The sequence below is a fragment of the Hoplias malabaricus genome, chromosome Y (assembly GCF_029633855.1).
Source record: "Hoplias malabaricus isolate fHopMal1 chromosome Y, fHopMal1.hap1, whole genome shotgun sequence".
In the NCBI taxonomy this organism is placed as follows: Eukaryota; Metazoa; Chordata; class Actinopteri; order Characiformes; family Erythrinidae; genus Hoplias; species Hoplias malabaricus.
Window position 1 is genome coordinate 42,176,625 of NC_089820.1, and position 128,564 is coordinate 42,305,188.

General features: G+C 39.0%; 1 protein-coding gene and 1 long non-coding RNA gene across 4 annotated transcripts; both read right to left on the reverse strand.

The window, feature by feature from the left end:
• Positions 1 to 60,049: 60,049 nt before the first annotated feature.
• LOC136677881 (uncharacterized) lies at positions 60,050 to 60,582 on the reverse strand. Its single transcript, XR_010796442.1, has 3 exons — positions 60,554 to 60,582; positions 60,376 to 60,451; positions 60,050 to 60,291 (listed from the first exon to the last, which is right to left on the reverse strand). It is a non-coding gene; the product is annotated as an uncharacterized lncRNA (long non-coding RNA).
• Positions 60,583 to 72,844: 12,262 nt separating this feature from the next.
• Positions 72,845 to 108,322, reverse strand: LOC136679115 (target of Nesh-SH3-like). Of its 3 annotated transcripts, XM_066657419.1 has the most exons (22): positions 108,111 to 108,322; positions 99,309 to 99,488; positions 97,007 to 97,075; positions 96,689 to 96,821; positions 95,574 to 95,755; positions 95,107 to 95,162; positions 93,637 to 93,682; positions 93,410 to 93,490; positions 92,261 to 92,335; positions 90,593 to 90,868; positions 89,413 to 89,589; positions 87,402 to 87,467; positions 83,123 to 83,191; positions 82,502 to 82,600; positions 82,236 to 82,325; positions 81,201 to 81,410; positions 80,456 to 80,561; positions 78,486 to 78,565; positions 76,879 to 76,908; positions 74,951 to 75,109; positions 74,341 to 74,463; positions 72,845 to 73,862 (listed from the first exon to the last, which is right to left on the reverse strand). In XM_066657419.1, exons 1-22 carry the CDS (start codon positions 108,208 to 108,210, stop codon positions 73,747 to 73,749), a joined length of 2,523 nt encoding a protein of 840 aa, XP_066513516.1. In that variant the 5' UTR covers positions 108,211 to 108,322; the 3' UTR covers positions 72,845 to 73,746. The 3 variants fall into 3 exon arrangements, with proteins under 3 accessions (XP_066513516.1, XP_066513517.1, XP_066513518.1); XM_066657420.1 differs by lacking the exons at positions 87,402 to 87,467; positions 89,413 to 89,589; positions 90,593 to 90,868; XM_066657421.1 differs by lacking the exons at positions 87,402 to 87,467; positions 89,413 to 89,589; positions 90,593 to 90,868; positions 92,261 to 92,335.
• Between the last annotated feature and the right edge of the window lie 20,242 nt (positions 108,323 to 128,564).

Sequence of the window (128,564 nt, forward strand, 5' to 3'; positions counted from 1 at the left end):
TGATGTTGGGGTAGTGGGCCTGGCTTAATGCATCCCAGTTCTAATTCATCCTAAAGTTGTTTGATGGGTTTGATGTCAGGGCTCTGTTCAAGCTAGTCAAATTCTTCTACACCAAACTAAAAAAACAAAACATGCTTACATGCTTTTATGAAGCTTGCTGTGTTCATTGGGGCACTGTCATCCTGGAACAGAATAGGGTCTTCCTCAAAGTGTGTCCCCAATGTTGGAAGCATTGAGTTGTCCAAAATGTCTTGGTATAAAGAAGCATTATAATTTTCTTCATTGGAAATTAGCAGCCTAGGCCAAACCTTGAAAAACAGTCCATGGCAGAGTTGCTGTGGTCCCTAAACACTTCCATTTTTCCACATACTTTTGTCCATAATAGTGTACTCTAATGCAATGTGAAACCTGACTTGAAACTACTTTAAGGTTCTACATTAACAGAATGGAGTCAGTTAATTGCTCTGACCCCCTGCTGAGCAGATATTATATGGGTTGTAGATTTGTACTTCAGTAAATAAACATGGTTTTAGTGTGTTAGACCACTTTGTGTGGATTAGACACACAAACACCTCAGTGTCACTGCTTGATTAAGAATACCCCACCAGTCAAAACTACACATCCAGCATTGTCCTGTGTGCAGCATCCTCTGACCACTGATGAAAGATTCTAGGATGACTAACACAAACTGTGCAGCAACAGATGTGCAAAGCAGGCAGAGGTGGAAAGGGTACAGAAATATTCTAGTCAAATAAATGTACTGTTACTTTGATGAAACTTTTCTCAAGTACATAACAAATTACTGGTAATTTCAATACTGGTAGTGCAAAAAGGACAAGGGGATATATATGTCAAACAAGTTAGTTTTAATTAATGGGATAATTTTAAAATGAAATAAATTGCTCATGGAGATGCCTGAATACATGAACATGATTATTAAAATAGTTATATGTATTGAACCTCATAATCCTATTAAAGGGATATTTAGTTTTTTTGAAGTATGAGGTACTTATGCCTAGTCAGTGTATTACCCATAGTAGACGGCGTTCAGCTTTCTTCCATTTCACACATTGTCTTCTTCCAGTGTGCTCCTGTGAACTGGAAGACTGTTGATCTCTGTCAACTATGGGTAATACACTGACTAGGCATAAGTACCTCATCTACTTATCATAAAATGTAGTCATGTACTTCATACCTGCATACCTACCCACATAAAAACAACAGAAATATAGTTTTTATTGTAATAGAAAATATTACCAGCAGGTTGCTAAATTTTATTACTTTTATGAATCCCTTGAGGGAAATTTGTCATAGCTGCCAGGTGCTTTTGAATACAGAGCTATAATAGCAAATTAGCTAATAGCTAAAATCAAATAGAGAATTGTGCAGAAAAGTTCAGTGAAGTATGTTAATACACACATAAAATATGTAAGTATGGGAGATAAATAAAATTAATTGGTGCAGATTGAGTCGTAATACAAAGGCCAATATAAGTAATATAGTTTCAGTAATACCAACCAACACAATAATACAACTGTTATTTAACATATATGTACATGCCCTACATATGCAGGCTTGAGGTTGGGATTTTATAAACTGCTAATATAAACTGCTAATTACACTGCATTATAAAGATGTCGCCTTTCTTGCACTTGAAGCCAAAGGGGTACCTTAAACATGGCCAGGGGTTATGTCACTGGTAATGGATTTGTCCGTCTCCATATTTCTTGTGATTTTAGCAGTAGATTGCTCTCCAGCCCATCATTCAATCCGGTAGTTTCCAGTGCATAATTTTTTGTTTTCTTGCATTTTTATTACATTTTTTACTCAGCAACGGATGTGATTTAAAATGTAGTGAAGTACAATACTTTAAGCAAAATGTACTTAAAAGTAAAGTTGCAAATTTTAAAGAATACTTAAAGGACAAATACCCAAAAATACTACCCAATTATAGCAACATGAGTAAATTTAATTCATTACATTCCACCTCTGAAAGGAGGCATACCTAATAGAGTGGATAATGAATGGTCAAGGTGTTTACAACCAGGTATTATACATGCCATGCAAAACCTTAAAATGCAACCTTAAAGCATTATACATGTGGCATTAATAGAACTTGTTACCAAAGTTATCATTTTATAATTTTTGATCACAAGACCATTTATTATTTGGATAATCAACCATGAAATAAGCTTAAATGAGATTATTTACAGATTACAAAGACTTTCAAATTATTTTTAAGTTGTATCAGATGGCCTATACTTTACTGATGGGATTTTCCAGAGCGGATTCATAACTGTCTAACTAATAATACATCTGTGTTTTGAGTTATCTCCTATCTACAATTAAAAGCACAAGTGTCAAAGTGAGCTAATGAAATGTGTAGAAGGAATTTGTCATACAATTACCATATTGTTTTGTGGGGTCCATGGGGTAATTTTTGGTCCAGCATTGGTTTTAACCTCCAGCTGGCTCTGAAGTCACCAGCCATTGACTTTTCCTGCCAGCTCCTTAAGCCTGTCCTGCCCATGTTTTTCAAATGACCCAGGGACAGAATCAGCCTGATTATCATTATCTGTTATTATGACTTATTTTTAAGGCAATAGATCATACAGTGTCACATTGAACTGTAGACAATCCATTCAGAACTCAAACAAACAATGAGTCTTAGTCCTCTGAGTTTTGTCTCGCCTCCTTCTCAATACATAAGCAATATTTTAACCAAACCAAAACCTTATGTAGTCACTCTTCTTATACAGGTATTAAATCAGTGTTCATTCCCAACCTCTGCTAGAATTACTGTTCAGATTTACATAATGTTCACCTGTAGTACTGTTACAACTAGGCACATGATAAAAAGATAACATTCTGGCTCTTTGAAAAACAGCTTGAGACTGCAGAACAAGTTACAATACTTATCTATGAATACCCTTCATTTACCAAAAAGTATAAAACCAAAAACACGACTTACATAAATAAAATAGGATTTCCTGCTGCCAAATGGCACCTATGTAGGCATTTTCTTGTACTAGTTTCAAGCATGATGCAGGTTTGGCTGCACCTCTGTTGGCGTGACAATTTTCACTAAACTGAACATTTTGTTTGTTGACAGAGTAAGATATCAATTATGGACACAGCATTCCTAAAGAGTCGCTATGTTGCAGACATATGTGAGACATGTGCATGGCCTTGGAGAGTTCAAAGAGTGGATATAAGTTTGGACTTTGGAGTCTGACTGGGTGACCAGTGCTCATGGTGTTCGTCTGGGAAAAGGCACAGGTGGATCTTGTATTGTGAGTTTGGCACCGTTCCCCAGGACTACTGCTCTAAATTTAGGAATGGCCTGGATCATGAAATGTTTAAAGCCAAAGGGAAGAGCACCAAAGACAAAACAAACAAGAAACATCAACTGAGAAATGGCTGATTTTGGACAAAGCCTTAAGATTTGCATGACCTTTAACCTTTGCCTCCAGCTTTATCTCCAACTCCAGTATAGCTTCTAACCATAATGCAGAGAGCAATTGCCTTAACATATTTTTGTTTCTCATAGTAAACAATATACATCTGTATTTATTACTATCAGATCAGAATAAACACAGCAAGAAGTAAGATAATTTAAATTGATTTGTTGTCTTTTCCTCAATACTAGCCCTTCACAGTAGACTGTTTAGCTGCCGTTAGCTGAAGTTAAAGCTTTCTGCACTTTTTGTTTTATTTCTCTTATTGTTTTTGGATAATAAAAGGTATGTTCATGATACATGAATCACACTGCAGAAAGCAACAAAGGCATTACCTAAGAATATCTCTAAAATGCCTTTGTAGTGTAACGGTATATAGAAGTAAATAGCTGTATCTTGTTTCCAACAGTATTTTATTGTGGTATAATGGGTGTGAGTGTGTGAGTGTATGTTGCTCTGCGAAGGAATGGCTCCCCCTCCAGGATGTGTTTCCAGGTAGGCTCCGGACCCCCCACAACCATAAACTGAATAAGCAGTTTCAGACAGTGAATGAATGAATAATGGCAGAAATTAATAATAATTATGTGTAAAGAACTTGTGTTCTCCTCGTGTCCGCGTGGGTTTCTGGTTTCCACCCACGGTGGATTGACGACTCTAAAGTGTCCATAGGTGTGAGTGGATGTGTGAGTGTGTGTCGCCCAGTGAAGGACTGGCGCCCCCTCCATGGTGTTTACCTGCCTTGAGCCCAGTGATTCTGGGTTGGGTCCGGAGCCACCGCAACCCTGAACTAGATAAGCGGTAACAGACAATGAATGAATGAATGTAAGGAACTTTTCTGTAAACTAATGTGTGCTAATATTACTGGCTCAGAGCTGCACTCCTGAATCACTGAGAGTAATAAATCCATTCTGCTCGGAGGGCTAATATTCAATGCACATATTTTAAACAGGAAAATACATACTATATTTTCAAATATAATCAAACAAATATGATTAATCATGTTTAAGTACACAGACAGATGCAATCAATCATGTTTTGTATTTATTTATTATTTTTTTAATCATTGACATCTTACAAACCCAAAACCACTAAAGCTAGATGTTGATCTTCTGGCACAACCCAGCATGCCTATGTACACACTGCTATATTAGTTATTAAATCTGCACCTGACTTTGGATCTGGATTGAATTTTATTTTAGAAACAGAATTTCATACAGAAATTCAAGTGTTAATTTTCTGTTGGTACTGCAACATAAACCTTTGCTAGGTAAACTAACCCACCCTATACTTTGGTGTGTTTTTGCCAGGCACTGTCCAATAGGAGGAACATTTTTGCATGTAATGAAATCGCCTGTAGGTATTTAGCAGCATTGGCAATACACCCATAGCTGTCGTTATTGTAATAAACTGATCAAATATGTAGTCTAGATCTTTTTTTCCTTTAGCTCTGATGGAATGTGATTGCCATGGGCCAGAGATGAGTCATTGGAAACTACTCAGAGATCTGGCTCTTGCCCTTGGCCAACAGATGGTATGGCTTTCTGTAACTAATTCTAAACACTTTTACAGGGTGGCCTATTCACATGAATACATCTGTGCCTTTGTTTTTATGGTGTTTTTTACTATGTTTGTTTAATTAAAATTTAGTCCTTCATATTGTGTGAAGTTACAATGACCTGAAGTGAACAAACAGCCAGTTATTGACCCATCATACTGTTGTTTAGGTATTAATTTTAACACTTAAGTGTTTGGATTCAATTCTTGTTTGGAGAACATGAATCTGCCGTTGTCATGCCTGCTTTCCCACTGCTCCGACTGCACAAGCAGCATCAAGTGAAACTCCCTTTCTTCTACCTCTGCCGCCGGCATGGCCTCAAGCCTTCTTTCTCTGGCTAAACTGCTACTGGACTGCCACGTGTTTGGCTGCTTATCATGCCTGCTTCCCCACTGTTACAAGCTTTGAAGCACAACTGCTCCCATACAGACACTTCTCCTGCTTCTCCTCCAGCTGTGACCTGTGTGAAACCCCGCCTCTACCTCCACCATCCCTCTCTGCTCGTCTTGTTCTCTCTCTCCTCTCCTGTCCCTTTTTCCTCATCTCTCTTTCTGTTTATACTCATCATCACAACTCCTCTCTTCATCTGTCTCTATCTCAACAGCACTACACACTGCACTAACCCACCTGGACTGTCAAAACTCATATGTGAGAATGCTGTTCATTGATTTTAGTTCTGCATTCAACACAGTGATTCCATCTATGCTGATATCCAAACTCAACCATCTGGACATCAGCACATCACTCTGCCACTGGATTTTAGACTTCCTGTCTAACAGACCCCAATCTGTTAAATTAGGCAACCTTCATTCAATAACCATCACCTTGAACACTGGCGTTCCACAAGGCTGTGTTTTGAGCCCGATTCTGTACTCTCTCTTCACCCATGATGGTGTACCTGCCTATGGTTCAAACACCATAGTCAAATTTGCAGATGACACTATGGTGATAGGCTTGATTACAAACAACAATGAAACGGCCTACTGGGATGAAGTACAGCATCTGTCTTTGTGGTGCCATAACAATAACCTGGTACTAAACACGCTCAAAACAAAGGAGACCATCATGAACTTCAGACGGACTAGGAACCAAGCTCACACCCCCGTTTACATCAACGGAACTGCAGTGGATCAGGTGTCCAGTTTCAAGTTCCTTGGTCTCCACATTTCCTGGTCCTTGAACTCCTCCATCCTCATCAAAAGGCACATTTTCTTTGGAGTCTGAATAAAGCTTACATGTCTCCCAGGATACTGGTGAACTTTTACCGCTGTATCATCGAGAGCATGCTTACCAACTGCATCCCTATATGGTACGGCAGTTGCTTTGTTGCAGACCTCAAAGCTCTCCAGCGGGTGGTAAAAACAGCACAGCGCATCACAGGCACCAAATTACCTACCATCTAGGATATCTACCATAAACGCTCCCTGGGCAGAGCAAGAAATATCGTCAAGGACGTCACCCACCCATATCATGGACTTTTCAGCCTTTTACCATCTGGCAGACATTACAGGAGCCTCCGTTCCCACACTAACAGGCTTCGTAAAAGTTTTTTTTCCTGAGGCTGTTATCCGGATGAACACTATTCAGGCACTTTAAATAAACATTGCACAATCATTTCATTGCACCTTCTGTAAAGTTGTATTTCATTCATACTTCACTACATAATGCATCACCTACACAATGTTCCTTTGTTTACATATTTTATATTTCAATATGTAAATATGGTTACTTTAACTTCCATAATCACAATGTTATATCACAACTGCACTTTATGTAAATAATCACAACTGCCCTTTTTTTAAATTATATAAATAATGTTATATATTGCACTTCTTGTTAGATGCTAATTACATTTCATTGGCCCTGTACTTGTACTCTGCACAATGACAATAAAGTTGAATCTAATCTAATCTAATCTAATCTACTCATCATCCCACCTCCCTTTTTCATGTGATCCCTCCCTATATCACCCCCTCTACAGGTGCTGCTGTAGGCCTGCCTCCTGCCCAGCGCTTTGGGCAATTGATGCAGTCTTCTTGCTGCAAAGCTTCCTTGTAGTATATGCGCTCTCATTTCATCATCCCACCCCTCCTCTCATCAGCCCAACTACTCCCTTTGTTGCCGTGTCACTCCCAGCCTCTAACTTAACTGCTTGTGTGCTTTGTGGATGTTTGTCCCAACCCCTTCACTTTTGCCATATCACAATGACGAATTCTCATTTTACAATTCTCTCACTTTACAAAAGTCTAATTATAATTGTTTACAGTCTTTTTTCAGATGCTGCTGCGGACCCTCGTCCTGACCCCTCTGCTGCAGCACTGCTCCCACCCTCCAGCTTCCTGCTCATGCTCTCTCTTTTCAGGTGCTGAAAAAGTCCCAACCCCTCCCACCTGGTATGTACTAGCAAATGAACCATTATGATACACAAACAGACCTTCATTCCACAGGTTCCACTGACATTTAAGTAAAACGTTCAGAAATGTATATAGTTATTTGTAAGTCATTAATTTTTCCCATAGAGAACAGTGGCTTAGTCCTGGATTTCCTAGTCCTGGTAAGAGGGTGACTGATGACATGACTTCAGCATGACTGTAACTAAAGCAGAATTGCAATAAACACAAAATAGAAATTCAAAGGGTCTACTTATTGACTGGATTCCAGACATCAGCAAATGCCTTGCTATAATTGGCTGAGTGTTCTTGGCTCATGAAAACCTGATTCCACCACTCTCCAGCTTTTTGTAGAGCACTGCTCTATATGATGTAATCTGAATGAAGTAAAGAAGTCTTGTTGATTCTGATGTGTGTGACACTCCCTTTCTGTTTGAAATATTTTTCTTCAGCCTGCATCACATATAACCCAATGCTCTGCCAAGACTTCTGTAGACCACATGTTTACCGTGTGAATACGAGGCTCGACCAGCCAAAGCTTTGCAAAGTTTCTTAGTTATAATGCAATGCCCTACTCTCAGATTTTCCCCTTTTGGAAACTATAGACCTGCTCACTATTAATATCCTAAGACAGGGCTCCAAACAAAGCCCTGGATGATCCAGAAAATTACATACAGCATTTATTTCAGGCTACTCTTTTTTTTTTTTTTTTTGATCTGTTACTTAATAAAGCCCTTGACTTTGAGGCATTGATTCCAGTTAGTCATGACAAAGGCAGATTTTACATCTGTTTGTAACAGTGACAGGGGAAAAACTAATGAAAGAAGCAGAAAACATTGTTTTGAGTATCTTGTTTTCTAGTCATTCTACAGATACTGAAGGCCACTTGGGGACATCAGATGTGGTTCTGGGAATCTGTCAGGACCTCTCTCACTGTATTCTGCAGGGTAATTGCAGGCAGCTGCTGTAGCTGCAGTTGTTTGGGAGGAAAAGTCAATGCAATGAGACCAGGAGCCTGCTTCACAGACAGACTCCTCATTTTCACTCAAAATGGCCATTAAATACAATTTATATTTCATTAATCGTTTGTCAGTGTCAGACCAAAGAAAAATGCCATGAAAAATGGTACAGAATCCTCAACAGCTAAGTTCAGTATTAATGCAGAATTTTGCTGTCCATCCATTGTCTTTATTAAAGCTTCTGTCCTTGTCTTTATTAAAGCTTCTGTTTTTGTCTTCATTAAAGCTTCTGTAATACCAGTACATTTATAGTTTTGTTGAATTTTCTCATTAGTCATTGCCCATTTTTATTAACCCGAGAGTGTAAAGACAAGCACATGCTTCCTCCAGAACACCTGACACAAATTACCATCTGCTGGTACTGAAACACTGGACAGTCCCACATACTTGAACAGATCAACATATTGTTTACAGCCAAATGTTGAATGGAAAAATAACCTGGACACAAAATCACTTGTTAGTTGTCTTGTTAAAGAGTATATGTATTTGTATTAATGTATCACAAACAAATTGCATGGTTATGGAGGCATTTGTCAACTTTTCACACACGCACATACATACATACACACACCCCTCCCTGGCTGCATGTTACCAACAGGCCCCAAGCATTTTTTTTTTCTGAAAACCAATAAAAGGGTCACCCTAACTTTGACCACTCTGCCTCTGAACTGCTTCCACTCTTTTTTGACTTCCAGAATTCTTTGAAATTTCTTGACAAAATCTGCATTGATATTTTCAAAATGTTTCTCCTTCCCACAATCCAAGTAAATGCAGGTTATCTAGAGATGGCTAGGCCATTGTTCTTTGAACACCAGAATCTTGTTTGTTTGGCTTGCTAATGTCCTTTTATTTTTATTTTTCCAGTAAAGGCTTCCTGAGAGCTGCAAGGGCTTCTTACCTTTTTATGCTGACTTCACACACCTACTCAGTTATATTTTATTGTAATTTCAGTATTGCTTAAGTAAACCTCTGAAGTAAGCATCTGGCCCATTTAACAAACTCTGAATCTAAGCAGTTATTCCTTATGGGGGAAAAAAGAATGGCTTTTCAACACTTTTCTGTACATACCTTTATTTTTTTTTTTTCATTGGTCTTTTCAGTTGTGAGAAACTATGTATAACAACACATAAATCCACACTCCACACCAGCTGTTTGAGGGTTTAGCACAATTCCAATATTCAGTTCATTTCCTTTGCTGGAAAATGAATTATATAGAGTACTTTTTACCTTGACTTGCTGGTGTTTCCATCCCAATGCTGCTGATGTTTATAGGTTAATTTGTTTTAGATGGTTGTGGCAGTTTGGGTTTAGATGGTTAGATGTTCTGATCTCTGTCAGCTACAGTCTTGATATATGTTCATCACATAAAGCCTTTCCGGACCCTTGACTGAAGCAGAAAAGACACCCTTTACTAAGATGCCCTTATGGTGTTTAATTTCCTCTTAACATCTTTCGCCAGCCAAGATTTGCTCTTGGGGAAATCATTTCAGCATTGGATTGCTCTCTCTTTTGCTTTTACTTCTCTTCTGAAACTTCACTGTAAACACTTTGGACGCAGACCCTTGTTTTGGGCAAAGGTGGTGTCAATTGCTAGAGGTTTCATGCTATAGAAGACATGTTCAGATGTATTCAGTATAATTGTAATAAAAAAAAAATGCTCTTTTGTCATTTAATCTTAACTGTTATGGTGACTGTCCTTGAGGTGTTTGGTGTGTTCTCCCCATGTTCGCATGGGTTTCCTCTGGGTGCTCCGGTTTCTTCCCACGTTAATAGGGGCAGTGGCTACTCCATAGGTGTGAGTGAATGTGTGAGCGAAGGGCTGACCCACCAAGACCCTGAACTGGATAAGCGGTTACAGACAATGAATGGATGAATGAATTTTTGCATAGTATTAAAAATAACAATGTCGTTAATTCAGCAAAATATGTCCTAATAAATAAAATTAAACAGTTTCAAAAAATTTGAAAATGACAGAAAGCAGAATTTTGCAAAGTGAAATTGTTACTAAAATATTAATACAAAAAATGTTACACAAAAACACTTAATCACTAAAAATATTTGTACACCTAATAAACAACATTAGAAAATGGTGATCATCGTATATTTGTGTTAGATTAATTAAAATTCAAAGGCAAGAGAAGTCTTTTTTTTTTTTTTTTTTGCTGCTGTGTCACTCCCTCCTCCTGTCATGCCTGTTTTCCCTGCCATGTGCTCTATAAGCACATAGCCCTGTCTGTTATTGTCCATGTCTCCGCCCTTGTCCCACCTTTGTTCCGCCTCCTTGTCCTTAACCCTCGTTATCTGTTTCAGGTGTGTCTTATCTGTTTATGTATTTAAGTTCCCTTGTGTTACTTCCTTTCATCGGTCGTTTGTTTTGCTATGTTCCAATTCCAAGTTGTGTTGTTTTGTATTGTTCCAGTTCCAAGTCGGTTGTTCCTTGTTTTCTTTCCTCGTTTCATGTTGTTGTTTCTAGTCCTCTCATTTATCAGTTGACGTGTTTACCCTCGAGTCAGTTTGTGTTTGTTTTGTTCTTTTCTTGTAAATAAACGTCTGTGTTTTAGCAAGTGCGTCTGCCTCCGTCAGTCCGCCCCGCGATCCTGACATGCTGTCAGCCTCTTCCAGCAGCCCATTTGTTTTCACAACACAGACAAGATTCTCAGCTTGCACCTTTTACCTAGCCATTAGTTTAGAAGAAGCAGTTTTTATAAAGTTCATATGATCTGGAGGAACTCTGTACTCTGTGCTCATTTTATACATAATCTGAATGTTTTCTGAAAGCTTACGGATGTGGACGGGATGGAGCAATACCACAGGAGACTGTGGAAGCAGTGCTGCAATAAAATACAAATTAATTATTTAAAAATCATACAATGTGATTTTTTGGATTTTTTTTTCAGATTCTTTCTCTCACAGTTAAAGTATACAATGGTAAAAATTACAGACCTCTCCATTCTTTGTAAGTGGGAAAACTTGCAAAATCGGGCGTGTATGGAATACTTATTTCCCCCACTATATGTGGGCAGTGATGTTTTATCGCTTGAAGTGCATGCACATTTAGTCCATATTTGCAGAAGAGGCATTACCACTCTCACCTAATTTAGTCTTGGTATTTTCTTTTTAATACAAATGCAAATCTGTGGTTAACAACAAAACAAATTCAGGATACATTTGGTTTAACTTTAGAAAATAAAACCAACAAAGGCTGAAAGTGAAAATGACAGAACAGTGGGTTTCTTGCTGTTGTCGCTCCCTAGTGTAATAGATTTTTACCACACTGTACTGAAGTCAATGGGAAATTCTGGCTCAATTCTGCCTATTGCTGGTCAGTGAAGCATCATGGAGTTCCACCCAAAATGTCAGTGCATCCCTAAATATTTTCTACTTTATTCATGCACTAGTGTGTTACATCATATATATATAATTGCCATTGGGACTGTCATCATATAAGAGTAGCAACTGTCCTAGGTAGACCAAGCCTTTCTGGGGAGAACCCTAGCAATGTAATAGAACATCCCCAAGTCACCACCACCACCATTAGCTCATCTCAGAATATAACCACTACCCAAAGAATGTAAGACAAGCTCTCATGTTTCCTCCTTGTTGAAATATCTCCTCTTATTCTTTTTTGTGGCTACTCTGTGGTTCATCCTCCTTCAGAACGATTCTACTAGAGTGTGCTGATTTGCCTGGATTCACTGCGATGAGAATAAAGTGTGGCATCTGAATACTTTGTGGTTTCCGTGATTGGCTGACACTGACAGGTAGGGAGGGTAAGCTGAGTTCAGCAGGGAAATTAAGGAACTTATTGAAATGGAAAGGGCATTTAGGACACATTAGAAAACTAAAGGATGCTTTCTAGATTACAATTAAGGAAAAATTGCAATAAACACAAACACTAGTCCAGGCATGAAAACATTTTTACTCTACAAACTAAGGTCCAAAAAATGTTGAGACAGTAGGTAAAATACAAATAAAAGAAGAAAACTTTAATTTGTTAATATCTTTTCATCTGGATGTAAATAAAAAGTGTAACAAAGGCAAGTAATATCAACCTCATAGTATCATTACTTCAGTAAATACTAAAGTAAATACGGTAAAGAGGACAGGGCAGTTACACACACTGATAAACCTTTCTAAAAATATCATGAGTTTAAGATGCAAAAGTAGATTCCAGGAAAAGTCTAGCTACATTACCTTGTCCAAAAAGTATCTGTATACATACCACAGGATGATCAGGCTGATTTTGAGTTGGGTTTCCTCTCACAGTCCAAAAACACACCTTGGTGGGTGGATTAGCTTCTCAAAATTATCCATAGTTTGAATGTGTGAGTGTGTGGTGCCCTGTGATGGACTGGCACCCCATCCAGGGCTTGTTCCTGTCTTGTGCCCAGTGATTCCAGGTAGGCTCAGAACTAAGGCAAACCCTGAACTGCATAAATGATTACAGACAATGAATTAATCATATGTTTGAGAGGTTTGAGAGAAACTCCAGTGAAACCTCAGCCAGGATTTCCAAGACAACACAACTGGCTTTGATGTCTCTGGGAGGATGGGATGGCCACCTCATTTCTGTCATCACATGGCATGCTGCCAGCCAGCATGGGTTTATGTCAACTGATAAGATGAATCTGGGCGGCCTTTGCTCTCCTCCAGCACATTGGTCTGTCCAGTGAAGGTGCATTTGTGGCAGTGTGAAAAAGGCAGTGTATGAGATAGATAGATAGATAGATAGATAGATAGATTGTGTTAAATTCAAATAAGCAGAATACATTAAAAATATGTTTTTTTCTTCAGCTAATTTTCAGTTCAAAAACCAACACCAGGATTGTACTTTTGCAGACAACTGTATGTTTTTGTGGTGGGTCTTTGGATTATTGGGAAGGGATTTTGAGCTCTGTGTGCTCTGTGCTGGTAAAACGGGGAGACGGGGCCTTGGCCTGGCCATCCCAGACAATGCGGTTAAATTCCTAACTGATTATAATTGCTTCCATCTTACATCATCACCATTCCCATCAACTCATCGGGGCTCAGGTCCTGTCTCACTGTTAGACAAGCAGCTGGGTGAAAGAATGCATAGAAACAAATGTGTATTTGCCCCCAACCAACCAAAAAAAAAATAAAAAAATTGGAGCATGAGGCAGTGGGACAGTAGTAACTGATCTAATGCCTTTGTGGCTTCCATCAGTTCCTTACAGCAATGTTCCAACATTCCTCTTAGAAGCTGCTACTTCAGCAAAACAGGCACACACCACATATACTGAACAATCCCTGGAATAGGATAAAATACCTTGTATTTACACTCATTGTCCATTTTATTAGCTCCACTCACCACACAGGTGTACTTTGTAGTTCCACAATTACAGACTGCAGTCCACCTGTTTCTCTGCATGCTTTCATGTCCCCATTTAACCCTACTTTTTAATGCAGGACACAAAGCAGGTATGATTTGTGTAGTGGATCATTTTTGGCACAGCAGTGACACTGACGTGGTGCTCCTGTATGGTAGGTGGATCTGATAACATGGATAATGAGTGAACATTCAGTGTATTATAATGATAATAATAATAATTATTATTATCATTATGATGATTATAATAATAATAGCATGTAGCATTGCTGCCACATGGCTCTAGCGTTTTGGGGTCCTGGGTGAGGGTGCAATATTTTCTGATGGAGTGGTGATGACTGGCACAACAGGATAAAGCAGATACAGAGGATGAATGAATGAATTAATAAATATATAACTCTAAGTAAACATTTTGGAAGCCTTAACCTAGATAATTGCATGTTTAGACACCAGAATGTCCTGTTTGACTTTAAAAAAAGGGTCCCCAAGTCACATTTCTCTCTCTCTCTCTCTCTCTCTCTCTCTCTCTCTCTCTCTCTCTCTTTCTTTCTGTCTCTCTCTAGGTGTCAGGGAAATAAACATTTATTATTTTGCATCCATGTGACCTTGGCTTGGCTTGGCCTGTTCGAATTATTAAGCTAGGAACACCATTCCAACACCAATCATGTTGCTGTGAAGAGTGACCCATGGGCCTGAGGTTTTCAAGAGCTATGTAAGTCCAGGAAGAGGGTGTGTTTGCCACAGCCGCCTGGCTTCGCAGAGCTCCGTTTTTGTCATTAATCTCAATTGCTTTCTCAGCTCAGTGACATTTTGTTCGCTCGTTTCAATGTCGTAAACTGAACGCCATGGAAAATATGGGGTGTAGTGGAAAATATGCTAATACCACAAAGTGCAGCTCTACAGTGTCATCATCTGTGAGACTTCTTGCTTTGAAAAGTGCTCAGTTGCCTTCCAAGTACAAACCCTGAATGTAAAATTAAAATACAAAGAGAAAGGAGTAAATTGTAAACAAATAAATAACAAATATATCTGATCATTTCTTTCTGAAACTGATGCCTGCAGCATCAAACAATTTGACTAATTAAAAGTGTTTCTAGAATGTATTACACAGGGAATTTAATTATGTTTTTGGGAATAAAAGAAGATTTCCCGAAATGCCTAGTTTAAATGAAATGAAATATGGTTGCACTTTATGGATTATGGACTTTAGGGTTTTCACTATCTACATATGACGTCATCAAAAGATTCAGGGAGAAACTTGTGTGTGTAAAAATTAAGTAGTAAAATATGATCAAGAGCATTGCAGTTGCGAAATGAAGACTTGTTTAATCAAAAACTGCAAACAGTTAATCTTTAACTGGACAATTTTGGTGCCTTCAAATCCCCAGCAATTAGTAAAATCTGACAAAAGGAAATATGATGCTCCAAATGTTTTGTAAAACATCAACATTGTTTTAGTAGTGAGATGATATTACAATTACAATTTATTAGTCAGTGCTTGCTGCTCTTACTGCCTCCAAATTTTCAGAAATGGCCCCTGACAATTCTTCAAATTGGAACAATTTGGAGCTGTGCAAACCTTCCTGGGAATCTCTCAAAGAGAAAAATAACTGGTTGAAACAAAACTCATCATCTCTCTAGTGTAAGTACACCGGAATGAAGTTTTCAACATTTAATATAGTTACTTTTCCAGATGACAGACTTATATTTTCTTAGCAATGATTAATTGTCTACTTATCATTGTGAATAAGCATTGGATTTCAGCCTCTAGTCCTCCACTCTAATGTACTGCCTTCATGTTTTGGAATCTTCTCTCATTACTTTGGGTGGTGTCCAAAGCATCATTTGGCTTACTGCACTCAAAAACCAAGGGTTGAAAATATGAACATGAGTTTCTCCTAGTAAACAGGATTTAAAATATCTTGCTACACGTATTAGCTTGTTTGGCCCAATGTTCCTCAGAGGCCATTTGTTTTGAGGCTGATGTAAAATTTCTACAAATTTCTGTCATTGAGAGACATGGTTATACATAATGGTTTTATTGGAAGTACCTCAATGCACACTCATATCTTCACAATGATGGGAACACATTGGCTAATTTTCTTTGCTAAATATTCTGTCTTAAAATGCCTTACCTATCTCAAATTAATCTTAAAAATCATCTGTCTGGAACTGCTAGTGACCAGAGAGAGTGAAAGCAAAGGGATTTGAACACCAATTTGTAAACACAACTCTCCACAAAGGCAGCCTTGCTTAAAGGAACACTAGGTGATACTTAGGTTAATGGCACCTGGGGCTCCCCCTAGTGTAACTCATTTTTATAGCTTTGTAGGGAAAACAATGGGGAGGGGAAGGACAAGGAAAGGTCTGGTTTCCAACTTTCCTACAAACCGGATTCCAAAAAAGTTGGAACTCTAAACAAATTGTGAATAAAAACTGAATGCAATGATGTGGAGAGGGCAAATGTCAATATTTTATTCGTAATAGAACATAGATGACAGATCAAAAGTTTAATCTGAGTAAATGTATCATTTTAAAGGAAAAATATGTTGATTCAAAATTTCACAGTGTCTACAAATCCCCAAAAAGTTGGGATAAGTGGCTGGAAAAAGGAAATTGAGCATATAACGAACAGCTGGAAAACCAATTTACACTAATTAGGTAAATTGACAACATGATTGGGTATAAAAAGAGCTTCTCAGAGTGTCAGTGTCTCTCTGAAGCCAAGATGGTAAGAGGATCACCAATTCACACCATTGCTGTGCAGAAAGATAGTGCAGCAAAACCAGAATGGTGTTACCCAGCATAAAAAATACTTATCATCATCAACCGTGCATAACATCATCAAAAGATTCAGAGAATCTGGAACAATCGCTGTGCATAAGGGTCAAGGCCGTAAAAATCTACTGGATGCTCGTGATCTCCAGGCCCTTAAACGTCACTGCAACTCAAACAGGAATGCCACCGTCAAGGAAATAACAGAATGGGCTCAGGAATACTTCCAGAAAGCATTGTCAGTGAACACAATCCACCATGCCATCCGCTGTTGCCAGCTGAAACTCTACAGTGCAAGCTCCACAAGCTCATATGTTTGCACTGGGCCAGGGGTCTTTTAAAATCGAGTGTGGCATGGAAGACTGTTCTGTGGTCAGATGAGTCACAATTTGAAGTTCTTTATGGAACACTGGGACGTCATGTCATCCAGACCAGAGAGGACAAGGATAACCCAAGTTGTTATCAACGCTCCGTTCAGAAGCCTGCATCACTGATGGTATGGGGTTGCATGAGTGCTTGTGGCATGGGCAGCTTGCATGTCTGGAAAGGCACCATTAATGCAGAGAACTATGTTCAGGTTCTAGAACAACATATGCTCCCATCTAGATGTCATCTCTTTCAGGGAAGACCCTGCATTTTTCAACATGATAATGCCAGACCACATTCTGCAGCAATCACAACATCATAGCTACATAGGAGAAGGATGCGGGTACTGAAATGGCTATCCTGCAGTCCAGATCTTTCACCTATAGAGATTTGAGTTCTATTCTGAATAAAATATTAGATGTTGGCACCTCCGCATCATTGCATTCAGTTTTTATTCACAATTTGTTTAGTGTCCCAATTTTTTTGGAATCCAGTTTGTACAAAATTTAAATAAGGCAGTTTCAGCGGTGCTGAGCCCAGAGTAGCAACAACTCAGTTCTCTCTATTACATATCAATAAGGCATCCCAACATTTTTGAAGCTGTAATTTTATGGTAAAAATTATATATTGTTCCTTTTAACAAAACGTACAGCATAAATGGAGCTTTGTTCAGATGGAAAACTAGTGTAAAAAATTTCACAATAAGAAAACCCAATTAAACCCAACACTACATAAAGATATATTTCATTTTCAGCTTTGTACATCCTACATAGTTCCATCATACAAATACTGTATATTCCATATACTACCTAGGAAAAGAAAAAATGCGTTATTGAAGAAAGAAATGTAATTAATTACACAGTGTAGTTAATACAATGCAAGGTATAATCCAGCATTTTTTGAAAAATGTGTGTGAATGTAGGAGGGAATGAGGGAGTAAGTTACAAGCCAGTTCCATGAGGAGTTCTGAATATAAAAAAGGTCTAGTTCCACTGAGGGCCCGCCAAATAAGATGGAAATTGTATTTTATGGTAATAAGGGCTTATGAACTTCTTGTTTTGGTTTTTTGCCAACAGTTAGAAACTACTAAAGTGTGACTAAACACAGCAGGCACCACAGTCAGGACTCGACAACCATCAAAGCCTTGTTCTTAGACATCATTTAACATTTCTGAAAAGCAGCTAAAATCAATTTGGCCAGTACTACAGCTGACTAATCCACAATCTGTGGAAGAGTGTAGTTTTGCCAAAACATTTGTATGGACAATTACACTTGCCCTGTGGAGATTCAAATTCTTGCAAATTGGTTCACTAAGCAGTGATGGCACTATGTGATTTACTGAGCATGGATGGGTGACTTTGAAACCATGGCTAGGTATTTGGATTCATGGTTCTAACTCGCCCTTTGGTCAGTTTATCCTGTTCTCTTAGAAGACAAGTGGGGAGGCAGTGGTATAGAAGTGGGTTTTTAATGACTGTGGTGAAGTGGGAGAAAAGAGAAATGCCCTACCAAGACTTTTGGGGAAATCTGGATTTTTCTGGATTTATGCTGACCACAGTGGTCTTAAACATGAAGAAGTCTACGCAATAGGTAATTTAGAACACCTGTTAGAAGCAAACTTCAGTTTTGGAGAAAGAAGTGTGTATATATAATAGTCTTGTATACTAAACATGGGTGTTGATATTAAATATCCAGTGAAATTTCAAGGAACCAAGCAGTGTTCCTTCTGAAATGAAGGGTACTAATAAGGAGTTTGTTCTTCTTGTCTTTAGTGACAGCTTCTATTCTTCTCAGAAGGCTTTGCACAAAATTGTGGAACCTTACTGTGAAAATATGATAGCGAACAAATAAGAATATTTTAAAAGTAATTACACAAGACACAGATCTTAGATGATTAATGCTGCATCAAAAAATCCAAAAAGGAAGGGAAATCAAATAATTTTCTTGAAAAAAAAGAGAGATAAAGTAATTTTCTTGCAAAAAGCAAGAAAATTACCAACATTAGCCAGTTTCAGTCTCTTTAAAATGTTGCGTCTACCTCCTGTACCTTCAAGAGTCTGTCTTTGACAGACTGTCTTCTATTTTAGTGCCTAAATTAAATCTCCCACATACTCATATTCATCATTCTTCCTATTTCTGTCTCCCACTCTCATTTCAGAAAGGAGTGGTCTTGTTGCAGGTTTGCTCATTATGTTCTGCCTGTTTACGGATGTAAGATACCAAAGGTCAAACTTATCACTCTTTCTGAGCCCAGTACTATAATTTATTGAGGTCCCTGGAAACATCAACAAACTGTAGGAGGCCTGGCCAAAACGATTAGAGACAAAACATCCACCCCCAAAAACGTAAAAAGTACATTTCAATCCTTTTTTCCCCCTAAAACACTTCCCGTGTACCTCCAACGTGCTAGGTTACAGTTAAAAACTATAGCTCATTTGTTGATGTATATTTGTGTTCTGTTTCTATAAGCCCATAATCATTGGTCAGTTTCTGACCACAGAAGTACTCTTGGCTGTATCCTTCTGGTTGATGGCTCTCCCCCAACTATGGAAGCCCGTTTCTGCCAAGTTAATGATGGGATTGGTGGATTTAGACGAAAGTATGCTTATTTGCAGGGGGATTTAGCCGCAATGAAGTATTAAAATTTGAACATGTTTCACAAGGTGTCTTTGACTTCTGTGCTGGGAATGGTCCTCCACCAAAATAAGATCTGCTCCACAGGTTTGGGGTCAGATAATTGATTGGTTGAAACTGCAGTTGGCCCAAAATTTGACAACATGGATCCAGGCTGGGATTTTAAAATGACTGGCTGGTATGCCACTATAGTTGCAAGTGCTAATACACCTGACAGGCCAGAAATACGCTGTTTGAAACTGTGCCCTATTTACTATATAGTGCATTGTTTTGGGGTTTCACCATTTTGTAGTAGTGCCCAAAAACATAGTGGAGAAATTTCAGTGCACTCAAAAATCCCACAATGCACTGCAAAATATAGTGAAGAACCCATTTACACTAGTTGAAATTCGTGAATAACAGATCACTATAGCGCACAGCTCTATTTTGTAAAAACCTGCATGAGGTAGTGTCCAAAATTGTTCACTATCTTTCTGAATTCAGTTCATTATAATAGTGTGTTTTTATAGTGAATAATATAGGAAATAGTGAATAGGGCACCATTCTGGACATAGGGATAATGACATACTGGCTAGCCACTGTTACATTCCAGCCTGGAATCAAAAGTCTGGATTTGAAGACCTCTTAGTAGATTGTAAAATATAGGAAAAGCAGGTGTTTCTAATTAAGTGGACAGTGTATGTTTATTTGTGAGGCAGATCACAACACAAGCACATATTAATACACTTTTGAGAGGGCATCTCTGGAGTAATGTACAGACACACTATGGTACATACATTGAGGGTCCCAAATTACAGACAGGAATGTGTAACATAACTGTATGCCTGCTGTGTTTGTTATCTTCATTACATGCATGTAACATGCAGCCTCAGGGCAGGAATAAAACCTGCTGCTGATGCTGGATTCATGTGGACATGTGTGTCTACCTGCTCCCCAGCTGTGGCCCATTAAAAATTGAAGGGTCCAGATCATTTCTCTCCTGGAAGGACAGAGCCAGGTCTGGCACTGGACTGAGCCCTAGAATCTGTGAGGATTTATGGATGAAAAGATTTACGAGCACTTTTTGGCTTGAAGCAAGGCATGTCAGACCCAAACTCTTTTCACTGCAACACTCCTTAACTTCCTTTAAGGACTGAGAAAAGAGAGAAAACACAGAGGTAATGAATAGGAAGGAGAGACAACTATGTCCAAATAAATTTTCAGTACAGTCTTTCAGAGAGGTCAGAGCCAAATCGTCAGGCTAATCACACTTTCAATTACATACTTGCTGTTGCTTAACCGTTATATTTTTTGTCCTAGATAACTCAGACAAGTAAAATCCTGACATACTCTGCCGGCAATGGAGAGTAATGTGATGGAGCAGAATATTTAATGCAAAACAGGTTTGTTGGAATGAGTCTTTAAATATTTATATAGGATTATATCATCTGTCAAGAAAAGCTAATGTAGGTGTTATAGCCTAGATGTTATGTTATGCTTGACAGACCTAGTCTTAGAGAAAACAACAGTCAGTGTTGGGATTCATTAAAAAACACATTTAAATTTAGCTTCAGTGAATATGATGACATTTCGTCATGTGATTTCATTGTGGCAGTGTATTATTTTTATGTAAAGACGGAGTATAAAACTCAGACACAAAGTATTCATTAATGTAAGTATAGTAAATTGTAAATATGTGTTGATGATGTTGTAGAAACAGATAGAGACACAAGTTAAAACTATGTTTATTAGGTAATATTTGACATGGAATTTTCAATGACTGTTTACATACAGGAGCAGCACGGTGGCGCAACAGTCACTGTTTACAAAGCTCCACGGTCCTGGGGTTGTGCATTCGAGCCCCACTCTGGATGACTGTTTGTGAGGAGTTTGCTGTGTTCTCCCCATGTCTGCTTGGGTTTCCTCCGGGTGCTCGGGTTTCCTTTCACAGTCCCAAAAGATTCGCTACTCAAAAGCGTCTATAGCTGTGAATGCGCATGAGTGTCACCCTTTGCAGGACTAGTGCCCTCTCTAGGATGTGTTTCTACCTTATGCTCAGTGATTCTGTGTGATTCTAGACCCAAGGAATGAATGAATGAATGTTTACATCAAAGGTCACCCGTGTCTTTGAGCACTTAAAACCAACAACTCTTTTGTGGAGCTGATCCAAACATGCTAGCATTTGGATGATTTAACACAACTGTTTAGTGCCTTCATGTCACATTTAAGTGCAGATTTCATATATTTGTTCTGTTATTTTTCTATTGGACCCTTCCGATCATATGATTAGAGGTCATGGCTGAATTTAGCCATTTTAAAGAAAGTCCACAGTATTTAATGTTGCAGGGCAGCTCTCACTCTGTTTCAATCCTTTTATGTTGGTTTTTAAAGAATGTTTACTGTGAGATACTGCGAGTGTCTACTTAAATTTTCATTTCATACAATTTTTGTGTGGTTTCAATAAACACTATCTTTTAAACTGTTAACCTTCTTTATTTCACTGTTTAGCCATTCTTTCTTACACTTTCAGTGTCAAGTCACTCTTTATATATGCAGTGGGGAATTGTCAGTTTGTATTGCTTAAACCTTTGTATTACATTTCTTTGTATATGCTAGTACAAGATGTGTCAGTACAGTATACATTGTATATTTGTTATATTTCAGACTCACAAGAAAAAAGAGAAACACTGTAATCTCTAGTTGCTCGAGACAAAGGAGTACAGATCAGTCTTCCAGATCTCACTGTTTAGCTTACTGTGGATTCATGCAAGCACACACAGAGGGGACAGAATACTGATCATGGGTGAGCGTGTGAAGTCAGTTCTATAAAGGTAGACACAGTCAGTAATAAGTTTCATGGTACACATCAAATATATGCATTGTGTTTGCAGGATTATGGCTGGCGGTGGCACTGCCATAAGGTGCTTTGCATCAAAAAAATGACATGAAAGCCTACTTTTTTGCTTCGTAAAATATTTTGCATCCATTGTGTAATTATGTAAAGAATTTATGTTTTAAGCTTGAAAGACACATCATATGTTTTTACTTATACTCATGTATTGTCATTTTTCATGTAGAGATATTTTGGATTTGATGCCACTTAACTTGGAAGAAAGTCTAATTCTACTGTCAATTTCAAATTTTACCTCTAAACTTTAGGTGACAATTTCTCCCATTAAATATGTACAATTCTTATATACATTCATAGAACTCTATGTTAAAAAAATCTGTATTTCAATTTCAAGCCACTTTAGGTCCCTCCCCCCCCTTGTTTGCACATTTAGTGCCTGGTCATTCTCCACTAGTGTAGGACATGTTCCCTTCTGATTGGACAGCTTTTTCACTCTGCTGTTGTTCCAGAGGGATTGCAACATAACACTGACCACTTGCCAGATATGTCATACCGAGACTGTGCATGCTATACAAAACAGCCTACCCAGGATACAAAATACTGTGCCATGAGTCTGCACAATACCTGAATCCTCTAGAGGGGAGATTTTCTTAAACCATCCCAGTGGTCTTACAGCCAAGGCACAGCTTCAAGAAGTCCAAATGACTGAGGCAAGGTCTGGATCTGAGAGCAGGCACCACTTTCTTGCAGAACAACATTTGAGACCTGTTTCCTTTATCAGCACACAGGCTTTTTATCATTTTTCCCATTTCCAGCCTCCAGGGGAGCAAAAGGGGCTTGGCCAGCTCCATGCTGCTTGCTTGCAGTCCTTTGAGAGGATTTTGTGCATTGATTTGGCCAGAAATCAACCAGCCTTCCTTCTACACATCATAGCTGCTAGACCCATAAAGAGAGCCTTTAGGCCTGCTTACCCAAGGCTATCATAATGCCAATTGTAGATACGGTTATGGATTTCCTGACATAAGATACTACACTGTACAATATGAGTGTTTTGCTTGTACTCGCTGCCAGAGCCCTTGCCTCAGCCTTTGGGATTTGCTTGCCTTTGAAGCACACATCAGAGTTTTTCCCTAGTTTCTGGTTTTTGAAGTTCAGGTTTTGGGAGATCTTCTGCATTGCTGGCTCCAACATCATTACACGTGACCATACTGCAGTGGATACAGCTGTGTTTGCTGTTTAGTTTGTACATGGTCTCTTATGTAACACAAGCTGTCAGTGCACCTCCCAGAATGGCATCAAATTGCTTATATGTCCTTTGCCTGAAATTACTTAAATTATATCCAGATTTAGATATTTCTTCTGTTAATCTATCATCAAATCAAAAACAATGCCAGGAAAAAAACACCTGTTCTGATTACTCAGAGTCTACAAAACCCAGTGGTGAAATATGAGGCGCTATTATCAATTTAAGAGGACCTAACTCATTCCATAACTCATTTACCACAGCTAATCAACTCAAGACTTGCCTTTTTGACCTCATCTTATTAACTACCTATCTAACTAACAACCTATCTAATGTTAAATAACCATGTCTTCTGGCATCATATGGCTTCACACCACCATATACATGTCATGTAGTCCAAAATGCCTATTCATATGTATGAAACACAAGAGTGCAAAAAAGCAAGGCCAACATTGCATTTGAAAATCCAAGAAATATTCATATGCAGGTTTTTCAGATTACAGTCCTCTATTCCAAGGTTCATGACCCCTGGTCTTGGAATATTTTTAATTGGACAATTCGTAATTGGGTGTGTTTAAAGCAGAGAAAATGACTAAAATGGGACATGGGCTTGGAAACAAATGCTCTAGTTCTCTTGGTGGAAAAACTCTCACTTTGTAATTTCATGTAACCTAATATTTCTGTTAAGGCTACAAATAGGATTTAAAGTGTTATTGTGTAATGCATAAATGTAAGTCATTGTTTATAGCACATTTTATGGTAGCTGTTAAGTACTGTTAAAAATTACAATTACAATTTTTTTTTTTAAATAAGTAGCCTCAATACATTTCCTTTACAATTGCTAACATCAAAATCACCATTTTAAATCAACAAATATATGCACATGCATTTGCACCGATTTTTCCTTGAAGGAACTTATAATGAATGCAATGCAGAATAAATTCTTCTCACTAGCCTTTGTTGAATATAATGATGATTATTTTTAATATGCAAAAGTTTCCTTAAAATGACAAGAGAATGGGAATGTTTGAATTATATTTTAACATTAGACAAAAATAAAACCAACTTAAATGTGTTTACACACCAAATATATGAGAAAACATAGATAGCAAAATGAGGTTTGTCAAGTAAAGAATTACTTGCTCAAGCTTTGATGGAAACCACAGATACATCATCAGCTGGGGAAGGTTGCAGGAAATAAGATTTTTCACAGGATAAATGGATAGAGTGCGGAAAGAGTCATGGTTAATCCATTGGTTAATCCACTCTTTTTTTAGCTTGACATTCCCATGGAAGCCAGCACAGTTCGTTCTGAAGAGCCTACTTTTTTTGTGTTCATGAGTAGAACTCGGCCTACGTGGCATAAACATATTTATTAGTTTGTTACACCTGCGTGTAATACCTAAACATACTCTACATTGTCCACATGCTTTTATATGAAGTTCTTTAATTACAGTTATGCATAATTTTTTATCTTCCTTTACCTTGTTTGCAAACTGACATATCCTTCACCAGACCACCATTGAGCAGGCATATTTGTATTTATTTATTATAATTTTTTTTTTTACTTATTTATTTGCAGTTTGCAACTTGAAAAATGTTATTGAAGCTTCAACTGCACAGTTTTCTTGAACCTTGTTGCAATAGATAGCCCTATATTTTTCCCCGTTGATCTGTACACCAATATTTCCCTATAATTCCTGAACTTTTTGAAGATATTATTTGCTGTACAGCGTGAACGACCTACATTCCTGCAGCCACTGTACTTGTGTTTAATTTTGTCATTTGCACATTTTTCAGACAAGCCTTCTATTGTCCTCATAACTCACCTCAGTAACTGTCAAAAATACCTCTCTAAAGCAAGACCTACAAAATCTCACAGAAAGCTTTGGCATGGCCCCTAAAACACTGCAAAAGCCACCACCACGCTTCATAAACAACTGCCTAGAGGTATATTTGAGCATAAGTCTCCAGGCTATGCCAAGCTTTGAGTTTGCAAGCACCAGTGTGGGTTTGATCCTGTGGCTCCAGTGGCAGCCAGTGAGCTTGGCAGGATGAGTGTGTGGCTGCAAATCCCATCAGGTAGGAGAAAGCTAGAGGATTCACTCACTCCATATTTGTCTGTTTCAGCGATCAGGCCCTGGACATGACAGAGTGCTGGCTGCGGATGTCCCCTCTCAAGTCCCTGGTGTAAGATCCCACTCCAGCCCTGATTAAGTGATGCCTTTTGGAAGCAAGAGTTAGCTTCAGTTATTCCTTTTGTTTGGAACTCCAAGAAAAATCTCCAATGGAGCATATGGTAGAAGTAAAGAGGGACACACACACACACACACACACACCAGATCACTAAATCAAGTTTCAGTGACTTTTTCACAGTGTTTTTTTTGGGTCCATGTTTTGTGTCAAATGAGTTGAAGTTCACAAAACAAACGTCGATTTGTTCAGAACAAAACAGGCTTTAGAATGGCTGCTCGTCTTGTAAGTTTTACTGGAATCAGCCCTGATCTCCATATTTTTCAAAGATAAATTTTGGCAGCATATAAATCAAGTCAGTATATGTACAATTTGGCAATATATAGCTTGTCATTAAAAGTGGCATATAAGGATATTTTATTCTTTGGCTAAACCTAAAAAAGGCTTGCACAAAAGGAACTTCTCCAAAAAGCAGTGTGGTGCCACTGCTCCACAGCCCAATGCATGTAGTGATTTATGTCCATCTAGCAGACTCTTTGAGCATTGAGCATGAACTTAGGGTAATGTGTATCTAATTCTTATCCACAGAATGCCATTTTATGTAATGTATTTCTGTGTAGACTATGCAGCTTGTGCACAATTTCCACAATGTCTTCAAATGTAAAGGATGTCTAAAAATCTTTGGACTTGTAGCATACACAGTGACTAATTACAGTGGGAATCTGCCTTTCTAGTTGTATATGCTGTTGTAATTAGGCCTCTTGGAGCTACATTCCCTTGTCTAAATATTCTTATAATGTTCAGTCACATGGAGTCAAATATTGGACCTAAACATGGATGTTTCTCTGTCAAGCAGAACAGCTGCCCTTTGGAGAAAGATAGAGGGTGTCATTTGGCTGGATTATATCCTGCCAACTTTAAACATGAGACTGCAGCTACACATCCCCAGAACACGCATCAAGATTTGTGGATTCCTGCTGGAATTTCTCAAGGAGCATTCTGCATGTGCTGGATTGCCTCAATTGTCAGTGTCTCCACCTGTGTCTGATCTGTGGTCCTGATCTGTGTGTCTGATCCTGTCCATCAAGGGGTTCCTCATTTGTACTGTGTATATATAGTCCATTAGTTTCAGTAAATTTTTGTTTAAATAAAGTTTCCCTTGCATTTACGTCTGCCCCATCATCTCTTGTAACTGTGACATTCCCATAATAAACTTTTACTGAATAATTACCATTATTCAGGCATTATTCAGGCATTTGCAACCATTACAAATTTGTAAATACCATTGTAAATTTGCCTAATGTGGAACTACCATTAAAAATTAGCCATTGGTAAATTTAATTTGCTGTGTGTAGTGTAATATTTATGTTTTTTTCTTTGATTTGTGCCAATAGGGTTTTGAGTATTTTAGTTTCAATGTGTGGTGTGTATGATTGTAGTGCAATTATGGTAATGATCAGTATGCATTTATTTGGGATAGTCTATAAAAGATCTTAATTTCAACAAGGCTGATCTACTTAGATTCTCGCTTGCTAATATGTAGTACTGATTTGCCTCCTTGCCTTTATCTTGTAAAATATTGTTCCAGTGACCAAATATTGTTTTTTTATTTTTAGTGGGAGCTGTTTTCTTGTGGACATAAATTTATATAACTATAGATCCTGGCTCAGTGCATTACTGCCATTACTCGTAATGTGAAAGCGGAGGGAGTTGGCTTCCTCCACCAGAATTACATTTTGGCAAAATCTACCTTAGGTTTTTAAGTGTACAGAGGTTAAGTGAACAGCACTTAACTGTCCTTAGATGGGATGCAAGATTGGAGTTTTTAGCTGTAGAAGAACAGTATTGGGACATTACAAATAATTTTTTTTATTCTTTGACTACACTGTATGGGGATAAAACACTGATAGGGGCTCTGAGAGGACAAACAATCTCTCAGGTCTTTTGCTCTACATCTTTGTGAACTGTTCTGTGGACTGTTGAAGGCTAGAGATGAAACCAGCCTGGAGGAGGGGGATGTACTGTTACGTCATCCGTTCATTATGGGGTTACATGATGGCCCTGTTTATCAGGAGCTCCAGAAACATGTTCATAGGAATCCTACCTTGACATTTATGGCAGTAAAGGTAGAGGCCTTAGCCCTAGATCAGGAATGTCAGGAACTTTGGAAGCCCTCTGCATATTTGGCTGCTAGTTGGGTCTCATCCCCCAAGAGCAGTAGATGACTGGAAGCTTGTGTTTTAGTATGAGTTCCTTAAGGATGTCAAGAACAGATGTCAGAGCTCTCAGGGACTCTTCTTGGAAAACCTATGTGATAATCTGTGCCCTCCTCTGGACTGGACCCACTCCAAAGGTAGGTAGAGGAATCCAAGAGCCCCAGCTAACTCCAACGATAAGATCAACTGAGATTCCTGATGTAGGCCAATTTGTAATCGATGTGGTGGGGTGGGGCATATGAGTAGAAACGGTCCTTCACCAGCCACCCCTCATGGGGTGTTTAAGTTTCTCTGGCCACTGTGGGTCAAGTGACCAGACTACCACATACAGACATCATTCTTGTTTCTCAAGCCTCTTATGTCCTCTTGTGGATATTAAAGTAGATAATATGGATGTTAGATGGTCTAGTGCATATGGGGTCCCAAGTTACTATGTTTGCAGAGAGCCTTAGTATGGGTTGGATATCTAATACATAGGGTACATAGCATCAGCTTTTCAAGTAATGGGTCGAGAAGTATCAGATCATGGGGTGGTCAGACATTTGAGGAAGGAGAGGGAGAAAGTTTTTTGACTGTCATTGAATTAAAGCAGCTTCGTTACAACAGGAGAACATGAGTGAAGCTTTGCTGTAGGCCAAATTACCAAGACGGACAGTGTATCAATGGAAATGTGTTGTTGTCGAACCCTGTGGAGAGAGCTTGAGTGTGGAGGTTGCACGGATCCTGACTACAATCCAGCATGGCGGCATTCCGGAGAGAGCCCAAAATCTTAACCCTTTCTCTGTGTCTCTGTATAGACATCAAAAGTTGGCCAGAGTTTCCATAATAAGTCCACAGCAGGTGCAAGAACGGGAGAATGTAGTCCTAAAGAGGGAGCTCTGGGATATTTGAAGTGGGCATTGTCCAGGTGGGTCCAGGTTTAAGCTCCTAATACAATGAGTTGCCTGAACAAATAACTGCACAGTGCTTAAAGGGAGATGTACTGGATGAGGGCCAACAACACAAATTAAATCAGCTTAAGAGTAAGTGACAACATGTGTTTGCTTCCTATAATGAAGATTATGAGTGTACTGATGTGGTGAGGCATTGTATCCCCACTAGTGATGCAGCCCCTATCCAAGAAAGGTATAGGCTGGTGCTTCCTACACTTTACAAGGAGATCTGTGGTATGTTGGAGAGGAATATCATAAGGAAAAGTTGTAGCCCTGGGCTGCCCCTGTGGTCCTGGTTCAGGAAAAATGTGGGGCTTGGAGATTTTGTGTAGGCTATTGTAGATTGAATGCAACCAAGACTGCATTTACGACACCTTTTGGTCTGTATGTGTGGGAAAGAAAGCTTTTCGGCTTATGCAACACCCTTGTTACCTTTCAGAAGCTAATGAAAATACATCAGAGGGGCCAGTTGGTTGAATCTTGTGTATTTGGGTGATGTAAATTATATTTTCTGTGAATTTCACAGCTCGTATGGTCCACTTAAAGGCAGTGTTCCAGTCATTGGAACAGAATGGCTTGAAACTTTGACCTGAAAAGTGACATTTATTTCCAGTGGGAGGTTAAGATTTTGGGACACTGTGTGAGTGGAAAAGGTGTCTCACCTTACCCTGCAAGGACCTTTGTGGTCCAAGAATGGGCTACCCCAAGATCTTAGGCAAGTACGATCCTTTTTGGAGCTCATGGGATATTCAAGGTGATTTATCAAATATTTTTTAAAAATTGTCCTAATGTGGGCTTTGGTAAAAAATGTAAAGACTATTTACTACATTGTGGTGGTTACAAACAATAACCCTCTGGTACATTTGAAGGCTGCTAAGTTGGGGGCACTTGAATCAAGGTGGGCGCCAGGCAGTAACCATACTAACACTGACCATTGTCTATGTTCCCTGCAATGGAGGTGGATGGCCCTGCTGCAATAGCACTTTCTCAAGATTCCAGCGGATGCATGGTGAGGACAATTGAATCTCCTGGGTAGATGCTGTTGGTCTAATTTGGGGATGGGATCCAACTCACTGGTGGATCATGCAGAGGGCTGATCCAGATTTCCAAGTTGTTCATGGGTATCTAGAGTACAAAATGTGGCCCTCAGCTCCTGAGCATAATCAACAGTTGAGACAGGTATGGAAAATGCTAAACCAGTAGGATAGGTTACCTTTTAAAGATGGGGTGCTTTGTTACATTAACCTCCTGGAGTCTGCGCCCTTTCAGCCATGTCTGGCTTTTCCCAGTTTGTTCCCAAAAAGCTAAACATGCTAATATTCCGCACAAACCCTGCAACAATAATGTGAGAGAAGTATGCATGTCATTCATATGTTTTTTGTTTAAATTCACTCAATACATGGACTTACCAAAAGCCTATTTTTAAAGGTGCAGATATATAGTGAAAAAACACATGGTGAACATTTATGAATTTTTCTTTAAAGCTATCAAATCAAATCAAATTTATTTATATAGCTCCTTTTACAACTGACAATGTCACAAAGCAGCTTCACATAATTAGTATCAGAATAGGACATTTAAATCAAAGCCCAATGCGAGCAAGCCAGTGGCAGTGGCAAGGAAACACTCCCTTGAGGCTGGAGGAAGAAACCTTGGGAGGATCCTCAGACAAAGACATCCATCTGCTCCAAATGAGAAATTGGGAGCACAGCAGCGCAGAGAACATCATCCAAGTTTACCAAGATTCCCCAAGTCCATGAGTTCATGAAACAACAACCTTAAACTAGAGGTTAGTTGCCAAAAGCTAAACTGAACAAGTGTGTTTTAAGCCTAGACTTAAACATAGTGACTGTGTCTACGCCTCGAACACTAGCTGGAAGATAGTTCCTGAGCTGAGGGGCTCCACACTTGCTAAAACACAAATACTTTTTATTTACAAGACAAGACAACCAAACGAAGACAGACTAAGATAACTAGTGAGAAGACATAAACAAAGAAATACTGAGACTGAGAAACTTGGAAACAATGACTTGGACAGAGAAAGGGAACTGGACATAGAAACCTAGAAAGAGAGAGCAACAGACAAAGAGACAAAAGAGATACAATGACTGACTTAGAGGGTAAAAGAAAATAATAAGACAGACAGACTAGAGATTACAACACATTGGTGAAATGTTCAACAAACAGGAGAGACACAAGGGAACTTAAATACAGGACACAAATGAGACACACCTGGACAGATAACAAGGACGGGTTAACAAATGACAGACGAGGAGGCGGAACAAAGGCGGGACGAGGGCGGAGACAAGGACATAAACAAAACATAGCGATGTGCTAAAAGGAGCAAGATTCAAGACTAGACAAACAAGACTCAAGACTAGACAGGAACAGACACAGGAACTGGAGACACGACAGGACCAGATAAATGAGATGGGACATGACAGGAGACTGACAAAGGGGGGCAACAAGAGACTGATAAAGAGACGAGAACGGACTGGACAGGATGGGAGTGGACACATGAAACTTGACGGGAGACTGGGGTTGCACATTAGACAGGAACTGTGACAAGACAGGGGACTGAACAGGTTTGGGGACAGAAGACTGGACATGGACAGGTGACAGGACATGGGACTGGAGTGGGGACAAGACATGTGACTGAACATTGGACTGATATGGAGACTGGACAGATGACAGGACTGGGTGCTGGGAATGGACGGGAGCAGAGACTGGTGACGAGACAGGGGACAAGACACTGGACCTGACAGAAACGTTAGACTGGAAAGGGGTCTGTGACTGGACAGAAGACAGGACAGGTGACATGACACTAGACTGCAACGGGGACTGGACTGGAGACGGGACAGAGGGTTGAAACAGGGAATGGACAGGACTAACAGGGAACTGGACATGAGACAAGACAGAGGGTTGAAACGGGGACTTGACCAGAGACGGGACTTGAGACTGGACAGGGGTTTGAAAGGGAGACTGGACTGGAGACAAGACAGGTGACTGAATGCGGGATGGATACGGTGACTTGACATGTTTGGGGACAGAGGACTGGACATGATTAACAGGGGACTGGACATGAGACGAGACAGAGGATTGAAACAAGGACTGGACTGGGGGCAAGACAGGTGATTGAACACTGGACGGAAACGGTGACTGGAATGGACTAGGCAGGGGAACAGGGACCAAGACATTCAGGGGGACAGACACGAATACAGTGACAGAGACTGGGACAGAGACAAAGGCAGACACGGGCACAGGGACAAGGACAGAGACAGGAACCAGAACAGGGACAGACAAGGGAACCAAAATAACAGGTGGGTGCCCAGGACTGGCAAATGTTTGTGGGGCAGTCTGAGGAACCAGCGTGGGCACAGTTCTAGGGATCGGCCCCGAAGTCCTTGGGGCCGTCCCACGGACATGACCAGGAGCGGCCGTAGCCACAGTCACGGGGTCAGGAGCGGCCGTAGCCACAGTCACGGGGTCAGAAACGGCCGTAGCCACAGTCACGGGGTCAGAAACGGCCGTAGCCACAGTCACGGGGTCAGAAACGGCCGTAGCCACAGTCACGGGGTCAGAAACGGCCGTAGCCACAGTCACGGAGGCAGAAACGGCCGAGGCCACAGTCACGGGGGCAGAAACGGCCGAGGCCACAGTCACGGGGGCAGAAACGGCCGAGGCCACAGTCACGGGGGCAGAAACGGCCGAGGCCACAGTCACGGGGGCAGGCGCGGCTGAAGGAGCCGCCATTACGAAGACAGGAGGCCCTGGGACGACGTCCACGGAGGCAGGGGAACCTGCGACGACGTCCACGGAGGCAGAGGAATCTGCGATGTCGTCCACGGAGACAGGAGAGGCGGGAGGCGCCGCGCCCACGGAGAAAGGAGAGGCGGGCACCGCGCTTACAGAGACAGGAGAGGCGGGAGGCGCCGCGCCCACGGAGAAAGGAGAGGCGGGCACCGCGCTTACAGAGACATGAGAGGCTCGGTTCGCTGCCTTCACGGGGACAGGCAGGTAAGCCTTCCTGCGATGACATCCTCGGAGGCAGGGGCTTGTGCTGCTCGCAGGGCAAGTACTGGAGCTGTAGACACTGGATCCGAAGCAGAGAATCGTTCTTTAATGAGTTCCAAAAAGGACTCCACTGTAAGATCCCGGGCCTTTTCCTTAATTAACTGTTCCGCCCACAGTAACGCCTCTCCTCTAAGGAGAGATTTGACAAACAAGACCTGGAAAATGACAGGAGGAGGAGAACAGGTCAAATACTCAAAATAGTGTTTACACTGCAGAATAAAACCCATACAGTTCGAACCTCCTCCAAATTCAGCAGGTACACCCATGACAGATTGTACACTGGTCAGCTGATTACCAATCCTTATGGCCAGTATTTTCTCTGCCAGAGCAATAGCTTCCTCTGAAGACATGGTAGTGTCAGCACGGTATTGTCTATAAAAGTTCTCCAGATATGAATAGATGGTTGTAAGCTTATCCTGGGAATTCGGGGAGACCGCAGTGACATCCTTGGAAGCAGGGGGCCCTGCGATGATGTCCACGGAGGCAGGGGGCCCTGCGACGATGTCCAAGGAGGCATGGAGTAGCGCTGCTCGCGGGACACTTACTGGAGCTAAAGAGGGTTTAGGGGGACTGATGGGATCCCTCTTGGGGAATTTCTTTAATCCTGGATCCCCCCGAGGTGTGCCCCTGTTAGCCTCACCTCCCTTGTCCTGAGGGTGAAGGCTAACAGCCCCTACCCTCAACCCCCCCCCAAAAATTTCCCCAGACCTGAGGGGAAAATCCTCCAGGGAGGGGGAGACTCCAGCACACCGCTTTCACCGACTCTTTTTATTCCGATTTTCTCCGTTGGAACATTCAATTGATTTCAGAGTCGATTCCTCTGAAGTCCTTGACTCGATAAGTGCCTGTATAGGTGACGCTTGGACTTCTTCCAACTTTCGACAGAATCCTTCCGTTTTAGCTGCATCCTTTTGGTTGAACATTCTGTCACGGATCACGAGGCGGACTGACAGAGGCGGGCACACTTGCTAAAACACAAATACTTTTTATTTACAAGACAAGACAACCAAACAAAGACAGACTAAGATAACTAGTGAGAAGACATAAACAAAGAAATACTGAGACTGAGAAACTTGGAAACAATGACTTGGACAGAGAAAGGGAACTGGACATAGAAACCTAGAAAGAGAGAGCAACAGACAAAGAGACAAAAGAGATACAAGATACAAAGACAGACGATGAGGCGGAACAAAGGCGGGACGAGGGCGGAGACAAGGACATAAACAAAACATAGCCATGTGCTAAAAGGAGCACATGACCGGGGACAACAGACTTGACAGGACGAAGGCGTGACACTTGGTTTTGTTGCTGTTTAGTAGAACGAAGTTGCACGACATCCAATGCTTCACTTCTATTACATAGTCCTCCATTTTCTTTAGTGTTGGTTTGTCGTCTGGTTTAGCTGATATGTATAACTGTGTTTCATGTGCGTAACTGTGGAAGGTAAACCCATGCCTGCTAATAACTCTGCCCAGTTGCAGTATGTATAATATGAATAATAAAGGTCCTAAAATGGAGCCTTTTGTAATTCCAAATCTCATTTTTGTGCGAATTGAAGAAACATTATTTACTTTAACAAACTGGTAGTGATCTGTGAGGTAAGACTTAAACCAAGATAGGGCAGTTCCTATGATTTCAACCATGTGTTTTAGCCTTTCTAGCAGAAAAGTATCATTTGATACAATTGATAGTTGTATCAAAAGCTGCACTGAGTGTTAGGGGCGCGGGGTGAGGACTGACAGAGGGCGGACGCAAACGCTTAGAACACAGACTTTATTTACAAAACAAACACAAACGAACTAGAACAGGAAGCGGGCATGAAACGGGCATGAAACGAGCACTAGAAACGAGGCAAACAACACGAAGAAGAACACGAAGAACAAACGAACCATACGAAGAACAACATGAGAACTATGAACGCGGAACAAGGTACAAAGCGTGTAACAAGGAACAATGAACGACAAGAGGAAGTGAGACGAGAGGGCTTAAATACAATCACGAACGAGAAACAGCTGAAACGGATAACAAGGGAAAAGAACGAGGAGGCGGAACAAAGGCGGGGCTTGAACATAAACAAAACAAAGCCATGTGCTGAGAAAATGAAAATAAACCTGATGAGACAAGGGAAACAGACTAAACGGGACGTGAGTGTGACACTGAGGTTGAACAGAACTGCAAGTATACGTAGCCTCGATCAGTGAGGCTGTTAAAAATACTACTACTACTACTAATAATAATAATAATAATAATAATAACAATACATTATATTTATATAGCGCTTTTCAAGGACCTTCAAGATGCTTACAATAGTTAATACATAGAACACATTCAAAGACATACATAACAGAGCAATTACAGAATACAAAACATTAACAAACAGAACAAGCATGAAAAGACTAAGTTTGAGGTGTATTATAAGCAAGGGAGAAAAGATATTTTTTGAGGTTTGATTTGAATATAGAGAGTTGGAGAATGTTAGACTGAAGGGGGAAGAGAGTTCCAGAGTCACGGAGCAGATCTAGAGAAAGCACGATCACCGTAGATGTGAAGGCTGGAAGGAGGGACAGTGAGCAGCCCGGCTGAGGAAGACCTGAGTGTGGGTTTGTAGGGATGGAGAAGAGCAAAGAGGTATGAAATAACAAGGTTATTGAGAGCTTTGTAAGTGAGAAGAAGTATTTTTAATTGAATACTGTACTTTATGGGAAGCCAGTGAAGATGTTGGAGAACAGGTGAAATGTGTTAGTGAGAGCGAGTGTGAGTGAGAAGACAGGCAGCACAATTCTGAACAATCTGAAGTCTGTGGACAGAGGAAGAGCTGATGCTAAAGAGAAGAGAGTAGCCTAAACGGGTGGAGATGAAGGCATGAATAAGGATTTCAGCAGCAGATTGAGAAAGAGATGGCCTGATTTTGGCAATATTACGCAGATGAAAATAAGATGTTTTGATTATAGAACTGATGTGGGCACCAAGTGAAAGAGCTGAGTTGAGGATGACACCTAGAACAGGGGAAGAATGAGATACACTTGAATTATCAATAGAGAGAGACAGGGAACCATCTTTTTTGAGAATTGATTTGGAACCGATTAGCAAGAGTTCAGTCTTGTTACTAAAATAAATCTGGATGTCATCCGCATAGCAGTGAAAGTTTAACTTTGTTAACATTTAACTTTGAAAGTTGAGATTAAAATGGTGCAAGATATGTCCAAGGGTAAGCATGTATACAATGAAAAGAAGGGGCCCAAGGACTGATCCTTGAGGTACCCCTTGAGTAACAGGAGAAGTGTAAGAAGTGTGACCAGAAAGGTTAATGAACTGTTTTCTGTCAGTTAGATAGGATGTGAACCAATCCAGGGCAGAACTATCTACGCCCAGCTCCGGCAGCCTGGATAGAAGAATGGGGTGGCTTATTGTGTCAAAAGCTGCACTCAGATCTAATAGTAATAGGATACAGAGAGAGCCAGAATCCACAGCTAAAAGAAGATAATTAAAAATTTTTGGCCACAAAAAAAAGTAGAAAGCCCTTTAAACAGTAACGTGGGCATGTACATTTTTCAATATCTAAATTCAGTTCGTATGAAATTAGGTAGTGGTCTGAGACTGCGGAAGACTGAAGGAGTATATTTAGGTTTTTTTATGTTAGTGCCCAGGTTTGAAGCCAAGTCTAGTGTGTGACTACAATAATGTGTAGGGCCTGATACATTTTGGGTGAATCCAATGTCTATGATTGATGTTAATGCCACTTTTCTCAAAATGAATGTTAAAGTCTCTTACAATTATTATTTTATCACAGGACACTGCTAAATTAGCAGCTAATTCACCAAATTCTTTTATAAATTCTGAATAGGTCTATGGGGGTCTGTAAATATTTAATAAGGTGAGTGTGTTCTTATTTGTGGTTGGTTTAGTTATGTTAATGTACATCATTTTAAAGAAAGTAAAAGTAGAACAAGCCCCTACCACTCTCAGGGTAGTGGGAGGTGTGAGCGATTTAACCAGACCTTATTGAATTTGTTGGGGACCTTAGAACTAGAACAGCAGGATGCTTACAATAATAGTGTGCATAGCACCACATGTTAAACTCCAATGTACCTCAGTCATTCATTCATTATCCAGTTCAGGGTTACGGTGGGTCTGTAGCCTACTCAGAATCACTGGGTGCAAGGCAGGAACAAACCCTGCAGGGGGCGCTAGTTCCAGTGTACCGGATGTTTGGTAGAAAAACACGGCTTCAACTGGATATGGGGTTGGGGGTTCATAGTCAAGATGGGGAAGGTAGTGTGCAGGAATGGTAGTGTGCAGTAGATGGTATAGTGCAGGGCCAAATGAACAAGTTGGAGGACCAAAATCTGAACTGTTGAAGGCTGTTTATAGTATTGATAGATCATGTTTGCCAGGGAAATTGTGGTGTCTGCAGTTTGGCTTACTGACTTGTATTATGTGGCCATTGACAGTTTATGATGTTTCAATCACAGAAGTAGGGGATAGAAAGGGTTATGAACAAGGCCGTAAGGAAGTGGCTAGTGGTGCCGCAATGTTTATGTAGCATGTCATGTTATGGAACAGGGGTATTGGAGTTACCACTCACAAGTTTATTTGAGGAATTTAAATGTGCATAGGTGAGCTGTGAGATGTTTTTGTCAGGATCAAAGGATGCAGTGGTAAAAGCAGCAGCACCAGTCACAAAAACAGGAAGAAAGTGGAATCTGAAAGTGGCCATGCAAGTAGCCAGGAGCTCATTAGAGCTAAAGAATGTGATTGGCCTGGTACAATATGGAAGATCATGCCTTGGGTCAGGTGATTTATGGAAAGCTTTTAATAAGGCCACATCACCAGAAAAAAGGCAAATGATGACTAGTTTAATTTGTGAGCAGGAAGAGGATGCACTGCACGTAACAGCAGCGTGACAGGCAAAACAAGGTTAGTGACTTTGATGGGAGAATCTAGAGAAGCGGAAGATTTCCTGACAAGGGTTGTGGGCAATGGAAGCAAGTAGTTTTTAGTTTTTAACTTAGGACATCCTTCCAACACCGCAAAATCTTGGACAGTGGGTTGGTGAAGAGCCTAAGATTATGTACAGGGTTTGGCATGCTGAAGCATATTCTATCAGCTTGTAAGATTAGTTTGTCACAGGGTCAGTATACATGGAGACATAATCAGGTAGGAAGAAAGTGTGGTGGGCCCTATGTGAAGCTCTAATGGATTGGCATAGGATATTTTACATCTTACATCTTAACTTGTGTATGATTATAATAATAGTACTGGCGGACCCTGTGGACTTTGTGGGCCTAGACATTTTATAATATATTTGTTTTTTATTCTTGTGGAAATAATATAGGTCCTGGCAGTGCATTACTGCCAATACAAGTGATTCCCAATTGTGTTTGGTGAAGTGAACGTGGACTGAGTTACCTTCTTCCACCAGCATTACAACATTCTTTGATATTATATTCTTAAGGATCGGTTGTCACACATTGCAGGAAATGAGGTGAATACATCTTGTTAAAATGCACTGAAAAACTCTTTCTGTGGTGTGGCCATTTCTGTGCCCTCTCTCTCCATTTCAACTACTCTCACTCCTACATCAAAACTTCTCACTTCCCTAGGGACATGCTTCATGACACCAGGTCCAGACCTGCTTTCTCCAGACATGTTCTTTTGGAGTCCGACTTCTGACTTGGAATATGGCCCACCAATCTGGCCACTTCACTGGCCAGCCTGGGGACATGGTCCAAGCTGGAAGAAAAACACTGATCAAATAGCTGAAAGAGCATCTGCTGGTCATTACACGGGTGCAGAAGCAATCTGAAGCTGGCCTTTGGGTTCAGAGACCTGGGCAAAACTGGAAAGGACAGCAGGGTTTCACTGTGGCAGAGAGGACACTGACTTTCAGGAAATTCCTGCACAGAACGTTTTTTCTCTTCTCTCCCTCTCTCTTTTTTTTCTTTCTCTCTCTCTCTCTAGTACATCTCTCTTACTCCTCTGAATTCTGTAATATTTTGACCTTCTTTTGTACTTTTCTCTCTACAATCTGGAGTCTTATGAAGTAAGATTTCCTGACTAGATTAAGTTCTGGGTTACATTGCCATGGCAACATTTGTGATTTCAGATCATTTTCAGCTCTTGGACCAATCAGTGAAAATCATATGATGGAGGTGGACACCCCCCCCCCCCCCTTGATATTTCTGGGTCTGTATAATATATTCATTCATTCATTATCTGTAACCGCTTATCCAGTTCAGGGTCGCGGTGGGTCCAGAGCCTACCTGAAATTATTGGGGCAAGGCAGGAATACACCCTGGAGGGGGCGCCAGTCCTTCACAGGGCAACACAGACACACACAAACATTCACTCACACACACAGACAATTTTGAGTCGCCAATCCACCAACATTTGTTGGTAGGTGGTGTGTTTTTGGACTGTGGGAGGAAACCGGAGCACCCGGAGGAAACCCACGCGGACACGGGGAGAACACATCAACTCCTCACAGACAGTCACCTGGAGCGGGAATCGAACCCACAACCTCCAGGCCCCTGGAGCTGTGTGACTGCAACACTACCTGTAGTAATTATAACACATTCTTAGAAAAAAACATTCAACTTCTAAAAAGTTGTCAAGACAGACACCAGGCCAACTTTGCTGCCTTTAAATGCAGGACATAATTTTTCTATCAACATTGACCATAAGCCATCTGGATAATCCCAGGTGTCCAAGGACATGAGTATTTCTGCAGGGTGCTCTCAAAGCAGGGTATTAGCAAATACAGTGCTGTCTAATTATCTGAATGAGTGCATCTTAAATGTCTCCCCCATGGGTGTATGGATTTTCAATAAGGACTTGCTTTCCTTTTCACTTTCAGACATTTCCCAGGAATTGTTTTAGTGTACGGTAGGGCAATTGGTCAGGCTTTTCCAGGCAGTGGAAGCTTTCAGGGAAACTCAAATGATTTCTCAGAACTGCAAAAAATCTGTCTGTAATTTTAAATCTCTGATAAATAATAGATACATCATGCCCTTTATTAGCTATACATGTACTATACTAAGATTTGTTTGGAAAAAAATAAGAGCTGAAATAGAAAATTGATTTGCAATCTATTTGCAATCAATAGATGGTGCAAAACGCTTGCAATTGTATAACATAGACATGCACACAAAATACATACCATTAAAATTCCTCATGGTGTGGAGAACAACCATGTGCGAAGAAATATCCCTTGAAGGTTTCCATGGTAATAGGAGGATCTTGAAGTGAGGTTCAGAGGTTTATGATAGGCAAAGGGGTGGGGCATTCTATCTAAAAGGGGTCTGGCCGTTGGACCTGTCTACATTTTTTAACAAAAGGTGCCTCATGTTTCTGTCTCTAAAAAGATTTCTCAGTAAATACCACTCTCCACTGGTAAGGACCTCAGAAAAAAGGCCTTAAACAGTAGGTAAAACACATAATTAGGAGGTGACAGCAAAATCAAATTTAATTTCAACATTTATGATCCAAACTGAGGGCCTATTTCTAATATCCACAGCTTGTTTGTTAAGCTGAGAAGGAAATTCAAGTGTGTGATTATAGCACTGTCCACATGTACACAGTAGGGGAGGGTAATATGGCCCTAAATTAATATCACAGTATTTCAATGTATATTTGGTGATAATATTCTTGGTGATATGACAAAATGATGAAAAATATTTTGTTAATTTCATTAACATACTACTGTAAAAAAATTAATAAATGTAAACATTTTATTTTAGTATGAATGTAACAGTTTCAAATATTCAGAAGAAACAAAACAGTCTACATTTAGTCATTTTTTAAACAGTAACTTTTATATAATGTAAACAATGTTAGAGATAAATCAGAATATCATTATGACTCATATTATGAGTTTATTTTTATCTCATTTGTTTAATGTCAGATTGTGCACTATTGGTTCTTTTGTTTACTTGAGGTAATTTGGAGATTATGGGTGCAGCCTAAAGAGCACTGGTTTTATATGGATTCTGATTAGCCAAGACTACAACAAAATTTTAAGGCCATGACATGGAAAAAAGTAAAAAAAAAAAATATATATATATATATATATATATATATATATATATATATATATATATATATATATATATTCTGAGAATAAAGTCAGAATAATTTTATCATGAAAATCAGAGTAATTCTGAGAATAAAGTCAGAATATTACCATTTGCAGTGTAATTGCAGTAACACTAAAATATTGTAGGGTATGCAGTGCATGCCAGTGTAGCTGCACCAGATTGTTATTAGCATTTGAATGCTGAATCAGTTGTGCAAGAACACATTTATTCAGAAAAGGGCATGTAGTTTAACAGGATACAATTACAATTATCATGAAAATGAAGGATCCAGAAGGAGTAAAACTCCAACATGCCCATGACATCGTGTTATTGCTTATGGACTCTTACAATAAACTAAATCCGTATGCATCACAGTCAGTGTCTGCTGTCATGTCATGACTGGTACTTTCACAACACACTCTACCCAGTGGGCACAGGTCAGCTGAAAAGGTGTTGAGACAATGTCTTTCCCTGATGTCAGCTGACGGTCGAAATATGGTTGAATTTGGAGGTATTTTAGATGTCTTTTTCCTGACGTCTATGTGATGCCCGCATAGTAGTTGTTTGCCAAGTTGTTTTTTTTACCGCAACAGAGAGTAGATTGTTCCAATTCAAAGTTGAATATTGTACAAGATCCATTTTCTTTTCTAGTTTTGAAACGTTGCATAGGTCTATTGGTATTTTACTTGAAAAACAGGATTCATCATTAAGTCTCATTTAAATTACTTTGCAGACCAGAATTGTAACCTGTACTTTCAGACATTTCTTGGAAAGATTAGTGATGGTGGATCCGAAGTTACCCATATGTATGATGTTTCGATCGGTTCCAGAGAGCAATGAAAATTCCAATAGTCAACAATATCTTTGTTCATTTGTTCACTGTAAACTGTCACTATTTTGTCTTTGATCTCTTTCAGAGATTTCTTGATGTTAGTTTCACCTCGCAAATCGCACATAATCGTTTCAGCATCAGCTTGTATTTTTTCCAGAGATGGTATGGATGAGATTCTGCTCAACTTTAACTCTCTGGCTAAGGTGTATTTCAGCCACGGTTTAAACAGTTTTGTCAAAAGTCTTTTAGCATTGGTGTGGAGATATTCATCTAGATCATACAAGCTTACAAGCTCATATACCCTCGATTTCTTTCACAAACAAAACATCAATATCCAGTTCGACATTGCTTGTAAAAGAACAGCTGATGATTGTCATTCAGCCTCATTTTAAGTCTCTACAAGCCTTTAATTTGTTGCAACTCATTAAACAATAGTTCAATGTTTAGTCTTTAGTCTCAGAATTATACCGACATTATTCTCCTAATTCTGACTTTATTTTCACAATATTATCATTAATTTTCAATGTCATGGCCCTAAACATCAGTAGTAGATCATAGCTCATTGATTGGTTGATGGTTTTCAGACATGGAGGTTTCTGGGAGTTGTAGTTCAGAGGAACTAAAACAAGAAATATGCTGAAGGATCTAAAGGTGACAGATTCATCAAAGAAGAATAGAATCATATGAAGCATATTAACTCTTTTTATTGAGGAGCAGAGCTTGCCTTGTAAACTGACCTTAATGTTAAGTTTTTAGTATAAGCTTGTGAACTTGAAGTTTCAAAACATGCACTGCATGAATGTTTATTTTGGGCAGGCAAATTATAATGCTATAACATAAGCTTTATGTCAATATATAGGTATGTATGTAAAGAAGAACTGTATGCCAGAGCATAACATTTCTTAACAATTCTTAACAATATTAACCCTTAACAATTCTTCAGGGTTTTCTAAAGGGTAAATGCCAAAAGAGGCCTAATATATATAGGGGCTGTTGAGGTTTTTTGATGGAAGCCATTCAAGTCAACTGAGGTTTTATAATACCCATGATCCATGATGGTAATTTTTCGTTTACAGTGTAATATCTAGAATTCAAGAGTCAGCTGCAAGAGAACTTTGTGGTGGGTTATGTAATGCTGCCTGAGTTCAAGGTATATAGGGTGGAGCTTGGAGTTATTTATTTATTTATTTATTTTTAAACATATTAAAAACACACACACATAGCCTTTCCTTGGCTTCCTGCATAAGTCTTCATCTGGGAGCATTTGTCTAAGCACTTGTTTGACCATTTTGAGCCCAGAGATTCTCTTGTGTTTGGCTTACTTGTCCCATTCAGTCCCAGACCTGGCTGGGGGTCAGGAAAAATCTCAACCACATATATTTTTGCTCACATGGTAGAGCTTTAACAACAGCTGCATTATTAGCCTAGCATTTACTTAGCCTTTGCTAGATGTTTGAAATGCTGGTTTAAGTTCCAGCACTTTGAAGTGACACTGTTTGGAGAGTGCTAGGGTGAAATTGCCATGTGGTTGATTAATTATTCTCTCCAGTCTGCTCTAAAATGGCAGCCACTCCTGGGTCACTGGAAACAGTCATAAGCAATTACTGAATACACTGACAATTCACTTAATTACAAACACTTACCTTACTCTTCACTGGCCACTTTTTTGTACTACCAAATTTATAGTTCCATTACAAACAGTTGTAATGTATCTATTCTTTATTGGTCAGCTTTTGACTGTAGGATCAGAGTTTGTGTAAACTTGCTTGTTCGAGATATCTTTTTAGATGGACAGTGTTGGCGTTTGCCCCTCTTTGATGCAGGAAGAGTTTCTGCTCTTCTGAGAAAGCTTTACACTACATCTTGGGTACTAATGTTACATGATAAGTACTAAGTACTAGCAATGCAGCTCATCCTGAAGGTACAGGAGTTATATAAGGCAGAGAATGTTGCTACTTGCTGACCCTTGGCACTGAGAGTTTTGACATTAAACTCATGTGTCACATTTCATTTTCTATTTATCTGAGAGGTTATAGAAACTACGTGCAATGAAACCTGTTTCGGCAATGGGTGCACCTTAAAATAGTGGATTCCAATAAATATTCCATACTTACCTACATTCGCATAGACATAGATGCTCTTTCCTATTTAGCTCATATTTGTGGTTTTTGTTCTATGTACAACTGAGTTTCAGACAAGTTCAACTTAATGCACAGCTTAGATTCAAAATTCTAGACATTCCCTTTAAGATGCATAAGCAAGGGAATGGGATAGCACAAGAAAAAGTAATGAAACGCTCTCTCTCTCTCTATCTCTCTCTCTCTCTCTCTCTCTCTCTCTTTGTGTGTGTGTGTGTGTGTGTATTATTGATTCTGTAATTTCTTCTGTCTCTTTTGCACATGATTAATGAGTTACTGACACACATGCTTTGGCCTGTTTTCTGGAAAAATGTGTTCTGTCAAAATTAGAAATGTGTGTGTGTGTGTGTGTGTCTGTGTGTGTGATGCTGAGTGGGGAAACACTGTTTTTTATTACATTCTCACATTCTGCAGAGACTGTTTTGGAAAACTGGAGGTTGATGGGGGTTTTCGGCCTTGTTGTCATGTTTTCTTGGCTGCTCTCAGTTTGATGGAAGAGACTGAGATTTCTGGAGGAATCCCCCTTCCCAGAATCCCCACAAAGGCAGGATTCCCCCCACAAAGGCAGGATTCCCCCCACAAAGGCACACAGGAGATGCCTCGTTGCTAAGGGAAATCACTAACACTGCTGAAATACTAGCATGGCACCACTTATTTTATGCTAATTATTTCCCCATTAATATTGCTAGTATTTTCACCAATTTCTCTCTGAATCTAGTTGTTTGCAATTCAGCTCTGGGTGCTATGACTCTCACAGTCTAGGTGTGTGCCATCAGCCTAGGTGTGTAGTGCAGGTGAAGTCAAATGTCTCTTCTGTTCACACAGCAGTACTGGACCAGTTAGTTCTCAATCAGTGAGATGAAGAGCTACATGAAAGTATCAGTTAGGGATGTTAAAAATTAATATATACTGTGCATAGAGGAGCACCTTGTTCTACAATGATGAAAAAATGCCCACATGTTGCTCTGCGTACTTTGTTTGCCCCATCTCCCCCTGTCCTTTGATTGTCAGGATCCCCACAGGACCACCGCATAGCAGCCATAATTTGGGTGGTTGTAGTGTGTTAAAATTGTGCTAGTGGAGGTTTTAAATAGTGTGCCCTCACTGTCCACTCTGTTATACACACCTACCTTGTTGGTCCACCTTGTAGATGTAATGTTAGAGACAATAGTTCATCTTTTGCTGTAAAGTTTTGTTGGTTGTCTTCTAATACTTCATCAGTGGAAAGAGGACAACGTTGGTTTTTGACTGGCACACTATTCTCAGTGAAACTGAGAGGTTAAAAGCTCCAGCAGCCCTGCTGTGTCTGATCCACTTATACCAGCATAACACACACTAATACACTACCACCACACCAATCACTGCAGTGCTGAGAATGATCCACCATGAAAGTCCTACGTGCTCTATGGTGGCCCTCTGTGGGGGTCTTGACCATTGCAGAATAGGGTCAAAATATGCAAAGCAACAGTTGGATTACAGTTTGTAATTGTAGAACTATAAAGTGAAGAAAAAAGAGGTGGTTATAATATTATGGTTGATAGGTGTATAGCGATACACTATATCACCAAATGTCTGTTCTTACTAATTTACCATTCTGTATTCTCTCACTCTCTCTCTCTCTCTCTACTCTCCCTCTATTCTCTCTGAGTTTCCATACAGACATAACATATTGCATGCCTCAATTGGAGAGATGGACGTACCTCAGGCATAAAATTCAGTAATGAAAAACAGACCTTGTTGCATTGTTTCACAGTAAACTGCTTGTTCCCAACAGCAAAAACAATGCTGACGAAACATTGCTTTTTTGGCTATTTGGTTTACTGACAGCTTGGAGGTTGAATCCAAATCTCCTGTGAGAGATATGTTTTAAAGATATTTACTAAAGAGATTTTCCTTGTATTTATCCACCATATGGCCACATTTTTAGACATCAAAAACTGACCGTTGTTGAAAGGTTACTACAATTTTTGTCTAAAAATTTTTGAAATATGGTCTGAAATTTGGAACTACAAGGTAGCTTTTAGTGCTTTGTAAGTGTATGATCATTATAAATGTCTTTAAGTGTATGAAGAGACTGCAAAATTTCTCTCTGCTTCACATCTGGCTGAAAACAAAGGAAAAAAGTCATAAAAAGACGGCTACAAAGACTGTGCAAACAGCTTTATTTATTTGTTTTTTTTATTTTAACTTGTCTCTTTTTTCTCTGAGCCTTGCTCCACGTCTGCTACAGCTGTGAATCTGAAATACGCCAAAGCCACATCACAATAACAATATAACAGTATCCTTATGCGATGAAGACTCATTTAAGAAAAACTGCCCAACAAAATCTGGATGTGTGAGCTATATTTGACTCCAGGGTAAAACTAAAGAAGAGAACTTAAGACACTATCCATGGCTAAATTAGCTGGTTTACAAGCCATCCAAAATGACTTATGACAGTATGACAGTGACAGTATGGAGTTAGGTGTAAAATGGGCAAGTTTGATTGAAGCATGGCTCAATTAAAAATAGTAGAATTTTTACTATGTTAAATTCAGAAAACAACTCACTTTATATCAGTCAGTTGCCTGTTTCAATATAAATATAAGAGAGATATATGAGGCACTTTATGTAACCTCGTTTTGACAGGTCATTTGGGCCAATCAGAGCGTGCCACGTCATCAAGCCCCGCCCCCTTTTGGAAGGGAAGTCCCGCCCCCTCGTCCAATCAGAATCGTGTATTTGACAGGAAGTCCCGCCCTCTCGTCCAATCAGAAGCGTTTATTTGATCGGAAGTCCCGCCCTGTCATCGACCAATCATTAGCGTGTATCTTCCCGCCCTTGTTCAAAAGTCCCGCCCTCGCTTCGTCCAATCACAAGCGTGTATTTTAGCCCCGGATTTCCCGCCCTCCCCTCAACTAATCATAAACTTGTATTGTAACCGTAATTCCCGCCCCGCCTCTGTTTTATTACAGATATCTACGATCTACGACCCCCCACGATGAACCCCTTTATCGCGCGCGCACATAAGCGAACCCCCCACCCCTTTATCGCGCACACACGCGCGCACAGGCTCTGTTTCATCACAGGTGTCAAGTCACGAGCTACGCTTTATCAGGCGCACACTCGCTACCGTAATCGCTAACGATCAACCACCCCACCCCTTTATCGCGCACAGACATTAGCGAACCCCCCACCCCCTTTTATCCGCGCGCGCACACATAAGTGAACCCCCCACCACTTTATCGCGCACACACACATACAGGAATCGTCCAACGGTCTCAACCCCCCTCCCCCCCATCAAACGGTTATGACACACGCACGTACCCCCCACACACACACATACAGGGTATACATAAGTAAATTTTTAATTTTCTAACTCCAAGTTCTAAATGATTAATGGTGTTTTAGTGATTAAAGATTGTTTTAAAATCGTTCATTTTCTCCCCCGGTCTATGACCCACACCCCAAAACATACTGTTTTCATACGATAAAAAATGACATTTGAAGATGTCTTAACGCTGCCCCTCCTAAACCCTCCTCCTCGCTGTACGTCAGAAAAGTTTACGATAAGTGACTCAGTATATCTAGGAGCTCAAAAATCTACGCATTACACGCTGACATTCAACTTTGGATGATATACTGCTCGGACTGGAACCAAAAGGTAAGAACTGACATTTATAACGTAAAATAAGATTAATTTAAGAATATTACTTTATATTTCATTTTAAAAATGTTATATATTTATTTATTTATTTTATTTTTATTTTTTAGATTAAGAACAAACAAGAACAGACGTGATGGCTAATATTTTACAAGCTCCAAGAAAGTTACCCTCATCTCTTAGCCGTACATCTTCACGGATCTCTGAATCAGACAAGGTTAAAACATTTCAATTAAGAAATGGATTGTACTTGGGATTTAATTTTGATCATGAGAGAGACAGCGTATCATTTTTCAACAGCTCAACAGAGAGTTGTAAAGATGCCACAGAAGTTTTTACGCTACATCGAAACGATTGGGGCAGTTTCACTAACCATTGCTACGAGCTCAACACTAAACTTATGTCTGGTAATTTGTATTCTCCGCAACAATTCAAGATCCTCTTCAAACCTTGGAATTCAACAAGAGCTGTGACATTGCACACTTTTGCTCTCCAATTCGTAAAGAATGTTAAAGGAACGTGTTTTGTCTGCTTGTCGATGTTATACAGTCACAAAAGAAATGCACCTGATATGGGATTTTCTTCACATCGTGATTCCTGCGTGAAAATAGAATGGGAAGATTGGAAAGAAATATATAAAGAATGGTTTGAAAACATTGAACAATTGTTTGAAGAAAACAAATTGATAAAAAGTCTTCAGAGGTTAAAAATAAGATTAGACGACCATTTTTGAATCTGACGTCAGTTTTCCTTGTAGGGGGTTGTTGGGGGAGGTGCCAAAGTACACACCCAAAACTCTTGAGAGATAAAAACAAGCAACACTCTCTCTCTCTCTCTCAACAAGTCACTCGTGTCTCAGAAAGTGACAACGCAACGTCTGCTGAAAATGGCTCAGGAATATGTCAACCTGTACTATGCTCAAAACTGTGACAACGCCACTTCAGAACTTTTTCAAACTACTGGTGAGGATGGAACTTCAGAATCTTTCAAGGCTCAGGATGACGAGTTTGTGACCCCGTCTATGCTCTCCATCATTCAGGCTTTCACAGCGGACCTCCTTGAGAAGGTGATTCAGAAGGATATGGTTGAAAACTGCAACGGATGCGTCGTTGACCACCCGTCGCAACACCAACATTCATGTCTCTACGATCCGGAAGAATTTTACCTACACTTCAACGCTAAAAGGCTTCTCAAGAAACTCTATCGCCCGTGTCTTAAATTTCTCTTAGCGAGAGTATTGCATCTCTGTGGGTACATGCATCTCCCATCTTTAGAAAAATTGTTGGGGTCGTTTGAAACGATTGTGTGCGATTTGCGAAACGAGATGAATATCGCAACTGCTCTAAAAGAGATCAAAGACAAAGCTCCCCCCGTGTACTCAGAACATGTCAATAATGACAATGTAGATTACTGGGGCTACCAAATTCAACATCTCATGGACAATTTCACCTCACCTACTCAATAAAACGTCTGAAATGTGTCACTAACACCTCTGAACTTTTTTATTTTTTAATTTTATTTAATGTATATATTTTTATTTTATTTTCTTGTGTATATATATGTTTTTTTTATTCTTTTAAAAAGTATGTAACCAATTGTGTGTGATTTTGAAAAACTAATAATAAAATTATTTATTTAATGTATCTTAAACAATGTGTGATTTTTTGAAAAGTAATAATATAAATTTTTATTCATACAGTGTGTTTTGACTCTGCGGTGTCTTGTTTAATTCTTAAACTAAAGTATATTATTTATCTAACACTTTTATTTTAGACCCCCCCAAGGTTTCTGAATATAAATCAATAAAATATTGAGTTCACACATATTTGACTCATTATTACAAAAATGACGAAGCAGTTAATGAGACACATCTATTACACGCCCTCAGACCCAGGATCTTACGGAGGGGTTGAGAGTTTGCAAAGAGCTATTGTTGAGAAAATTGGTAAACGGGTAAACGATGGTGAACTTAAAACCTGGCTAGCAGAGCAGGATGCATACACTCTGCATAAACCTGTTTCTGTTAAATTTAAGAAAAACAGAGTTTTTGTGAAAAACATGGATGAACAATGGCAAGCCGATTTAGTGGATATGACTAGTTTATCAGAGAATAATGAGAATATGAAATTTATGTTAACTTGTATAGATATTTTATCTAAATATGCTTGGGTACGTGTATTACGGAACAAATCAGGAGCTGAGGTGACAAAAGCTTTTGAGTCTATTCTGATGGATGGGAGAGTTCCTAAAAAACTACAAACTGACCAAGGAAAAGAATTTTTTAACAAAAGCTTTCAAGGATTAATGAACAGATATAATATCGTACATTTTGCAACAGGCACAGGGCAGAAAGCTTCGGTCTGCGAACGTTTTAACAAGACGCTTAAAATTAAAATGTGGAAATATTTCACAGCTGTTAATACGAGAAAATACGTTGATGTGGTACAGGATATGGTCCTTGCTTACAATAATAATTACCACAGCTCTATCAAAATGAAACCTGTTGATGTTAATGAATCAAATTCATTCAAAGCTTTTAAAAACTTGTACGGGTTGATTCCTTCAAGAACCAAGAAACTACGTTTTAAGTTTAAGATCGGGGACATTGTAAAGATTTCTCGTGTGAAAAGACATTTTGAAAAAGGATATGAGCAAAATTATACGAACGAAAATTTCACCGTTTTGGAACAGATACCGAGAGATCCTCCGGTTTACAAGCTGCAAGATATGGATGGTGAAAACATTGACGGGGCATTTTATGAACAGGAGCTACAAACAATTATAGTCGGAAAAAATAAAACTTATAAAATTGAGAAAATTTTAGATGAAAAAATACAAAAAAGGAGAAAGATGTGTTTAGTTAAATGGGTGGGGTGGCCTGAAAAGTTTAACTCTTGGATCCCTGCAAAGGATGTGATTGACATCAAAGTTTAAAAAGATTTGATAGGAACGCCATGAAAATCATAATCATATAGTCATGGAAGAGACAGGGTTCTACGTGACTCTCCCGAGCAACGCATCCAAAGACATCTATCCTGAAAACAAGATTTCATGTTACACGACCAAATTTGCCAAGCCTATTGAATTGACGGGTGACTGGGAGGTGTCTCTCACTGAAGTACAATATCCTCATTCATGGTACTCGTTGACAGCGTGGGAAAGCATATTTTTTGTTCGATTCGATGACGGAATGAAAAAAGAATTTTATAACTTTCAGATGAGTCCGGGGTATTACAGCAACATAGATGCTCTGGTTCAGGAAATGAATAGATCTATAAAAAAGTTAGGTCTTGAAATAAAAATCCATTATAATATTAATACATACAAAATACGTATGGTAACTGATAAAAGTTATTCGCTGGGGGCTCGAGGTATTCTATCAATTATATTAGGTCTGGAACCAAAGAAAAATCTTACACTTGATGAACCTGAGGCTCGCTATCCGGTAGACGTCCGCGCAGGTTTTTACACCCTGTACGTGTATACAGATATTATTCATTATCAAAGGGTAGGGGATAGTTTTGTACCATTGTTGAGATGTGTACATATAACCGGTGAGAACAACGAAATTGTCACAATAACTTACGACAAGCCACACTACGTACCTGTGAGCAAGAGTTTTATAAACGATATAGTTATTGAAATTAAATCAGACCAGAATCAACATATTCCTTTTCTCTACGGAAAATTCATCGCTAAACTTCACTTTAGACCCGCAAAACATTCATTTCGCGTTTGAAAATGACCGGTATAAGCTACACGGACCCCAGAAATCTTATAGAATATTATACAAATCAAGCAGGAAGTGGTCTTCCGGGGTATCAAGGAACACCGACTATGTATGGTTCCGGGTTAGGCGGAATCTTCAAAGCGCTTTTTAGGATGGCTGTGCCTGTTATTAAAAGGGGTATATCTATTGTAAAACCGCATTTTAAAACAGCCGCGCAAGGCATAGTAAGTGACGTCGTGAGCAACATTATTAACAGGAATCAAAAACAGGATGGATCAGGAATTGCTGCGATTGCGCGCAAGAATGTTAAGAGGCCTCCTGGGAGGCGAGTTGTAATTACAGATAAAAAGCAAAAGCTTGCAGAGAGTAAAGGCAGAGTGAAAAAGAACAAACGAAGAGACAACAAGCGTGCTTCGTCCTCCTCCTCCTCTATCAAACGAAGAAAATTGAACATTTTCTAACACAATGGCTTTCTTACACAGTCTTTCAACTGAATGCACCAAATCTGAGCTAGACATTTTTACGTTACCTTACACTCAAACAAGTATTGAAAAATATACTTATGTCGAAATACCGCCACTTTCCGCCTTGACTGATAACGGACCCTTGGAGTTTTACGTAGCAGGAAATGGAGAAGACTACCTGGACTTGAACAACACCTTTTTACATCTAAGATGTAAGATTACAAATCCTGACGGGTCAAATATTGCTAACGATGCCAAGGTCGGAATGATTAACTATCCCATAGCATCTCTATTTTCACAAGTAGATGTTATGCTCGGGGATCGCCTCATCAGTCAATCAAGCAATACTTACCCATACAGATCAATAATGGAGTGTATCATGAATTATGGCGCAGACGCCTTGCAAACGCAATTTTCAACCGGGTTGTTTTATAAAGATACAGCCGGTCAGATGGATGTAACCGACCCTCAAGGTCGTAATAATGGATTAAAAAACAGGGCTCTTTTTAGCTCAGAAAGTAAAACATTTGATTTGATCGGGCACATCCATTCTGATATATTTTTTCAAGATAAACTTTTACTAAACGGAGTTGATTTAAAAATTAAAATGGTTCGAAGTAAAGAGGAATTTTGTCTAATGAAAGAAGGACCGAGGGATTACAATCTCAAATTACTCTCAGCATCACTGTTTGTGAAAAAAGTAACAGTTTCTCCAGCTGTGAAACTGGGTCATGCGCAGGCGTTACTTAACGCTACAGCTAAATATCCGTTAGAGAGGGTCTCTATGAAAACCTTCAGTCTACCCGCAGGCAGTCGTATCTGTACCCAAGAGAACCTGTTCCTCGGACCCCTTCCTAAAACATTAATTTTCGGAATGGTCGATAATGATGCTTTCAGCGGTGCATACAATAAAAATCCGTTTAATTTTAAACATTACGATACAGAGTTTATAGCTCTGTATGTAGATGGGACACAACACCCTGCAAAGCCATTCCAGCCGGATTTTCAAAACGGGAATGTGGTCCGTGAGTTTCATTCCTTAATTTTAGCTTCAGGAAAACAACTTAAAGATCAGGGGTTGTCTATAAACAGACAAGACTACACCCAAGGTTACACTCTGGTCGCATTCAACCTGACACCCGATGATGACTGTGGGCAGCATCTATCTTTAATAAAGTCGGGTAATATGAGACTGGAACTCAGATTTCGAAACCCTCTTCCGAGGACTGTGAACCTAATTGTGTATGCCAGTTTTGATTCAATTTTGGAAATCAATAGTCGTCGAAACGTTCTCATAGATTATCAATAACCATGGATACCGGAGAACTTACAGAGTTGATGAGAAGTTGTCCGTCTCTAAGAAAAGTCTTTTACGGTGTTTTTGCTAGTGATGAGTTACCCGAGAACAGATTGACGCAGTTTCCTGCTTTGTTCATCGTAAATACCGACCCGAGCCACATGCCAGGGGGTCACTGGCTGGCTTTATATATAATCAATGAAACCACAGGATATTTTTTCGATTCATACGGAAATCGACCAAATTCCCCCATCTTTCCTGAATCTATTTATTATTTTTTAAAAAGGAACTGTCTGGAAATAATACATAACTCTAAACAAGTGCAGAGGTTTGAATCTGTTTGTTGCGGACAACATTGTGTATTCTTTTTATATCATAAAGCTAAAGGTTATACTTTAAATGAAATTATGTCTATGTATAGTGATGATTTAAAAAGAAATGATGATATGGTTGTAGCTTTTGTTAAAAAAATGTACCCTAGAAAAAATAACACACACGTTAAGAATTGTATTCAATGTGTTAACTCTGGTGAAAGATTTACATTGTATTTGAAATAAAATAATAACGATGACACATGTAAAATCATTGAAATTGCATTTTATTTAAATAAAGATAAACATTACATGATTAATTGTTACAAAGATTCATCATTTATGAAATAAAATTACAATATGAATATTTAAAAATTCAACCAGTTTGAAGCGGTAAATCTAGGAGATTTAAAAGCAGGTTCAAGATTAGAGGAATCATAACTTGTAGGGGAGGAAGCAGGGGGAGAATACAACGTTTTGGATTTTTTAACATCAGATATTTTTCGTCTAACCCCTGCTTTAGGAATGGTTGAAAATGGAATGTTTAAGTTAGCGACAGTTTGTAACAGTTCACCCCAGCCTAAAGGTCTCCGGTCATCAGATACTTTTTGAGGAGCTGTGAGATTTTTAATCAAATCCAACATGTGTGATCCTTTTACTGTTTGACCATTGAAAATAAATTCACCTTCATCATTCCATGAAGCTACATCATCAGACTTTAATATTTTCTCCATGATGTAAGAAGCATTTTTTCTGGTTCTGGCTGGAACATTTGCTATAACCTCTTTAATAATTTCATCTTTGGTTGTTTGTAAATCCTCCGTCAAAAGTTTATTTTCAGTCGCCTCCGTCGACGGCTTATTTTCAGTAGGTAGGGAAAGGGTTATTTGAGACGTTTCCTCTTCCCCCTGTTTGACGATGTTTAAAAATCGTTGCAAGGCTGATGCATAAAGTTTAGCCTTTTCATAAGGAATCAAATCAGATCTGTTTAATATATGACGCATCACATCGTCTATATCATTTTCCACCATTTTTCTAACAGTTTCTTTTCCACTCGTCATGTTTTTAAGTTTATCTAATTGGTGTTGAGGCACCAAATACATCTTATCAGCGGTTTCCATGTTATCTCTGACCAGATGTTATTAAACTGCTGATGAAGGGGATTGCGACACTTAATAAAGGGAGAAGAAATCCTCCGGATTGGTTAACAGATTTTCTTTTAGTCTCCACAGATGTTCTTTTATTAGCAAATAGTTTAATTAATTTTTTCTGTCTTTTAAACTGATGATATTGACGAGACGTTAAAGGTATGTTTCCTCTCAATAGATTTAGGGCTAATTCGCAGATGGCTAATATGAGATCTGAGGAAGCTTTACGTAATATAACCTTCCTTTCTCCAGGGGTAGCATGAAATAGAGATGTCAACATCTGAAAATTTCTCTTTAGACGCGCAGACATTTTTCAATACTTTACAAACTTTTTCTTTGGAATATACACTGCAGGATTCTCCCACGCAAACAATCCTGACCTGAGACGAAGTTCATCTGGCGTTGATGCTTTTAAATCTACAAATAAATACCCATAAGGTCTAGCAGTTGCTTCTTGGTAACATTCTAAAAAGTATTTGTTGTTTCCCGGATACATTTGACGTGCCAGTATGCTTATCTGTAGTTTATCTCTAGGATTTTTAAAAAGCACCATATAGTTGGTGTTTAGGTTGATGGTTCTGCTACTTTTTCCTTGAAAAAACAGATTTTGAACCAAATAGATGACGCTCAGGTTTCTGTGGTGTGTATATTTTTTAAAAGCCTTCTCTACCTCCTCGTTCTTGCTAGCTGTTTCCATCAGATCATCGATTACCAATAAATTTGTTTTGTGCGGTGGAAAGAGTTCATCATCACACAAAGAGTCGGGTATTCCTTGAACAAAACGTATGTTTATTTTGTTCAGCAGTTCATCATAGAGAGGTTGCCAGCACGTATAACACCATACAATTTGATCCGGGGTTTTTGACATGGAATCCTTACAATTTTCCAACAACATTTTGATAAAAAAAGATTTTCCACTATTGCTTGGACCACACACTATACAAGAAAAAGGAAGCTGAAGTCTAGAATCAAATCCCCTTGGATTCATCATTTTTAGTTAGTTATTTAATATCCGTATGGTAATGTTGTGAAATCGGGTAAGAGAACACGTTTATCGTACACAACTCTGAACCTTTTCATCAGTGATTTGTTTTTTAAGTGAAAGCCTCTTTTATCTCTCACAATTTGATTGTGGGTAGTCATAATTTCAGCATTAGAAATAGGATTTTTCACATGTTCATTAACCAGTTCTGTCAAGGATTTCAAGTTAACAATTTCACCATTGGTGTAGTTTAGAGTAATACCCTTAACTTTCATCGTAGTCTTCCCTTTGAGAGTGCGGTAACCATAGGTTTTCGGACCCCCACTGACAAATTCTACTATTTGATCACCTGTGTCCAATTCGCTCGTAAGGCCTCCTAAGTAATCACTTAGAGGAGGCATCCAGTCACCTTCTTTACTTTTGAAAATGACGCTGTCAGTATCCGTGTATAAGCATCTCTGCTGTAGTTGATCTATCACATTGTATAATTCAAGTCTAGCATAGGCTGTGGTGAAAATACCTATAAATACATTAGCGTTACCCGGTTTGAGACATCTATCGTCTGCGTAACGCCACTGCACCAATGCCACCTCCTGATTCAGAAAGGAGAAATGACTTACGTTATACATATCCGAGAATATGAATTGTAAAAACTCACTAGGGTCTTTGATCAGTGTAGTGTTTGTCCTGTCTGTTCTCTGACACATTTTTCCCCATAAAGAATTCAAAGCCAGTTTAGCCACAGATCTCTGCGCAGGATTAACTTCAATGCGTGATTGTTCTAGTTTGATCCCTTCATTCTCCTCATACTTTTGAATGTACTCTTTTTTATCGGCCTCATTCACCACCCAGGAGGGATAACCTGAACTCTCCTGTTTTGTCTGCAGAAACCTGTCGATGTATTCTGTAAACAAATATTTCGAATGATTAGGGAAGTGCCATATTTCAAACACCTTCAACACTCTGTACCCCTTCTCAATGGCTTTCATCACCTCAACGCTACACCAACTACCTGTCAGGGCCCTCTCCTCATCCGAGTGTTTACAGTTTTGCATTTGTTGTTCAGCACACGTTCGACACAAAGGAAACAAGAGTTTGCTTTTCACTCTATAAGGGAGAACAGGGGCCCACAAGCCCTTAGGGGGGAGAACTTTTGCTCTAATAAGCCCGAAATATTTTTCCAACGGTTGGAAATCACGAAAGATGATAGTGGGGTGACCCACGGGGTACCTCTTTGTTTTATTTACATAAGGATAGAGGGACGTGAAATCGTAGTAATCAATCCTTTCACCGGGCTGTGCTACATAATGGAGATGTAATGCGTTTGTTCGACCACCGAACAGAGCATCTCGCGGTTTTATGCGCTCAGGAAAGTCAAAGCGGGACATAAACAATTTAACATCCTGGTTTGATCTTTTCATCTCATTCCAGGTATGCTCCCACATCATAGTTACGTTCAGTTTGAAAGTGTTTTGCAAAGTCTGAATTCTATCCATAGAATTTTGATAAACATCCCCAAAGGATTGTGAACTCTTACTTAGAGGATGTGGTAAATTTGAAGGAAAACATTTATCACATCCGTGATAAAAACATCTTAAAAACTCAAAAGCCTTACGTTCACTACCGTCGTCATAATAACCATCCACAAAATAGTTTCCGAATTTGACCTCACCTTCATTGAGGGCATGTCGGATGGGGATCTTGTCTCTCTCAGAGATGTACTCGAGCCATTGTATGGAAGGTGTTGAGAAAGATTTCTGACTGTCGATGTAATTATCTAAAGGCGGGATAGCTAAAATGTTTTCAGACAGAAAGTTGATTCTGAATATTTGCAAACAGACACTAGCTATGGTGATGCATTTGAACGGGTCAACCATTGTACTGCTAAGTATCTCATCCCTGAAAGCTATACAACCTTTTCTCAGAATGTGGACGTCGTTCTTACAATATTGAGCCATTTCTTCCTTAAAGTGAAAGAGCTTTCCTGTACATGTATTGTACCATTCAAAAAATTCTTCTCTTTCTTTGGTCATCATGGTGTCTACCCCGTAGAACTCGGGTTTCGGATAAGGTCCTACATAATTCTGATTTTCCACAGTATTCCAAAAATGTGGGAAATAACCTTTTTTGTCTGATGTGAACCCCATAGCCTTTGGAATAGCGCTCAGTCTCATAGGGAGAAAAGAGAGACTATCGATGTATCTCTGTTTATACTCAACATCTTGAAAACACAAGATTTTACCACCTTGCGCTATGATGTTAGGGGTGATACCTTCCTTCACTAAATGGTTCAACAAAAGGTATGAATCATACCCTCTAGCGTTGTGCGCTATGAATGTATAACTTTTATACTTTTCCTTGCGATACTTTCTAAAGAATGATGCCACGCATTTGTCCCCTTTTGCTGTCCACTCCCTACCTTTGAAATCAATGCAACATATATAATTAGCTACGTGGTAACCTGTTTCTTGATTCGTCTCAAAATCGTAAAAGACGTACTTTTCATCGGGAATTTCAAATATTATAGGTTGCATAAAACATTCATGTGTGATTTCTGAATCAACTTTGGCTCCACAGTTTTTACAACGATTGGTTTGACACTGATGCTTTTTCGATCCTTTACTCTGATCCTGCACGGTATTGCATTTAGGGCAGTAGAATCTAGTTTTGCATAAAGTTTGATCACCGCTTGGATCGATCACTGTTTTATGTTTATCATAACAATACTGCGATCTGCAAACCCTTAGACAATCTTCACATTGTACAGTCTTTTTAGACCGTTTAGGACAGTCTTTGTCAAGACATACGTTGCAATGAAAATCGCATTTGTGATGTTTCTGATTGTTAAAGCCGGTGGAACAGTAGGGGCAGACATAGGATGTACCTAAAACACCTTTAAGATTTTTGACGCCGTAATAATGGTTATCTTGCAAGAACAGGTAAACGGTTTTGTCATGAGGCATGTTAGTGTTCTGAAACAAACTATACCCCTTCTTTTCATCACTTCGGTACAACACTATGATTTTGCAGTTCAAATGTTGCTCAAAGCGTGCGATATGTGCAAAGCTAACCATTTCATCTATGGATAAACCTACATCATTTTGCAGTTGCCTCGCTATTTGTTCTACTTCGAAAATGTTTTTCTCAGGATTCAATATTTGAGAAACGCATAAGGCAAAACAGAGGTTATCTTTGTTGTGAAAAACATACAGATGTTTAATCTTTTTCTGAATAAAATCTGTGCTGAAGATACCCGATAGCTTTTTTTTCCCTCCACCCTGAGGAGCGTGCACAATCCGAATAACTAATTGTAAAGTTTCATCGGAAAGTATTTCAAATTTACTCTGGATGGAGTTTTCAAACAACATCAGAAAGGAATTCAGATCGATACCCCCATCATTTATCTGAACACGCGACGAAACATTGAGCGAATCACCCTGAATTTCTACAAACACACCATCACTCGGTCCAACTATTTCACCATTGGCAACATTGAGCATTTCATTTAAAATCTCAAGAACATAATTGTAAAATTCTGCAAAGCTGTCGACGTTACCGAGAGAAAAAAAGTTTATCCTTCTTCTAATTTCAGTGGTGCGGAATCTGTCTAAGCGATTTATATTGATATTTGGGTCAAGATCACCTCCCGTTTGTACATCACCATCGTCAGGTGGATTGTCATTGGGGTTATTCTCAGTATTAGGTGAAGGAGGAGGAGAATTGTCATTGGGGTTATTCTCAATATTAGGTGAAGGAGGAGGAGAATTGTCATTGGGGTTATTCTCAATATTAGGTGAAGGAGGAGGAGAATTGTCATTGGGGTTATTCTCAATATTAGGTGAAGGAGGAGGAGAATTGTCATTGGGGTTATTCTCAATATTAGGTGAAGGAGGAGAATTGTCATGATAATCAGGACTGGTTAATGAATTTTGACTTAAATTTATCAGATTATCATTTAATCTCAAAAGACTTTGATTTAGTTCATAGAAAAAATCTGACAAAATTTCAGGATTATTTTCTGAGGTATTAACAGGAGACGTTAAACATTCAAAGTCTGTGGTTGGCTTAGAAGGTTCTGACAAACTGTCATTAAGCTGTTTTACAGCATCTAACAGAAAAGGATTCAGAGTTGTACACGTGTCGTATTCATTGAGTGTGTTTTGTAATTTCGATAAGCTGTGCTCCAGTTCAAAGAAAACATCATGCAAACTTTTAGCTGTATTTTCTGAGGTATTAACAGGAGACGTTAAACATTCAAAGTTTTGGGTTGGATTTACTGACAAACTGTCATTAAGCTGATTTACAGCTTCTAACAGAAAAGGATTCAGAGTTGTGTACGTTTCGTGTTCATTCAATGTAGTTTCTAATTTTGAAATACTGCGTTTTAGTTCGCAGATTATCTGAGTGCTATTTAAATCATGTGAAAAAGGACTGATGTTAGGCTTCTTAGCTTCATTGTTTAAAACCTCGTTGTTAGGGCGTTTTTGCGCCATTTGACTAATACAATAAAGCAAATGAATAAATAAACATTAAATAAAATAAGTTTTACATTCTTGAGTCAACAGTCGATGGCTCTTCACAGACGACAGCATTCGTAGAAAGTAGCATCATAATAGTTTCAGATTGTTTTTACTGAAATCTAAGGATGAAAAAATACAAAAAGCTTCAATTAGGACTAGGAAGTACACACAAAATTATGAATAACATATTGTACTTTACTTACAGGGGAAGAGCTTCATCATAAGTGGATGTGTTCAAGTAGGAGGTGTCTCCAGTTCATAACTGTTTAGGACGTTTGACTAAAGAGATACGAAAATTTTCATGAATAACATTATAAAATACATATTACATATATATATACATTTATATATAAATATATATATATATATATATTTACTTACCCTAAGGACTTAGTCTTGGAGCTTGTAAAATATTAGCTATCACGTCTGTTCTTGTTTGTTCTTAATCTAAAAAATAAAAATAAAATAAATAAATAAATATATAACATTTTTAAAATGAAATATAAAGTAATATTCTTAAATTAATCTTATTTTACGTTATAAATGTCAGTTCTTACCTTTTGGTTCCAGTCCGAACAGTATATCATCCAAAGTTGAATGTCAGCGTGTAATGCGTAGATTTTTGAGCTCCTAGATATACTGAGTCACTTATCGTAAACTTTTCTGACGTACAGCGAGGAGGAGGGTTTAGGAGGGGCAGCGTTAAGACATCTTCAAATGTCATTTTTTATCGTATGAAAACAGTATGTTTTGGGGTGTGGGTCATAGACCGTGGGGAGAAAATGAACGATTTTAAAACAATCTTTAATCACTAAAACACCATTAATCATTTAGAACTTGGAGTTAGAAAATTAAAAATTTACTTATGTATACCCTGTATGTGTGTGTGTGGGGGTACGTGCGTGTGTCATAACCGTTTGATGGGGGGGGGGGGTGGGGGTTGAGACCGTTGGACGATTCCTGTAATTCCAAAGTGGTGGGGGTTCACTTATGTGTGTGCGCGCGATAAAAGGGGTGGGGTGGTTGATCGTTAGCGATTACGGTAGCGAGTGTGCGACTGATAAAGCGTAGCTCGTGACTTGACACCTGTGATGAAACAGAGCCTGTGCGCGCGTGTGTGCGCGATAAAGGGGTGGGGGGCTCGCGTATGTGCGCGCGCGATAAAGGGGTTCATCGTGGGGGTCGTAGATATCTATAATAAAACAGAGCGAAGGGCGGGAATTACGGTTAAAATACACGTTTATGATTGGTTGAGGGGAGGGCGGGAAATCCGGGGGTAAAATACACGCTTGTGATTGGACGAAGCGAGGGCGGGACTTTTGAACAAGGGCGGGAAAATACACGCTTATTGGTCGATGACAGGGCGGGACTTCCGAGCAAATAAACGCTTCTGATTGGACGAGAGGGCGGGACTTCCTGTCAAATACACGCTTCTGATTGGACAAGGGGCGGGACTTCCCTTCCAAAAGGGGGCGGGGCTGACGTGGGATGACGTGGCACGCTCTGATTGGCCCAAATGACCTGTCAAAACGAAGTTACAAAAAGTGCCTCATATATCTCTCTCTAATATATTTTAATTTGCCTTCACAAAATATTTAATTTTCCTCTTAACATATAGCTTCTAATGAAGCAAAATTGGAACCTCAAACACCTTGACTAATTAATTTTAAACAGCAAAGATGTTGGAAGTTTAAATAATTTGCTTGTTTACTGCTGGACTTATGGGTTTAATGTTGCTAATAGTGGTGGCCCCTGTCAAATATCTCAGGGGGATGGCAATTATTGAGATGGCAACTGGTGACTTGTTCAATATTCTCAGCTACAGTTAGAGAGAAAGTCAGAGAACACTACAGCACACTAATCTGGCCTTACTGTCTGCCCTACACTCGTCTCCTGTCTCCTTCTCGGGCTAGAGTACGCTGGCGTCGCTCTGTTGACTGCCGCTTCTCCCCGTATGTTTTGTTTTGTTTGTTCCCCGTTCCTGCTGACTTTGTGGATTCCCGGTTGTAATCTTCGCGGTTATTCGACTGTCTTCCCCAACACTGCGGATTCAGGCCGGCTTGCACCGAGGCTGTCCTGCCCTAGCTCTGTGGATTCCCGGCCGGTTAGCTTTGCTGCTGTCCTGCCCTAATCTGCGGTTTTCGGCTGCTGTTCCAGTTAGCTTTGCCGCTGTCCTGCTCCAACTTTGCGGATTTCGACTGCTGTTCCAGCGGGCCTCGCCGCTGTCCCGCTCCAACCTCGCAGATCTCGGCTTCGGTTCCAGCGGGCCTCGCCGCTGTCCTGCTCCAACTTCGCGGATCCCGGCTGCTGTTCCGGCTGGCTTCGCTGTTGTCCTGCTCCAACTTTTCGGATCCCGGCTACTGTCCCGCTTAGCTTCGTTACTGCCCTGCCCCAAATCTGTGGTTCCTGCCTACAGTGTCTGCTAGCACTGCGGCTATGCAATTACTTTGCTCCAACCCATTGACAATGCACCTGCTATCTGCTATGACTCTATTACTGGCTATTCCACTTTTTCCCATCCTTGATTGCCCCCACATGAACCCAGACCCCCTGTTCAACTCACTGTTTGTTAGTTATACGGCTGATGAACTACATAAATATAGGTATTCTCACTGCCTTTCCAAACATTCTGCTGTTGCTGCCTGCAGAGCTGGTATACTCAACCGGCGACGCTATCTTCACCGTGGCTCAAGGCTAAATCGCAATAAATCTGTACACTATACCAATGGTAGTAACATTTGCTCTTTCTGGACACTGTCTCGCCCACCTTCTCATTCTACAAAACGTTTTTCTAATCTGTCTAATTTACGCCCTCTTACCCCTGTTCCCCCTAGTTCCTCGTTTGCCCTCCTTAATGTCCGCTCACTCACTAACAAATCTTATCTGTTGCAAGAATTAATATTGGACAATTCACTTGATCTCCTTTTCCTAACAGAAACATGGCAACAACCAGGTGATTACTATTCTCTCAACCAAGCAACCCCACCCAACTTTAATTATGTGCAAAAACCACGTTCCTCAGGTCGTGGGGGCGGTCTGGCAGTGATCTTTAAAAACAATCTCAGAATTACTGAACTTGTTTTCTCATCACCATCATCTTTTGAGTATCTTGCAGTCAAAACACCTGGCTCTATTACCGTACTCCTCATCTATCGCCCCCCCAAATCTAATTCATCCTTTTTCTCTGAACTATCTGAGCTACTCACTCTCGCTAACTCTTCTTCTTCTCGACTGTTGCTACTTGGTGACTTCAATATACACGTTAACACTCCTGACAACAAGTTAGTGACTGATTTTTTAGCTCTCCTTGACTGCTTTTCCTTCACTCAACATGTAGATTTTCCTACTCATGACAAAGGTCACACACTTGACCTAGTCTGTTCTTCTTCTGTCCTGGTTCACAACCTTCATCCTCTCCTGTTTCCACTCTCTGACCATAAGCTCCTTCTATTCTCTGTCCCTATGAATGTAGCTCACCAATCTGTTAAAAGACTTATCTCTTTCCGTAATATTAAATCTGTTGATCCCTGTTCCTTCGCTCAGTCCATCAATATGAGCTTTCCTGTTCTCACTGCTCCATCCTCTCCTGAGGTACATGCCACAATGCTTAACTCTGCTCTTTCCGCGTCCCTCAACGCTTCTGCTCCTGCGAAAACCAAATTGGTCTCTTTCACCACTTCTGCTCCCTGGTTCACCACTGAGCTGCGTGCTATGAAACAAGCCGGACGTCAGCTTGAAAGGCTGTACAAAAAAACCAAATTAACGGTGCATGCTGATGCTTATCTGCAACACATGCGCAAATACAGAGATTCCTTACACACCACCAAGTCTAGGTATCTCTCAGGTCTTATTAATAGGCCTAATGCTAACCCCCGTAATCTCTTTACAACAATCTCTAAACTTTTCAAAGCCCCTGGCAGCAACATGACACCCTCCTCTGAACTCTGCAACTCCTTCTTACACTTCTTTGAAGATAAAATTTCCAATATTAATAACTCTCTTACGATTATCTCATCTAAATCCACCTTTCCTTCCTCACTGTCTCCACAGCCCTCAGTCTGTTCTATATCCACGCCCTGTTTTTCTGATTTCAGCCCGGTTACTCCTTCTCTTATCAGTGATATCATTACCCATTCTAAAAGTACCACCTGCTCTCTTGATCCCCTCCCTACCTCACTAACGAAAGCCTGCATGACTGCTTTGGTCCCTCATCTAACCTCTATTATTAACCATTCACTGTTTTCTGGCTATGTCCCCTCAGTTTACAAATTAGCTGCAGTTACACCTATCCTTAAAAAACCTGGTCTTGACCCAGCAAATCTAAATAATTTCCGTCCGATTTCAAATCTTCCATTTTTTTCTAAAATCCTTGAGCGTGTCGTAGCCACCCAGCTGACAACATATCTAGAATCCAATAACCTCCTCGACTCATTTCAGTCTGGTTTTCGTCCTCACCATAGTACCGAAACTGCCTTGGTCAAAGTTATCAATGATCTGCTGGTGGCTGCAGATACGGGAGCTCTAAGTATTCTGGTCCTCCTTGACTTAAGTTCTGCCTTTGACACAGTAAATCATGCCATCCTCCTCTCAAGACTGCGTGAGCTGGGTGTCACTGGTTCTGCCCTTGACTGGTTTAGATCTTACCTAACAGATCGAAAACAATTTGTCACACTTTCTGGACATAGTTCAACCATCTCATCCATCTCACAAGGGGTCCCACAAGGCTCTGTCCTTGGCCCATTACTGTTTATTGTCTATGTACTTCCCCTCGGCTATATTATCCGTCATTTCAATCTTGATTTTCACTGTTATGCTGATGACACACAGATTTACCTCCGGACCAATTCTTTCAACAACCCACCACTCTCCAAATTGGAACTTTGTCTCTCAAAAATCAGGCACTGGATGACACAAAATTCACTAATGCTTAATAGTAATAAAACTGACCTAATCCTCATTGGCTCCAAATCTACTCTAAATAAAACTGGCTCCCTCACACTCTCAATTGATGATGTCACCCTGTCCCCCTCCACTGTGGTCCGAAATCTTGGTGTCACCCTCGACTCTACGCTCACGTTTCATTCCCATGTTAGTTCCGTCATAAAAACCTCATTCTTCCACCTTCGCAACATTGCTAAAATCCGTCCTTCTCTTTCCCAGTCTGCCTCTGAACGCCTCATCCATGCATTCATCTCCAGCCGTCTTGACTATTGTAACTCTCTTCTTTCTGGCATTAGCTCCTCACTACTACATAAACTCCAAATGGTCCAGAACTCTGCTGCCCGTCTCCTCACCCACACCCGGTCCCACCACCACATCACCCCAGTTCTCCACAACCTCCACTGGCTTCCTGTTAAATATCGTATTCAGTTCAAAATCCTCCTTCTCACCTACAAAGCTCTCAATAACCAAGCTCCCTCTTACTTATCGGACCTTCTTCAACCATACACACCTAATCGCATTCTCAGATCTTCCTCAGCCGGTTTACTCACCATTCCCCCTTCTAAGCTGCGTAGTCTTGGAGATCGAGCCTTCTCCAGACATGCCCCCCGCCTCTGGAACTCCCTTCCTCCAGAAATTCAACAGTCAACATCTCTATCACTATTTAAATCCAAACTTAAAACACACCTGTTTGCGGCTGCATTTAATCCCTCTGTTTCTGATTAGCCCTTGTTTTTTTTTTTTTTTTAAACCTTGTTCCTGTTTTGTATCATTGTATGTTATGTAGTGTTATGGATGTGATTGTCTTTATGTGTTCATCTGATTGTGACAGCGTCTTTGGGTTACTGAAAAGCGCTTTAAAAATTCCATTTATTATTATTATTATTATTATTATTACTGTCAGGATTCTGCCAGTTACATTGTGGCTCTTGGTACCTACGCATATATGTACCTTTGTGTGTTGTTTTTAACAGGTTATGCTACTGGTCAATAGTAACAGACTGCCTCCACATGCTATGCCAAAATGGCAGACTTGTGATTGGTCCTTTTATGTGTCAGTCAAATTTATTTTTATGCAGTAGTAGGCTGTTCTTGGCCACGTGAAGTGGCAAAAGGTACTTCTAAAGACCATTGTTAAATGGCTAAGTTAAGAGCGAGCCAGCCAGAAAATTGTTATGTACAATGTACAAATGAATCAGGAAAATAATCTTAGAGTGTCACATAACACTGAACATTTTCTTTCTAGTTACCACATGTAGAAATCCACCAGTAAACACTAGGTGGCACTTCCTAAGCTGCAGAATTCAGTTCCATATGAATATGAGTTCCATATGTGCAATATGTAGTGAGCAATGTAGGGAATAGTGAGTAAACAAGCCTCAAGTTATGTATGAGGAAAACATGTTAGAGCAACCCTCCCAGAACCCATAGAGGAGGCACTTCAACATCAACACTTTAAAAAATGAATTCATTCATTCATTCATTCATTATCTGTAACTGCTTTTTCCAATTCAGGGTCGTGGTGAAGATCAAAAATTGAAATATATAATTATATATTATATGGATAACTTTCAACCATAATGAAATGACCCAAAAATGTGGTATTGTATGGAACAAAATTTGATTCTGAAAAGATTGTTATTCTGATGAAGGACAATTTGTGAGCAACAGATCATATTTCATTTTCATGCATCACTTAATGCTTGTCGTCATCGGTAGTGGCAGTGACATTCAAGCTATATCACAAATATCTCCATGCTTCCTAATGGACTGCACTCATAATGAAAAAAATTAACTCTGCAGTCAATAGCTGAATATAAATGAATTTTTCTTAGTACTTAGGTGTAGAACTACATCATGCACTACACTGGCTTTAGAGACCATGTGTGCGATGGAGCCCTTTGAATGTCCCATATAATTTCAGGGACATTTGAGTTTACACTGCACACAGATATAGGGTTTTTATGTTTATGAATGTGAAGCATCAATATTGCCAAATCTGACCTAAGAAAAAAATCCCAAATTGTGTAATAAGGCTTGTAATATGAATATTAATATAATTTGATCTTAAATAGAAAGTTTGTATACATATATCCCAAATGGCTTGGGAACCTAAGGGTGGCTCAAAAATGGCACAAATAACCACAAATGTTCTATTCCTGTTGAGCAACCCATGATGATCTGATAACTGATTACTTGATTCAGCATTCGACAGCTTGTGCTTGCTCAATGCAAAAGCAAACCAACACTGTGTTTATATTTATATCAGAGAAACATGCAACAAGAGACAGGGCACATTCCTGTCAGGAATCTCTCAATAACAAAAGCTCCATCATTGTTAATGAATGAATTAGCCCTGTTCGTTTTCTCTGAGTGGAGCCAAGAACCACATTTCATGGCATAAAGGATTCATTGGGAATGATTTGTGACACTTTATGGAGTAGAAAATAAAGTTCCATTGCATTCTGCATTGTTGCTTTAATTTTCTTACAGCATCAGCCATGTAACCAGACACTCCTTCCATAATCTCTATATTTTTTAAGCACTTGAAATAGAATGGGATGCTCTATAGTTGTCACATAAGCTCCCGAGTATTGGTCAAGGGTTATAATATCCCCCTGGACTGGGCTGTGTAGAGGTGGAACTGTGTTCTGGTACTAGCAATCCAGAACTGCAGAACATCAGATCACTAATGTTTTTATGACTGCCATTAAGTTTTTAATGTTTTAACATCTAGTGCAAAGCAGACTAAAACATGTTCACACATTCACAGATAAAAATATCTGAATATTATAGAAAATTTCAATCATATTACCCTGGCTCTCTCATCCCTACTCTGACTACCTTTCAAATTACCACATTGACTACAAAGTGTTCAGCCAACTAAGTATACTGTTAAGTTTCATGTATGCTCATGATTATTAATGGGAATGGAAACTGAGTCTTCTGTCTATACTTTGCATTCATTGTGTGTATATTTTTGTATGTTATGAATACAGATAAAAAAGAGCAGTACCACTGGAAAACGTGGGGGCAGTATAGCCAATAGCAACTATTTGTGTATATATATATATATATATATATATATATATATATATATATATATATCAACATGTGTTTGACATTGTTCTTTTAGTTCCCCACTGGATGGTGATTTGCCACTGGGCAGGGAGCTGACTTTCACCTTGGCAGCTAGCTAGAATCACAGCTTTGATTCTCGGCCATACTCCTCACTAAGAGGACTTTAAAACTGGCTGGGGCTATTACCAAATCTGCAGGCAGAAGCTAGTCATAAAGTTAAGGCCAGAAGCTGCCGATGTGTTTGAGTGCTCCTCTGGAGATCCAGCTGTGTAAGGGAACCATGGGTGGGCAGCATGATTGACCACCCTGGAGAGTTACAAGAGCAAGCCTTACTTGTTGTTTTTGTTTATTTTTTTTCATTTTCTCAACAAAAATATCATGTTTTCTGTTATTTGGGATGGGGGATGCTTTGTAAAAATGGTTAACATAGTGTCATATTTTTAACATTTTTATGATATTTACATTTGCCCTTATCTAGAGCGATATTTATGTTAATCATACTAATTATGTCTCTCGTCCAAAGACTGTAACTGAAGCTGCATTTTCCTTCATGAACTAGGAGTGTAACCTAACAATACAATGTTTAAGGCAGAGGTGTTATACACTATACTACACCAATCACAAGAAAAATAAAGCACTGTTAAATTAACATAATTATAATTAGGTAATAATCATTGCTGTACAATTTTAAAATATGTATCTGCATTTTTGTAGATTTTTATGTTAACAACATCATTTAAACACACCAGCTGTCCTTCATATCATGTGGACATTTCATGATGAATTACCTAATAGAAATGCTCCAAAATTATTTGGAATAAAATCGTTTTACATAGACTTACATTGAAAGTTAAGAAGGTTATTCCTTCACCTGTAAAGTTACTAGTTTGGGAGATACCGCCTGCCGGGCCGGCCTAGAAGAGTCATTTATGCGACTGAGTGACTGACTGATTGACACCTAATTTTCATGCGAATGCGTGAGTAGGAACTATTAATTCAGCCGTATTTCACAGAGAGAACTTAAGGTGGCACCACTACACTGTCTGTTGTTAGTTCAGTCATATTTCACATTCCACTTTAGTGACCAAACGCACTCTTTTCCCTGGACAAGTAATCATTTAGGACGATCAAATGCGTCCTAAAAATTTTTAATTGCCCAAAATGTCCAGGATTTTGCTGTCTGCAGGCTTTCCCCTGTCCCGTTTCTTGCCATCACCCCTAAAACCTTTATTAAAACGTTCACTTTGATTACATTGTTGAAAGGTGAGCAGAAGGCGTGAGGGTTGAAGTGTTCAAGAGGTCAGAGAGCTGAGAGCTGAATTGGGACACACTCACGCTGCTTCAGCGCTGTGGGTCCACCATTCACCGCGGTGAACAGATCAGTGTTTTACTGGAGCCTTGAACAGAAATGTGTTGAATGTTGTTAAAGTAATATTTATCATAGTCTCTTCTTTATGTTTAGATAATGTTTCTGTTACCCAGCATTTTGTTTTCTACTATATATTAAACAAACAAATGCGATGCCCTGTTGCTTTATCAATTATAAATTATTTGGTTGATGTAGTATAGTACAAGTTGCTTTAATTTCATCTCAACATGGTGCTTCAGTTTTACAGGCTTTTTCCATGATTATACACACACTGTCAGCAACTAACAAGATCAAATGATTTATAGTTTATTATTATTTGTTTTTATTGTAAAAAATAAAAAGTCATTGATTTGAAGCACCAAAGCTTCCCCAGACATTCCAGTGACAAGGGTATGTATTTTGGGTGTTCCTGTTTTTGAAATACCAGAAAAAGTTCTGTTACAATGGTTATATGGCCAATGGCTGTCTGGCAAAATTGGGCTTACCTAGTTTCTCTTTGTAAATTTGACAGTGATGATATGCAAAAACCATTTCCAAAATGTTGGGACACTATGCAGATTCTGAATAAAGACTAAATGCATTGATGTGTAATCTTTCAAATAACACGAAGACAACATTTTTAATGTTTTAAAAAACATTTTAGTTTGGTCCCAGCAACATGTTCCAAAACAGTTGGAACAAGGCAAAAAAAAACCAGCAAAGTTGTATAATGCCAGGTGACCTGATTAGTTTTTTAAAAAAGGATATTTTTCAGAAGTAAATATAATTAGGGGTTCACCACTCTATGAAGAGCTTTTTTGTAATGTACTTCTGCCATCAAATTACATTTGGGACTATATGTTTCAACATTTCAAATGTGTATTGTGCATGTGTGTGGCTGTTGCTGATCAAATGTTTGTGTTGTAACATGACAGACAACACTGTCTCCTGCTGTTTTATCTACTTCTCTTCCGTAACACTGCCACTGACCATTGGACTGGTTCCAATACATGTATGAAGAAAGCATTGGCAGCTGTGTGAAATGGAGATATTGCAGCTGAAACAAAGGTTGGTTGAAATGATGTGCATGATCTGACAGGTTCATTATTGGGCATCTGTGCATGTTTATTTTCGCTTCACCTTTCTTTGTTCCTGTTAGATAAGGCACACACACAAAATGGCCTGTCTGTGTTCTTTATAAAGGAACAGGAAACACAAGTTAAAATTTTCCTGAATTATTTAAAATAATTATCACACACTTTAAAATATGATAATTAATATTAATTGAATTAGTGAATATGTGAGTGTGCGTTGCCCTTCGAAGGACTGGCCCTCCCTCCAGGATGTGTCCCGGACCCACTGAAACCCTGAACTGGATAAGTGGTTACAGACAATTAAATAATTAATTAATTAATTAAATAATTAATAATTTAATTAATGATAATAACAGGATGGCACGGTAGTACAACAGCTGTCACACAGCTCCAGGGTCCTGGGGTTGTGGGTGTGAACACCAATCCGAGTGATTGACTGGCACCCCCTCCAGTTATTTTTTTCCCTCAAATATATCATTTCATGTTAAAAGACATGAAACTTCTGAGGGTAAACAACCCAGAGAACAGCATTTCCCTATTATAGACATTCCCTTTAACGTAGCACCCCTTTGGGGTGAAACTTTGAGCAAGAGATCTCTACTCTAGATCCTCTAGAATCTCTATAATAGATTTGCTAATAGGTTTCTGAAAATGTTTAATGATATTTTCCATAACTGTCAAAAATGAAAGTCAGATTCTAATGTTCTTGGTTGTTTCTCAACATATTTATGATTTGAGCAATAAAATGAGAGACACTTTGACCTCTAACCACTACATGACCCACATTATGGGCCCTGCTGGGGCATAACTGAAACATTTGCATGTAAACAAAATAAAACAAAAATGTTTCCCAGTGGTATATTGAGAGAAATTAGTAACATATGTAGTTTCTTACGCAATAGTTTTTGGATTTAGTGCTACCCTCTGAGTCTGTTCATTCGATTAAACATTGTACACTATATGCCTAAAACACATAATTTTTCACCCCTTATGGTCAGTGACTTCAACTTTAAACAAGGATTGTATATCTCTGTAAAAAAGCATGCAATGACATGGAATGATCTAGAACAGCCAATGACAAGTGTTGCCTGGGTTGGAATGTGGAATAATGGAGTTCCATCTTCTATCTCTAGTTGGAGTGGTGTTTGTGATCCAGATCTAATCATCCAACATCAGTACCTGACCTCATTAATGCTCCTGTGTCTGCCATAAAATCCCCACTGCAGTTTTCCCCATGTCTAAAGCCTTCCAAGATATTCAGAAGCTGTTACAGTGTCATAGGTACCCTTAATTTAACAATAACAGCAACAACAACAACAACAAAATAAAGAAAGATAGGTGTCTATAAACATTATTTTTTCTTATTATTTTATTATTTTATTGCATTTTTTCTTTCTTTCTTTCTTTCTTTCTTTCTTTCTTTATCTCTCACCCAAGAGAAATATCCACTTCCATGTGACATTAGCTGTCATGCCCAGACTGTAACTTTCTTTTGGAAAGCTAATAAAGTCACAGCTAGGCATTCTGAAATTTTCATAGGCCCTTTTTTCTGGTCTTTCTTTCCTGGCCATGTGGTTTCTCTGAGAATTTCCGTGTTGAATTTGGCAGTAGCTGCCTCGCTTTTCGAGGCTGGAAAAGTGTGGTAATGTGTGCAGTACTGTTGACGTTTCTAATTGGATGGCGGTGGCTCAGAGAGTGAGGAGAGGACGCTGAAGCTCAGTCTTGGCCACTACAGGAAACCTGGACTTTATCTATGTCTTTTAAGAAATCTGCGGGATTATATGTGGTGTTTCGAAATGGCTCACTGTGGCTTTGTTAGCTTTAAAAGTGAAAGCTAGTTACAATGTGAGTACCACATGTAATGCCTCATTGGCAGTGGGACTTTCACAGTAAAGAAGAATGGAAAAAAGATAGAATATATGTAATCAGAATCTTTTTGAACGTTTATACAATTTCCTCTCCAATTTCAGTAACTGCCAATTCAATCCACCGGCTAGATCTCCTATCATGACCAACACCATCAAGCCTGAATGGCACCCAAGTCAAATCCTTGAGGTTATTTGCATAAAAAAATGGACATAATCAATCCATAGTAATTATAGTGAAAAAAGACAGGATACCTTTTTTATTAAAAAAGGGGAAACATTCTGTTTTATTTTTTATTATGAAAAACAAAAATACATAGGCAAATAAACAAGTTGCATCCAACACAACAATGCAATTTCATCTTACCAACAACTTTATATAGATATATAGATTAATTATTCTCTGTCTTAGAGCATAGGAGACAAACAAAGATCCTGTACATAATACATTCTGAGGAAAAACAAAACGATGAAACTGTGGTTCATGAGCTTGAACCGAGACATATTTTGTTCTGGTATTCATTTACTGCAAAAATACTTTCTCTCCATATACATATAAATATATTTATGCTGTGCAAACTGCAAGTGTATGGTCCCACCCAGAAAAGCAGGGCTTACAAAGGAAGACGTCAGTCATTCATTCCTATGAATACAACGAGTGTGAGTGAGTGAATGGGCCCAAAGGAAATGAATGAATGAATGAATGAATGGAAAATGTTGTTGTAAACTCTTATGTTCAACATATTAACACTTTGAGTACACAATAAAGCAAAGAGTCTTGGCTATATATAAGTTTGGGGCTTCGAAACCCAAGAAAATTCCAGAGCCCTGTCACTGGTTAAAGCCAAGATACATATAATTATTAAATAATATTACACAAAATATCAAAATACTTTCTGGGAGCCAGCTTCCCAATATTTCTGCAATTTTATGGATCTTAACTTCAGTGTATGTGAAGCAAAGATTTCTCTATGGTTTCTCGTTATATTTTCCATCTTTTTGTGTACTTCTGTAGTAATGATAAATAAGACAGCGGTTCAGTAATATATAACACAAACACACTCATTTAAAAGTCCCTGACTCTTCAATCCTGTACACTATTTCACAAGGGTTGGACTTGGAAGTTGCTGGAAGTTGAGGTATCACACGACAGCAAAACATTGGTGGATGTGAAAAGAACAGCATGTGACCTTCACTATCCAATTAGATTTGCTCTTCCTCCTCAGGTTTCTGTCCACTTTTGTTTCACCACTTGCCTGGGATTGGGGTGCCACACTCGTACCATGCCACATAAGTGATGTGGGAGTTGCCACCTATTTGGCCAAAATGGACAGGCTCTTGCCTCACTGCCCTGTAAAAACCTGTGAAATTAAAAAAAAATATGGGTCAATTATGGGTCAGTGGAAAGGCCTTTGTTCTTTACAAAATGAGAATCTGAAGTGGAAAGTGAAATGATAGTAACCCAGATTCCTCTGGCTTGGCTGGAGTCAGCCTAGATACAAAACTAGCCAAACATATGTGTAAGTCTGAAAGGCACATGTATTTCTGCATATGGATCAGCCTAAATATATTATACAGTATATTTTTGTATTATTAAATATTGCTGATAAAAAATAAAGTTCTGTAAATCCAATTCTCCTTTCTAGAGACACTCACTAAATAAACTACTGCTGATTACAGAAAGTAAATCATATCAAACCACTATGAATATCTTTTGAAAAATAAGATAGTCAAATTCATATGTAATTAATTATTCAGCTAATGAGTTTATATGACTTTATATATCACTGGCATTACAGATTAAGTTTCTGATTGTCTGATATTTCGTTGCAATTGTACCTGTCCTGGATGGCAGCTGGTTTGCAGGCAGCTGAGGGCCAGTTCTTCCGTCCAAGAAAGAGTCCACAAATTGACAGTGGTCTTCTCCATGACCCGTCTGATCTCCGATATTGTAGAATTTGCCTGAGAAACAGGTATGTGGTGTTTTTAATGTTAGTCAATGATCTGCTAATTTGAGGAACCTGCTAAATACTACAAGTGCTACATGGATGTGGATATTTTGCCTGCTAATTGGCTCAGTGACAAGGAATTCAGCTTGCTCACATTACTGCTAGAAGTCAGATGATTATCTTGTGGAGGATATTCTCAAATGTTGTATAGTATGTTTGCATAATGCATGCAGGGCAATACTGATAATAAACATAAAGTATACATTACGTTTGCCAATCAGATGTGGCAAATGGATGCAGTGCTGAACTACAGATTATAATAATAATAATAATATATATATATATTGGAATAATTGAATTGGAATACCCCTTACATTTCTGCTGCAATATACTGTAGTTCAATAGTCATGGGTATTATGTATTGGAGCTTAACTAGAAAACTCAAACCTAACACTTAACACTTAAGTCTCAAGATCTTAAAACTAACATGGAGTACTGACCATTCAGAGAGTCACTCAAGTAGATCTTGTATCGGAGTGAGTTGCAAAGCTGTATGCCGACAAATTTGCGGTACCATGTTCTCTTCACATACTGCTTTCCATTGCACTCTGAGTACGAATCTGTCTTGAATGGGAACTGTGTCCATATAGCATCTTTACCTGAAACAAACAAAACACAACAAATTTCAGCTATCACTATCACTATTAAAGTATTTTATATCATTATGTACTCACTGTGCCCATTGTTAAAAAGCCCACGAGAGCATACACCAGCTAATCTAGTAAGGGGATAGTACCTTCCTTTATTACTAGGCCGAATCTGACCACAGATCTGAAGTTGTCTGGATATTTTTGTCTGTTGGGTCTAATGACACTGACATGGCTGCTAAACTGGTGCCAGCACCATAGAAACTACATGTTAGTGTCCAACTAAAAATGGCCCCATTCAAATATAAAAAAATAAATTCCATGTGAGCAGAAACTGACCAATGACAAATTAGGCTCAATGATAAATGAGGCTCAACCAGTGTATATTTGTCAAATGGGCTGCTAAAGAGCATACATAAAGTCAATGAACTGGGGACATAAAATGGGGAAAATTATATCAAATGTCATATGACAAAATATGCCTTTGGTGACAATTAACTTAAAGTTATATAGATAAAATATTTTTTAACAGCCCTCAAGACACTGATCAGGGCACATTCTCAAGTGAATGACAATAATATCTACAAGTCTTTATAAATATTTATGGAGCTTTATGCCCATTGTCATGAAAGGCTTAGGTATGTGTGATGTGTAAATCTTTTTCTAAACTGAGTTGTGTTCATACATTTTCCTGGATATTTCGGTAGAGCAGTAAAAAGTATGAAATCTCATGAGTTGATTTCATTGCCCGATGTGCCTACATGTCATCTGCTAATGCACGGCATGTAAAAACAGTCTCTGACACTAATGTTTTCTTCAGTGCAATGCTGGAGCCGTTGTCTTCACTCTGTTTTTACACCTGTGGCAAAGGCCTGCTAGACCTGTTAGCAGAGTCAAGGGGCCGTTCCATTAGACTATTTCCACTGGCTCATCACTCACACTCCTTGCTCTCTATTGACTCATTGTATTCTTTGTAAGAATATCCAATATACTTCAGTCTGTAACAGAGAGCAGGAAGACAGGAGATGAACATCTTCCAGCTCTTTGAAATGGTCACTGCAAGAGCGTTTTGTGCTGTTCGGAGGTTTTAGAATATTTCTAAGGTCGAATGTAGGGTATAATGTGATTGTGGCACAATGGGCTCTTTGAAAGATGCCACAGAAGAAAAGATTTGAGAATGTGAAGAATTTATAAAAGATAAAAAAAAGACATCCACACAATGTCTGTGACTGAAATGGCTTCCTTTTAATACTTTTAGAGTCTGTTTTTATAAAATAGCAGTCTTGGTTTTTACACTGAATCTCTGGATTATAGCATGACAAATGTAGCGGTTTAGAATGTCTCAAAGTTTTTATTGTCAAAGACTTTTTGAGGTTACAGTTTGAAATGATGGCCCTACATCATTTCTTAGTGCTTTTTGGTGACACAGAATATATCTTTATATGTGTCTATTTAGCATGATTCTCTATATTCCAGAAAGGAATCTTTGATGTAAATATATTCAGAATGTATCATTGCTTTGGACAGTTCCTCACTGGGATTTCTTTTTAAGAACAGAGTTCCTGTTTGGAACAGGACTCTGTATAATAACAGAATGTAGAATGGGATCTTTAATTTTGAGAATTTTAGAATGTTTCTGTTCTCTTCATTTCGACATCATGGATGTTTAATCTGGCTGGGAATGGGATTTGGAGGAACAAATGTGTTTTCATTCAAGATGAGTCTCCAAAGAGAGCTTCTTTCCCTTTTCTGTTCTCTCAATTTTGAATCCATGCACTCACCTGAAACATACTCGCTCACTCTGGGATCCGCTGCAGAGAGAGAGGAGGGGGAACAAATAATAGATGAGACACTCACAATCACTGGTTCATCTGAAAGCAACCTGGTTGCTGAAGCCATCAAAATGATCTGTAGGTTATAGGAAACTTAGAAAGGCCTATGTTCCAACCCTACTCTGGCTAACCATGTGTGGGCAGTGTGCCTTGAGTATAAAACTATAATAAATTCCAACAAGCAGATAAATAGTGTTTTTTTTTTTCCAAAGACTCTTTAAATAGTTCTTGTGAGGACAGACCCACTGGCATGGACGAGCCTTTTGGGGCATCAAGAGCTGATCCAAAAATGATTCAACAGCAAGACAACTGGAAGTACAAAATCAATCACCTCTCTTCAACACCTATTGTCCTATTTTTTTTTGCTATCATTCACTGTATTTATCATCTGTCCATTGGAAGTTTCCTCACTCTCTCTTTATTGCACTAACTCTATCAATTCATCTGCCAATGGTTTCTATATAAGGCAACAATCCTTAAAAAAACATTTTACAGATCCATGGATATAAGACTGTACCATCACCATCTTATATTTATAGAGTATCCTGGAGGTATAATATTTTTCAATATCTATACAGTACTAACCTGTACATTAACATACATTCCTGCTACATACATAAAATGTATTGACAAGGATCCAAGGGTAGGTAGGTGAAAGCATGTGGTTATTTTGAACTGATTTACTTACAATGTCAAAAACACTGTCACTGTCATGGTACCTTCAAGGGTACATATTTAGTACTTTTAGTTAGGAAACGTAATTTTCCCCTCTCCAGGACTTAAATTATGTTACACAGTTCTATAATGAAAGGTTACAAATATTCACTTCTACTTCTGAAGAAAATAATGTAATGTACCGTTAGAGAGCACGACTGGACTTTAAAACCACCGTTGTACTGTTGTACACCCTTTTCTTTCATTCATTTACTTGTCCCTCCACACAGTACTCATCATCAATTTTCACAATTTCTTTCTTTCTCCAAAAGGTAAACTGGGTTCAAAGGTACAGTTCCTCCAATAAACATGTGAATGACGTGAATCTTCATTTGCTGCGTGTTTATGACATGTTGTTACTCGGTTTGCAAGACAAGGGGAGGCCTGTCAGGGCTTCAGGTGTAATAATAGCATGCAGAGTATCAGCATAAGTGGGGTGCAAACAGCAACAGACTGTGCTCATTATATTAGTCACAGGCATTCTTCTGTGAGAGGTAGAGACATGGTTCAAATTCATGCCTCTCTTTGACACACATTTGGACAGAGTAATGGCAATACACTTCAGAGTTCACTCTTTGCTGTTAGCGGATTTTGACACGCTTGAAAATGAAATGGCAGATGTCAGAACCACCTAAAGCAAAGGGAAATATAGTTTGACAGGCTGACAACTTAAATAAACCTTTTTGTATGTAATACATACAGGATTGCTATTGTATCAACATATGCTCTGCCATGAAATGTCACTAACCTCCCCAGCTCAGAATTGCAGAACTCATAGTGATAGATGTTCATGTAATGAGATCGAAGGTGTGCTGTTTCACAGTTTGTTTTAACACACGTACCAGACTCTGTGTTGAAGGACACTGGTTCACTGGGTGGTCCCACACCAAGTTTATTCTTTGGCTTCACTTTGAACTCATACCTATGAAACAACACCAAGTAAGTGTTTGAGGACTTTGTTTTGATTAGTAAGCTCAGACTTTGGCTGTATAATCCAATGCATGTAACAGTGTTACATAATAATGCGTGTGTAAACAATTATACATCTCTCTGAAATCTATATTTCACCAGAGTGCAAGATATTCATTCATTCATTATCTGTAACTGCTTATCCAGTTCAGGGTCGTGGTGGCTCCAGAGCCTAGCTCGAATCATTGGGCGCAAGTTGGGAATACACCCTGGAGGGGGCGCCAGTCCTTCACAGGTCAACATACACATTCACACATTTACTCACACCTACGGACACTTATTGAGTCCCCAATCCACCTACCAACGTGTGTTTTTGGAGTGTGGGACGAAACCGGAGCACCCAGAGGGAACCCACGTGGACACAGAGAGAACACACCAAACTCCTCACAGACAGTCACCCGGAATGTGAATCGAACCCATAACCTCCAGGTGCCTGGAGCTGTGTGACTGCGACACTACCTGCTGCACCACCGAGTGCAGGATAGTATTTACAAATACAAATAGACATAGATATTTTGATATACATATAAATATATAACTGCAATATACATGTTAATATAATAAACATCAGCAATGTGTTAGAAGGAATGCAAATAAACCTATATATGGTAATATATCTAAAATGAACAAGACCCTTCTGTGAGTTATATTCTTAAAATTAGGTTCTTCAATGGGATTTTAGGCAATGGGTCTAGTTAGAACCACATGTTCTACACAGAACTTTTCCATTCTGAAATGGTTCTTTCCCTGATTAAATGATTCTTATAACTGATGAAAAAGTGTGGTTCTATGTATGTTTATGAAATCATTTCTGTATAGCACGAAAAAGTGACCTATTGTTAGGAAGTCTGGCTTGTTACAACAGAAGAACCATCTTAGTGCTATATAGAACCATATACAGCACACTCTCTAAGAATCTAAAGAAATATTTCACCATGCTGCTGGTTCTATACAAAACTTCTGTAAAAAGTGATTGGTTCCAGATTTCTGCAGTAAAATATTAGAAGAGCAAATTACTGGGCATCCTTGCATTCCGTCCCATTTTTGGGGTAAGAAAATATTAATAAAAGAATAATTTTAGCACATTTCAATTTCTGTTTGAATTAATAACAAATATTGAACAATTTTAGACCCATAAACAGTGTTGTGATATGTAACTTAGTGTTAAATATGGCTTGAGTGTGGTCCTGTATTATCACTCTTACTGTCTCCTGAGCTTAAGATTCCAGAGGGCTGGAAGTCTACTCAGTCCAGTCCTATTAAAATGAACGTAGCTGTAGTCTTACTCGCCAATGCATTTAACGTTCATTCAAAACGACTCTCGTGTTCCTTCATCTGCAGAGCTGGGACACTTGAGCTGAGTATTTTTTGGACTCAAGGCCTCTTTAATGGATCTTCCATGTGAAGTCCTGACATTAGGAGGTTCCACGTGCCGGCTCCCACTTCATATGGAGCCCTGTTTTATGCTGTAACTGTGGCCAGATCACAGTCCCATTTCAGGCTCATTAAAAAGCTAGTGAGTGTGACAGCTCTCTGACAGACAGCCCATGGCTTTGCTAAAGTCCTGCTGGCCTTAAAGTCCTTACAGCCTTGGCCATAGGTAAAAATATTTTTATATAATCTTCATTGAAAACACACACACACCCAAGGGGCTGGAAATAAGTATGTAAAAAAACTTACTGAAACTTAAATGGCATCAAAATCTCACTGAAATATTCCAGCATCTAGTCTAAGCTGTCACCATAGAGGACAAACTTTATGAATGCAATTTATTTCAGAAATGGTTGATGAGCATGTGCTCAGACACTTGTGGCAATTTAGTGTGGTTTTGGTAAGGACTTACTTGCTCTCAGGTTTGAGGTTCTCCACTGCTGTGTGAGTTTGGTTGGTGGTAAGTATAGACACCTTTTCACCATCTGGACCTTTCGTTGTGGAGATGACTTCATATTCTGTTGAAGTAGACAGTAACATAATTTAGGGAACATGATATGACCATATTCCATTACATTTAAGGTACAGGGATGGGTTTTAAGACCATTTCTGTGACATTGATGGTATGTTTATATTTTTGTAAGTATACCTTAATGAACAAAACGTACAGTATGAACAGTGTCTTCCTGATGGTTTTTTAAAAATGGTTTCTGTATAGAACAGTGAATATTTAATTAACCATATAGATACATTATTTTTCAGTTTACACCAGTTTTTGTTGTTGTTGTGTTTTCTATATACCACCAAAATCACTTTTTTGTTTGCTACTAATCAAAGACCAATATTTAAAGTACTACAATGTCAGTAAAACCTTGCCTTACAGTCAAGATGCAAACAATGGAAATGTATCCTGAAATGTATAGCAATGTACATGTTTACCGTATAGTTGTGTACAATGTACAAGTGTTTTTTGTCAGGAAAAAGTATATATTTATCCCTATTCATAATCTAATGTTTTAAAAAGCCCAAGACATAGATTTTGGAAACAATGAAGTCATGTTCCTTAACTAAGGAAACTGACCATTTTAGGGGATTTTTTCTTTGTATTATTTGAAATGTCAGGTTATACCTTTATCTGATTCCACCACTCAGTTTACCTTTGGTTTCGTTATCAGTTTTCTCCCAGTCAAGGATGACAAAGGAAGGACAACCCTCCACGGTGACCACGGTGAGATTGGATGGAGCAGTACGTGGGGGACCAGTCACATTTGTCTCTGTAGCTTCATCCTCAGGGAAGTATCTCAGGGATGTGGTGATGGAGCATGGTTCGTCTGGTTTTTTATCCGTCTTATACACCACATGAGGAGCTAGGAGAAAAGTTCATATTGATGAAGGTCTATACACTAGGCCCTACTAAAGAATGAATCCTGCAACATTGCACTATGCTACTATTTGCACTTCTGGTAGATGCTAACTGCATTTCATTGTCTTGTATCTGTACAGAGCCATGACAATAAAGTTGAATCTATCTAACTATCTATTAAAGTGCACACATAGCAGAAAAATATGCTCAGTTAGGAAAATCTCTAAAGAAAAGCAGTAACATAAATGGAATGCTTTGAAGCAACTAAACGGTGGCTAGAGGTATATAAAGTGCTTGGATTGTTGTTTCTGATCCAACATCAGTACCTCACCTCACGAATAATGCTTTTGTGGCTCAAGGCTTGTACTTGTATATATTTTAAAGCCTTCATGGAAAAGTAGAAGCTATTACTGCAGTAGAAATGGTGCCAAACTACCTATTAAAATTATTAATTTAAAATAAATGTTGGATGAGTAGGCTTAATCAATGTTTGGTGAAATAGAGTACACATTTACCAATTTTTTACAGAAAAATATTGTCGAATTCATGAAATTTATATCTCAAATATATATATAGCTATATATAGCTACTCAGGTACTGAAGGAAAAAAAACAGATTTGGTATATATAATAGTTCCAGGAAAAATACAATCAAATTATAACTGTAATTAATAAATTAAGTGTATTGATAGTGGTATTAATTAAATAAATTGGTACAAATAAATGTGAATTCACCAAACATAACCAAAATAACAGAAAATTGTGAAAACATCTTTCGCGCACTGTATTAAATGAAAAGACTCATTATGAATCTATAAATTTTTCTTTACCAATGAAGCGTTCTTTGCCCATGACATCGATTTTGGATGCTGGAATGGAGCTGAAGACCGACGAGTTCTCCCATGTTTCAAACTGCGTTGCTGTGAAACCAATGAAACCAAAGAAATACAAACATAAGAGATTCAGTGGATTATGAGAGATTTTCCATCAGAATCCCACCTTTCATAACTAAATCCTGTCTCTAATCTTAGTTCTGTTGATTCACTTTAACCTAGCAACTGATGAAGAGGCTATATTCTCTACTCATTATCTTTACCATTCAGTGGGGAAGGAGTTGTTTTGGGCTTGGTGGGTTTCACTGACACTGGGGGCACTTTCGGCAGAATGGAGGCCTGCTTCAAGTCAATGGCCTTGTCTGTAAATGAGAAGAATATACAGAAATCACACATACTGCATTATCACTAATGCTAAACACGCCTCTATACTGACTGAGGCAACCCTTCAATAGACAAGATTAAAAACATCTAACAAAAATTTTGGTGTGCTTATTTGGGAGGCTGGAACAAATAAAAAGCATTTCAATTCACTTTAACTCGAAAGTCTAGGTATTACTGTGTGTGTGTATATATATATATATATATATATATATATATATATATATATATATATATATGGGTGTATACAATTAGATTAACTGTTTTTTTGTTGTTATTTATTTATTTATTTTTACGGGAGACGAAGTTATGACCCAAAATATTAATATAATTAAACTGCAGTCAGAAGAGATTTTTTTTTTTAGAAAAACCATCAGAATTCCTATTTAAAAAAAAAAAAAAATAGGAATAGGGCATTTTTGATAAGATGTAAAATGCTATAATTTTTAATTAAGCAAAATAAATTGGACCATATATAACAGTAATTGATTGTTAGCACTCACCTAGTCTAGTAGGTTTTCCCACCAGATTTGTCTTCTTATTTGGGGAAATAGGAGGCCGAGCAGGGGAGCCTGGAAACAAGAATAAAGGAGGGGTTAGCATAGCAACAACGAATGCTTAATGCCAACATGGGAAACTTGGGCCAGCCCAGGCAATGTGCCGTCCATGCAACACAGCAAGACTAAATCCAATGTTTTTTAAGCCTAAATGTACCTAATGCAACTGTTTACAGAAGACCTCACCACATCTATGGGATCTCTGAGTCAAGAAAGCCTGATTTGTGAAATTCTCTTTCATCTTTGCAATAATAAAACTAAAAGAAAGAAAAACAGTGGAACACTTGCACCACTTCTGGAATCTGAGATCTATTCAGACTTAATCTGTTTTAGGGTTGTTCATTTCAGCATATTATGTGGCCTGCTTTGAGATGTGTCCCCTCCAAAGTTGCCCCATAATTAACCCACCCTGTTTTTAGTCCTGAATGTAGTTTAAATATATTGTTTGCTATAAAGAGAGTGGTCATTTAGGACACTTGCTGTTGTTATTGTAGATTTTGTTGTTGTTTGGAGGGAGCCAGCCAGCTGTAGGTGTTTGTTGATTGGGGTCACAACATCTGTTTTCCAATGCCATGAGGTAAATCTCTGACTCTTGAGAAGCATGTTCAGCTTAGACATGACTGACTTCAGCATTACAAATCTAGTTAACTCTTGATGATGTATCCTGTTAAAGGTATGATGTTGGGTGACTAGTTCAGCCCAGTTCATCCCAAAATAACTGGAGTTTCCTCATGCTAGAGAACACAGTTCTGTAAACCCATCTAGCCAATATTTGGTACTGAGCATGGTGACTTTAGGCTCATGTTTAGCTTTTCCGAATCATTCCATTCTGTTGATGTCTACAAACTGTGAATATCCATCTATGTGTCAAGACTTTGAAATGAACGTTACTAAATAAACACTGCCTATATATAAAACTAATACATCTGTGATACAAGGAGTAAAGGAACAGAAAGAAAAGTTTCTGGAGTTTAATGCACATTTCTGAACCTTATCCCACAAAAATAAAAACACACTGTGAAAATTAGGCAGTGTTTGCTGGAGCCAAAATTTAACAATTGAAGAAATGGGTCCAAGCCTTTGTAAATTAAATCTCAGCATTAATGAATATGTGAAGATTTGTGTTCACATTTAATGTGAAGCTATTGGAAAAATGCCCTTACTCTCCCCTCAGCTATACCTCATGGAAAACAATGCTGGAAATTGTTTCAGCAGAAAGGATCATACTGATTTGCATTACTCAATCTGTGGCTGCTCTACATTTATACATTTGACTTATGCATCACTTATGCAAGTTTTTTTTTTTACTGTTTAATCTGGATGTATAATCTGTGACTTTCCAACAAAACCTGACTGTCGATATCAGTGATGTAGACCAGTTCCTGATACTTTTAGCTTTGCGACTAGATGGCCAATCAGTAAAGTCAACAGTTATGCTATCTGCCAGTGATTACACATTCCAGGACTTGGAAACTGGACTCAAGACCTACTGAAAACTTCTGACTTAGGCCATGATTTTTTATTAAACATTAGACAGGGACATATTATCTGTCCCTGTCAACATCTGTCAAGATCCAGATGTACTATGATGTTGCATCAATTTCAGGCATAAGGTGCCTTCTGTCCTTTTCTTATGCATCAAATTGGCTAAACCCTGACTTTTTATGCCAAAAACCTAGTGAATGTATTTATATTCCATAGGCATATGCAAATGTGGATGAATAATGCTGCGTTACCATACTCGGCTGGGCACTACACTGCCTTTTTTGCTTTTACTTTAGGCAAATTTGGTACCTGGAACTGGGTACTTTTTCCTCCCTGCTTGCTTATGGTTTCAAGCAAGCAGAGTAGTGGCAAAACATGAGCACCGATTGGCCAAAGAGATTTGTAAATCACAATGAAATGCAGACATTCAGCTCAAACTACGCATTTGTAAAATGTCCAAGCTACAGTAACATTCATTCATTCATTATCTGTAACCGCTTATCCAGTTCAGGGTCACGGTGGGTCCAGAGCCTACCTGGAATCATTGGGCGCAAGGCAGGAATACACCCTGGAGGGGGCGCCAGTCCTTCACAGGGCAACACAGACACACAATCACGGACACTTTTGAGTGACCAATCCACCTACCAACATGTGTTTTTGGACTGTGGGAGGAAACCCACGCAGACACGGGGAGAATACACAAACTCCTCACAGCCAGTCACTTGGAGCAGGAATCGAACCCACAACCTCCAGGCCCCTGGAGCTGTGTAATTGCAACACTACTGGCTGCGCCACCATGCCGCCCTACAGTAATATCACATTTGTTTTTATCTGTCTCACAACAGCAGCTCATAAAATGATGCTGTGGTTTTTCTTGAATAGGTACAAACATTCCTTGGATTGGAAAGCACTCAACACTGGTATGTCTACATCACTGAACTTGCCTTTTATATTTTGTCTTGAACCTGTTAATGACGGTCATTTCACAGCACTTATAACAAACTTTAGAACATCCTTTGTTATATTTAGATATTCAGACTATTATTGCAAGCTTTTTATTCCTCAACTCAATTCTCTCAGCAGCCAAAAGCAAACCAGATAAGCCCATGGGCAGTAAGCTGGAAACTGCATTAAAAGCTTCAACCAAAATGCCTGCTTCATAACACGACAACAAAATGAACATCTCCTGGCAGGGAGAATTAAGAAACCAAACACATAAGTAAAAAAGTGCAAAGCCAGGTGCAAAACAAGCCAAAACTCCATGGTCTAAATGAAGCTAAGACCAGCAGACGCCGTACTTCCACATGAGGAGAAAGTACTTTCCAAAGACTCGGCCCAGGCCTGTGGTGGAGCTGGCCGATGATTTTTGGATTGGTCCAGAAGCTAGGGAGGTCTCATGCAGTCAAGATGAGCTGCCATGGGGTGCAAACAAATCAGCCTATGCCTTTACCATAGAATCGCTCCACAACAGGAGCCTGTGAGCGTCCGGTGTCTCTGTGAGCCTCTGGAGATATATTCTCAGACAGGGAATTATTAACTGTGGGAAAAGGAGGCTGATTAAAACCAATGATTTTTTCCAGCAGGCTCTGGTGTTTTTTTTTTTTTTCCTGGTCTTATCATTTCTGCATTATTTGTTGCAGAAGTGGTTTGATGTGAAACATCCAATACCAGAGAAACTTACAGAGTCAGAATTGTTCACAGTGGTACAGAGTTCCTAGTGGTTGTGGATTGTAACAATAATATGCTATATATTTGTCATAAACAAGAAGACACGTGGTTCCTATCAACACCACTGCTAAAAAAAAAAATCAAATTTGATAAGTTTCCCCACACCAAACCACACTGATTGTCCCCTTAATTACTACTTTTTACAACTTCTCCCCAAGTTTTCCGCTGTTTGAAAATGCTAATGAAAGCTTGAAAAACAGTGTTATCCTCTATGCTTTGCCAGCAAATTTTCATAGACATAGATCATCTATCTATCTATAAAAGGCCACCTGTAAATACCTAAAATATATAACGAAAAGAATTTGCATATAAAGTCAGTTGTTTTGTACAAAAGATGTTAAAATAATGGTGCTAAGTATTTCACTAATGCCACACTGAACTGCTGCTAAGATCAGTGTTGATTCCAGTTAATGTTTTACCAAGAGATGTATTAACGTTAAACTAAATATCACTAGCATTTTGTTATCATTACATACTTTTGTGTAATAAATAAATAATAAATATATAAAAATGAAATGAATACAGAAACCAGCAGGATGATTGAGCCCTCACACCACAACAAAGCTCTTGAACACACGATGAGCATGCAGACACTCATGCACACAGTAAACACTGAACACTAGCATTGAATAAACCCCCAGAATAACTGATAACTAAAGACAAGTCAAAACAAGTTCATGGTTATTTTTGTAATTCCTCAGATGGCTGGAACTCATGAAACAGAGTATGTTAACACCACATTGAACTAATGAGAGGTAATGCTGTCCTTATAGTGAAGCCCGCAGCAGCGTTACACCTGCAGAAGCTTGCAAACAGTACCAACACTGAGTCAAGGACACACATGAGAAAGACAACAGACTGGTGAGCAAATGGGCTGGATGATGGATGGATGGTTTGAATGGACAGAGATGGTTGACGGATGGGTAAAGACACCACATGAGCTATGGCAGACAGGAGAAATGCAGGTTAAATGTTGGCTGACAAATATAGCTTTCGACTCGGTTCTTTTTACCCATTCTGGATGGGGACCATATGACTGGTTTGGGTAAAGAGAATCCTTTGTGATGCTCGCCGTTCACTGTTGGAGGGAAGAGAAGGGACATTATGCAGTGAAGGATTTGTGGCAGTGCACTACAAGCATGAGAAACCTACAGGGACTGAGCCTTGGGGCATGTCTCAATGTCCAAACTTTTGGTTTTCAAGAAGACTACACTAAAAAGTATATTTTCCATTATTCACAGGGTGAATTTAGAGAGTTTGCTGGAAGAACATTAACATATCTATATATCAACAGTCTTAACAAGCTCTTTCACACTGCTGTTGCTACATTTGTGAGTTCATCATGTTATAGTACACTTAGGGGAAAAAAAACAAAACAAAGTGTGGACTTTAAGACAGACCCTTGGGAAAAATTGGACAGGGCTTGATATTATAGGTAGCTGGTCAGCTGCCTGGGGGAGATAAATATCCATACAGATGGCGGGCAGGCAGTTAATCCATGCCCATCATTGTAAATCACATAAAAATACTCTCACTGTTAAGCTGTCAGAGAATCAGTGAGCATGACGACTGTTCTGCACTCATTCCACATGTGGCAATGGGGATACAATCTGGCTCCAAGGCAGTTTTTTTCACTCCCAAACCCTGGAGGATTGCAACACTAGACAGATTTAGTGTTTTACCTCCTAGAGCTCACCTGATTCAACTCAAAAACCTTACTACTGTAATTAGCTGACAAGATCCAACGTATATACACAATACAAATGTGATATCCAATTGAGTGAAAACAGCTTAAATCTTTTAAACATATTTCTTATTATGAAATGAGTAAGAATATTGTAAAATTTTTCAACCAGTTTCTTCTATCAGATTATCCACATAAAGTTCCATTGCTAGTTTGCTTGTTGCAAGCATCAAGGCTAAAAACATACAGAAATTGGTTGAAAAATGATTAAAAAAACTTTTCAACCAATATCATAATGAGAAATATTACATAGTATGACTAGATTTAAGATGATTGAATTTACATATGCCAATTTCACCCAAGACCTCCAGAGAATTCTAGCGAAACTCCAGAGTATCAGGTCCGGAGATGTCCTGGAGTGGTCTTTCACACTTACAGCTCATAGTGAGAGATAAAACATGTGGTTTAGGTATTGGAGCAATACGTGCAGAATAAACATTTCTCATTCCGTTCTTACATGCGTTGACTCTGATCTTACCTGGACTGTTTACTAGTGTGCTACCAGAATAAAGTCCAGGTAATGTCCAAGACAACTATTGCATGTGGTGTATTCACAAATACAGCTCCTCCAGGTAACATTTCTGGATTACCGTGCATGTGTGAAAGGGGCATAAGAGATCATTTTTACACCACACTTGCCATGGGAAATTCTGATGTGATGTCGTTTAAAAGGAAATGTATACTTATATATCTATGTAATTTCCCCTAGTTAGGCCTTATAACTTTGACTCAAAGATCAGTGGATATTTAGAAACACCACACAAATAAATGTCATAGCCATGTCATCTTAATAATACATTGGCACGATACTGGAATTAAAGATGGTACAAATCATATTCCTGCCCAATGTCAGTAGAAAGTCCTCTTGAGGATTGTTCTAACTGCTAGGGCAAGTCTTTTGCTGGATCCAGCAAACTACAGAAGCCAGGCAGTTCTAGGGAGAACTGTTACTCTCCCAATCTAAACTAGCAGCCTATGACAACGACTTGTAGCTCTAAGAATGTCCTCTGGTGAAACCCTCTGGTAGGACCAGGGATGTACTTGGATAGAACTTGTAATGTCATTTGGTATAACCTTGAGTGACAACACTGCTTTAGAAGGTGAATGGAAGTAATACAATGTTAATCTCCACTACTCTTTGAGGATTGGTTTTAATATATATCATCTGAAAAGAAGGGAAAGCTCTGGTCACAAAAGTGCAATCTGGAAAACAGAAATAGGAAGAGAGGTAGGGAAGCATTATATAGCATTAAATGGGGGCACTGAGTGTTTCTTTTACCCCCATATCTGATGGATGAATTGTTGGCTCTGGGGAAAGAAGTGGTCCGCATGCCGTTAAAGAAGGGAGAGAAAGGGTTTCTGCCCACAGCCGTCTGGTTCTTGCCACTCCCTGCTACAACTGAATCGAAGGATTTGGGTGGAACAAACAAGCTTGGGTGTCTCAGAAAGGTTTTACCTGGATAAAGAAAGACAACAGCACTTGTGATTAAAGTATGGTCACTCTGTGTGGGAAGTACTCTTCAAAGGCATAACGGTCTGTGCTAATAAAATAATTTGGTATGGTTTAAATATTTTGCACTTAAATAAGTATATGTTCCCAAGGATTTTTGGGCAAAAGCAATTCTCATAAGTCTTCTCAGATGTTTAATTTGTATTTTAGCTGTCAAATTTGGTGAGTTAGCGAGCTTGCTAACTGAAAAGTTTCTGGCCCAGTAAAACTACAAATCTATCATCAATGTGGCTTAAAGCTTCTTAATTATAAGAAATTCAGATAAGGTAAAAATAATCATGTTCCATCAAGATGTATAAAATCTACAGTGCTAAAAAGATATTCCAAGTATTTCAGTCCAGATGTAGGTACAGTATGCAGTTTCTGTGTCTGCAAGACACAATGAGGCATCTTGGGAGAAAATCAGAATAGCTGTGACATCAAACATTAGCACTGGCAAGACGAAACCAAATACTTCTTGGACAGACACTGGGGTGGCAGTCTGTCTGAAAACACAAACCAACAAAGATATTTCTCCAGTGATGTTAGCCAATTTATCGTTATTATTGGCCTTCTATCTGACTCAAACTGGAGACGGGTCTTCCTGCAGACATTGTGGACAATAAATAGCACAAGATGACCATTTGTTTGTAGAAGGATGACTTATGGGATTACAAGATCTGACAAAGAAGCGGCTCTTTGTTCTGGCCCTCTATGACTCTTTTGTCTTCTATTTGATCCAGTATAACAACATATACAAATGTAGAGCTTCACAAAGTCTTGTTTTTTCCCAGAAATCCAGAAATTCTCAGAAAGAGGACTACTCCAGTGAGTAACCAACTAAATCTTTAGCTGGCTCCAGTTGCAGAAGGTGAACCATTGTAAACATCAAAGGACCGCAACCAACCCCTTGTGTTTTGTTACTTTCTGAAGAAAAATATAAAATAAAACTTCAAAAGTGGGGAATTACCAGATGAACTATGAGGCTTTTGAGTGGCACTGGGTGCCCTGGTCTGGGGGAGGATACTCTTCGAATCTCCGTTGGAGAGGGACTGAGTGGTAGTGGAAGTAGTTGTAGTAGTAGTAGTAGTAGTAGTAGTAGAAGTAGAAGTGGTGGTGGCGGCAGTGGTGGTGGCAGCGGTGGTAGTGGTGGTATCACGAGGGGGTTGGGCAGATGGGAGATTGGGGATGGCAGGAGAAATACCACTCGACTCAGAGGAGGCATTTCTAGCATGGCTGTCTGAATCTGTTTTGAGAGAAAAGCAGCAGAGCAGCATTGACTATAGAGACCATGGCTATCAACAAGCTCCCATTTCAAACGAGCAGCAGCACATATGGACTGGTTTTTCACAGCCTTGCTATCCCTCAGGGCTGCAAAGAAATAGGGGACATTTACACATGAGTGGCCAGCATTTAAATTTCTCCATACAATCCAGATGGCATGAATTTTTATATGCTTGTCAATGAGCACATCTTTAAAAATGTTTCCCATTATTTAATTTTTTTTGCTTGCTTTAATATTTAGCCTTTGCTTTTTTGAGTCAGCACTTGGTCTCATAATCAGCTAGCACTGGTTTGAGAGTCTCACTCTCAAAAGAGAGAGAGAGAGAGAGAGAGAGAGGGAGAGAGAGAGGGAGAGGGAGAGATGAGAGACTGGACTGTTCTGAGTCTGTCTGAGAGACAGAGGAAGACAGAAAAAGAGTAGAGTTCCCCAGAGCACTACCTTTCCTTGGGACTGAAAAAGAGTAAGTGACTGATGTCTTTCAGACATGCTTCTATTTCATGCAGACTGAAACAAGGCCAAATGCTGTAATGCAGCAATACTAACAGCAATAATCCAGTCTGACGACGGTGAAGAAAGTTGAACAGCAGATGACTGATTAGATGAGGTAGAGAGGCAGAAAGGGGAGACTGAGAAAGTGACAAAAAGAATGAGAAAATTTGAGATGTGTTCTGCATTAAGGTAAGGTAAGGCTTTTTGACCGTATTTGTTCACAACCTGAAGATGAAGTATAGAATTAAATCAGTATTAAAAAACTGAAATTCAGTGCTGTAGAGTAAATAAGCTAGCTAGCTAGCAAGATATCTAGATAAGCTAGCTAGTAAGCAAGATTGATAAATAAATAAATGAGCTAGCTAGTTAGCTAGCAAGGTATCTAGATAAATAAGCTACCACCTAGCTGAATGGATAAGCTTTATAGATAGCAAGATAAACAGATAGCTAGCTATTAGCATGATAGGAAGATAGAACAATAACAGATAGATGTGTGGATGTATGGAGCTGACATGTAATAGATGGCTATAGAGCTTTGTGGTCAGAAAGTGAAGAAAGCTTGATCAAAAAACTTTTGTCAGTTCCAGTGCATGTGAGGCTACAAATACCATGCATAACCAACCATAGTATTTTTTGCTGTGCATGGCATCCTGAAAAAAACTTACACTGAACTTTCACCCGTCTGTTCATTGGGAATCCTCCTCTCCACAGAACCAGGACTTTCTAACTTGCCATTTTTCACAGAACATGCTGGCATGCAACCGAAGCTGAGAGTTTCAATCAACCACCCCCGCCCCCCAGTGAAGCATCTGCACGCAAAGCGGAGTGACTGGAAAATAACCAAAACAAGACACTTGGTGTTACCCAAGGGGAGCTGAGGCCATTTTGGGGCATTGGAGGAGGGGGTGAGTGCAGTTTCTTGTTGGACCAGCGGAGGTGCTGTGGGAAATAACGCATAATTTCTTAACAAAGCAAAGAGAAGAGAGGCTGAAACTCAGATTGCTCCTTAATACCTATGTAGTGCACAATATTGGTTTAAATATAAAGGCTTCTCCAGACAAATAATGGCATGTATGTCAAACATTAGCAATTGTCACTCCATACTCAAAATGTAAATGCACTATTTGACTGAAGAAGCCAAAATATCAACTCTAATAATAGTTTTGTATTCATGTAAGTTTGTGAACAATCAAATAATATTGTTACAATCCATAACACGGAACATGTTTGAAATCTGTTATCTTGCTAGGGCTAGCATGGAATAAGGCGACAATATTTTATTCTTTAAAAAAGATGTGGCTTGGGGATGAGGGGTGTTGGGACGGAGTCTTAGGGCAGATGGGACACATACATAACCAATGTTAATACATTTATTTGACTTTATTTGACTTATTTACAAGACCAATAATAACTGCCTTCAGAGCCTAAACAGCCAGCTACGCAATGCCATAGAAGGACCACTTTTAGTTTCATAAAGAACCATTTTTCTAATATGTTTTAATATGTAAATAACTTGTTGTGATGGATTTTTAATCCATTAAAAGGTTCTTCACACTCAATCATTTATCATTAGAAGTGGTTCTTCTATGGGATCGCTCAAAGAACCCTTTGCTGCACCTTTATTTTTAAGAGTGTGATATCTTTCCTACCATAATAAAATATTGCAATCCACTACATCTCTAGACACATAAGTAGTATTAATATGTCCAAGAATACTTTACTGAACATCAGTCAGAATAATTGTAATTATTGTAACATAATTATTGAATGTATCTACGTTAAAAAATTAGTGCACTATGTAGGGAATAGGGAGTCATTTGAAATTCAGAGAGTGCTGTCAAGCCCATGAAGTTTACATGAAAAGGGCCCATTAAATGTTTTACAAGAGACTTTCTACACTCCATGTGCCTCTATGTGTGTGTGAGCTGTCAAGTGTCAAAGTAGGTAACTGCTGTAATAAAACTGGGTGCCAGATTAAAAAAAAAAAAAAAAAGAAGAAGAAATAAAATTTACCAAAAGACGTCTTTGGTACTCCAGGAAAGGCTGGGTTTTTGTGGGGAGGCTGGAGTTTTGGGTGGGTCCTGTTGTGGAAAGCTAAAGGAAGGGAAGGAAGATGAAGAAAAACAAATGTGCCACTATCAAACTAGCTAGACATGGCATTTTGTCCCATGGAAAAATAAACACATTGACAACATTTATTTCTTTTCTACAGGAGAGATACCAAAACTCAAGCAACTTACCAAGCTTTGGGGGAAAGAGCATGGTCTGTCCAGACACGATTGGATTCTTAAAGAACAAAAACAATATGTTTATTCCCTCACATATTATTACTAAACTACAACAAATTCAGCAATATGCCATAAAGCAGCGATGGCCCTTTGGTCTTTGATCTCTCTATGGTTTTGTAATGTGCCTTAGAATGGCTTTTCTACTTAGTTTACCCTTTAGGTCCTGTTGGACCACTTCAACAGATATTGCCCTGTGCAGAGCTCGAGTCCTAATTGAATTCCACACATTTCAGAAGCTGTCCATGTGAGGATGCAGAATTCTGGTCTTCTTTGACCCGCTTTAAAATCCAAGAGCAAGGCAGAAACCAGGCGTGTATAACTCAGGTCCAGGAAGGCTGGTGTCCTTCAAAGCACAAATTCCAAACCTGGCCCTTACAGGGGACATATACAATTGTGGGGAAAAACTGTTCTCTGTTTGTTTATATTCAGAAGCTCAGTGTCTTTTAGGGTGGAACGGTATGTCTGAGGTGAATAAAAACAGCTGTTGTTTGTAGGTGGCTGAAGTTAACTTGTCTGTAAGATTTTATTCACTGTTACCACAGAAACTCATTTGTAACATGAGCTGTTTAGTTTTGTAGCACTTTCAGGAAAGCACTTAGCTTTCTCACGAATTTGGTGACATTTTACCTTAAGCAATCTGAAACAGCAAATATAAGTCAATATTACCCACCTATGGAGCAGGAATAGAGCAATATCCTCATATTGGTTCATGCTGTTAAATGTATGTAATTCTCTCCATTGTCTAAATAATGGATGCCTTTGCTCTGCCAGTTTTGAGCATGCAAACAGACTGGGGAGCTTGCAAATGCTAAGGAAACGCCCCCAGAATTATAAATGTTTTTGATTAAATTGTGAACAGGACATTCACCAAACTATGGTGCATCCTTGACTCAAACATTTTGACTAAACACTTTGAAACAGATGATGATAACTGCTTTATAAGAATCAAAGATAAGTCTCAAGTCTGAGTGATGGTTGTCTGTGTCTAGTCCTGAGACTTGGGTCTTAAGTCTCTAGAGTGAGAGTTTGACCTCAAAATAACAAGTGGACAGAGTTAAAGACATGGTTTGTTGTTCTGTATACTTATGATAAGAACTAACTCAAGGTCCTACATTTCCTTTGACCAAGTAAGAAGCTGTGTCTTTGGCGCTGTCAAATTGTTAACATAAGTTAATTTTATTCATAATTTTAAGGCAACAGGGTATCTAAATCTTAACTAACTAATTTTCTCCCATCCTGTCTTCTCACTCATTTACTCTGATGGGACATGTGTGTGCTCAGAATCCCATTTTGACAACAAAAACAGTCTCTCTGGCTTTTTGAATGCCCTTCTCTGGTATAATCATTAAGTCCAAGCATCCACAGCTCACAATTCTTACAGATCCCATGTCCCGCAAGTTTATGAGTATCGGCAGAACATACCAAGGGCTTGGTTATGGGTGTCCGGCCAGACTTGTAGGGTTTCTGCATGCTTTTGTCTGAAAGGAAACCATGAGAGAAGAATAGTCTTGAGTGGACCAACGCCAAAGGAGTAGCAGGTCAATATGTGAGTCACACTCAGGAGTTAAAGGTAGTCCAAACCAGATTTGCAAACACTTTCACAACACCAGCTGTATGGCCACTGTTTTTACTACTTAACACGTGTTTGACTGTCAAGACTAGACTTGTTTTGTATGATGGTTGTGGGGTGAATAGAAAAATGAACATATTTTATTCTAAACCTTAGGGTGTTGGTAAAATACCAATATTGAACTTTTATGGACTGTCATTCTGCCTGTCCATATTAGGAGGCATCTTATATGTGAGCATGTTTTGGTTGTGATTTTGCAACACAATAATAATAATAATAATAATAATAATAATAATTATGATAAATATCCTTCTCATACCTCCCATGTTGGTGTTGTGGATGACTGGTTTGCTCCATATGCCACCACGGTCATCTTTGTTAGGTCGGACTCCAAACTCATAGGCAGTGTTTGGCTTCAGATTGTCAATAACTGTGTCACTGGTGGGGCAGGTCTGATAGATCCACTTCCTGCTTCTTTCTCTGTAGCGGATTGTGTAGTACCTAGAAAGGACGGTGCAAAATAAAAAAGTTGTCCATATGTTTGTAGACAGTAAATTCAGCAACGTTAAAATGTGTCCATGGAATTCACAGATTTTCCCCAAGTGTCTAAAATGGTGTTGGATTCTTTTGGATCCAGATTCTTTTGGCCTGTTTATTTGCAGTTAATCCTGGTCAACACTGACTGACAGTGGATTGAGTTTCTCAGCCTCATGAGTTTTTTTTTTCCCCATGCATGGGTTGGGTAATGCTCAGAGTGGCAGCCAGGACATAAACAGATGGACTAACATTAGGTTTTAATAAGAGCCCAGGTCTGGTGCGAGACTTCTCTTCTCCACCAATCTGGTATGGGTCAGTGTTTCCAATTGTGTTTCCAACAACCATCCGCCTCCAGAACACAAGAGAAAAATTCATATACCATAGAGTATGTACGAAACAGAGGCAGAGAAATTGAAAAGCACATTGGTCCCAGTTGCACTTACTTTACTTTAGTCCAAAAGACCATTACATGGACACAGAACACAAAACACACACACCTGCTCTGGCTGAAATCCTTATCCCACTGTCTTTCCACTAAAAAGAGTCCCCGCCCCCCACCCCACCCTTAAAGAGGAGTTAAGCATCATTAATCTTGAATTCCAGCCAGTGCACAGAGTTAAGGACCAATTTATATACTCCTTTTGTTAACAAGCAGAGCAAATGGAGGACCTTGATTTCTATCTCAAATGTCATTATGTGATGCTAGAGCTAAGAGAAATGAAACAGTTAGCATCTATCATGTTTGGAATAAGAATTAAATTTGCATAATTTATAAATATTATCTGAGGACATTTATCATTCATGTGAGCAGGTCTTGATCACTCATAGACAGTTTAAGTGGAAAATTAAGGGGAAAACATAGGGTGAATACAGATAATGGTCATGTTAGTAACTCACCCATCCTCAAGGCAGTCATTCATGATGTCTCCCTCATAAGGAGTCTTCACAAATGTTCCCCAGGACAGGAGAACTGAGGTGGGAGTAACTGAACCAATCACTAGATGAAGAGGCTTGTCCAGGTTCACTTTTCCTGTTGGTGAATCACACATATTTAGGACACAAATGTCCCAGAAGGTATTCAAATCTGATCTTGGCTCTAGTTTTCAGGATGGGATTTTAAAAGGGCCAGTATGACACTATACCTAGCAGGTAAAGTACATTAGATCCTGCGATGCAGTTTAATAGGATAGTGTTTTTTGAGGATTTGCAATTTACCTGTACATTGCTTTTTCACATCATTGGTTGGAATTGGTTGGACAGCCACTAGGTACTTGGGTTCAGCATCTGAAATAGAGATACATTTACATCATTAACCTACAACATACAGAAAGAAAACCCTATGCTATTTTTAGATAAATGTGTCCAGTTCTGGTTCTGCAGGACTGAAATACATAAGTACTTTTCCTACATAAACACTCCTAATAAACCTGGTAATTATCTACTGAATGGAATCCATTGCTTGAGCTGAGAAATCACCAGTCTATGCAAATTCCAGGCCCAACCCGTCCAAATGTATTCCTGGTTCCAGATCTGTGGAAGATCAGGTAGGCCACCAAAAATTGAAGGAACCTGAGTAAGTTAGGTTCTGGAAGTAATACCCACAGCTGCTCATGCAATGACAAAGGCTTAGACTTCAAGAACAAGAAACCATTTATTCCTCAAAGAGCCTGGCCACAAAGCTAAGTGGATTATCTTTTCAGGAAAAGTGCAGCTTTCATTTTGGTTGTGTGGGACAGAAGGCTTAAAAGATTTGACATATTATATGTACTTGAAATGAAACACTTTTTCAAGTCATTTGAGCTGCCAAATCCATCTGCTCCAGTGAATACAGTTCAGAGGTCTTAGATGGCCAGGAAAAGAAATGTAAAACACTAGAAAGTTTTTTGGGGCATACAGATGTACATCGGTCTGTGGAACAACAAACACATCTGGCTGGCCAGGCACGAGGCCCACTGTTTGGCGAGAACCAGGCTAACATCACTGGTTGATTGATGTATGGTTTCATACCATTTACAAAAAGCAACTATTGAACACAGGAAGCCATTAGGGTCTCTTCATGTAACGCATAATAATTACGACCTTGGCAAAGTCACTGATCCTCCACGATAAAGATTTATTCATAATTTTGATTTGCACAGATGTTTTTGGATCTAAATCTGTTTGTTGGCCTAGCATGCTGCCAGTTATATGTGCCACTTTGCAGTCCACTCTAAAGTCTTGTATTGCCTGAAGGCTCTTGCAAATCAAAGCACCAAGCAATTCTGGTCATCTGCTGTGCACATGCAGCTGATTCCAATCTCAGCCCTTCTGGAGCATTGGCTATACTCAGCTCATTCAGACAACTGATGTGAGTATATGATCCTGCTTTGTGCCTGTGCTTCAGGTAATGAGTGCTTTGGTGGGTTCGGGTTCAATTACATGTTTCATTTAAAAAACAAAATTGTCCTTATTTATGAAATTCTTAGATTCAGGACCTGGCTCATGCATCAGCTCCAGTGCTTGCAAGACCTTTAGGTTGAGAATGTCAACAGTGACCGTCTACTGCAGGCCCTGGCTTGCCCCAACTTGTCCAGACCATTGCAGCTCAAATGTAAAAATACTGGTGACCAAACAACAGGAGATAACCGAAATGAGGTAATGTTCTAGGATTATGCCTGGTCACCCGTACTTGCTTTTAGGTTACTGGGCTTGTTCTTACTCGCATTAACAGCAATAAAGGACACAGCATGAAGTAACATTCAGGATTTGTCATCCTGGGAAGAATAGCAGTAACTGAGGCAACGCCTAACATGGAACCAAATAAACTGTGTACTGCATAATGTAGAAGCTAAGCATTGTGGTTTGTGGTAGTATAAGTTGATCTACAATCATTACTTATATTTCTATCTTTTATTGGTATGCCCTTGAAAGGCCTCTGAAATTAATAAAATCGTTTGCTGTGAACCAGCACCTAATGGTTATTGAGAACATTTTCTGGTACTCTCAGTCACTGCTCTGAAAACAAAACACTGCAGTGGAAACCATCATCTCACACTGACTTAAGGGAAATTGACCTCTGACCTCCAGCTGGCCCTGTAAAGCTGGAAGATTAGGGTTAGTCAACTGAAGAGCTGTGAATAAAAGAGATGGATTGAGAATAGGAAACAGTTCAATAGATGAAAATAAACACAGTCTACAGTGTTCAGGGTTATATGTAACCCCTCGACTTTCTCAAAGTAGATCTGTCTAATCAGAGGAACAAAGGCATGCTGGTCATATGTCTTACTGTCTCACAAAGCATAACCAAAAACATTCCATTTGGGTAGAATTTCCCTTTTGTTTGGGGACTCAATCAGCAGAACTTTTAACCAATGTTGGAAGCAAACCATGTGTTTATATTTATACATGTTTTCTGGTATTATTTTTTAAGATGGTACTAATCTTGTTTTGCTGGTTTGCGGGATTTCTGCCTTTCATGTGTCGGTGATGGCAAAATAATGACCTCTTCCTTATGTTAAACATTACTCATGAGACTTACCAATCTCTGTCTCATAGGGAACTCCATTTTCTGGCAGCTGGATAAACTGCTTGGAGAACATGCTCGAACCATAGCCCAGGATGTAGCCTTCAAGCTTGATGTCAGGGTTGGGCTTAACAAATTTCAGAACAATAGTGTCCCCGGTGGCATTGATCCGGACCTTCATATTCTGTCTTCTCACTGTGGTAGAAAAAAAGATTTTTAAAAATGGCACACATTGATGTAAACCGACTTTTAGAAAATATGTTTCCTTTTAATAATATACAGCAAGGAATTCCCACAGTTCTCTCAGGTACAGATGATTAACTAGGTACATGAATTTACGGGGTGGTAGTCATATACAATATTCCTTCCTACTGCACTGTGGATTTACAGACCTTTCGTATTCATGTGGTTCAGGAAATTGCTAAAGGGGCCCACTTTTAAAAGAAACCTGGATCTTATGTAATGTAAATGAGGCATAAAAGTAAATCAAGGACACTTTTTAGTTATCTTTATATTCACCCACCTCCACAAAGCTCAGTAGCAGGACCACGTGTATCAAATCATTGCACCAGGGATAAAACCTTGTTTCTCTAAAATGGTGCATTTACAGGACAAGGAAAATGTTGTAATTTTTGATACTGATATAATGGTATATGTGTGTGTGTGTGTGTTTCTTGAAACACAGAAGATGGAAAAAACGTATGGCACTTTTCCAATGGATAGAACCTACTAGATTTAACTCGACTGGATGTTGCACTATTGCACTAAGGAAAAATTCTGCTGTGAGAACTGGGGAATCTGTGAGAAAACTAACTAACATTAAAGTTGCTTTTTATGTGGTTTGTCCTTATCCAGATAAAATCTTGATATTCCAGGTGGATGAAGTGTTAACAGGTATTTACGTAACAAAACCCTCTCTAAGGAGTTTCTAGAGCTTTTTTTAACTGTATTTCCTAGTGTACATTTTCTATCTGCAAGTTTATGTCATTTGTCTGCCATTCAAAATCTGGCACAATCTTTTAATAAATAGTACTTTCTAGCTTTAATATGTAGATAGGAGATTAATGTGTACTACCATCTTTGCTGCTATAAAATCAACTCTGTCCTATCCTAAAGAATATAATTACAATGACAGGAGACAGCTCATCCTGGGCCAGAAGTTCTACTCTGTGGCCTTTGTGAGGCAGACCCTTCTTTCTCTGAGCTGGGTAATAAAGGAAAATTTGCAGCATAGAATATCTGGATTCAGTGTCAGATCCCTTTCCTAAATCCAGTAAGCCAGGAGACCAAGGGGAGTTTTTCCATTTCCATCAGACTTCCCCTTCACTCAAGAGCTGACTGATTTGACTAGGTTAAATAGGCCAAAAAATATCCTCCTTAAGCTGCTTGAGTGTGGCTCAGTAAGGGGTTTGGGGGGAAAGCAATGTGCCGGATTCTTAACGGATCATTACAAGCTTGGGAGGCTCTGGATCAGTCACATCAATCAAACACTCACAGAGGCTTTTTTTCAATTTGGCTTGTTAACGCTAATTCAGATCAAAATTTCAGTATGGGCTGATGATGAGCCGCACTATGGAAAACTCATCAGAGAACCTGTCTTGCTTTTCTCACTTTAATCATTCAGACATGAACAATGTGTTGATAAGGAAGCCCTGTCATTGGCTACAATTAGCTACTGTTATAACTAAGGTATTCTTACATAACTAAAGCCTTTAGTCTTTGTATTTCCTCAATGCACCACATTAGTATTCTTTAAACAAGCTCAGTGAAAACTAATAACATATGAGGCAGCTTTATGTAATTCCTCTTCAGGCTTATTATAGTCTTCAGACTATAATGGACTTGTAATGAGCCTTCTATTTTAGCCTCAGGTCTTGCTCTAATATATGGTAGTAATTCTGAAATAATCCATTTAAGAAAACTACTTTTTCTTCATGTAATGATTCATGGCTTTTGGCAGCTGAGTTGACAAGTATACAGAAGAGAGGAATAGAGGAATATGGCAGAGCATGATGCCGAAGAATCTCTACCTCTGCTTACCTGACCTCAGCTTGTTAATGCCAAAACCTTTCACATTAACAGGAAGGTGCTTTCCGTTCTGTAAGGTTTTTAGAGTTTTAAGAATTTTCCAGGCCACTAAAGGCTCCTCTGAACTTGAGGAATGGCTAAAGGGGAGCAGAAAACCCTTTCACCTACTGCAATAAGAGGCAAAATCTGGAGAAACTGCTTCTGCAGAAAGATCTGGGATTGTACTTTAATGCTCCTACTAATGTATAATTTAATGTCTTCCATCTTGTTCTACATGAGTTTCCACAGCTATTAATGTGAATTTCCATGATATTCATCAGTCTTTTTAAAAAAGGAATGTACTTTTCCTCTCAGAACTAATCAGGCCCCTTTCCAAACCAACAGGCATAAATCACGAAACATTTTTAAGATCATTTTATGCAATTGAGAGGCCTTCTCGTGAGATATGCAAAACTTTTCATTAGAAAATGGAGTTGACAGACTGAGAATTATTAGCGGTAGAGGATTTCATGTTCCAAAAGGAACCTGCCAATCCCTGTCTGGGAAAGTCAACACAAACATGCTCTGTCAGTTTATTTCTTCTTCCTAAAAATTAGCGCCTCAAGAATGGCCTCAAAGGAGAGCAAGAAGAAGGTTTGAGTTGTTCTTGGCTTGTATGCCTTTCAGTCACCCGGATCATAGTCAGTCTTTAATTTACAAAATTTAGTTGTTTATAATCAGTAGAATAATTGGGATCTTATGGGGTATATTTTCAGAGTCTCAAATAAAGTGTTTTCACACAATGGAGCTGCACAAGTCTTATACATGTTATATAAATAAATGAAAAGAAACAAAACAGAAATATGCTTCATATGTGAGGTTTTTTGGGGCTGTTTTTAGCATGACACAAAGCACATTGTCTACTTTTCTCTGCTGTTCACAAACTCCTCAGAAAATGGCAACATTTACAAACATATATCTTATTGCACTATGATATGAAAGCACAGTACACAAAGAATATATAATGTCTCTGTCCTGACTCTATCCATTTGTCCATGTCTTTGGTGCTGGTGCTGATTTCAGGCATAGCATCTCTAAGCTGCTGGAAACGTGGACTGGTTGCTAGATAGACCCAAGCAAGCAAACAAGATTCCAAAAAATATGAACGGAACTTGTTCACAACCCGTGGAAAAGAACAATGTGTGATCGCCTCCCCAGGATCAGTTTAGAATGTATAGTTTTCTATTTAGAAATTATTTAAATGTACACTCTAAAAAAACAAATATTTTTTTTATTGTTATTAGACTTTCTTAATATTTTGTATACAATATTTATATATACAGGAGGGTTACGTCAGTCCCGAGTTACGATGTTTCATGGTTATGACACATCTCCCATTTCCTGTATAAAGCCTTGTTTCGACTTAAGTGGTTTTGCGTCGTAAACATTGTAACGCGAACTTCGTGATTGGTGTGTGTGGCGGAAGAATTCACGGATACGTGGCTCAGGACCGAGGAGGATAGGTGTTAGGATAGGATAAGTGCTTACAGTATGTACTTACACCGAAAATCGGTTTACGACGCGACGTAGGAACGGATCAACATCGTAAGTCAAGGACCCCCTGTATATATAGGGCGGCACGGTGGTGCAACAGGTAGTGTCGCTGTCACACAGCTCCAGGGATCTGGGGTTGGGGATTAGAGTCCTGCTCTGGGTGACTGTGAGGAGTTTGGTGTGTTCTCCCCGTGTCCGTGTGGGTTTCCTCCGGGTGCTCCGGTTTTCTCCCATGGTCGAAAAACACACATTGGTAGGTGGATTGGTGACTCTAAAGTGTCCATAGGTGTGAGTGTGTGAGTGAATATGTGAGTGTGTGTCTCCCTATGAAGGACTGGCGCCCCTCCAGGTTGTGTTCCTGCCTTCAGCCCAGGGATTCCCGATAGGCTCTGAACCCACCAGGACCCTGAACTGGATAAGCAGTTACAGACAATGAATGAATGAATGAAAGAATGATAAGCTAACAGAGCAACAAAAAGAAATATCTTGTTCTGTCCACTTATTTTTTATATTAACTTAATTTTTTATATTATTAATAGTACAGTACGGTGAATTACAGGGCTACGTATTTGCTAAAATATTTTTCTAATAGTGTATTAACACAGTTACATATTTAATGTATTGTAATTAATCACAATTATAATAAAATAGAACATAGAAATTCACTGTGAGGTTTGAGCATGAAACAATCAAAAGACATGTAAGAAAGGGTATGCAACAAACAATAAAACCAATATATTTTGTTAAAATGTCATTTAAAATCTTTGACTAATAATCTGGTAAACACAAATGTGGCTTGTGTTGAACATTTTGTAATAATACAAAAACTTCATATTGAACTACCAAATGCCTCAGTGATTCACAGAGAAATGGTCAAGTAGACACATTTTTGTTTTTGACCTCCACTAGGAGGAGGTGTCAAGTCATTATTTTCACAGTTGAATGCCTTCCAGAGGATCAGCAGCTTGAAGCTGAACACTTTCAGAACCAGGGCCAGGCATGAATTCTGTCCAGTGTCAATGGAGCTGACAATCATCTAGCAGTTGTTTCATTTATACACATGTATAAACATGCTGATTTTTGGTATACACATGCTTAACAAACATTCTGGTAGTCTGGACTGAATCTAATGCTGTGAGGATCTCTTGCCAGGTCTGTGTTTAGGATCCAGAATCTGGGACTTGGATGGCTGTTTCTTCAGAACAATGTTTTGTTCATATAAAATAGACTACCATAAGGAGATATTTGGAAAAATTTAAACCAACCCAATCACACACAAAATATAACACTTACTGGAATAATATTATTTGGTTCTATTCTAATGTTGGGCGTTAAACACTTACTGCTAATGTTGGGCAAATAAACACTGCTCTGATGAATAGCTTTTTTAAATCTCAGTATTACTAAAGGGATATATTACTAAAGTAATTTCAGTATTACTAAAGGGAACAAATATGACTGTGGGGAACTGTAGTTCACTCTGCATTGTTTATGTTGAGAAGCTCCTCATCTTGTAAGATGGAAAGATAGCATTCCTCTTTTAAACAACATGCATTGTTGAATGCTGCAACAACTTGGCGAAAGAGTTGATTAAAAAAGTTTAAAAGTTATAGATTGCCTGAGAGACCTGTTGTCATTTCCAGCCACTATGATCAATGCTTAGATCTTATCTTACCTTCACTAACACACACACACACACACACACACATAAACACAAGCATACACCTCACTGTAAACATATCCCAACACATTCACCTTTTCCACTGACTTTAACTCTACCGTCCCCCTTTTTGCATTCATCTGTGGGACACAGATAATAATACAATATTCTGTTGTTCTAAGACTGTTTTCACTTTGGCACTACAGACAGCAATTCTTTCATCTCCTGTCATCAAGTTAACGGTACTGCAGCCCTCTGTACAGTAAAGCTCAGAGATTTTCAGAGAGTTTTCAACACCTCAGCCGAGAAAACAACTTTTACTCTCTAGGGGTTTGGATGGTTTCCACCCACTTGTTAATTTTGTTCTTGCCTCTCTTGAAACATGATGGATCTTGCAGGACAAAACAAAAGGTCTTTTTCAGGTTTCTAGTCATGTGCGCTTTACCAATATTACAAACCTGATCTTGATTCCAGACTCCAGCTCTGGATTTTGTAACCACTGATAAGTATTCACTAAGATCACTTAGTTCAATTGTGCTGATAGGCCACTTAGAGCAATACATATCATTGATTACAAAATCTAGGACTAGAAACTGGATTCAAGATATGGATGTCTGTACTAAACACCCTACCTCATATATCCTATATGACCAAACATTTGTGAATACATGTTCATACATCATTTAATTATGAATTATTACACTCATCCTAAAGTATTGGCTGGAGCTCCTTCACTCCAAATAACACAGTCCCACAGTTTCACATACTAATGCTGTGTGGGTTTCAGCATCTCCAGCCCAGGTTTGTCATTGAGTATGATTCAGCTTCCCCAGAGTCCCAGTTTATAAGACTGGTACATTTCTATAATGTGTAAAGATTCCTTTTTAAAATAAGACTAATAAAGTATTATAAATGGTTTTAAAGTCAGTTAATTACATGGTTATACATTAGGCTGTAAACACTTTAATGGTCAGTAATATTCATTTGTAACACAAAGATAAAAAGGGCAATAGTGACCTCTTTTTCATTTAATAGTGAAAGTGTCAGAACTTACTGAAAATGTCAAGGTAATTAATATGCTATCACCTAAAAATATGAATTTAGTCATTTAATATGTTAAGGAGTGTTAAAAGGCACTCTCATGATGGGTAATTGATTAAACTTTGTGAATCAAATTATTTTTATTATAAGATTATTAATAAATATGTGTTGAAGCTGACAGCAGGTAAATGTTGCACATTCTATTAATAAGTTAATAAATAATTATTAATGAATTGTAATGAATTTACAACATAATTAATAAACAGAATGTAAATGAATTATAAACCGTTGTAAGTGTACACGAATTCTAAAGTGGTACATGAGTAAACACACACTGTGCATGCACAGTTAAACAGATTTCCACAATGAGTGCACATTAAAGGCCTCACATTTTAGATTATTTATCTGAATGGCAATGGGAATTAGCCAATCACATTTTCATTTCCAGTGGATGAGACCAACTTCATGATACAAGGAATATTTTAAAATATTTTCATGATTGATAAAAGCATTGTATAAAACATATTACATGTATTTTACAGGCTTTTGTACGTGTAAAATACTTACATATACCATAGAAATGCTAGCAGAAATGGACATCATTTTGGAGGTGAGTTTTAAAATTAGGGGCCAAACTATAGGCCTATCTCATTCAGATTCAACATTAGTATGAACACACACCTGCACACACTTGGCAAAGCACGTGGGCACACATATACACACACATCTGTATGAGAGAAACAGTGATTTTAGCTGTCTTCTCAGTCCATGATGTAATGTGGGACAATAATGCTTTATTGTTCTAAACCTGGCTCTCCAGCTCTCGTCCCTGAAATTGAATCTGTCATATTGCATAGAGTTTTTTTTTTCAGTCTTACAAGCAGTACAGATTTTTTACATTTTCCAGTATCTTTTGGCCTTTGCTTATACTGAAGCTCCGCCTCCGGGGCACTTCCAGCCAATTGGGTTGCTGTTGGCAGAAACAAACCCTACAGTGCAATCTCACATCTGCTTTTTCTTCACATGAAAAACGTGAACGTTTACTGCAGTTTTTGCTCCTAAGTGAAAACAGATGCAGAAAATAGCAGCACTATTTTATGTGGGCACTTTTCAGTGAAATAGAATCAAATCTAACAGGACACTTGCACTGGATGTACTTGCAGCAACTGGAGACTTTTTCAGTGCACACACTCACAAAAATTCACTCTACTCAAAAGTGCTGAGTATAAATCCTCACAGCTTTGGGTGATACAATACTTTTGGGATGAGTTGGAGTGCCGGAAGTGATCAACCAAGATTGGTACATGATTTCAATAAATCTCATTATGAATTAATGATATAAAATTCTCACAGCAATGCTCCAAAATCTATTGGCCCTAAGCCCTAATCCTAACACTGCTGAGAATCCCCAGTTTGGTAACAATTTGGACACCTGGGGATAATTAAAATGGGGGCTGTTTAAATAAAGTGGAACCACTTATATCCTGGCTATTGGTTAAACTGCATGGCTAAATTGGTGTGCACTTGTCTCAAATTGCATTGTGCAGTTAAAATAATATTTCAAGTGTTCATTATGCTTCATTATCTTACAATACACTTATTTTATCACAAAGGACATATATGCCAGTTTTGATGTCAAGCTGATATGTCATTGGCTCCTTTCTTATGCTCCTCATGACAATTCCTGAGATTATAATTATATAGATACAATTATATGGACATTGTATCTTATTACTTCACAGTGACACTGTATTATTGCACCCAGACCTATCAGTGGCAGAACAAATGAGTGTTGGCTGATACAGGTGTTACTTCGACATTACATCAGAACTGACAACAGATTTTCATGATGTACATACAGGAACCAATTGGTAGTTAGGACAAGTTTATGTACACACTTTGACAATATAGATACTACATTGTCACAAAGTTGTTCCTAGCATCAGCTCTATAAATCCTGCCCTAGAGCCAAACAATTGTAAAACATTATAAGAAGGTAAGAACCCTTCTACCTGAAAATGTACCGGTGTACCGGTTTATGTCTGTGTAAGTGTCTTTTTTTTTTTTTTTTTTTTTTTTTTTTATGAACAAGACTGCAGCATTTTGAATTATTGTTTTACATATAATTACTGATTAACATATATAAGAAAGTTCTAAATGAGAGTAAACATTGGTCTTATTTTCCAGTCTTGCACTTTAAAATCTAAAATACAATAAAATATATAACTTCATAATTTCATAATTATCACTTCAAAATTATCACATATTTTTTCCTTTGGTACATTATATGATACATAGATATACATTGATTTAATATATTGTTGCTGTCCAAAGAAATCTATGTACTGACACACCTCTGCTGTTTTTTACACTGTGTGAAAGTTTCTTTATAAATGGATAAATAGAAATGGTCCAGAATGACTAGAATGCCCTCAAAGTCACTACATTGAAGAAATGCAATATATATAATTTATTATTTGTAGTTATTGTATAGAGTACTTTATATGGTGAATATTTATCATACACTGCATTTAAAAATGTGTGGATACACTTGCCTCTGATTCTCTGGGCGGAAGAAAGTGTGAGGAAGAGGAGTAGAATTCCGGTCATGAGGAACAGGAGGAAGCAGGGATGGAGGTATGAGGACACAGCCATAGTGGGTATCAGGGGTCTTGGGGCCTCTCAGTCTCTCTGTGCTCTTGGGTTCTGGATCTTGGTTCTCAGGGAGTCTCCAGGTGTCTCTGGACCTGGGCTCGGGTGGATGCTGCTGGGCAACTTAACAACAACCTGCTGCTGCTGCTGCTGCTGGAGGTGTTAGACTTGCTCTGCGGCTCAGTGACAGACCTCTGGAGCGTCCCGCCTAATCTATACAGGACACGGAGGGAGGAGAATGATGATGTCAAACCACACATGGAGAAGGCGGCCACACCCACCCACCCACACACACACACACACACACACACATGAACAGGATGAGGGGAGGAGGCTTAATGGCTTTGGTTTGGCGTCTCTTTCTTGTGCGCTCTCTATCACCCTCTTTCTTTCTTTCATTTGAAGGACAGTGTGTTTTTGTTTCTGCAAGTACAAAAAACAGACAGTTGGCAAAGTCTGAGAAAGGACTAAGGCTGAATAAAGAGTGAGAGAAAAAAGAAGAGAGAGAGGGGGCAGGAATTAGAAGGGAGAAGAAAGAAAAACAAAAAAGGAAAAACAAGAGCTTGGGAGGAATATACGAGAGAGAGAGAATGAAAAGAGAGGAAAAAAATGAAGTGAGGGAACAAATAAGGAAAGGAGAGAGAGAGAGAGAGAGAGAGAGAGAGAAAGCATTTACTGCTTTTAGTAAAAAATCAAGTACTGGTTATAAAGAGCCAGAAGTTCTTGCAGAGTCTATGAACATGGCATCTCATGGGTTTCACCAGGTCCAGGGCAAGGTTATATATTAAATATATATAAAACTAACAACTAAACTGGGAGGGCAAAATCACTAACTTTCCTAACTTTTACATTTGGAAAGCTAAGCATGCTTGTAGGAGAGCACAAATTGCTAATGTTTGGTGGGGATACTAAAGGAGAACAGTATCTACTAGTATCTAATAGTATCTACTGTATGTTTTGTATTAACAAGTGATTCTGACCTTGGTAGGGTATGGTAATACACTCATTTCACGTGCCATAACATGCAAAATGGATGACATACAGGAGAAAGTGTTTTGGGGGCAGAGAGTACAGCTTCCAACAAGGGACAACCCACAGGAAGTGAATCATACAGGCCAATACTAATGCCAGAATTATGCAATAGGAAAGCAGCAGGCTCATAGGGTACAGGCCAGGGTCATAAAACCTGAAGACAAACCATTTTCAGAAAAGGAAAGAATTAAAAACGAGAGAGCGATCTAACAAAACAAAAAAAGCCACAAAGGAGTTCTAACTTTTCTGCATACACAGGCCTCAATATTTCTCAAAGGTTAGTGGGAAAAATTACTCCTTGTCCATTCTGAGGCGTTGCTATGGCAACAAGGTACAAGAAAGCAAGTTGCCAGAGTTTCTTGGAACATAAAGTTCAGTTTGTTCGACCCTTGTCATTTACTAGCCATGTTACAGGACCAAACGGTACTTTACTTCTCTAGGATTGGCTTATAAAGTCTTAACAAGCTGCTCTAAAAGCTCCATCAAAAAGTCAGAGCTTTCATAGTGTACTAACCATTTGTAGTAATGTGTATAGACTGGCGCTTAGACTGTGTCCACATGATGTATAACAGCTTATGAAGTTAAGGAATACACCACAATGCACTACCAATATTTTGGATTGGAAAAATTGTCTTTATTGATGGCAAGTAAGAGTGACTAAATGATGTGTTAAACCACATGCTAATCTGTCATAATTTCATTGCATTTGAGACAATATTACCCTATTTATTTAATTCTATTAAGCAAGGAGAAGGATATATGTCAACGCAGCTTTCTGAGCCCAAGTTCATCACTGATGTGCTAAAACAAATGCCAGAGATTAAATCGACCAACCAGACTGTTGTCATTGAAAAGTGCAAAAGCCAACATCTGCCATAATTTGGGTGCTAATATGTGACATCTATATGTTTGGTCTCAGTGGTTCCAACGGCTTATGCTGGGAATATAGAGACTTTTGCTGTCATTGGGTCTACATCCTTTTCTTCATCCTTGAAATCAATAGCTGCTTCAGCAAGACAGTGCCAGGGCTCATTCTACAACACTGGCTTTGTAGAATAAGAGGACATATGTTTGACTAGTCTGATTGCAGTCCAGTTCTATTTTCTATGGCACTTCATGGAGAGGGACATCACACAATGGTGACCAGGAACAGTTGAGCATGTCTTTTATCAAGCAAAAAATGGTCAAATATTACACTTAAAAGCACAAAAAGCAACAATGTGGCTACTCAAAAATGTCCATAGGTGTGAGTGTGTGAGTGAATGTGCGAGTGTGTGTTGCCTTGCGAAAGACTGGCGCCCCCTCCAGGGTGTATTCCTGCTTTTTGCTCAGTGATTCTGGGTAGGCTTCGGACCCACCGTGATCTTGAACTGGATAAGCAGTTACAGACAGTAATAAGACTAATAAGGTGACATTGCCATAAGGTGACAAACTAATATTTTGAGGTGACAAATGATTATTTATTATTTCATGGCCTCAAAATACTATTTTGCCTCAATATATTATTCAGCATCATCTTCATTATCTTTTCTGCTTATCCATTTAAGGGTTGTGCTGGCAACGAGGCGAGCAAATAATCCCAGATGTCTCTGTCCCACGCAACATCCGCCAGCTCCTCCTGGGGACCCCCAGGCATTCCCATTCCTAGTGAATCCTGGGTCTATATCGGGGTAGTCCTTCCAGTTGGATGTGCCTGGTACACCTCCATCCTCATCAGATGCCAGAACCACCTCGACTGACTCCTCTTAACGCGAAGGAGCAGCGACTCTACTTTGAACTCCTCCCAAGTCACTGACTTTTTCACGACCTCAGTGACTTCAGCCAAGGAAATGGAATCCGACACCCCAGCCACTTTTGGCCCTACCTCCTGTCCAGGAGGCATGTTTCTCAAGTTAATGAGTTCCTCAAAGTGCTCCTTCCAACGCCCAACAATAAGCTCAGTCGAGTTCAAAGTTTCACCATCCTTACTGAGCACAGGTTGGACAGTGTCCCACTCCCCCGCCTGAGCCTCTTTGAGGCTGCCCGGAAGTCATTCTCTATGGCCTCTCCAAACTCCTCCCATGCTCTGGATTTTGCTTCAGGAACTGCCACAGCTGCAGCATTTTTCACCTGCTGGTACCCATGTGCAGGATTGGAAGTTCCCTGAGCCAGCCAAGCCTGAAAAGCCTCCTTCTTCTGCTTGACAGCTTCCCTCACCCCTGGTGTCCACCAACTGGTTCTTGGGTTGCTGCCGTAACAGACACCGACAAGTTTTGACCACAGCTATATGCAGCCACTTGCACAATGGAAACAAGAAACAGGGTCCATTCAGACTACTACTTCCTCTGGAACATGTGAGAAGTTTTCTCAGATGTGAGAGTTGAAATCCGCCTGGACAGAGTCATCTGCCAGCTTTTCCCAGCACACCCTCACTATACGTTTGGGCTTACCAGGTCTGTCCGGCATCTTATCCAACTCACCACCAGATGGTGATTGGTTGACAGCCCCTCTCTTTACCCGAGTGTCCAAAACATATGGCCTCAGATCAGAAGACACAACCACAAAGTCGATCATTGACTTTTGGCCAAGGGGGTTCTGGTATTATAAGTACACTTATGAGCAAACTTATGTTTGAACATGGTGTTTGTTATAGACAAAACATGACTAGCACAGAAGTCCAACAACATCACACCATTTGGGTTCCAATGGGGCAGGCCATTCCTCCCAATCACTCCTCTCCAGGTTTCCCAGTCATTGCCAGCATGAGTATTGAAGTCCCTCAGAAAAACAATAGAGTCAGTGTCTGGAATCCTTTCTACAACTCCACTCACTACCCCCAAGAAGGCTGAATACTCTGAGCTGCTGTTTGGTGCATACGCACACACAAGAGTCAATGTTTTCCTCTCTACAAGCCGGAGCCGCATTGAGGTGACCCTCTCGTTTACTGGGACAAACTCCAACTGTGCAGCCACCAGCCGGGGACTTGTGAATATCCACACACCCACCTGGCACCTGTCACCCTGAGCAATTCCTGAGTAAGAGAGAGACCAACCTCTATCGAGGAGTTTGGTTCCAGAGCCCACAGAGTGTAGAGGTGAGCCCAACTATATCTAGCTGGTATCTACCAACCTCAAGCACCAGTTTCCGCTGACAAGTTCCATGACGTGAGGGGCCCCTTCGTCCCTGCTCAGTGCACGAGGGGCATTGCACCTACTCTGGATCTTGTGGGTGGTGAGCCCACATGATTCTCCCATGCTGCCATTTCGAGCTGAGCCCGACCAGGTTCCATGGGCTGCCTGGTTACCAGGTGCTCGCTGTCAGACACTACTCCAGGTCAGGCTCCAGGGGTACGTTCCGGTAACCCTCTCCCGGGCAGGGTACACTTTAATTCTTTTAAGATGTTCATGAAGGTGCTTTTTGGATCATGTTTGTCTAGATCTTCACTCCAGACCTGTTTGCCATAGGAGGCCCTACTGAGAGCTAACAGCTCCCGACGACATAGCCCTGGATGTCATGAGACCACAAAAGCCCTTCCACCATGACAAGGCTCTGATCCAGGAAGGAATATATTATTTCATGGCCTCAAAGTATTATAAAAAAGACTTATTAAAAACACACCATGTCACCTTAGGGCCTCCGTAGATCCCAAATGGTCTACAAAAGTTATCAATAAAAAGAAATATGATGTAAGACTTTGGTAAACATGCTCTCCTAACTTTTCTGAGTGTGTTGCAGGAAAATTAAAAAAAATATTATTTGTTTATATTTACAAAATACCATTGAAAACACTGGCAATAAATATATATATATATATATATATATATATATATATATTTTTTTTTTTTTTTTCAGAAATTGGGTTTAGAAATCACAAACTTTGTATTCATAAATGTGTTGTAAAATCCTAGATTAAAATACAGCAAGACAATTAACTTGTGAGAGCATAGGGAAATCTAGACTTCATGTTCCAACATTCCAACCTTTGACCATTCATTGGAACGTGTCTTACATTTCACAAAGACCCTAACCATGAACTCTGGGTCAAACCAGGTGCAGCTCAAGGTCTCATCTGAGCTTTGAATACCTTATTTAATCTCCTCTAAACTAACCAGAGCTGGAAAATGTATTATTGTGAACAGTTAGGTCAGATATTTCAGCCTAAAATAAAATTTGCCATGGCTGAATATGGCCATATTTAGACAGGCAGCTCAGATCTGATTATTCTGAGTTTTTGATTTGAGCAGCACATATATTTCACAGATATGTCAATTTTATCAGTCATTTTGGTGTGTGGTGAAACTTTTTGAAGCCTGCATTTAAACATCTTTAAATAATGTCCTTATAACTCCTGTCCTTATAATTGGAACTTAGTGATATTGCTTTATAAGCATACTTAAACACTCCAATAATGCCCCATAAGACTCTTATAATGAGTATAATTAAATACCTTTTAAATTATACATGTGTCATTAGCCAAGTTATTACAAAGAATAGTGACACTTATATAACTTACATAAGTTGCAAAATAATAATAAATAAATAAATTATTATAATAGCATTTATAACAGGCATTATTGGAGTTACCAAATTACAAATAGTTGTAACTGCACTTGTAAATTCTTATATTCTCTCAATGCATCTGTCATTTGTAACTTGATTTGTCATTTGTAACTTGCAATGTTTTGATCCCAAATATGAACATCGCCTTTAAGACAACACAAACCACCTCAGATTCAGCACTTGCTGAGATCTGAACAAAAGAAGTCAGAGGTGTTTACAGCTTTCAGCTAATAAACTTTTCACTGTATTGTTTTTGTGTTCTTAGTATCCCTTAATGACACTTATGTGAGCACTGTTCTTTAGGACAGGCCTGTTATCTTACAAGCTCTTGTTATAGCACCCAGTTTAGCTGGGTGGATACTAGAAATTTTCCTTCACTACTAAGGACATAAAAGCATGGCCAGACATACTCTGGAGCTTAAACTAAAACTGAATATTTGAGCCTAACACGAACAGAGTCTAAGAATGTTCTGTTCAGAATCAGTAAAATATGTGTACATGTGTCAAAATAGGGGCATGAAAATATTCTCAGCTACAAAACGGGGGCACGGCAGAAAATTTTGGGAACCACTGCTCTAGGCTAATATTGTACTGTCCTAATGCCAATGTAATTGTTCTGTCTGAATCCAACTGTATCCTGAAAAGTGTCTAAATGTCACTGTAGTGAGACAAAATACAGCCATCATCAGACTTGAAATCTGAACCTGACAAATAAATGTTTGAGAATGTTTTGTCACAACTTGACCAAACCTTGACATGAACTGTTTGATTCCGTTGAGTTTGAACAAATATTTCAAGCTGCATTGCATTGTAGTGGTTTCTGGGAATGTGAGCAACAGGATGGAACAGGTTGAAGGACGTAGAGTAGAGAGTATCTTTAGTGAAGCCAGAGCATCAGACACAAAACACACACACACTCACACACACACACACACAAGGCTTCTGCATCAAAACAGCACCTGCAAGACATCAGGAAGATAGAAGTTGAAACGGATGTGTGTGCAGCATATACGAGTATATGCATGAATGAAAGTGAGAGCAATTGAGTGATTGGGGTTATGTAAGATTTAGGCCTGGTCTACATTTTTCAAGGAGAGGTTTATCTCTGTCTGAGAATACCACATTTGTCCTTGAGTCTCAAGGTAAACCATACATGTTTCATAATGAAATTTAATATATTCATATGAGTATTGTAGGCCATAACAATATTATAGTTTATATTATTCACAATGATGTTATGATTTATTATGAAACCTAATATTATAAAGTCATGTTAGAAATTATATCAACATATACAATGCCAGACATTAAAAACTTTTATATATTTAAAAAATCATTTTAAAAGTATTGTGCATTGGAGGTCGTGAAACAAATCTACTACAATCTGCCATAGTGTCTGACTTACATAACTGTCCATATTCCAGAGTTTGCTGAAGAGTATTTTGTCTGGCTTCTTTAAATCCTCTGTATGGGGGTTATTACTTCCAGTTTGGCTTGTGGATTTTGTATTGACCACCTGGACTCCTAATTTAACAAATACTTTTCAAGCTGCCAGGAGTAAGTACCATTACGAATTACTTTAGAAAATAAGATTTTGGCAAGACTGAATTCAACAAGTTTACAAGCACTTTAATAATTTGATAATAAGAGAACTCAGGGTCCACATGACATACTTTATAATCAGATTTCTTTCAAGATACATTTTACTGTTGCTTAGCAACTTGCTGGAAACTCAAAAAAGAATTTGACAAAGGACAGTTTTTTTTAATTAACACAGAGAATATTTATCAATTAATACTTAATTAGGAGTTTACATTACTCTAAATGGGACAAAATGGGTTCACTATTGCTCAGATGTTATTTTGCAATAGATGTTTAGGGCTTACCATTTCCTGTGAAACAACATAAAAAAAAGTACACAGAAACTTTTAGGAAATTAGACTATGCTTCTACATGAAAGTTCTTGACCGTTTTAATATTGAGATAACTGCTGAAATCCTCCACTGATCATTTTATTATTGTGCATGTAAACACCTTAATTTAAGCTGAGTTGGACAGGGGGGATTTTAGGTATAATTTTAGGTGCGCTTGGATACATTTACAGTAAAATTTTTATTATACTGTGATATATATTAGGGAAAATTTACATGGCACAAAACATATCAGCTTTGGAATATTTTTTGTTCACTCTGAAGCGTAAGAGTGGAATTACTCCACAACACATCATTTCATATTTTTCATAAAATTTCCAAAGATCTGCACACTTCTGACTGCTGTTTGGTATCTTACTTGTTTTTCAGCACATGGAAGTAACATCCAGAGCTCGCAGTTAGGTTTACAAATAGCAAGCCCATACATAGAGGAAGAGAACGAATGAAAGGGGCATTGTCAAAGCCATCTGTGATACATTTCATGCAGATATTAACCCTGACTAAAACGCTCCTAAATTACTCCAGTCCACACCTTCTGCCTGCACTCAACTAACTCAGATTTATCTCTGGCTCACCACAAAGTGCCTGCAAGTTTCCTTTGATGCCAAAAGCACTTCAGCAGACATCAGGTATTACACTGTTCAAAGGAAATACAATAAAAGGTTACAGAAACTTTGCTATGAGGATTTGATGGCTTTTAGCCACATAAACGTCAGTGAGATCAGGTACTGATTTTGGATCATTAGTTCTGGATCCCAAAACATCACAAAGTATTCAATGAGCTCCATCACTCAAGAGAACACAGTTCTACTGTTCTACAGCCCAATGCTTGTAGGCTTTATTCCACTCCAGCCAGTGCTACATGCTGGGCATGACTGCTCTAAAGCAACCCTTTTTTCTCATGCCTTTCTTTGCAAATAAAAACCAAAAACTCTGACTGTAGGAGCTAATTGAATATGTTGCAGAGCAGATGTAGCATTGGTTGCACTTTTCAGTTTAGCCAGAGTTTCCGTTTTGGCAATAAGGTGACGAAAAAAGAGGAAAACCCCACTGTGTCATCTTGTAAATTAGATAATATAAAAAAGCTGGTGTTATTGAGTGGGATTGTGTTTGTCATCATCAATGAAGCAAAAAAGGAACCTTTGTGGGTGTATATGCATCATCATAAATGAGTAAATGGCAAAGTTATACAAGTAATTACCAGAAATTCAGAATGAATTTTTTGCTCGGAATCATGTTGTTGTTTTGCTGTGTGTCATTATTTGCAGCTAGAGATGTCAAACATCATTGTGAAACTGCTAAGAACATATTGATTTATCACGTCTCAATTGGATCAAATCTTGAAAACATTAACGTCAACAGCAGAACGGGGAAAATGCCTTGGACTAAATTCAAGGTGCGTCATGGTATCCTTGTCAAACTGGAAGCTAGCTCTAGAAAACATCAATGTGAAACTGCTAACAACACACTCATGTTTATCATTATAAGTTTAAAACACTCAGTTTTGAAGCTGGGAAGAAGTGCCAGGGGCCCAAATATTTTGCCAGTCCTGTTAATATGATAAGAATTTGTTGATTTTCAAAGTGAGCACATTTTCTACATAGATTTACACAATGTTTTATTGATAATTTTGTGCCATCATATGTTCCTCACTCCCCTCCTTCTACTTCATATATTCATCTATATGTATATTAACTGCTGATAAAATAAAAAAAATTTGCATTTTCATTTGGGTAGAAACAGGCACTTTACCAAATTCTGTATACAATGAAAAAAAATCTTTTGCCTCACCACACAATTTGTGCTAATTCTGAAATAAATTCCCTGTCAGGTGCTCAGTTTAAAATAAATATTTTTAGTGGATTAAAATAATAATAATAAAAAAAGAAGAACAAAGACTTTCATAGAAGTCAATGGTGACCTATTGTTAGTATAATTCTCAATCAAATAACACAATATATTTTTCAATGCTAGCAATAGCTTTATGCTTCAAAGCAGGAAAGAGCCACCTGGTTTATGTCCTGATCTCAGCATGCCTCTATGTTAAGCTGGTGTTTCTCAGGCCCTGACCTCTGGAGACAGAGCATGATAGACTAGGAGGATCCCCAACATGTGCTAGTGGATCATTACCCCACAATATAGGCCCATCCATCTCCATTATGTCCAGCTCCACGCTAGTCAGACACAAAACCTCCTATCTGCCCTTCTGATCTTCTGGAGACCCTCAAAGACTAAATCAAACAAGAGAGAATCCTTACAGCCATCTGAGGACATGCTAACTTCTGTGTTTGGTGCCCTCAAATGCCCTGTTCAGGCTGTATTTTATACTACTAAATGTATTGGTTGTAGCTTGGGGATACAGGTTGAGAAGTGTATTTAAGCTTGTCTGGTTAAAAGGGACATCTATATTTGTAAGGAAATTCTTCAGAAGCTCTGAGTCTTTTAAGGTGGAACAGTGTCTGAAGGGAATTTTTGTAGCTGAATTTGAACTTGCCTGTAAGTTTTTATTAATTATTTGAATTACCAAAGTGGCGGCACGGTGGCGCAGCAGGTAGTGTTGCAGTCACACAGCTCCAGGGGCCTGGAGGTTGTGGGTTCGATTCCCACTCCGGGTGACTGTCTGTGAGGAGTTGGTGTGTTCTCCCCATGTCCACGTGGGTTTCCTCCGGGTGCTCCGGTTTCCTCCCACAGTCCAAAAACACACGTGGATTGGCGACTCAAAAGTGTCCGTAGGTGTGAATGTGTGTGTGTCTGCGTTGCCCTGTGAAGGACTGGCGCCCCCTCCAGGGTGTATTCCCACCTTGTGCCCAATGATTCCAGGTAGGCTCTGGACCCACCGCGACCCTGAATTGGATAAGCGGTTACAGATAATGAATGAATGAATTACCACAGAACTTCATTTGTAACTCCATGTTTGGAGGTCTCTCCATTGTCTAAAAACTCTAAAGGCCTTTGCCCAGCCATGAGCAGAGAATGAGAGAAAGCCTAGCATACCCAACCAAGATAGTTTGTTTTTTTAATCCACTGACACGGGGGCTTCGTGAACACATTAGACATGTTTCAAGCACACAAGCCAACTGGAGAGTTCGCAAATACCGAGGAAACTTCTTCAGAATATTATAAAAAGTGTTTATTTTTTACTTTATTTTACCGCAGCTAAAAAGAATGTCAGACTGCACCCTTACCTTGTCTAAACAGCCTTGTTTAGAATGACCAGCTGTAGTACCCATTTCTTTAACTGAGAAAAAGCTTCTGTTTATTCTGTATAATGAAGGTTGAAGAACAGAATCTCTGGTTTGTAGCCATTTCCCATTGGTTCTGTATCTTCTCTGTTCTTGTGTTCATGGTATTTAATCTATACTTGTATCCTCTGCACTATTTCCCCCCCTTTAACCTTTACTTTGCACACTCACATAAACACTCTTCCAGTGCTGTGATTGAAGATATTCAGAAAAAGAGATGAGACAACTCTAAAGTCTCTGCACTTGATGTAGAATGCAGCACAAAATCAGAACGACTTATTTAATCCCATGTTATCTAACTTTGTAGCAGACAAAAATTACTGGGTTGTCTTGTGTTCCAGTTTGTCTGTTGGTAGGTTCCAGATCCTCAAATGAAACATTTTTATCTTAATATGTCCACTTTAACATAAAGTGTGACTGAAATTGTGTGCTTTAATATAGATGTGGTAGCAAATTCAAACCGTATATTTCTACCAAAAGATTTGCATTCAATCATTGCTAGTGGTTAACAGACACGCCTACTTTACTGACTTGGTTGTTTCACTCTGCATATGCAGGTTGTATAACAGGATACTCTAAGGTCACAATGTCCAAGCATGGGCCACAGGGATATAAAGCCCCTAGCACTGAGCAGTGGAACAGTGTTCTATAGATTAATGGGGCTCCTCCAATGCCTTTGGGATGAGCTGAAGTGCCAGAACTAATCATCCATCTTCAGTGCCTGACCTCACTAATGCTCTCTTGGCTGAATACCTCACAACAAATCCTCACATCCATGTTCCAACGTACAATGTAAAGGCTTCTCAGAGAAAGATGTCTAATATCTCCTTGATGAGTGCACATAAACACTACATAAATTGTCTCTTCACAGATGGTATCCATTCTCAAGAATGAGAAATAGAAGTGAAGGGGCATTGATGGGGTTTTAAAAACACACCTGGAGTCAGATTAGGAGTTATGGGTCCTAGGAACAAGAAAATCCACCTATATCTTTTTTCCACTGCAACTGTGAGCTGGAAGTAGATCGCTGGTTAATATAGGTCAGAACTTTGATATGCTTTATTTTAGAAATCCCGATCAGATCCTCCCTGAGCAGCTGTTTCTTTTTTATTTTTTTCCCCTTGCATTATAAACAAAGGACATCCCAGGTTTCCACACATCCATAAATGATTAAAATGCAGGACATGTGTCATCTACCTCTACAAAGGTCTTAATGATATTTCTAGGGACCAAACTAACGTTTCTTTTGGTATACAATAAATATGGCCCTCTAAAAACTGCCAGATCGGTGTGCACATCGCGGTTGGTCCGCTGTGGCGACTCCGGACGGATGGGAGCGAAAGACCAAGAAGAAGAAATATGGCCCTCTAATTCACAGAAATAATGTCTTACAAATCACAAATCTCAAAAATATACCATATTTCATAGCAGTCATTAGCGCAAACTTTGTTAGGAATTTCAAAAATCTATTATATGTTACTGTACCGGGTTACTGTCTATGAGGAGTTTGGTGTGTTCTTCCCGTGTCCACGTGGGTTTCCTCGGAGTGCTCTGGTTTCCTCCCATGGTCCGAAAACACACGTTGGTATGTGGATTGGCAACTAAAAAAGTGTGTGTGTGTGTGTTTTTTCTGTGAAGGATTGGCGCCCCCTCCAGGGTGCACCCAATGATTCCAGGTAGACTTTGGACCCACCGCGACCCTGAACTGGATAAGCGGTTAGAGATAATGAATGAATGAATGAATATGTTACTTCAAATATAAATATAATATATAGACCAGTGGCGGATGCTGGTCTTTCAAGGAGGGGAAGCTCAATTTCGGCCTACATCATAAAATGTGTCGGTTTATTTATACGTAAATTCTACCCTCCGTTCCTTTTTAAGAAAATGATCTTTGACCCTGTCGTACCAACAAGGCGTCTTTTCCAGGGACTTGACTAGTGTCCTCTCAATGGCCAGCAGAGCTAGGCTGCTTAAACGGCCTTGGCCCATGTGAAGTGTGTCCGCCTGTGCTCCCACGGATCTTTACACCAAAGGATCGCTGATTCGTTCATTTCGCTGTCAATCAAAAAGGGATTCAACCTCAGACAGATCATCAAATCATCATGCAGAAGCTGAGCGTCCGGGCCAGCCGAGGCCAACACACTGCCCCATAGACACCCAGAGACGCTGAGCGTCCGATGGGCGGGACAAAGCCCAGCATTTATCCAATGACTCGTCTCGTTTCGCTGCACTTCGCTGCTTCGCTATTGAACTCTGTGGATGCTACTGTTTAAAACACCGTGAAGGGATTGATTGAGAGGAAAGCCGTGTCTTTACCAGTGATAAGAAGCTGATTCTAAACAAAAGTTGAGCGCGTTGTAGTGCATATTTATTCAATGATATGTACACACAACAGTATATATTTGATCACTTATTTTTTGACATTTTAGGGGAAGCTGAGCTTCCCTTGCAGTCTTAGAGCAATCGCCGCTGATATAGACAAATATTGTGCAAATTATTATTATTATTATTATTATTATTATTATTATTATTATATTCATTCAAACAAAAACACAACCTCCAAAGTTATTATAAGTTTATTGCACTTTATTTTTTTGGATGATCAAAGTAATCCCACACACATCCATTGGTGTTCAAGTTTGGGCTCTGGAATGGCTGGAATAAGGGAACTGCTGTTCCCTTTGTTTGTTTATGTTCAAAACCTCCACAACTTTTAAGATTAAATGGTATGTTTAATGAAAAAAATGACTGTTGTTTTTATGTAGCTGAAATTTAATTTTTTTTTTCATTGTCTGAATTACCACAGCAACTCGTTTGTAACTCAGATTGTTTAATATTTGGTCTGTGTTCACTTTCATACCATTAGCAATCTCCCTAATTTAGAGTTTGTTTCACTGCAGCAAAAATAAATCAGTGTTTAGAGGTCTATTCATAGTCTACAAACCTCCAGATGCCATCAGCAGTAGAGAGAGAAAAACTAGCATACTAGATTAAGACCCTTTATTTTTTTACCCATTTACTGAGTCTTTCAATTTACAAGACTGTATACTTGGAGAGTTTACCTCTAAGTTTAGTTTGTTTTCACATAGTGTCAAATCAAAGTGCACTAAAATGCGCCACAACAAACCATGTGAGAATATTCTCTTCGCTTATTGGTCAGACCTTTATGGGGTAGGAGCAAAAAAGTTCCTGAGTTGTGGAGTCATGCATAAGGCAAAGCACACCTGGCTATGGGAGCCATTTAGCTCACACTTCACCTGATGTTAGGGTCAGATCAAAGACAGATCACATTCTCACCACAAATAAACTGTTCATTTGGGATCTGATTGAGACCACCTCCTCTCAAGGGTCTCGGTGCCAGATTGAAAAGTGCAAATACATTAGACCAGTTCAAGCATGCAAAACTGACTGGAGAACTAGCAAATGGTGAGGAAACATTCTCAGAATTGTAAAGTGTTTTTTGAATAAAATTGTGAACATTGCCTTAAATTTGCTATTTTGAATGGAAATCAAATTAATGAAGGGTAGTCTACAACTGTATATTACTGTTAGCAAAGTATTTTATGAAAAAAAAAAACATAATATCTTTTTGACAAAATAAAACCAGGCAAGTTTTTAAATGAAGTTTTTAAATGAAATCTACTGTTTTTTCAGCCCTTTAGCTAAAGTTTAAAACCTTGGTAACTGGAGTATCAAGACATTCCTGGAAGAAGCTGAATGGCTTCTTTATTGGCAGTTTGAGATCCATTATCAGGTAGATTCTGAACTTCTACATAGTGATCTGCAAGAAGAATGACCTTTAGTCAAGTGTAAAAATGACTCTCATTCCAGAAAAAAGCTGCTGAGCCAAAAGGTTTGAGTCCATTTGGGTCAGAAAGGCCGAAAAGCACTTACAGATGTAGCACATATGGCTCAAACACTGAAGTCCACCGTTGGGATAGCTGGCTAAAGCAGAAAAAAAATTGACATTTCCCCTTGTAAAATGTTGTTAGTTCATTTGTGGACTGCAAATTAGGTCTTGTATTGATGGACAAAGCTTGATGGAAAATTGAGAGCTGACCAATAACCAAAAAAAAAAAAAAGAATGGAATGGCAACATGGACACACTTTTCTCTTTTCACAGTATTAGGTCTTCAGGTTCAGTAGCACAGTGTGTTCAGAAAAGCTTATAAAACACAAACCCAGTGACAGGAATCATTGGCTTGTTCCATTAACTTTGATATATTCCACAGATCTTTTAAAAGCTTATAAATGAGCAAAGAATCAATAGCCTTAGAAAATATATTAGGTGCATGCATATATTTTTGGCACAGAATTTGAAAAGCCTAATGAGCCCATGTGAATTTTAAAGACAACTTAGTTGATTATGGAGGGCTACTGTTCTCACAGCAAAACCTACTTCCCCTCATATGTTTGTTTTTGTTTAGAAGCTCCACATCTTTGAAGTTGGAATTGTATGTTTGTGTTAGAAGCTGACTGTACCTTGTTCATAGTTGAAGTTTAACTTGTCTGTAAGTTTTTATTCACTATTTTAGTTACCAGAGAAACCCTTTTGTAACTCGAGCTATTTCGATTTTAAAACACATTTGGCATGCTTTTACTTTTATGTAAAGTTAGCATCTGCTGGAGTTAGTTCCACCTTAAGTAATGCATCTGAAACAACAAAAATAGTCAGTATTACCCACCTATAGAGCAGGAATAGAGCAACATCCTCAACCCTTTGCATGCTTTTTAATGGTCAGAGGTTTCTTGCCTGCGCCATTTCCAGAGGTAGGCAAAGTACACAAATTATGTACTTGAGTTACATGTGCAGATACTCAATGTAAGATGTTACTTGAGTAACAGTACAAAAGTATTTACCTTCAAATGTATTTAAATATCGAAAGAAAAGTACCATGACTTATTATGGTTCTAATGTCCTCCAAACCAACAGAGGTCACCGTCTCCTGAGTATTAAGTCTAATTTATGATTCTGCATCAATCCTGTGCCATAGGGCACACATTGAACCGAACTCTAAGCCGTTGATTGATTTGCACTATATCTTTCCAGAAATATAACTACATGTCGCATCATGTTGCATGGCTGTAATTGGTCTGCACTCAGATGAACCTGGATCAAGTTGAATTGAGGAAGTCCAAAATATATACTCCTGCACACTACAGAGATTGCAGACAGCAGCAAATTAACTTCCAGAGATTTCCTCAGACATGGATTTGGATGTCACAAAATGAATAAATAAGTTAAACAAAAAATATGGATGCCACAGAAAAAAATTGCAATGAGGAGCAGGAACACATGGGAAAAATGTGCCTACCCTCCTTAAAAAGTGCAGTTTCTGCAGTGCTGAACCAAGATTAGAATTGACAGAGGCTTTATTCTCCCTATTACAGTTCAGTGAATGATGACAATAATTTTTAATCTATAATTTCAATGTAAAAAATATTACATAGTTCCCTTAAGCTCTCTGTTTTGTCTTCGTAGTTGCAAAGTGGGCCTATTGTTTGAGCGAATTTCTGCAATTCTGAGCCATCTGTTTCTTTAATACATTTCTAGTTTTTTTGACTGTTTGCCTGATACCCGGTTTGGTTTTTGGGATTTGCGTTTTGGACTTTTTACTATAAGACTGTGTTTATTTTGCTGTATTGATTTTCAGGTTTTGGAATATTTCTGTTTTTGATCTTGCTTCAAGTATTGTTTTAATTTACTCTGTAATTTTTTAAACACTGTAGGATACACCTGCAACTGATTCTCACCCTTGGGTTGGGGTGATAAATGATATCTACGTCCATATAACTTGAATGAATAGTAGTCACTGCGTTTCTTATTACATGTTTTAGGCTGAGAATCTTGAGATTCGCTTGTTTTAGTGACAGAAAGCTGTGGGAAGCTGGGAGATATATTCAGACATGTTACCGACACATAATCCAAAAACAATGGCAGATTTTCATAATGTAGTGGAAAGTGTCACATCCTGTGTTTGTTTCCCCAGCCATGTGCTCATTTAGCACATGGCTCTGTTTATTCTTCCTGTCTCCGCCCTAGTCCCGCCTTAGCTCCGCCCTCTCATCTGACTCTCCTTTGTAGTCCTGCCCTCTTGTTATTGTCCCCAGGTGTTCCTTATCAGTGATTTGTGTATATATAGTCCCTTTGTTTCAGTGTTCCCTTGTTGGTTCTTGTGTGTGTAGATGTGTGTTTCTCTTTCTTGGCGTCTCCCATGTCTACCCCTGTTCTCGGTTGTCTGTCAGTCTTGCTATCTGTTCCTGTTTCATTTGTGTAACTCCTTGATCGTGTTTGTTTTCTTTTGGTCTTGTTAAATAAAGATTCCTTGCGTTTACGTCCACCTCCCTTGTCTGTCCTGCCCAACCGTGACAAAAAGAAAGTAAATATTTTACTTTGAAATGTAATGCAGTTAAAGTAAAAAGTTGCCCAAAATAACAATACTAAAGTACTGATACGCATAAAAACTACTTAAGTACAGTAATGAATTTAGTTTACTTTTTTACTGTCTACCTCTGGCCATTTCGAACCCAGTCTCTAGTTTGTTTCCCATTAACCAAGCCAGGACTGTGAATAAAGACTGAACACTTTTTCCAGCATACAAACAGACACAAGCTAGCAAATGGTGAAACAATATTCTCCAAATTTTAGAAAACGTGTTGGATTAAAATCATGCAAATGACTTTTAAATTATCATGTCCGATTACAAATATTGGTTAGAAGTGCTAAAAGCCCCCTGGCATTGGGAGGTGGAGAAGTGGAGCTGTGGAGTGATAAAGCACCATCCAATATCTTTGATGTGAGTTGGAGTTGCATTTGTGATACAAAACCCTGGGAACTACACGGGAGGACCTGGTCAATGACCTGAAGAGAGCTGGGACCACAGTCTGAAAGATGACCATTTGTAACACGCTATGCCTTTAAGGATTAAAATCCTGCAGGGCACGGAAGGTCCCCCTGCTCACCCCAGCAAATGTCCAGACCCATATAAAGTTTGCCAATGACTATCTGGATGATCCAGAGGAGGCATGGGAGAAGGTCACATGGTCAGATGAGGCCAAAATAGAGCTTTTTGGTATCAACCCTAATCACCATTTTTGGAGGAAGAAGAAGGATGAGTACAACCCCAAGAACACCGTCCCAACCGTGAATCTTGGGGGTAGAAACATTATACTTTGGGGGTGCTTTTCTGCAAAGGGGACAGGACGACAGCACCATATTGAAGAGAAGATGGATGTATCACGTATCATGAGATTTTGGCAAACAACATCCTTCCCTCAGTAACAGCATTGAAGATGGGTCGTGGCTGGGTCTTCCAGCATGACAATGACCCAAAACACACAGCCAGGGCAACTAAGGAGTAGCTCCGTAAGAAGCATTTCAAGGTCCTGGAATGGCCTAGCCAGTCTCCAGACCTCAACCCAATAGAAAATATTTGGAGGGAGTTGAAACTCAGTGTTGCCCAGCGACAGCCCGCAAACCTGAAAGATCTGGACAAGATCTGTATGGAGGAGTAGGTCAAAATCCCTGCTGCAGTGTATGCAAACTTGGTCAAGAAATACAGGAAAGGGGTGAGCTCTGTAATTGCAAACAAAAGTTTCTGTACCAAATATAACGTTCTGTTTTTCTATTGTATCAAATACTTATTTCATGCAATAAAATGCAAATTAATTATTTAGAAATCATACAATGTGATATTATGGATTTTGTTTTAGATTCTGTCTCTAACATTTGAAGTGTACCTACGATAAAAATTACAGACCTCTCCATTTTTTTAGGTGTGAAAATGTTCAAATTCGGCAGTGTACCAAATACTTATTTTCCCCAGTGTATATAGGGGTGCTTTCAAACCTCTGGTGTGTAGATGGGAGACACTTTAAATATGCTAAATGTCTACACAGCTGCTTGTACAGCAGCTTCAACAAACTCAAAGTTGTTTCCATGGAAATGCTTTATAGAGTCACCCCCTAAATTGTTACTTTGCCTCATACTGTCATGACATATTGTTGATGAAATTGCCATTAAGTATCACCACCATTACATATGGCAACCACAGTATGCCAACAGATCCTAGGCCAGAACATTCTCACTAGAGAGCAGTAGTTGTTTAAAACTGCAAACCATCAGCTATGAAAACACATGCTTAATGCTGTTTGGCCTTAAGCTTCTTTTAACGGGAATTTTCTTTCAGTTCTTGTTCCCGAGTTAGTCTTCAGAGACTTGGTTCAGACCCACACTGACGATCACCTACAAACCTGCCAGAGCATCTGCACTCAGGGAGTGCAAATAGTATTGCCAAGATGTACCTTGTTTTTCCCCAAACACCTGCATTTTTGTTTTAATGGCTACATCTCTCACAAACCAAGAATTCTGGAGGTCTATTGAGGTTTGTCCAATAGATCCACACATTTTGGACATGAGCAAAAATAACTGTAGGACATATTGCACCACTTGAAATTAGACTAGTGTCTAGTATCCCCAAAGTATATTATCAAGCGATAAATAGCCCCAGACCAATTGTACATCACCACACCAATCTAGTTCAACTACACAATCAATACATGAAAAAATATATTACATTACCAAAATACAAAACAGTGGAAGTCTAGAAAAGTGATGTACTAATGTTATTGGTCACTAAAGGTACAAAGTATAAACATACCCTTAAATTTACAACAGTGATTTAAAGTCCAGTTGTCTTCCCTAAAGATACATTATATTCTCTTCTCCAGTAGAACAGGTGAATTTCAGCATATGAAATCATCACAATTTTAGAACCTAAAGTTATAATACAACATGGTAAAGTTATGCTCAATAACTAAATAAATGAATATGTACCCTTGAAGGTACCACCACACATTTTTTCTGACAATGAAAATGAAAGATCACAGTCACCAGAATCTTCCAAATACTATAATGTTTAATACAGTAGTAATGAACTTCCCAGACGAATTAATTCATTACTATTAGCAGACTTTTGATTGAATATTAGTTTAGTACAATATTCTTGTATTAGCTTGCTGTGATCAGGGCTATGATCACTTTTGCTCTAAAACTTATAAGATGTTACATATAGCATTGAATGTTGTGCATGTTTTGCACAGGTTTTCATAATATTTTATAGTCAACCAATAATACTGTCCAATCATCATCATTCACCAAATGCAATATCCAGACACTTTGTGGACAGACTCTTTGTGTGTGTATATGCAGCTTAAATTAATACCCAATGAGAATTGAACATGAGTTAGACAGAGTGCATCCAACAACAAAAACAGCAACAACAACCACAGCAGAATGACAGTCACTGGGCTTTTTAATGCACAACTCATGTGGAATAGATGTCAATAAAGATTTCCTTTCCTCTGATGCCAGCTGATCTGTTTTTTTCCTTTGTTCCATATTTTCTCCAGAGTTGGGTTTATTTGGATTTAATCAACCCTACCTGGCATCTGAGCATCAGAATGTCTGGAGAAACAAACATTGATGAATTTCTACAGATTGTTTCCAACCTCGGCAATTAAAAATTGTCAAGTGGTACAATTCTCCAAGCACTGGCAATTCCAATTATTCCAAAACACACTTAGGCTGAACATGATTCCCAAGGCAGGA

What these genes read in the sequence shown, in the direction of transcription:
- LOC136679115 (XM_066657419.1), bottom strand. Translation starts at nt 108,210, where the DNA reads ATGGCTGTGTCCTCATACCTCCATCCCTGCTTCCTCCTGTTCCTCATG. An exon ending in GCTCTTTCCCCCAAAGCTTG is followed by an intron (nt 93,491 to 93,636) that starts GTAAGTTGCTTG and finishes CCCTTCCTTTAG; the next exon opens with CTTTCCACAACAGGACCCAC. An exon ending in CTTGAGTGACTCTCTGAATG is followed by an intron (nt 74,464 to 74,950) that starts GTCAGTACTCCA and finishes CCTGTTTCTCAG; the next exon opens with GCAAATTCTACAATATCGGA.